The sequence below is a fragment of the Xiphophorus hellerii genome, chromosome 9, assembly GCF_003331165.1.
Source record: "Xiphophorus hellerii strain 12219 chromosome 9, Xiphophorus_hellerii-4.1, whole genome shotgun sequence".
Taxonomy (NCBI): domain Eukaryota; kingdom Metazoa; phylum Chordata; class Actinopteri; order Cyprinodontiformes; family Poeciliidae; genus Xiphophorus; species Xiphophorus hellerii.
In genome coordinates this window covers 30993957-31096939 of record NC_045680.1, presented here as the reverse complement: position 1 = coordinate 31096939, position 102983 = coordinate 30993957, and the positions used below count along the sequence as shown (strand labels likewise).

Here is a 102983-nt window from a genome sequence, read left to right as displayed (position 1 = left end):
ATCGTTGCAAAAAACTAAAATAATAATAATAAAAATCTGATTTTAGCAACAAAAAATAAAAAAATTGTGATTTGTCATCAATGGTTGCTATGTGAACGTAGCCTGGTAGAAACTGGTTGTTTTATTCAAGCTGGTTTTCTTTTAAAAGGTGGATCTTCAGATTTACAGAACCTGCTGCAGAAAAGAGAAAAACTCTCCAAACAGCATCAAACTGATGAAGATTTAAAGTTGCACCCAGGATCGAAACTCTGACATCCTGCCTGGTGAGTATCACAGATCTGATGTGAGGTCAGGCCTCAGACAGAAACAGGATTAAAACTGATAATCAGGATTAAACCTGTTTACTGTTTGGGTTTAGATCTGACCTCAGATCAGCTGCAGCAGAGATCAAATATTTGACGAACCTCAAGTTCAGCTTCTGTTGGTACAAACTGTCCTGAAGTTCAGTTTCATGGGTTTCTGTCTGCAACCTGCGGCTCCTGGGCCACAAGTGGATCGTTGGCGCTTCCACAACGGCCCAGCTAATACTCTGGAGTCTAAATGTTTCAAACTTACAGTTTAACTGTTAGTATGAAAACAAATGAAAGGAAAAAAATCTCATATTTATATCAGATTTTTATTCATTATCAGACACTCTGAGCCTTAAATGTGTCATTGTTTCTGTTTCCAGCGTAATTTCAGATGTTATAAACCATTTGTTTCTGAATTTCAGGCTTCAGCACTAAAAACAGATTGTTAAAGGGAAACATCCTGTGTCAAACAGATGATTGTTGCTGGTCCAGAGGATCCCCAGCTTGGCTGCGGATCTGTGAGAAAATCTTTAAAGTGATTAAAAACAAAAGTCCTCAAAGAAACGTTGGAAGGGATTTGCATATTTCCACTTTAGAGAGCAGAATAAACTGTAATCTCTGATTTCAGATTATCAACAGCTCATAGAAACACGACAACACGAGATAAAACTCAAACCGAACAACATTTGGTTACATTCTTCATGTTTTCTGGAGGTTTCATACAATTATCTCAGCTTGGAGGAATCAGGGATGAACCATCATTCATTCATTCATTCATTCATTCATTCATTCATTCATGGATGGATGGTATCTAAAGTAGCATAGTTATGGTAAATAGAGTAATTGTGACAAACGAATCCAGTTTAAATCAAACTGAAATCTGTCTAAACACATGAAGCCAATTGGACATAATAATTAGACTCTGAACTTCCCGGCTTCGTTTGGGTTTTTCGGCAGAAAGAAAATCCCTGTGATGCGTCTCTCTCTGAGGTCATTTTGGAGGTTGAGCTTTCTGCGACCCCCCGGGTTTAATGTGACAGGATGTGGACGCTTGTTTTATCTCCCAGGGCGTTCCTGCAGCTTTAATTACGACCCTGAGGCCGACGACTCGCTCCGCGACACGTTTGGGCTCGACGGCGTCTCTAACCGTCAGAGGGGATTTCACACAGAGGCTGTTCACGGATCAGCTGTTCCTACTGACAGAAATAGAAGCAGGGCTGCGTGGACAGAACCACGTCACAGGAACACAAAGCCACAGATGATGACAGAACTCTGCTTTTTTAGTGGAGGGCACTAAAAACGCAGAAACTTTCACAGGATAAAAAACAAAATTTATCTTTGAAATTATACTTAAGATTTAGTTTTGACTGAGGTAAAACTTTCTCTGAAGATTTTGGGAATGTTTTTATAATCAAAAGGTGTTTAACAGCAGGTTAGCAGATCTTTTACCAGGCTAAACTAAAACCTTACATTATCTATTTAACCGACTATAAACCAAAATCAAAAATGGAAATTCCTCAGTTTTTTTCTAAAAAATTTCGTAGTTAATCTCTAAGTTTTTTAGCAAATTTTTGAGATTGGTCTCAAAATTTCAGAATTTTTCTACAGAAATGTCCTCCTTTCCGTTTTTCTTCCTCCAATGGCCGTAATGCTCAGTCGCAGAGTTGGGACCTTAGCAGACCTGAAGCAAGAAAACTGACGTGGAAAAAAAATGCGCCATGATGCAGTAAAGTTGCTGCTACATGTGGCTCCAAAAGTTGGTTAGTTTAGTATTTCTGAAATGAACTTCATTTTACAACCTAATGAAGATTTGTTCACTTTGAAATGATTGAATTTTGTTTTAATCTTCCAGAAAAATGTGTTGTTTTTGCTTCCCTGTGATGATTTCATGTTGTTATATGGTAACAAGTGCTAAGCCACTCCAGGTAACTGGGTCAGGTCCTTCTTTTTAGCTTTGCTGTTTCTCAAGCTGGAAATTTTAACTGGATCACTTCCTGGAAGCTGAATCTTTATGCAACAAGTTACCAAACTGTGTGAGGAGGAAGGACGGGATGAATCAGAGAGGAGTGGAGAGGATGAGGAGGCCCGGCGCTCTTTGTAGCTCCCACAGAACCATCTCCAATTACAGGACAAAGGCAACTCTTTCAGCCCCGCAGCTCAAACCCTGCAGCTTTGCATGTCTAATGAGCGCTCGGCTGAATGCTAAAAGGACCCCGGGGTGCTGCAGAGGCCTCCCCCCCCCACAGCCTACACACCACCCGGTAACCCTCTGGACCGGGACAGCCAGATTGGGCCTCTTGTTTCAGAACGCAGCGGTCCTGATCTGTCCCACAGCCGTGTCGCAGCACAAATGAAACCAGGACAGGAACTAACAGTGCTGCTAATATAAAGCCTGAAAGTTAAAGAACAGATTTAACTCGGTGGAAAGAATCCCTGAGCTTTGGTACTTCTACTTTTTAAGTAGGGCTGCACTGATTGCAGTTTTCTGGCCGATCGCAGATTACTCTTTAAAAATCCTGACCGTCTGATTTTTCTTTGTCTGAAATATTGCTAAATATCGCAAAAAAGCTGCTGAGTTGGCAACAGTAAGACGTGCAGACATGACTAGGCCTGTCGCAATAAGCAATAAATCAATTAATGGCATGATAAATTCAAACGAGCTCAATCATTTCCATTTTCATAATTTAGCGGGATTTTTTTCTCTCTTTACCAAAAACTGGATGTCAAAAGTCTTCAGTCTGATGCTTCTGTCTCTTCAGTTGTTATAAAAAAGCTTTATAACAATTGTTGCTTTATAACAACTATATATATATATATATATATATATATATATATATTCATATCGAATATGAATTGAAATAAATGTAACTTCTTAATTTAAATCCTTAAAATTGGGTCTCTGTCTCTTTAAGAAGCTCCTGCTCCTTCTAAAACTCCTCCTCCAGGAAGTCATCCCAACATGGCTCCTCTATTAACCCTTTAACAATGTTTTTAATGAGCTCAACACATGCGCAGTTCCACCAGGCGTTTGCTAATTGCTGCTGGCTAGTCTGAAGGAGCTGAGGTTCGAAGGCAGGCTTAAGTCCATCCAGGTGTTTTGAACAGCTGAATTGTTGCCATGGAGATTAGAGGATTTCTTAAACATGCATGAAAGAATCAAACCAACACTCCAGGTTAGAACATGACATAAAGCTCAAAAAGTCGATTTTACATAATATTACCCCTTTAAATACAGAGTTAATGGTTTTTGTTGCTGCTTGAATCAAATTAAACTTCACTCAGCAGGACTAATTGGTTGGAGAAAGTGTTTTTGCAGCCTGTTTTGCTCCAGGTAAACCATATTAATATTTGGCTCCATATTTTATAGTCCATTGTGGTTCCAGTAGAGCTGAGGATCATCTTTAATGGCATGAGGCTAGAAAGCAGCTGCATTCTTATTATGGCACATTTTTAAATGCCTAGATTGTAAATGTGTCTCAAATACCATTAAATCTGTAAATCCAAGATAGATTGTAATTTATAATCCATTTCTACATCAGGCTATAATGCTTAATGTCTTTACCTGTGTAGAGCTGCTGAGATGGATGATCATTTAAAATTTATATTTGTATTGATCTCAGCCTTTTATTCCCACCCAACCTCCTGCTCTTAATGTTTAAAGTCAATCACTAGCAGGATGTGGCTCACAGTAACAGGCCAACTGTCAGTCAGGTAGGAGATCTACACACACTGACCGAGAGGAAGAGGAAACTAAAGTGAGCCAGTGAACATGAGTGAAGTGCTGGATTTTAAACTGTACACTAATAACCAAACTAAATCTTCAGATTACTACCACCAACTATACATGTTTGTATATTTAAATAAGAAATTGTATGAATTTATAGTATCTCTTCAACAATTGTTTAAAGATTTACAAAAATAGCAGCAGAACTCGGATGTTTGTGGACTGAAACAAAGATCAACATCTGAACATTTTGTCAGAGGATTTCAGATGCTTTGGATCGAAAACAAATAAAAAATACATTGAAGAATTAATTAAAATTCAAATGGGGTGCTGTGGTGGCGCAGAGGCAAAGCACAACCCACGTATGGAGACTTTAGTCCTCGTGATGGTGGTCACAGGTTCGATTCCTGGCCTGGCGACATTTGCAGCATGTCTTCCCCCTTTCTCATGACTGTTTCCTGTTGAACTGCTTTCAAATAAAAGCCACTAGAGCCAACAAAACCTTTAAAAGAAATTCAAAATCCTGCAGAGTTATATTGAGTTAAATCAAAACTGAGAGAAAAAAGTTGGAAATTGAAAAAAACAAAAAAAAAAACAAGGCAAAATCTTAATATTATCCAGCAATAATTACAACTGAGAATCTACTAAGGGGGACCTACTGTGCAAATTTCACTTTTTGAATGTTTTTATTCTTCCATTTGAGTTTCAACTGCTTCTAATAACAACCAAACGCTTGAAAAAAAAAACACCTCGTCGTTTTTTAAAATAAGTTTATGTCCTTTGGTGTCTGGAAAATGAGCCATTTCAAAAACCTCCTGATTGTTAAGTCACAATCGACAGATGCCACACTGTTACCTAGCAACCCCACTTGAGTTCAATCCCATTTCCTAGCAACCCAAGCTGAGCTCCAGAACGTTTGGTCAGCTGGTTTTACGTCTTCATGCCAGAACAATGACTGAAATGTGACAAAACTGTTTTACCACTTGGTGCATTTTTGTTGGTTGTTTAGGAGGTTCCACTTCTGCTTTTCAAAGATGTACGGTTGTATAATTGCACATCTGTTTGCCGCCATCTTTATGTGTGAGTGTAAAGGTTGAGTTGGGGGGGCATGGCCAGCAGCAGCTTATTTGGATTTAACGTGACAAGATGCCCTAAAATATCTCATTATGAAAGGAGAACTGACCAGTCCGAAATCTCACTATCAAAGAATGATTTTGTTCAAAAATGATGTAATGAACATGTTTTGTATAGATCTATCCTAATCTGTTCAAGGCAGCATAATAGGTCACCTTTAAAGAAAAACTAAAAAACAGGCAACTGGAAATCCAGAAGAGGTAAAGACAACAAAGGAAATCACTTTCAAGATAAGATGTCTTTTATTTTCTTCCAGTGTGAAGAAGCTCCTGTAGGTAGATATTATATTATTAGGACACTTCAGGTAATTGAAAAGGGTCTAAATGTGACATTTTCTACAAGTCAACTGACAAAACAGGGACAATAACCACAAAAATGAGAAAAGAGAAAAATGCAAAGGTTTTAGATGGTAATATACAATTTAATTGAATCACTTGAGAATTCAACCTTTGTAGTACAAATATTTAACATAATGAAACTCAGGACAGCAGTAGAAAGTCAGTTGGTGTCCCTTTGGTTGGAAAATGGTTCATGGGTTTTTGTGTTTTGGTCGTAACTCAGTTTATTTATTTTAGTTTTTTGACTCTTTCAGCCTTCCATACAGGGTTTAAACATTGTTTTTGTGAATCCTATTTTTCATTGCATTCTATTCTTTGAGTAGTTGTTTCTCCAGCGTTGACACTGATGCATTGATGGGTCCCTCCAGCTCCACTACACTCACTTTATATTTTAACTGGATCGACTCCCCCGCCAGGGCAGCATGAACAGCATGAAATATGTAAAGATCTTGGATCTTTAACTTTTGGTTTGGCAAAATCTCTTTTTTCCAGCACCCCTTTTTTGTTCCAGTCTGTAATTGTCCAAAACTCCAAAAATACTTGTAGTCCTCTGCTTCTGGCAGAAATTAACCTCTAATATGAAAGACAAAACCTGGAAAACAAAACCCACAAACAATAATCGCTATAAATCAGCAAAGCTAATGTAGGAGTACCTAAGTGATTGATAACAGATCTGCTGTTAATTGTCTTTGTTATGAACTTTTAAAATATGTTTTTGTTGAGTTTTTACATCTTGCAGCTTTTCAACTGCAAACAAAACAAAGTTTTCTTACAAAATAAAAAACTGATTACATTTACATTTTTTCCTTCTTATTCCTCCCTAACTTTCACTGTGGTACAAATCAACCATTTAACTTTAAAGAAATAAATCCGTTCCCAGATATTCTGCTGCGTGTAAACAATCCTTTTAGATTTCTGTTTTTCTGCCTAAAAACGTTAAATAAAGAAAAGGCATAATTTTATCCATGCAAATAATGGTTTGTTGCTTCAGTTTATCTGTTTCTACAGTAGGACAGATTCAGCAGCACAACACTAGTGTGCAGAAACTCGTCACGGTTATCTGTTGAGTTTGTAAACAGATCCAATCAGCTGGTCACATCTTTGCTCCTGTGTTTATTGTGACCACCAAAGACCTAGAGACACCACACAGACGCACAACAGACGCTAAACCGTTTTTAACGTCTCCAAAGACAAATTCATGATTCATAAAAAACCCAGCAAAGAGCCACTTTCTTTAACCAAAATGTACATATTCTTAGTGAATTTGCATGTTGCATGTTTTTTGAGATGTGTCCCTTTGGCATTGGAAGTGCTTCACCCTGGGAAATACAGAATATTAACAATACCTGCTGTAAGTATTAGTTTTATAGGATTTTTTTATGATTTGGAAAATGCCTCTTCTCCATGAATATGTTATATTTTAACTATGCTATTTATTTTTATTAATTTCTTCATCCGGGTCTTTAAAATATCAGAATTTTAAAGACCAGTAAAGTTTGTATAAAACTTAAAATTTTTGTCTGCCAAATATTATTCTTAAGTATTTAATCAGACATACTGATATGTTGCTCAGTAGCTGAGTAGCCATTTATTTTGTTATTATGTAATTTATTTGTATGATTTAAAATACCAGAGTCTGCACACAAAAGTATATTTTTCTCCATCTGATGACATCATAACTTACACTGTACATTAAGTACCCTTTGTATATAAAGTACTTTTAGATAGATCACATTTACTTGAGTAATTTATTGGATGGCTACTTTTTTTTTTTACCTTTATTTAAGTAAAATCATGTTGAAGAAGTGCTAGTCTTGCTTGAGTACATATTTTGGGTACTGTAACCACTTCTGTATGTAAATTAAATTTCAGGAAAAACTTTTGTTCCTTAGAGGAATTGGGTCCCCAAAGTGTTGGTCTTGTCTGGATTTATGGACCCCATGATTTAGGTTTACAGGAACACACACACACACACACCCACACACATACACACACACACACACACACAGGACGATTAACAATCCTGAATGTCAGAAACAAGATTCAGCTTTCCGAGTTTTTTTTTAAACAACAGAAACATCCATCTCCCCTCTCTGCCCTGCAACGAGGGCAGCCATGGCAAGCTGCCACATTCCTCACCGCCGGGAAAACAACGAATCACATCCCAGGAAGTCCGAGAGGAAGAAGCTGGCTAATGCTTTCCTGTTAAACACTAAAACACACACACACACACACCCACCCACCCACACACACACACACACACACACACATACAGAATCAGTCCAAACCATAATTACAGGCTGCAGATGTTTGGCAGTTAAAGTTTCACTGCACCAAAGAGTTACAGACCCATGAGGAACCGGGATATGGAGCAGAACCAGAACAGATATTTAAACAATAAGTGCAAATTGAAGTGAATTTGGACATTAAATCATGTTTTAACCCTTCAACCGGGACCAGAACCACAAGTACAGCCGGGCCTTTCTGTGTCAGTTCAGACTTTTTTGTGAGTTTGGAAGTGATTTCTGTTTTGTCCGTCTCTCTCAGGGCTTTTCTGCTGCTCGGTCCCGTTTCCCTCCTCCGGTCGCCATGGTGACGCTCAGCTATGCAGAGCCTGAATACAGTCAGCAGCTTCGCGGAAAGAGGCCTTTGTTACCCACAACCCCCCACTCCTCCCCTCATCGCTTTTCTGGTCGTTTTCAACCAAACTCTGGACTGGTCTCACATCTCACACCAGTATGATACCAGTATACACTACCAGTACAGGTCACTGCATAAAAAATATTCATGCATCTTGAACTTTTTTTTCACATTGAAACCCACATACTTCAGCACAGGTTATAGGGTTTTTATTATTAGTCGATTAAAATTGTAATTAATTAATCAATCACATTTTAATTGAAAACAAAGGGTGTTTTTTTTAAACCTGATAGTTTGGTAGATTTGAGTCAATTGGGACCAGAATTGCAACATTTGTCCCATTTTCAGCTGCTTTCACATTTCACTGTCTCAAACGAACTACACTTTTGAAAATCCTGTTCCCCTCCTCGCCTGTGGGGGCGCTGCTCCAGGAACTAATGAGGACACAACATGAAAACCTCTGAAGAAGACACTGAGCGCAACTTCCTTCTTAACGAAATGCAAACCAAAATGAACCGGCGTCAGATTTTAGCGGTTAGTTGTCTTTGTTAAAAGGCCAGGAGTCATTTCTCCCACAGCGCTAAGTTAGCATGTTGGTTTTCTTTGCATTTACCCAGAATGCCCTGCGCTGTAGTCCACATCCTACTTTTGAAATGGTTTCCAGTTCACTTGGCGTTCACATATGTATTCGAACTGCACCAGAGTTCATTTCACGCCTCCCCCCACGAACTGGACTTTCTACACAAACGGACTGGAGTTGGATTAAAGCAGATAAAACAGGACTGGAGTGAACACACCCTAAATATTGACAAAATAAGCAACAGATTCAATTAAAAAACATTTTTGTTGCTAAATTATTGAATAATCAGACACATGAGCTCAACAACAAAGATTATTGTTTTTAATCTGTTATCCAGGTTCTCCAACCATCAGATTGGTGTAAAGTTAATCTTTTCTGTGTTTCAGGAAAACTCCTTAAGCAGGAAGAGGATTACAGCGCAGGGCATTCTGGGTAAATACAACCAAAACAAACGTGCTAGCCTAGCGCGAGAAACGAGGGGAATATGTTAATGAAAGCTTTGGTTCCTTTAATTCAGAGTAGTGTGAAAGGGAACCGCAGCAGCTGAAAATGTAACAAATGGTGCAGTTTTGGTCCCCAATCAGATTATACCAGATTATCAGGTGTGAAAACTAAAACTCAAAAGATGTAGAAACCAAATACAGTGTGGCAATGATTGAAGAAAATAAATGGGAACATTCAAGAAACTGGATTGAACAATTTCTTTGTATCAATCATGGACAACGAAATGACCAGAATATGGCAACATAAATTCATCGCAGGCAAAAACACAATTATTGTGAGATTTTTCAGTCAATAATATCAAAGACTAGATAATATTGAGACTAAATCTGACTAAATAAGATTTTATTTCTATCATAATTTCTATGAAGCCAATGTAAGAAGTGTTCTGGTTGGAGCAACTATATGTTTCATTTTCTTTTCAACAGGAAGCATTTATTTTATTGAAGTTACATATTTATCATTACTTCTGCTTTTAATCTACTTCTTCTGGCCTTTTCCCCATTATTCTTCCTACTATTATCGTTTTTAATATGAGATCATTGATTTGAAGAGCAGCAGATCCGATGAGCATGAAGAGGGCGGCATCATCTTCCTCCCCCTCCTCCTCATGCTCAGTGTGTGTGCGTGTGTGTGTGTGTGTGGGTGGGTGTGTGTGTGTGCGTGTGTTGGTGTGTGTGTTGGTGTGTGTGTTGGTGTGTGTGTGTGTGGGTGTGTGTACTCTCCCTCACTCCGCTGTTGGACTCTTCTTGCTTCGGACTCTGACTGAAGGCAGAAAATATGAAATAAGATTTTACACAACAACAAAGTTTTCGGCGACCGGAGCGTCGATGCGAAGCTTCTGCAGAAACTCGCCGGTTTTGTTTCCTCTTTTCTTGGGGAAGAAAACGGAAATCTGGGAGTCGCGCCATGGTCTGTGTGGAGGATCTGCTCAGTCCAGGTCAGTTTTATTAAATAAATCTCATTATAATGGAGCATAAAAACTCTGGTAAATGTAAATGTGCGATGAAGTCGCATCGAGAGAGACGGAAAATATCTGGAAAATAAACTTTATATGATGATATAACGTCTGGATCAGAAACATTTACGGTGATGCTTTTATTTTTAGGTTTTACAAACTTGAATTTAAAATCTTGATGTGATTTAAATGCTTTATTTAATGCACAAAAAAGCCCGGATTAGACGTGAAGGCTGCAGATAATTATCAGAGTTCATGAAACTATTTTAGTGTTTTTGTCGCGTCAGTGAGTGAAATTTAAAAATTCAGATTAGGCTTTGAACGTTAAATCTCTTGTTTTAATCAATTTGATTATTTTTTTAATTGGAGGCTTTAAAATACCAAAAACAATAAACAGAAATGTGATAAAAACATGATCAACTTTCTCTTTCTTTAACTACTTATTTATTAAAAATGAGAATTAGTGATAAACTCATGGATTATGAATATTGTTTTGCGTTTTAAAATATTATTAAAACTGTTTATGTTGCTTTTCTTGTGATAATGAGAACTTTAAAGGAAATCTGATGAATTCCCTTTAAAGTTTGAACTTTGTTCAGTCTAAAATGTCAAACTGAACAATGAAGAAAATAAATGTAACTGTTGATGTTATGGATGTTTTGTCCGGTAACTGGACGGAGTGACCAGGTTTTTCTCCACGGCGCCGCAGCTGTTTTAGTGACAGATTTTTCTAACTTTTACATAAATTCACACAATTTTCCGGTTTTCACTCTTTTTCTTGAAATTATACTAACTGAATTGGAGCGCATATTAAAGTTTTATACACTGGAATATGTGTAGCTGAATTTGATGTTTTTGTAATGACCGGGTCAGATTTGATCGGTTTAGTTATATTTCCGTGTATGAGATGAATCTGTTCAATCTAAGATCGATTATTGAAGCGTTGATCGGCTCTCTGCAGGACCATGACCTCCTCCAGCAGCAGAACCCGCTCTGCTCCTTCTCAAGGCGACCAAATGACATGAAGGATTGAAGGTTTGAGGACACAGCACCCCCTGCTGGACTCCGGCTGCAGCTGCAGGCCATGGCCGAGCCCAGTTACTCCGACCTGATCGCCAAACATTACAACTACACCGGCAAGTTCCGCAAGTCGACCCAGCAGGACTCGGGTCTGAAGGCAGACTCGGTGATCTTCATCATCGTCTGCTGCTTCATCATCATGGAGAACATCCTGGTCCTGACCACCATCTGGAGGACCAAGAAGTTCCACAAACCAATGTACTACTTCATCGGGAACCTGGCGTTGTCCGACCTACTGGCCGGCGTCGTCTACACCGCCAACATCCTGCTGTCCGGCGCCAACACCTACAAGCTGACGCCGACGCAGTGGTTCTTCAGGGAGGGCAGCATGTTCGTGGCGCTGGCGGCCTCCGTCTTCAGCCTGTTGGCCATCGCCATCGAGCGCCACCTCACCATGCTGAAGATGAAGCTGCACAACAACGGGAACACGTTCCGGGTTTTCCTGTTGATCAGCACCGTGTGGATGATCGCGGCGGTGCTGGGCGGACTGCCCGTGATGGGCTGGAACTGCATCCGGAGCATGCCACAGTGCTCCACCGTGCTGCCATTGTACCATAAGACCTACATCCTGTTCTGCACCACCGTCTTCAGCATCATCCTCATGGCCATTGTGGTGCTCTACGCCCGGATCTACGCACTGGTGCGCACCCGCAGCCGCAAACTAGTCTTCCGCAAAGTCACCAACGGCCGAGGCAGCGCCAGCGCCAACAACAAGAGCTCGGAGAAGTCGATGGCGCTCCTGAAGACCGTCATCATCGTCCTGAGCTGCTTCATCGCCTGCTGGGCGCCGCTGTTCGTCCTGCTGCTGCTGGACGTGGCGTGTGAGACCCTGACCTGCCCCATCCTCTACAAGGCCGAGTGGTTCCTGGCGCTCGCCGTCCTGAACTCCGCCATGAACCCGCTCATCTACACGCTGACCAGCAACGAGATGCGCCGGGCCTTCCTCAAGACGCTGCTCTGCTGCACCGCCTGGATCCGGCCCAAACCCAAGTTCACGGGACCGATCATGGGCGCGGAGTTCAGCCGCAGCAAGTCCGATAACTCCTCACATCCCAACAAGGAGGAGGCGGAGTACTCACCCAAGGAGACGACTGTGGTGTCGTCCGGGAACCTCACCTCGTCGTCATAAACACAGAGACTGGACGGGTCAGACTCATTGGATCGGAACTCTTTGGACTAATGGAGACTCTCCAAACTGATGAAACCCGATTAGTGGAAATCCACTCTGCATGTAGCTCTTAATGTCCGTAACTTTGAACCCCAGTCCAATGTGAACTGGTGTTGTGGATGAAACAGAACATTTTCCTGAAGAGAAGGCGACGGGATACTGGAAGCACTGGGAAGGTTTAGACCAGCTCTAGAAGGGAAACGGGTTTTTTCTTTAACCAGACTTTATTCTCACCCTTCTAGACCAACTAGAACTTGTAGCACTTAAATACACTACTGCCAATTATTTAAGAGATTAGTTCCTATAAAATGTCTCTCCTCATCCACTGCACTTAAAGAAACACCATAATCTGGAGACCTGGGTGTGAAATCTCTGTATCAGGGCCAGGCTGAGGAAAAAAATCTAATTTCGAGAATAAAGTTGTACAACAGTAAGTAAAAAAACGAGAATAAATGAATATTACTGGAAAAAGTTATACAGCAAGTGAAAAATACTAAAATAAACTCATTTCAAGAAAAAAGTTTGTACAACATAAAGTCATATTATGAGAATACAGTCGTAACAAGCCAAGAAAAAAAGTCGCAATAATAAAGTCATAATAATACATAAAAAGTCATATTATTGCAAGAAAAAAATCTTACAAAAATAAAGCCACTATAATATGAAAATAAATTCATAATATTACAAGAAAAAGTCAATATTACCAGAATAAAGTTCGACAAAAAGTCATAGTATGACCGTAAGAATGAGAAAAAATCTGAATAAAACGAGAAGAAAATACAACAAAAAGTTTTAAGAAAAAAGTCACATTGCAAAAATCATGATATTATGAGAATAAAGTCGTAATAATATGAGAATGAACTCATATTACCAGAATTGTTATAATATTTGTAGACTGAAGTAATAATTTTATAACTCCTATGAAAAATAATAAAATATAATGAGGAATATTAGACATAGGAAACTTAATCTTTTAACACATCAGTATCAAAATGTGCCAGCAGCAGGACTTTGAAGAGATGAAATAATTAATTTGAAGAAACATTCACAGACCAGACGAGCTGGTTGAAGTTTTGCTCTCATTAAATAACTTTTTTTTAGTAATTTTATATGTTTTTCTGGTATTTTTGTGTCTTTATTCTGTTAATATTATGACTTTATTCTTGTAATAATAATGAAAATGATTTATTCTGGCGCCATTTCTCCTTCGTAGAAGGAGGCTGTTTCCTGTTTGCTTTTTAATCTCGTAAATAGAGGAAAAACATCCAAAATATCAACTTTTTAGCCATTTTACACCATTCAAGAACTAACGAGTTCAAATAAGAAAAAACGTTTTATTTGTAAAAAAAAATGTAAAAATTAAAATATAAATGAGAAAAAAACATTTGTTTTAAACTAAGCAATTACTAGAAAGTTTTAAAAAATAATAAAAATTGATGTTTGAATTGATAATTATTTCTTATTTGTCTGGGTACATTTTAATTTCACAATATTTTTATAAGTTATCACATTTTTTATCTATAAAATAAAAACACATAGGGTGGAAATTATTAATTGATGTATTTTCTTTTTTTAATGAAATTTATAAATTCAAGTTAATATATTAATTTAATTATGAAATTGCTCACATAATTGGACATTTTCACAGTTTTTTAGGTTATTATTTCACCCAGAAAGCAGTTCTGATCATTATGAAATTTAATTTAACATTTTTGGTGTTTAACATAAAGCTTTATTATTGTGTTATTTGGCCCAGTTATGTTTTCCATTGGTAATAAAAAAACCCAAACAATAACTAGTAATTATAATGTTTTATTCTAGTAAAATAAGCGGCTAAAGAAAAAAAAAAGCAGTTTGTTGTAGGTTTGAGTGGAAACCGTTTGCCTTAGAAGTGCTTGTGATTTCATGTAATTTAGGACATTTTAAGACTTTTTAAAATTGATTTTTAGCCTCTTTGGTTTGAAGATTCAGAAAATTACTTTTTCTTTGCCGTTTCCATTTATTTAAAGCAGAAATAAAGAATTTTACAGAATTACAGAATCAACATGTGAAACTGAAAAATGACGCAGATTAACTTGATTTTAAATCATTGGCACAAAGTACATGTAGCAGAATTTTATAAGTTGCATTTTTGTTTTCTGGATTCCCAGTTTATTTACAGCATGACGACCCAAATTCATGTTTTCACCTGTTACATTCATGTAAAAACTGTTTTGTTTTGTTTTTTGGTAAAAATTGTAGAATCTGTTTGACTGAATGTGTTTTCTACGTTTGGTGTGTTTGTTGTGTTGCTGGTGAACTTAGATTAGTTTTTATTAATTTATATGTGACACTAAAATTTAATCTAAAAATTTTTAGATCAATTTTAGAATTGATCTAAAAACTTAAATAAATTCTTAGCGTTCATGTCACGGATCCACGGATCCCGTTATGAGCACAGAGATCACCGAAACAAAGTGAGAACAAAAGGAGAAAATTAATCTTAGAACAGAAAAGTGCTGCTCAGGTTCTCAGGACCCTGAGCAGCTTTTTGGCACAAACAGGCTCCCGTAGGTTTTTCTGTCAGCAGTCCAGATGTTCCTGCTGTTTGACTCCAGATGTTTGATTGATCATTAAAATTTAATAAAAGAAGGAATAGAAATACAGATTTCATCTGAACCAATGAAAAAATAAAGGTTGTTCATCAGCTCATCCATCCATCCATCCATCCATCCATCCATCCATCCATCTATCCATCCATCCATCCATCCATTCATCCATCCATCCATCTATCCATCCATCCATCCATCCATCCATTCATCCATCCATCCATCCATCCATCCATCCATCCATTCATCCATTCATCCATCCATCCATCTATCCATCCATCCATCCATCCATCCATCCATCCATCCATCCATCCATCCATCCATCCAAAGCATGGTATTGGTGGCATTATGCTGTGGGACTATTTTGTCCCAAGTTTTTCAAATTCCTTTCTAATTTTCAGTCTAATCAGAATTCCTGACCAAATAGAGGATAATAATAAGTTATATGTAGATTTTTTTTGCTATTCTTCTGTTTCCTTTGTTTTAGTCTGTAATTTTCAGGGCTAATTGTTAAAACTAGAACCGGTTTCTCTCCGCATGGGGCTTTTTTCAGTCCAGGATCAGCTTGGAAACCAGAAATGTGCAGCCGAACTTTTTTTATGAGCCAAACAGGATCAAAAACAGCGAGAGAGTGAGCTGCTGCCCCCATGTGGTCACATGTGGAAACTACAGGAGAATATCTGTTTTCCTGCTGTGAAAATTTTAAATCAGGAGTAAACATTTGTGAAAAGTCTAAATAAAAACTGTTCATTAAAGATATTTCAGAGTCAAGCTGCTTGGGGACAACAAACAGTTGACAGAAGTGCAAAAAAAAAAAAATCACAGAGGGATCATGGACAACGATTCTGGACTGGACCCTTTGCTAATTAAAGGAGGAGTTAATGTGTAATCAGAACTGAACTCCAGCAGGATTTGGATTTGGAGGTTCGTCCCTCAGAAGTCCAAGGATGGATCTGGTTCTGTTCGTCACCTTGTCTCTGCTGTGAGTAAATATTTTCTTTCCATCAGCAACACATCAACTCATAATGAGGAACTTTCAGATCTAACAATGTTATTAATTTCACTAATAAGTAAACAAGCCATCTCAGTTTCTGATATAAAGTACATTAGAAAACTCAAATGAAGGATTTTTTTGTTTGAAATCAAAATGACCTTCCCTGATTTCCAGTTTGCCTCTGATTTGGTGACAGATTGGACAGCAGATGCCAGGTCTGATTTAGGAGCTAAAACTCTGGTGAAAAAGTCTAAAAGTTATTTCTTCACACCATTCCTCTTAATAACTTTGACCAAAAACGCAACTTGAGCTTTCTTGATGTAATTATCTATAAACATGGGAGCAGTCCATTGAAGTAAAAATATTCAGAAGGTTTTCTTTCATTAAAAAAACTAATCCAATTTCTTACATCAGGTATTGTGTAAACGAGGCATTTTATTTTGAAGGGTCAAGTAGCTTTGATGGTTGGACCAAAAGCAAAACCAAAAAAGAGAAGAAAAATATGGTAAGGTATGGTTAGCACAACTCAACTCACACAACATGGTCTATTGATTGGGGGAAAGAAAACGTCTCTGTTAGAGTCGAGCATGAAGATGTTTGTTGTTGCTCTAGCATCACACCAGGTTAGGCGTTTGGGTTTAACCCACCTGCCCAGTGAGACTCCAACTGGTGGTGGAAACGTCAGACCATAAAGTAACAATCCGATTCTCACCAGTAAAGCATTTGAAGCCCTTTAAGTAACCCTTCAGGTCCCAGTAAGTACCAGCAGGTACTATGTACCTACTAAGTTCCTTTTGAACATACTTTGTAGCTAATCTTGTCATGAAACTCCACTTTTAGTCTTTTGTTATGGAGTAGGCCAAAGGCTGTGGATTTTTGTTTCTTCAGTTTAATCATTATTAGGTAGACATGAGTTTGATTAATAATTTTAATCAAACTAAATCCTTTAAAGGGTTCAGAGTTGATTAAACAAATCTAAAGTCCTGAGAACTACACATTAAACTTCTGACTCAATAGAAAGTTCAAGAACGTATCCTTCATGTTAATCTTTGATGGATTATGATAGTAATTTCATGTAATTTAAAGTAGCTTATGCTGCTACTCTGCATCAAACCTAAGATCCTGCAGAGCAATGAAATCACCGATGGAGAAACGGTGGAAATCAGCTGCCTTGTTCCCAATGACTGCACAGGCGGGCTCTGCCGTCTCTTCAGAGAAGACTAAACGTCCCTTCCAGGTGATCAGAGCAACGAGTTGTGTGTGTTTTCAATCTGACGTCAAAGGAGCTGCTGGGAAACTACATGGTAGGCGGCACGCTCAGACTCAGGTGTGACTACAGGCTTCAGGAGTACGCCTCCATCTCCAGCGATGACATACCCGTGACTGTCTGGGTGAGAGTTAATCAGCCTGTAAAGGTTCTAGAAAGTACCTCTGTCTATGAAAGTACATAAAAACACTCTCTACAGTACAGGTACCAGTCCCAGTCTGTCCATCAGCGTCCCTTTGTGTCACCTGACGACATCATCGAGGCCACCTGTAAGCCTCTGGTGTCCCCTGTTTCTTCTACACAGAGGAGGAGTATGGGTTCAAGAAGGCATCCTGCAGCAGTAACATAACCTTCGGAGAGTTCACCAGGTTTCAGAAGCCCACGCTGCTGTTTCCTCTCAACCTCACCTGCACCCACCACCCCGACGAATTTCTCTCCATCCGCTCTGAGTACAGCAACCACCAGCTGGTGTTTGTAGTCGGTATGTCTACTGTTAGAGGAAGGAAATATGAGCAGCAAATCGTAAGGAACAGTTTGGGGCTCATAATTTCATAGACATATATGCTAATTCCTCTCAGTGGTACAGTTGGGAGCTATTTTTCTGTTTCCATTGTTAAACTGGCACAAACACCCGACCCATACGACACCATCCCTTCAGTTGTAGGTCCACAGGACAATGGTACGGTATGGTTAGCATGAAGCTACTGGTATTAGTCCATTGATCAGTGGACAGAAAGACGTCACTGAGACATACTAGTGTGTCACGTTTGTCATCGGACTAGTATGATGCCAAGTTAGGTGTTTGGTTTTAACTACTGAGTTCTGCTTGTCCTTTGCATTATAAGTACATGGAAAAAAATAACAACTTGGTCCCTGTAGATTATTGATTTTGTATGAATTTCCGCAATCACAAAAAACTGGAGGGACTGGTTTCCCTTATTTACTCTATCAGTATTCTGTTGACACCCTGAAAAGCGTAGTTGTCCTACAAGTAATCCTCATACCATCGGTAACCCGTATGCACCCTGTAAGTTCCCTTAGTGGAGCGCCAAAGCACTCCCTAAGTACCTGCAAGTTCCCAATAGATGCAGGTAATCACTTAACCCCCCAGTAAGAACCTCATAGGTACCAGGTAAGTACACTATAAATACCATGGGTGTAGTGGCGATTGTTTGTCAAACCAAACATCCAATAAAAAGTTCCAACTGCCACTATGAGGTACTGGGGTCCAGATTCTTCACGCAGGCACAAAAGTTTAATGTCCAAACTTGTTGATTATCTTGGTTGCTTTTATTTTTCTTTTCAGCAAAACACTTATAACTTTCAAACTTTCCTTTGTTACTCCTGTCTACTTCTGTCTCTGGTGCCCTGTTGCACTGGTGCTCTGGTAAAAACCATAGGCCCCAAACCCAAATGCCTGCTGGTCCTTTACCAGGCCCCTACACTTATAGAAAGTGGATTGATCCACCTCACTTCCTGTCTTTAGAAAAACAAATAAATAAGAACAAATAATAAAAACAAAAGATAAAAAATAGAATTGACAATTATTAACCTGCAAATAATACAAAAACTAGAAATGTAAAAATAAACTAACAAAATTCAAATGCATAAAGAAATAAAGAATAAATAGCTCCAACACTCCGGCCCCTAATTGTGAATACTGTCACAATTACTTAAAAAGAAAAAGGAGCTATTCCCTCAAACATCTCCTTAATTCCTCAGGGTGATGCTTCCAGCAGCAAAAGAAGTTTGGTCACAGGTCTTTCCAAAACACTGGTCTTGGTTTGTAATCGCACAGAACGCACCAAGCCCTTTGCGTCCTGGTTTACACTCAAGACTTTGGCCATCATCCATGATCCTCTTGGGGCTGTAGAGTCTGCAATTAAAACAACATCTCCAGGAGTGAGACATCTTTTAGTTCTTGTCCATTTTTGTCTTTCCTGCATCAGAGGTAAGTACTCAGAAAGCCATCTTTTCCAGAACAGCTCTGCCATGTATTGTACCTGTTTCCACCTTTTCCTGACATACAGATCCTTTTGGTTGAACAGTCCTGGTGACAAAACTGGTTTGTTTTTCAGCAACAACAAATGGTTGGGTGTGAGTGACTCAAGATCATTTGAGTCATCTGAAACTTTGGTAATAGGTCTGTCGTTTAATATGGCTTCAACTTCACAAAAGATTGTTTGAAGTCCTTCATCATCCAAAACTTGTTCTTTAAGAACTGAGACTAAAATGCTTCTTATGGAACGAATCAGACGCTCCCAAACTCCACCTTGGTGAGAGGCTGCTGGGATGTTAAAGTTCCATTTGATTCCATCCTGCACAAAAGCATTTTGAATTTTAGCATGGTTCAGTTCAGCCAAACTCTCTTTCAGCTCTCGATTTGCACCAACAAAATTTGTGGCATTATCAGATCTGATGGTGGAAGCTGGGCCTCTTCTACAGATGAACCTGCGAACTGCATTTATACAGGAATCTGTATCGAGGGTGTATGCAATTTCCAGATGTACTGCACGGCTGGTGAAACAAGTGAACAGAACTCCATACCTTTTCAGGAGACTTCGTCCTCTTTTAACACTTATAGGACCAAAATAATCCACTCCAACATTTGTGAAAGGAGCGGTGGCTGGCAGAACCCTTTCTTCTGGCAGATCTGCCATCTTTTGTTCAATAAACTTTCCTCTGTTACGTCTGCAAACAACACAATGAGAAATTATTTTTCTGGCAGCTGAATTAGCATTTATTATCCAATATTTTTGTCTTAACCTTGACAGCATATGAGCTCTTCCTGCATGTCCCAACTGTTGATGAATATGGTGTAAAATGAGGGTAGACATATACATATCCTTTGTCAAAATTACAGGATGCTTTGCTTCTACAGGCATGGCTGTTTTATTCAACCTGCCACCCACTCTGAGGACCCCAGCATCCAATACTGGGTCAAGTTTGTATAGAGAACTTCTCTTGGATACTGTTTTAAGGCCACTAGTGATTAAAGCTATTTCAGTTGTAAATTTCTGTTGTTGTGCAAACTGAATAATAGATAGTTCTGCCTTGGCCAAGTCTTCAGGAGTCAGATTTTCTTTCTTCAGCGTGGTCTTGAACCTTTCCATCTGCTTTTCCAGTTCTTTCTTTTGGTTTTCTGGATCATTTTTATTCAGGTTTGCAACAGCAAACTCTTTCCTTTTCTGTTGCAGCAACATCAGGATGTTTTTCAACTTTAAAAACCAGGCAACAGAGGTTTTAAGCTTTGTCCAAGTGTAGCGTAGCTGATTCTGCGTTGTGTCTTGTAGAAGAGTGACCACGGCCAGACCACAGCTGATTGGAAAGCACTTTTAATGATCCTGCATTCAAATGGCAGAAAATAGTAATCAAGAACAGGCTTTTCTTTTCACAGTGTTCCACAGCGCCTTCTCCCACGGAATCCGAACAGAAAGAGCGCGACGGAAAGCGTGGGAAAACCTTTCACAGATTATAATAGTATGACCCGATAACTTTTCTTTTTAAATTTCGAACTGATACTTTAAACAACAATCTATGAACTCAATATGTTAAACATTAAAGGTAATAATTCACAGTTTTGTTCACAACATATTAAATTTGAATGAAGATAATAATTTTGGGACAGGAAGTTACCCACTGTTTTGAAATGGATTGGTCGTCTTTTCAAAATAAAAGCTGTCGGTGCTCATATAATTTCCTACCGGAATAGCTTCTCACTTTACAATCTAGTGTAATAACATCACACTGCTACATTCACCCCCACTGTTTTACACTAGATTGCGGGCACGCTACCCAAATAAAAAAAAAAAAAAAAACACAAAAAAATAAACACACAAGGAGAGAAAAAAATAAAAAATAAATTTACAAACCTGATCACAATACATGTAACCCAAGTATACCCTCCATACAAGACCAAAATGGTCGACCAGCTAAGAGCTATTCAATGAAGAATTAGGGAAGATGAGGGGTAGCTAAGTCCCCACCTCACCATAGAAGACATGCCACTTACACATCTATCATAGAGTACACCCAAAATCACCCAAATGTGTCCAGTGCAATGGACAACCTAAATAAAATTATGACCAGACCCCTAGTGAAAGAAGTCCCAATAAAGAAGAAAAAGAGATAAATTACCCATATAACAAAATAAATGACCCCTAAAGGATCTATGACAAAATCTTAACTCTTTGTGTGGACATTGTCTGAATCAACCTGTTAACAGGTTTGATAAGTCTACCCAGTCTTGTCCGTATTCCTTCCCCTTGAACAACCGAAGGAATCCCTGAGGGTACGACCGAAACGACTGAGTCACATCCAGACACATGTGTACCACTACCGGCTTTGGTTGAACCTACAGTGTCACTTGGGCGTAAGCCTACGCTTACAGAGTTTGACAGCCGATCACTAATGTTATCCTCAGAGTGTGAGCTCTGCGACCCATGATCCACCTCATCCAAAACGCTCCTATGGTCCCCACAGACAGACACGATCCCTCCACCCTGAACACTATCATCATTCCCTTCAATCGCTTCAGATCCACTAGCTTTTGTCACTTCACCTGCGCTCATCACCACACTGGACTCGGGAAGGGAGGAAACCCAGTGAGCTGTTCGAGCGTCACTGTCCCGCTCACCTGGAACTACGTCATCTGACGACCCACCTTCCGAAACTGTGTTAGAAAAAGAAACCTGAGTCACAGAATCATCCCATGATGGCAAAGGTAAGAAGTTTACAGGCATGATCAGATTCCTATGAACTGTCCTAACTCGTCCCGTAACAGGGTGACGGATAACATAGGTGTTCAGTTCACTGTTCTTATGGACCACAATGTAAACCGTATCCTTCCAACGATCAGCCAGTTTTCTTTTTCCCCGTTCCCCTTTGTTAGCCATCAAAACTCTGTCTCCCTTCTCCAAAGAATGTCCCTTAATCTTTCGGTTATACACCTCGGCTTGTCTCAATTGCTGCTTCTCAGCATGCCGCTGAGCCAAAGTCATTGCTTCCCTGAGGTCCGTGCCCAATGACTGAACATATTTGTCCATGTCAGCAGTCTCTCCATCTAAGAGAACACTTCCAAACATCACATCAACAGGTAACCTAGGAGTTCGCCCGAACATTAAAAAGAAGGGTGGAAAGCCTGTTGTTTCATGTACAGTGCAATTATAGGCAAAAGTTAGTGTGTTTAGCATCTTAGGCCATTTTGCCTTCGCCCGAGGAGTCAAAGCACGGATCATGCTACCCAGAGTGCGGTTTAGACGTTCAGCCTGGCCATTTCCCGCAGGATGATAAGGGGTTGTATGGCTCTTACGAACGCCGGCCATCTGGAGTAGCTCGGCAATGAGGGAACTCTCGAAATTAGCCCCTCTGTCAGAATGAATACAAGCTGGAAACCCGTATATGGAAAAAAAATTATTCCATAACACATGGGCCACCGACTTGGCAGACTGATTTGGACATGGGTAAGCACATGCGAGCCTGGTAAAATGGTCTGTCACCACTAGAACGTCGATGGACTTGTTATTGACATCCTCCGCCGACCAGAAGTCAATACAAACCAATTCTAGTGGTGCTGATGTGACAACAGAAACAAGTGGAGCCCTGGCCTCAGGTTCGGGTGCTTTGCTCAGAACACATCTCTTGCAATGACTCACATATTCTTTGACATCGTGTTCCATTGAATCCCAGTAAAAGCGTTGTCTGGCCAGCCACAGTGTGCGCTGTTGACCTTGATGGCCTGCATCATCATGCACTCCTTTCAACACCTGACCTCTCAAAGCAACTGGGACCACATATTGAAACACTTTCTTCTTGCTCACCACCTGTTTAGAAACTCTGTACAATACACCCAGCCGTGTCGTGAGTTTACCCCACTGTCGCAATGTACGGTTTGTTTCCCGCGATTCATGAATGCGCTCACGTCGGGATGGTCGACTTCCCCTGTTCACATAGAAAGAAACCCGACTGACCACAGGATCCTGACACTGCTTATCAAACAACTCCTCATGGTTGAGGACAGGCAGTGGGCTCTGCCCCACTGGCAACAGTGTCTCCAGCTGTTGGGTGTAGCAGGTTGCCCTCATTTCCGCACCTTCACTCCAACATCGGTGAGACTCAAATAAGGCTGACACCTCATCCTGAGAAATTCTTCCACCATTGTCCTTAATGTTCAAACTGCCTGTGACAGAGCCCTGGTTGGAAGAAGTGAGCTTGCACTTCTCATCCATAGACTCTTCCCGAGAAAGGCGAAACGTGTTCTGAACATCTTCCACCAACAAACCTCTGGCCTCTTCCAACAGAGTGCCATAAGGAATCCTCGTCAAACGGTGCATCATCTTGTGCTGAACAAATGGTTCCCTGCTCAATGCATCTGCCACAACGTTTCGCGGCCCTGGAATATACTGAATGTCAAAATCAAAGGGGGCCAGTTTGGCCACCCACCTCTGTTCGCAAGCGTCCAACCGCGGCTTGGTAAGAATGTATTTCAGAGGGTTGTTGTCAGTCCAAACAGTAAATTTATGTCCACGCAGCCAATGACTAAACTTATCATGAATCGCCCATTTCATGGCGAGAAACTCAAGCCTATGAGCCGGGTATTTGGACTGAGCATGATTCAACGACTTACTAGCAAAGGCAATAGGCCTGGCAATGTTGTGGCCATCTTGCACCTGTGACAGCACAGCTCCTAATCCGGAAGATGACGCATCAACAGAGAGCAGAAAGGGCTTTGTAAAGTCGGGGTGGGCAAGAAGAACCTGCTCCGTCAATGCAGCTTTCAAAGTCCTAATTGCCTCACTACATTCCGGGGTCCAATCAGCCGCGACAAGCTTACGCGACAAAGCTTGTTTCTTTCTGCCCTTTCCCCTCCGTGGCTTGGCAGTCCCTGTAGTCAGTTGAAATAGTGGCTTGGCAATCACAGAACAGTTCTCAATGTAATGCTGATAATACACCACCATTCCAAGAAAAGAACGAATCTTCTTAGGAGATGGCGTGATGCCATCAGGTTCCATAAGATCCGCTTCTGACACGCCTACAATTGCCTGCACTTTATCAGGGTTTGTTGCAATACCTTCTCTTGTAACAATGTGACCCAAGAACTTGACTGACTTTCTCAAAAACTGACACTTGGATGGAGACAGCTTTAGGTTATGTTCCCTTAGCCGCTGGAACACCATCTCAAGTCTCTGCAGGCTTTCCCCCTCAGACTTGCCAAAAACCAGCAGATCATCCAAGTAACAAAGAAGGCTTAAAAAGTTCTGGTCACCAAAAATCGTGAGCATCATTCGCATAAAAGTAGCCGGGCTGTTACACAGACCCTGTGGCATGCGGTTATACTCATGTAGTCCGAGAGGAGAGGAGAAAGCAGTGTATTTCCTATCATCCTCATGAAAGGGGACATTGTAATATCCCGAAGTCAAGTCCATTGAGCTAAAGAATGCATTGCCTCCCAACGCTGCAAGGATGTCAGCTTGGTGCGGTAAAGGGTGCGCATCTTTGACTGTACGGGCGTTCAGCCATCTGAAGTCCGTACACAACCTCAAGTCACCATTTTTCTTCCAGCAAAGAACGAGTGGAGAAGCATACTCACTGCTCGACTTCCTGATGATCTCACGCTCTTCCATATCATCTAAAGTCTCTCTCAACTTTTGGTAGTGAGCCGGAGAAAGCCTACGATAAGGCAGACGAAAAGGGCGTTCATCGGTAAGTCTGATGCGATGGCAAAACTCAGCAGCCTTACCGCAGTCCAAGTGATGTCTCGAAAACACGTCTTCATACTGTACAACCAAGTCAGTCAGTTTTTCTCTCCAATGTTCAGAAACTTCACAGTCACCAACAGACAGATTCTGCAACCCCAAATCAGCCAATTTGTTAGGTCCACCTATTGTACTAACACTGCAACTTGACTCAGCTGTAAGGCTGCCATGAGAGCTTCCTGCCCTACCCACATTCTGATGTACTCTCACCTCCAAACCACCATCAAAATCCTCCAAGGCAATGCATGGATACACGTCAGCCACCTTAGCGTTCCTTCTCAACACGATTGGAGACATAGTAGGATTGATGACCTTCACGGGAAGCCACCCTCCTCCCCAAAGTGGAGTAACCACTCTGCCGACCATCACACTACGGTGCACGCAGCGTGAAGTGCTCGGTTCAACAACAACAGTACTCCCCACAGAGAGTTCAGTCTTAGGTGGCAGGCGGCCCCACACCACATGCTCACTCATCGGTTCAAGAGTCACAGCCTTCTTAAGTTTGACAGTCCCAACTTTTTCCGGGATTTCCTCCCCCCTCCACCGTTCGAGGTTGGCCAAAAATCTGACAAACTTGCTATTTTCATCCAAACAGGTGGAGTCAGGTCTACTCAGTATCCGCCAATAGGCCCCGTCAGACTTAAACTGTTTCATGAGCGGTTTCATCACATTCGTGCCAACAATGAGCTCATCAGCCTGACCATCAACCACCAAAACTGGAACAACATAGTCAAACCCAAACAGCTTAAGTTTCAGTTCACAGATGCCCACTGGAATAGTCTGTTTGCCACCACACCCAACCAAAACAATGTTAGTGGGAGGGATTACCTCTCCCATCACTACTCCTGCCTCACGTAGCTGAGGGATCATGTCTCCACGTACAGATGTAGCCATAGACCCGCTATCTAACATCCCCCGCAGCTCAATCTTGTTGCCAACTAACACTGTAGTGAAAAATAGGCTGTCACTGATAGGCAGTTTTGCCACATTTTGGAAAATGACAGTTTTATCATTAGATACTGTATCACAAGCCATCATGTACACAGTCTGGATGTCATCGTCGAAATTGGGGGAAACACTACAGAGGCCCACACCATCCCCCGCTAAATGAGGGCCATCTAGTTTTCCTGAGGCGAATCAGTTTGTCTCTGACCAATTGGGTGTGTTTGCGGTTTCTGAGTTTGAGTACAGTGAACACTGATGTGCTCTGGAGAGAAACATCGAAAGCATAATCTGTGCATCCTACAATGTGACCTAGTATCATGTTGCAGGTTGCCGCAAACCTGGCATTTCTGTGAGCGTCTAGAGATCTGCTTATTGGGCCTGTTGCTTATAGCCTGTGTGTTACTGATAAGAGCAGTCTCCAACAGACTCAGGACCCTGTCCATTGTGGTGTTTTCAATGTCTGTTTTGGAACACTCTGGCTCCGGGACACGTCTAGCAGTGGGCAACACAGTTTGTTCATTGACAGCCGCCCCCACATGTGAAAGGGCAGTAACTGCCACTTTCTGTTTCCCATGGCTCTGAACAACCATATGGTCTCTTAAATACTCATCCAAATGGTCTTGTATTTCGCTAGCTGTCCAGTCGCGAGAAGGCTTGGTTTTAAAAACCAGCGCCAGCTCTCTGTCAGGACAATGGCGAATAAACATGAGAACCAGGTGTGAACTCAAGTCAGTCATTAATTCCCCCTTACTAGTCAACCACCGTTCAGCCACCTCTGCAGCTTTGTTAAGCCTTATCCAGTAATCAAGAGGTCCCTCGTTTGTGTATGGCGTGCTAGCATAAAAGTCAGCTAGAGGCAGGTCTGAATGAACAGTGTCACCAAAATGTTGCCTGAGGTTGTTAAAGATAATAGAAACATCAGTAACATTTGCATTACTACGCATCCAAACTTTAATAACATCTCTTGCCCTCCCCATCAATCTGTTCATAACCACTTCAACCTGTTCAGCATCAGTGGAAGTTTTCTGTCGAAGATAGACTCGCATGAGGTCTTCCCACTCAAAAACAGAACATTTATCAGACTTGTCACCCCTGAAATAGGGTGGAACATCAACATCAGAGCGTAGTACAAGATTAAGTTTTGATGCATCAATAACAGTAGTGCAACCTTGAAATGATTGTGAAGTGTTCTTGTTGTGATCCGGGGTCGAGACAGGTGGAGGCTCCGAAGCGGCGTTCCGCATTAAGGACATTTTGATGGACTCTCCTATTTCTGACCCAATGGATCTGATTAGATCAGTTAGTCGGGCAGAGGCCGCTTCTCCATCAGAAGAAAACGCTTGAGAGGACGAAGGAGTCACTGGGCTCAAACCTGGAGTGAAACTTAAAGTTTGACTAGGCAGGTCATCAAACCTCTTTTGCCTCCTAGACCCAGAAAATTTTGAGCCCCAAGCCCCTGGATTTTCTGGAGTAGACTGCATAGCAGCTGCTAGCTGCAAGACCCCTCTCCCCCTACCCATGGAAAATTCTCTATGACTAGGAGTTGACATTTCATTCACATTCTGACCCTCCATGAGGAGTCCTCACTGTTGTCCTTTACGGGAATAAGACATGAACAAGTCCAGTGTAAAAAAAAACAAAAAAAAACGAAAAAGAATCCAACCAACAGTGTCCGAAGAACTCAGCACTGACGGTGTCTCCAAGGCGCAGATGGAACCAGAAGGCGTCGTCCAACAACACCAGCGGTCGGCTTCAGCTGACCAGACGACGGGTCACGGCACCAGTTTTGTAGCGTAGCTGATTCTGCGTTGTGTCTTGTAGAAGAGTGACCACGGCCAGACCACAGCTGATTGGAAAGCACTTTTAATGATCCTGCATTCAAATGGCAGAAAATAGTAATCAAGAACAGGCTTTTCTTTTCACAGTGTTCCACAGCGCCTTCTCCCACGGAATCCGAACAGAAAGAGCGCGACGGAAAGCGTGGGAAAACCTTTCACAGATTATAATAGTATGACCCGATAACTTTTCTTTTTAAATTTCGAACTGATACTTTAAACAACAATCTATGAACTCAATATGTTAAACATTAAAGGTAATAATTCACAGTTTTGTTCACAACATATTAAATTTGAATGAAGATAATAATTTTGGGACAGGAAGTTACCCACTGTTTTGAAATGGATTGGTCGTCTTTTCAAAATAAAAGCTGTCGGTGCTCATATAATTTCCTACCGGAATAGCTTCTCACTTTACAATCTAGTGTAATAACATCACACTGCTACACAAGCTGAAAAATAATGAATCAGATAGTTTGTAGCATTTTTTGATTCATTCACAATAACACTCACTGTTAGGTCCCTTTTGACCTCTGGGTCATCTGCAGGAATTACATGGTGATCCACCTCCAGTTTAGGCCATTCCTCTTCTGATCTGTGGAGAAATTCAGGCCCATTTATCCATCTCCTGCATTTGAGGAACTCCTCAGCTTTCATGCCTCTGGATGCATCATCTGCAGGATTCTCCTTGGAGGAAACATATCTCCACTGATTCACATCTGTTGCCTCTCGGATGACAGAGATCCTGTTTGCAACAAAGGTGTGAAATCTTCTGGTTTCACTGGAGATGTACTTTAGTACAGTTGTACTATCAGTCCAGAAAACAGGTTTTTCCAACTGTATTTGCAGCTCTTTTTGCAGCAATTTATTCACTCGGACAGCCAGAACAGCAGCTGCCAATTCCAACCTGGGGATTGTCGTTTGCTTCATAGGAGCAACTCTTGCTTTTCCTAAAATGAAAGTAACATGTGAGATGTTATTCTTTTCCAGTTTTAAATATGACACTGTTCCATAGCCATCTTGACTTGCATCAGAGAAATGATGAAGTTGTGCTTTATCTGGTTTTCTGATGCAGCTTGGTTTGATGCAACGGTCCACTTTAAAACTGGATATCAGCTGGAGATCCTTCAGCCAATCAAGCCACTTCCTAGAAATGGAGTGGGGAATAACTTCATCCCACTTCAAATTTTGTCGACAAAGTTCTTGTAGCAACAGTTTAGCTGGCATACTGAAGGGAGCCAGGATTCCCAAAGGATCATACAGTGAGCTGACCACAGACAAAATGCCCCTTCTGGTGTGTGGGCGGTCCTGTACAGACGTTCTGAACTTGAACTCATCTGTTTCAATGCTCCACTGTAAACCCAGTACTCTCTCAACTGGAAGTTGATCTTTGTCCAAATCCAGATTCTTAATTTCTTTTGCTCTCCTTTCCTCTGGGATTGACATGAGCACTGTGCGACTGTTGCTGACCCATTTTGAAAGCATGAATCCTCCTTTAGAGCAGAGCTCTGTCAGCCTCTTCACCATCTGCACTGCATCTTCTTCTGTGGGAACAGATTTTAAACAGTCATCCACATAAAAGTTATTTTTGATTGTATCAACCACTTCAGCTGGAAACTGTTGTGTGTTATCATCAGCAGTTCTTTGCAGAGCATAATTTGCACAGCTGGGTGAAGACACTGCTCCAAATAAATGAACCAACATCCTGAACTCCTGTGCAGGTTTTGAAGTGTCACCATGATGCCACCACAGGAAACGGAGAAAGTTGACATGTTTTTCAGAGACATAAACTTGGTGAAACATGGCATCAATGTCGGCCATTAGTGCAACGGGTTCTTTTCTAAATCTGATGAGAACTCCAACCAGAGAGTTTGTGAGGTCAGGTCCTTGTAGAAGCTGACAGTTCAGTGATGCTCCTTTATAAGTTGATCCACAATCAAATACAACTCTTAACTTGCCTTTTGTGGGATGATGCACTCCATGATGAGGAATGTACCACAGTTGTCCATCACCTTTCTGTAGCTCATCTGCTGGTACGGCTTCAGCATATCCTTGTTGCAGCATGTTGTTTACACAGGCAGTATATTCCTCCTTGTACTGAGCATCCTTTTCAAATCTCCTCCTGAGACTCTGGAGGCGCTGCTCTGCAACACAGATGTTATTTGGCAAGCTGGGACTTTCACTCCTGAAAGGTAAATCAATATGATAATGACTTTCAACAAGTTTTGTTGAGTTATTAACAATGTTCATGAAATGCAGATCCTCTCTGGACATTTCAGTTTTCTCCTCTGAGGATCTTTCGTTAAAATCATGATTGTACTGTTTAACCAGCATTTCTTTAAGATGCTCAACAGAGATCCTGTTGGCTGTTACAGCAGTGCAGACATTTTTATTTCTGCTGTTGCTTCTAGTGCGTAGAGGACCATTTATGACCCAGCCAACTTTAGTTTTTACAGCATAAGGCCCACCATCCACGCTGTTTATCACCTCCCAGGGCTCTAAAACATTTGAAGCATCAGTTCCTATCAGCAGTTCCACATCTGCATTGATGTTATGAAGCTTAACAGGTTTAAGATGAGGCCACTGATCAATGTCCTTTTGCTGGGGAATATTCAATGTAGAAACTGGCATGGTACTTTGAGTCAAAACATCTGGCAACACTATGAAGTCATTTGTTTTCAATTCAGAGACTTCCAAACCAGACAAAACTTGTACATTAACAATCTTATTTTGATTCATTGTTCTCAGCAGAATATTTGTCCTTTTGCCCTTTAAGTTCAGACTTTTTGCCAGAGTTTCTGTACAGAACGTACCTGAACTTCCTGGATCAAGAAATGCATATGTTTGTACAACTTTGTTGCTCTTTTGACTTTTAACTTTAACTGCAACAATAGAAAAAACAGCATCATCATTATGACTGGCCCCAATATGCCCACATGTTTGAGTGGTTGCAGTTGAAAAGTTGACATGAGACCTTGTTGTCTGTTGGGTTTGTTCTGAAGAGGCTCCTGGCTCCTTTTGCTCTATGTGAAGAACCTCTGGATGCTTTTGGTGACACACGTTGCAATCCAAACGACTCCTGCAGTCTTTGCTTGTGTGACCAACTTTCAGACAACCGAAACAAATCCCCTTTTGTTTAATGAAGGTCAACTTATCCCGATGCAGTTTAGCTTTAAACTGCATACAGTTTTCCAATAGATGATTTCTTTGTAAACAAAACAAACAGCTGTGAAGAACAGTAGACTTGATCTTGTTTTCAGTTGAGTGAGTTCTGGCTTCTGGAATTGTGCTGACATTAGTGGCAAAACTGCTTCCTTTTTTCCTTTGCTTGCTGGAACTTGAAACTTTAGAGTGGCTCCCAGTTTGTGGGTCTTGGATGTTGCCAAACACTGGGTCTGATGCTATTTTTACTTCTTTTATTATAAAAACAACCAGATCAGTAAACAATGCTCGGTGGCCATTTTGTTCCTGCAGCTCATAAGCAGTAACTCTCCATTTTTCCCTCAATTTGTATGGAAGTTTCAGGACGATCGTTCTCATATTTGAAGGTAAGTCCAATTCTTTCATATAAACAATTTGTTGTGTTAAATTTGAACATCCTTGAAGGAAAAGAGAGAATGATTGAAGACTTTTCACATCATCACCTTTTATTGGTGTCCAACTCATAATTTTCTCCATATATGCAGAAGCAATTTTATTTTCATTTCCAAAATGTTCTTCAAGAAGATATTTGGCTTTGGAATAACCTTGATCAGGAGGTAAGTGCTGACAACTATGCACCAGATCTTTAGGCTGCCCCCTAGTGAACTGCTCTAAGAAGTGCAAACAGTCGTTCCAGTTGTCAGTTTTAGCTTCCACTCCGTTTTCAAAGGCGTTCATAAATGATCTGTACTGCAGGGGGTCCCCATCAAACACAGGGATGTTTCTAGATGGGAGAACAGACGATAAGTTTTGTTTTACAAGTAAGGCAGTTATGTCATTTTGTCTCTGCATGATGTTCACAATATCATTCTGACAGTTCTCAGTCAAAGAGAGAGATTGCATTTTCTGTGTTGCTTGAGTTGAAGAATCAACTTTTACTCTCATCTGATCCATTTGAAGTTGTTTCTGCCTCTGTTTAGGTCTGACGACAGGAGAGTCAGATGAAAAATTTGCTCTTTCTTTCGGAACAAATTCATCAGCGCCAGGATTTAGCAGAGGTGTGTCCTTTACTTGGGCTCTTTCAAAATAAGAGTTCATTCCATCGGATCGTTGAGAACTAGCAACTGAGTTTATGTTCAAAACATTAAGTTTTGCATTAGTTGCTGCCAACTCTGTTTCCAAGTCTAATTTTTCCTTTTCTTTTCTCAGTTTTTCCTCTTGAGCTTCGATCAGATGTTTTTTGTCCAACGCGGCCAATCTCTCCATGAGCGCTGCCTTTTCAGCCGCAGCTTTAATGCGAGCAGAAGAGGTAGATGAAGTCCGAGACTGCTGTGAAGATGTTTTTGAACGTGGCTTTACACTTGAAATATTAGAGACACTGTCTTCAGGATTTATTTCATCCAGATCTGCAACCTGATCATCATCAACATCATTTTTCTGTTCAGTATATGAATCTCCTGCTTCATGCAACCAAACCTTTACATTGTCCATAAAATCAGAGAATGTCGTCACCTTGGACTGAAAATACACAGATTGCCTTTTCACTTCTTCTTCTGGTAATGGCAAGCTTAAAAAGGATTCATGTAAATCGGTTGCATCTTGATAGCATTTAATAAACTTGACAAAGTCAGAAGACACTTTCTTAACATTTTCTTGTGACGTCATTAATGCGGAAATTTTCTCCACTAATTTTGAAGCTTGTTTACACTTTAAACTTCGTTTTTCTTGACATGTTTTTATGTAAAACTCAAAACCCTTTTGTGTGAATTTGATGTTTCTTTTCTCTCGCGACATCTGAGTGTCATCCTCTTTGCTCTTTACATCAGACATTTTTAGCGATCCTTTGAATTATTTCAAACATTTAGAAGCAGCATAAACCACAAGGAATCCACAGGACAAAGCACAAACGTGTCTCTTTGTTTAAAGAGGTTGATTCGTGTGAACAAACATTTCCATGATGGGCGTCGGCACACGTCTTTATCCAATTAAGCGTCAACTTGTCACATCAAATCATCTCATCAGTCTTTGCAGTGAAATAATGTCTTTAAACTCCAGTAGTTTCACCGTTTTCCTGTACGGCTTGAACAATATTGCCACGTACCAGCTTGATGAATGAGTGACGTGTCGATCCAGGCCTGACGCTTGATTTCAACGACGATCCAAACCCTTTTGTTTGACGGTAATCCTTGAGATCCATACATCCAACATGTCCATTAATGCGGGATTATTCCTTTTAGTCCACGAGTTGGTTCCTTACTTGATCCATGGGGAGGTTTTTACTTGATCCATGGGGAGGTTTTTACTTGCTGTAGTGGCGATTGTTTGTCAAACCAAACATCCAATAAAAAGTTCCAACTGCCACTATGAGGTACTGGGGTCCAGATTCTTCACGCAGGCACAAAAGTTTAATGTCCAAACTTGTTGATTATCTTGGTTGCTTTTATTTTTCTTTTCAGCAAAACACTTATAACTTTCAAACTTTCCTTTGTTACTCCTGTCTACTTCTGTCTCTGGTGCCCTGTTGCACTGGTGCTCTGGTAAAAACCATAGGCCCCAAACCCAAATGCCTGCTGGTCCTTTACCAGGCCCCTACACTTATAGAAAGTGGATTGATCCACCTCACTTCCTGTCTTTAGAAAAACAAATAAATAAGAACAAATAATAAAAACAAAAGATAAAAAATAGAATTGACAATTATTAACCTGCAAATAATACAAAAACTAGAAATGTAAAAATAAACTAACAAAATTCAAATGCATAAAGAAATAAAGAATAAATAGCTCCAACAATGGGCATTCCCTGAAAATGACTTGCAGTTACCCAGGAACTACTACTTGAGTTTTGCAAATACTTTTTAGGCACCATGTAAGATCCTTGCAAGTAAACTGAAAATACTCTCTAAGTATCTGATAAGAAACCCAAAAATACCGTTTTGTACCTTATATAGAAGGTATACAGGTATACTGTACCAGACCCATTTCTTTCTATACTTAGTTTAGTTTTATACTCAAGCTGTTGTTTCCGCTCAAAGTTTAGTCATGTTATAACACCTGCAACTAGACTCCAAACTCAACAAGACCTGATCCACAGAGAACCGCTCAGATAAAGAAACAATTGTGAAGAAAAGTCAGAAGAATAAAATTTGAAGATTCAAATTTAAAATAATCATCCATCCATTTAACCACTTAACCTAACAGCTAAGGCACATTTCCACTAATTCACTAACAACGGAGCTCATTTTTAATTTAGCACTTTTGCTAAATTTGAAATCATTTAGCGCTCTTACGTTTTCCTAAATTAACTTTTCTACATAGAATCTAAACCGCTAATTTACTCAACTGTTTGTAAACTTTCAGTTGAATAAAGTTTGACTTCTGTGTTGAAGTTTTGCTCTTCAAGTAGTTAGACTTTATATTCATGCTCTTATTTTGAAGTGGGTGAAGACCATCCATGCTGGTCTGGTTGAAGTGAACTCTGTCGCGGTTTGATGTGTATGCGTCTCAGAACTGACCGGATACCGCTCCAAAAGCAGGAAATGGACTGCAGCGCAGGGCATTCTGGGTAAATACAACCAAAACAAACGCGCTAGAGGGAGAAATGACTGGATTTTAGCAAAGACAAAGGAGAAATTCTACAACCACTAAAATCTGATGCTACTCCATTTTTGTTTACATTTTTTGAAGCTGAAAATGTAAGAAATTTTTCAAACTGCGTCTACCGGACTATCAGGTGGGAAAACGTTGTAAAAATTGTTCACATTTTATTTGTAGATGTTGACTAATGTAAATCTGCTGCTGTGGGGTTTTTTTCCCAATCAGTGTTTCACTTGAATGACCCTGAAATTGCTCAGATTGAGCTCAGGGGAAAGAAATGTTCTGTTTATTGACCTTCTTCAGTGTTCCCTCTCAGTTGTACCCCAAGGCTCTGTATTTGGCCACATTCAGTTCCCACGGTTTTACTGATACTTTTCACATTTCGTCCCCTAAAGCAAAGCCTCTTTTTCAGGAATTTTTTTTTGTTCTCAAAACTGCACTTTTATCAAATTAAGTTGTTTTAAATGTACCATAAAGTTGGAGATGTGAGGATTCATCAAATGACTCAATTGCAAGAAGTCCTTGAAGCAAATCATTCATTTAATTCCCATCCACGCAGACTGCTTTGCTTCTGTTTACAGTGTGACAAAAGAAAAGTTCAGGAATTTTTACGTTTTATAGAAACTTTCTAAGATTCATGTCAAATTTGAGTTTTTTGTGTTGTTCATCGTTTGAAACTCAAAAATTCCGAGGTTTTTTTAATAGAAAATTTCCGAGATTAATCTAAAAATTTCTGAGATTTTGGCAGAATTGTAGCCAAGAACTCGACAGCCCAAATACTCCATAGAGATTAAAATCAGAATGTTTTTTTATCAGTGGACTTCATCCTCTTCCATATTCTCCTATCATATTTTATATATTACAAAATTTAAACCGGCGCTCATCCTCCTAATTCCGGCCCTGAATGCATCTGTAACAACAAAACACAAAAAACAAAATATTTAAAAGTACTTTTGCAGTTTTTACGTAATAAAATCAGAACTTGTACCTAAAAGTATTATTTCAACATTAGTACTTTCACTGAAGTACTCTGCCAAACTCTTAAAGTGCCACCATGACCTCTCCGCAGACAGAGGCACGCTGGGAAATGTAGTTTATTGAAACCGAACGAAGTCGGCGGAGATTAACCACATAACTACATTTCCCACAATTCCTAGCGCGTTTTCTTCCTCCTCTCCTTCCTTCCTGCAGCCTCGGCCCTTCTCAGCTGAAAAAGGAAGATGAGAAGCCGCTGCTGCAGCCCCGAACAGAACCGACCCTGAACCGAACCGGACCTCCAGAGGAATGTCGGCGGAGCGGCTGCTGTCGGAGCGCAGGCCGAGCCCAGCTGCCGAACCCCGGCCCTGAACGCGACGCGACCAGCCTGGAGCAGCGGGGCGGGTGGAGCTGCAGCCCCGCCGGGCCGGACCGAACCGAACCGAGCCGAGGAGAGTTCCTGCCACCCACCGTCCTGCCTGCCGGCGATGCAGAGAAACCTGCGGGACTAAAGAGTTCGACCGCATCCTGAAACCAGAACCGAACTGAAGCCCGCATTCAGGTGAGACCCCTCCCTGCACACCTGGGCTCAAGCTGGCACCTGGATTCAGCCGGGAAACCCACTGGTTCTGGTTCGGTGTCATGTTGGAGCGAATCAAAGCGGCGCCGTCTTAGTAACGCAGAAACAGTTCGGACCAGAAGTTCCCGTCCAGTCAAAATGAGGCTTTAATGATTTATTTAAACTTTTCTCCTCCTGAGTGAAAAAAAGCGCAACAACAAATTACAGGAATTACTAAAAACACGAAAATCGACATATTTTTAGGATTTAATGAAACTGCACACAAACATGAACATAAAAACGGATTAATATTTGGTTAAATGTCAGTTATGTTGATGATCTGAGGGGAAGTTGAAGAAATTAGAAGAAATTTCCTGATTGATCTGGAAATCAGATTGAATCAACCCCAGAGTATGATGCTGCCACTGGTGTTACGGTTTCCAGGTCTGAAAAGTTTATATCCGTCTTCATTAGGCCCTTAAGGATGTATTTACTGAATTAAAAATGAGTTTTTTCAGACATGTAGGAGTAAAATGAAACATTTATAAACCATTGTTTTTCTTGGTTAAAGTGTAATGCACCTGGACCTTAAAAACCAAAGTACCAAACCAGGATTTTTGTGTGTTGCCACTAAACCCCAAATTCACACTTCACTGTTAAAAGAACCAAATCCTTTGAGCGACCTGTTCCCCTCCTGGCCTGTGGGGGCGCTGCACCAAGAACCAGTGAAGGAAACATCAAAAAACCTCTGAAGACACTGAGAGCAACTTCTTTTGTGAAATGGAGTGGTGTCAGATTTTAGTGTTTGGAGAATTTCTCTTTAGTCTAAGGCTAAAGACCATGAGTGATTTATCCTGCTAGCACTAAGCTAGCATGTTTGTTCTGGTTGTATTTACCCAGAATGCCCCTGTTGTTGCTTAAAACCAGCTTTTTGATGATGTTTTCCTCTGTTCTCCACCAGGTGGCGGCATGGAGCGCTCCGGCAGCATCCAGCTGGACATCCCTGACTTCAGCAACTCCGTCCTGTCGCACCTGAACCAGCTGCGCGTCCAGGGCCGCCTCTGCGACATCGTGGTCAACGTCCAGGGCCAGAGCTTCCGCGCGCACAAGGTGGTCCTCGCCGCCAGCTCGCCGTACTTCCGCGACCACATGTCGCTGAGCCAGATGAGCACCGTGTCGTTGACGGTCATCCGCAACCCGTCCGTGTTCGAGCAACTGCTGACCTTCTGCTACACGGGCCGCCTCTGCCTGCAGCTGGCTGACATCATCAGCTACCTGACCGCCGCCAGCTTCCTGCAGATGCAGCACATCATCGACCGCTGCACCCAGATCCTGGAGGGCATCCACCTGAAGATCAGCCTGGCCGACGTGGACGAGGCGACACGCGACGACGACGATGTGCCGCCACGGGCGGCCCGGCCCGTCAGGACCATGGAGGCCATGGTGCGCGGCGGCGGCCATCACGGCGGGCTGAGGCTGCTGGGCGCCAGAGGTGGAGCGGAGGCGTGCGAGGTCATCAGCCCGGCGGAGGAGCCACTCAGCCCGCCGCCGACTGTGGAGCACAGCGGTCTGGCGGGACCTGGCGCCACCAGCAGCAGAGCCAGCAAGGAGCCGATTCTCCGCATCAACCGGGCCGGCCAGTGGTACATGGAGACGGGCAGCGAGCCGGAGAGGACCGACAGTGCCGAGGAGGGCGGCGGCGGCGGCGGCGGCGTGGACCGCATCAGGATCAAAACGGAGCGCATGGAGGACTGGATTGGAGCCGGAGGGAACCAGGAGGAGGCGGCGGTCGCAGAGGAGGGCGGAGCCACGGTGATGATCGACACGTCGGGCCGCAGCACGCTGATGACGGCGCCGCTGGGCGGGCTAGGAACCCGCAGTGGACAGGCGTCCTCCAGCTTCAGCGAAACGGACCGGTGAGTCGGAACCACATGATAATTTATCGCGATAACCGATAATGTTGTTGTTTTAAGATGGTTCTCGTGTTATATAATAAATAAATTACATACTAATGCAAGTACAGTTTCTCACAAACAAATGAACTTAAATTTTAAAGATTCAAGATAAAAACAAACAATAATCATTAATTTATCATTCATTTGTCAGGCAGCGCATGATTAAATATCCAACATAAAAAACAACTTACGATAACAAATTTGGCGATAAATTGTCCCACGAGTTATTGCGATAAACATTGATGTTGTTTTTGAGATAGTTTTCATGTCATATAAAAATGACACATTAATACAAGTTTGCCCTCTTGTTGAAAATTAAACTTTTAAATATAAAATATCCAAAATAAAACACTTGTCACAATAACAATGTTTGGCCATAAATTGTTCTTGAAGTTATTGCGATAAATGATAATATCGCTGTTTTTCTAGACTAACTTTAAGTAATATAACAGGATAATAATGCAAAAACTCTTTCTCATAGATTAATAAATTTTAACATTAGATATCAAAATAAAACTTAACTAGGACTGTCCTAATAACAAATATTGCTGGACGATAAATTGTCTCTGAAGTTATCACAATAAACCATAATATTGATGTTTCAATACCATAATAATGACAGTTCATCATCTCAAAGACCCACAAATAAATAAAATGGTATCTGTAAACAAAGTCGTCCTTCAGAAAATGTTAATCAGAATGAAAATTATTGAGGCAATTTTAATTTATCTTACAATTAATTAATTGCTTACTGTGACAGACGTGAGTGTTTTATTTTTTTGAATCTTTGCAAGGACTGCTCTTAAGTTGCTTTTTATATTTATAGCATTTTATATTTTATTTTATTTTTATTTTATCTACAACTACTACTCAGTGGTGGTTGTTATTGTGTCTTTATGCTGTAACTGCGAAGTAATTTCGCTGCTGGGATGAATAAAGTACTTCTATTCTATTCTATTCTATTCTATTCTATTCTACTCTATTCTATTCTATTCTAACAAAGTTTTTTCTCATTATTAATGAATTATTTACCTAAAACAAGCTCCCATGTCTCGTTCAAAAGTTACTTGTCAGTAAGTTTTGTCTTATTTTTAAGATATTTCCACTAGAAACTCGACGTAAAAACTTTTTGTGTATTTGTAGTGCAGGAATCGATTATTCTGGCGATTAATCTTCTAAAATAATTGCCACTCTGCAGATCTTTTATAGAATAACCTAGAAAATACAAATAAAGAAACAGTTCAATTCCTTTCTTAATAAGAAAATAAACATTTTAGATCTAATCCTACCAACTACAACTATCATATCAGTTTTCATTTATCGTGATAAATTACTCAAATAACAATCAATTACAAAATTAGTTGATTAATAGATTAATGGCGATTAATGGTGATTGTCCAGGCTCAGTCCCACCGGCAGCGTGGTCGTCCTCACCGAGCGCCAGAGAGCGAAGAGCGAGTCTCCGAGTCGAGCCGACGAACTGCGGCAGCCGAGCTCTCAGGTAAGAACCCGAACATCTGGAACATCAGGCGACATGAGGCGCTTTCCGACCAGAACCGACCCAGATCTACCGCAGTCTGAAAACCTGATTTATCAAAAATACTTTTTTTGTTGAAACTGTCATCTGTGAAAAAATCAATCTCCTCTGTCTTCTAGAAACAGCCAATCAGAGCCAGGAGGCGGGTCTTAGTGCTGTCAATCACTTCTTCTTACTCTCTGCTACACTGCAGCTAGCATAGCCAGTCATAGCTGCTACGGCTAGTTAGCATAGCCACTGTTGATAGTGGATAAACAGTTTTCTTGTAATGATTAGCACATTTAACATCAGGTAAACGCTGTTGATTGGCAGCGCTAAGCCCCGCCTTCTGGCTCTGATTTGTTGTTTTTGGTGCATTTCTTCAGACTGCAGCTCAGGGATTAGATCGATCTGTTCATAGATCATCTGTCTCATAACATAATGTCATGGCATGGTGATAGTTTTAAAAATAAAAAAATAGTTATTTTAAGTGTATTATTACTGTGTTTTTCTTTTTACTTTTACTTGAGTAAAATTTCTGGATTTTCTGCCCACTGAATGAAAAACAAACATGTTTTAACCTGAAATCAACCAGACTGACTCTCACCTGTTAAAGTTTCTTATTGATAGAATAAAAAATTTGGAAAAATTTATTTTGCCTGATTTTATTTTTTTACTTATATGAATTGTTGTGATTTTGATCCTTAAAATACCAAAAATTCCACTTAACTTTCTGTTTTGGTCCATCTGATGATGTAATTTTTAAATATTAAATGATTGATGATTTGATCAGTTACTCAGTACCTGAGTAAACTTTTAATTTTTTAGTCTTACTTAAGTATTTTCTTGTCCGGATACTTTTTACTTTTACATGTTGCAGTTTTGCTTCTCTTACTGTGATCAGTTTTTGGGTTTTCTGCTCTCCTCTGGTTAAACCTAAATGATCTCGTTTAGTTTATTTTAGCTCCTGATCCTGTTTTTGTCAGTCTGATTTGTCTGTGTGTCCGTCAGGGCGAGGAGCACGCGGCGTTCGACATGGGCGGCTACGAGGATTACCTGAGGGAGCAGGTGGGCGACCGCTGGTTCCGCTACAACCCGCGGCTCACCTGCATCTACTGCTGCAAGTCCTTCAACCAGAAGGGCAGCCTGGACCGCCACATGCGGCTGCACATGGGCATCACGCCGTTCGTCTGCCGCATCTGCGGGAAGAAGTACACCCGCAAGGACCAGCTGGAGTACCACATCCGCAAGCACACCGGCAACAAGCCCTTCCACTGCCACGTCTGCGGGAAGAGCTTCCCCTTCCAGGCCATCCTCAACCAACACTTCCGCAAGAACCACCCGGGCTGCGCGCCGCAGGAGGCCCACAGCGCCTCGCCCGAGACCACCACCGCCTCCGTCCCGTCCCGCGGCGGCGGCCCGAGCGACGAGGCCTCGCCCAGCCAGGAGGAACCCGAGGCCGGCGGCGGGAGCAACAGCGGCCATTACGCAGACGGCCCTCAGACCTCGGTTTCCACCACGGGGCCCGACTGACCCGGGCGGAAACGAGGCGAACGCCGCGCCGGTCCCGTCTGAAGTCAACGCACACCTCAGAGTCCGAAATGAGATTCTTACCGCTTTAAACCGCATCTACCTTCACTAACCAGACAGAACAGATTAAGCTAAAGATGAAGAATCGCCACACACTCCTACAACCTCACACACACACACACACAACGCTCAGCGAAGCGCCGCCGTCAACTTTATGTTGCAGGTTTCTACTTTTTGGATTTCCGGGTTCACAACGCAGCATCACAACTAGCGGTGCACCGATTACCGTTTACAGCCGGTTTTGATTTTTATCTGAATTTTGCTAAATATCGCCGAGTTAGCAACAGTGGGTCAAACCTCTCGCACATCGGAGCAGAAGAGGACAGGTTGATTTTTAGACCTTTTTTTGAGGAAATCGGCCCGATTTATCGGTGCACCTCTAATCCCGACCGTCCGGGGAATCTGGGAGAGAAGGAGGGCTTTGCCAAGATACTCAGTGCCAGTTTTACGGTTCAAATTCTTTTTATTTGCCTTGAGACAATCCGGAGCAGTCAGGTTAATAATAATAATAATAATCATTGCGCTCTAAGTGCCACAGCGATGACGGTTTCGTTGGGTGAGTTACGTCTCGGCGCCACTGGAGTTTCTGACTTTGTCACATTTCATTTTTTACACTACAAAGAAAAAACTGCAGCTCTAACTTCTCTGTCCTCAGTTTCAAAACATTTTTGCTCCGTTTGCAGTTTTATCCATTTATTTTTGTTGCTTACAGGAAGGTGGCTTCAAATATCTCAGTTTAAATTATTTTGACTTTCAGATTTACTGTTTAAATCTTCATCATCAATAATCAATATTTGTGATAAAAAGAAATCTTTCAGCTCTATTAATGCTGAATTTGTCGGTTTAAATGCTACATCAGTGACAAAGTAAGACAGAAAAACTAGAGATGCCCAATATTAGCATCAACATCGCTATCGGCCGATGTTAGCTATTTTATCCGATAAGTAAAACTGAGACGATATAAACAAACGATGTTTATTTTCATCTTGTTGCAGTTTGTTTCTGGAGGGAGTTAGCCATGCTAACAAAAAGCTAGTTACGCTAAACCTAATGCGCTATGATATCTTTAGAATATATATTATGTTTATATCTTTTCCTGCCCATCTTATTTTGTTTCTTCATGTATCTTGCTAAAACTTATTGAGGGAAAAAAGAGAGAACGCGAGGACAGGAAGTGAAACAGTTGCGTAAACTATCTTCATACACTTCAAAATAAAAGCATGAATCTAAACGTCGAACTATTCAATAATAAAAACTAAAAGTTAACAAAACAACTAATAAACTTGGTGCTTTAAAATGGATCCAGAAATATTTATTTATTCGAAGCTAAGTAGGCTAAACGACTAAAAGTTAGCTAAAAAGCTAAGCTAAAAATTAGCTCGGTTCTTGGCGAGTAAGCGGATGTTAGCATTTGAGAAAATATATAATACCGGTAAATATCAGTTATCGGCTATAGCAGCAATACTAATATCGGATATCAATATCAACCAGAATTTATAAACAAAAACATCAAAGTTTCTCTTCTGAAGGATATCTTATTTTAAAATTACAATAGCTATTGTTTAGAATTATGCTTAAAGAATAATTGTACTAAATAAATATTATATTAGTACCTATAATTCAAATCAAATGTGCAAAACATCTGGGAAATTGCCGTCTAACAGAAAGAAAACGCGGGAATAAAAGACACATCTATGGAAAACAGGCTAAACAATGTTATGTAGAGGATAATTTTTGGTTTTAGTTTTTTCCTTTTCTTTTAGGTATTTATTAATTAATATCTGGGCAGAAAGCAGAGCAGAGGGATCCGAACCCTGGACTGTCAGCTTCTGATCTACATGATCTTTACGATTTTGAGCCTTGACATTTGAAGCCATCGTCCGCAGAGAAACTCCAGTCGCTCTGGTTCATTAGTTCAATTGGCTGTGAAATATTTAACCGATCATGTTGATGTTTGCTAACTGTGGCGGTGAAACCTTCCAAGTTTCTCATAGATTCAGACAGAACCACCTAGCAGCGGGACAAACTACCGAACAAACTCCCAGTAGGACAGAAACAGTCTCAGATAAGCTACACAGCTCGATAATTACCTCTCATCACTACGCAATACAGCTGCTGCTCACTCAGCACCACCGGGGGGCGCTCTGGTCCGCTCAGATCCCCGTCAGTCTTCTCAGATCGTTTTTATAGACAGGTCTCTGTTTCTCTATCATTACTGTACACCTCTGTGCTTTTGACAATGAAGCTTATTATTTAAAGGAGGAAATGATCAGAAATCTGTCAGTTAATGACGCATTAAATCTTCTGCACTCCACCTAAAATATAACTTACTGTATAAGTTTAATTTTACCATAACAATTAATTAAAACACTTTATTTAATAATACAACATACTGTTATATTATGCTTAAGTTGGCCATATATTACATTTAAAATAGTTTTCTAAATCAATCAATTTTACAAAAATACAACTTATCTGGGCCTAGAAAAGAAAAAGAATTTAAAAATCCAGTTAGATTAAAAAAATCGAATTTTTGTCACAAGTTGTCTCAATAAATGTAATTAAATGCAAATAATGAGTATTAAACAGAGCTTAGTTTGATCAGTTAAACTGTAGAATGACTTCAATCCAACATTATTCTGTCTACTGGCTAACTTCTTTAGAATAAGCCAGTGGAAAAAAATATTTTAAAAAATAACTTAAAATCAGTTTTTGGTAATTATTTAAGATATTAATTAGAATGTTTAAAGTTTGTCACTCAAAAAAACACTTTGCATTTCATATTTTGCTGATTCAAAGAGCGTTTTTGTTTCTTTGAGCTTCTGTTGCTAATTTAGCTAACATAGTTAGCCAGTGCTAATATAATTAGCTGATGCTATTTCATATTTACTGTTTCTGGATATTTCACTTGTAACCTAGAAAAATAAAATGTATCAGAAACAAAACAAAATAAAAAGTTTAAAAGTAGAGCAAAGAAACTGAAAGTGTTGTTTAGCTAGCCGTTACCTCGCTACGTCAGCTAGCTAGTGCTTTGAAAAACAATGGAAAACGACGTCATTGTTAAACATTTATAAGCCTGATCTGAAATAGATTTCAGACATAATTTCAGTCGATGCTTGGAAGCAGGATTATTGTTTTCAGGTGAATCTCAGCTAACCTGAGTGATTTTTAAACAGATGCTAATTAAACGTGGTTTTATTCACAGTGCATTAGACGTACTGCGTCATTAACGGCTGAAGATCTGGGATTAAAACGAATAAACGGAGCTCTACCCTGTCAGACCAGATGGATGTAAAAACCGGCCGTTTTAAACCTCCAGATGTTGCATGTCAGAGCAACTGGCAACCAAAGGACAGCGGCCATTTTGGTCCTCCGAAACACCCAAACTTCCGCACTTAACGGCAACTAAGAGTCGTGGTAGAAAAAGTTTTTTAAAAACAGAACAATAACAAATCTACAGATATTATCAGACAGATGTATTTAAACTACTAAGATGTTGCTTTTTTTGCTTCTAAATGTAAATGAGTTTAATCGAGGCGTGTGGGAGGTAGCACATGGATCCGCTGTTACTGTTTTCTACAGGACTGTGAATCTGATTCTCAGTGGACAGTAAAAAACATTTTTTATGCAAGTGAAGCCAGCGGCTCCGTCCTCACACTGAGCGACTCGAGATTTTCCTCTCGGATCTCACAACCAGAGCCGCCGCCGCCACGCTCACATTCAGGCCTAACCAGGATCTATCAGGTATAAAGACTTCCTTCTTTAGTCACTCAAATGGATGTTTTCTGTTGGTGTTTTCCCTTTGTAGCAGAGCATTAACGGTTAAACCTCAGTGCAGTTTGCACACTGCAGAAATAAAATATTCATGTACACGCTAGCAGCAGGTAAAAATATATAAAATAGTAATTTTGTGAGGGACAACTGGATTACAGAAAATACAAAAACAGGGCTGGGCAATATGAGAAAATATAATAAAACCACAAGACCTCTGTAGGTGTACTGCAGCCACATTTAATACAGACTTTAGTGGAAATTTAGTGACTTTAATAGATTTCGACTTTGTGTTTGTTACAAATGAAGAAACTTTATTGTGTGATATTGATGACATTGCAATTTCATAATTTTCACCTTAAAGTGACCAGTTGGAGCTGGGTGTGTCATTTAAAAAGAGATTTCTAAATGAAACTGAACATTTTTATACATCAAATCCAACATTTCATTCATCTTTATGATGTGCATCAAAAAAAGTGCTTTTAATCTCTGTAAAAAGCACAATCTGGTTAACTGCTTCTCAGTTTTTACTTTCACTTTCCTCCAAGCGTCATAAAAAACAAACATGAATCTAATCTGGTCACATTTGGATGAGACTTCATATTCAGAAGCCACCAAAATGCTAACAACTAGCTAACATTATTGTCCAAAATTAGACTTAAGCAAAGTGAAATTGACCTAAATTTTATTTCAAAGGTGTTTTGTTCCTTTGTAAAATCTGAAAATATAGCAACAATTGGCATTACCTAACACTTTGAAACTGTAACTTCAAGCCAGTCAATGAACCCGTCTAGTTTGTAATTAGTGGTAAAACCTTCCTAGATATTTGTTCAAGACAAAGCAGATTAAAGTAATAAGAAATCTACAAAAAAAAATAATTTTATAGCATTAACTAAAAAAGTTATAGCTAATTTGGTCTTAGCCTAGGTAAGTTTTAGACTCTAATAGTTGTCTTTTTGTGTAAAATATAAATTTTAAATACACAATTACTTAGCTTCTAAAAAAGTAAATAAATGACAGAGTATCTGCAGATGCCATAAGACAAACCAGAACCATCTGAACCGGTCTGAACCGGTTCTGACTGGCTCCGTTTGTCAAAATGGCCTGGCTGCTGATTTTCATGTTGTATTCTTAGACTGATCTCATGATTTAAAACTTGAAATTGCAACACAAATGGATTATTAAATTATAGATACATATGTAAACACAATAAAAATGTACAAATATTTATGAATCATAACTTGAGAGTTATTAAAACTATGAAAAGAAAAAGGAATAAAATAACGCTACGGTAAGTTCAAGCCTTTCTTTGTAAGATTTTTGATTTATTTTTTAATCCTTCAATTAAAAACTTCCCATGTTATAAGTATTATTAATATAATATAATATCCCTGTAACCGAATACCTCACTTTCTTGTCGTCTAAATGGTTGTTTGAGATGCTAACCCATTGTTAGCTTGTTAGCTTCTAGCGAGCTAAAGCTAATAAATGTGAAGATTTTAAATTTAGAGACATGTGCTATGTTTATTTAAAGCTTTATTAGTTGTTGATTTCCTGTAAAATTAAGTTGTATTAATTGTGGCTCAGACATCTTGTGTTTTTAAAATATATTTTAAAAATACTATATATAAAAAGTAAATGTTGCCCAGCTAGCAACACAAAGACATTAACCCAGTTTGTCTTCCTGAAACTTCAGGAACAAACATTTAAGTTTAGGATGTGTTTTTGCATAAAGTCTTGATTTATTTAAAGGTGCAGTTTTAAAAAATGCCACGATAAGCCTTTTAATTTTTCCTTTTTAGCTGTTTTTGGTTTGGCTGAGGTCTCTTCATTTAGCAACAGGTTGTTTTAAGCCAGGTAGTCGGAAACGAACCAGATTGGTTCTGGTTCTGTTTAAGGAATCCAGAGGGAAAAGTCGGATCCACGTTTTTGTTTTTTGCTGTGAACTTTTTCCTTCTCTTCCATTTTTATTTTTATCATTTCCCAACAAAATAAATCCCAAACAAACGACTGCTAAATTGTAACGAGTCATTGCGAAGTGACGATCTTCCTGCCTCCGATCTTCGTAAAATCCGACGTTTCCCTCTGAGTTTTTCCGCCTTATTTTATTTTTTACTCTCTAAATATTTTCATGTTCAAACTGTGAAAAACAGCCAAACCTCATCACCTACATCATCATCTGGGCTCCATTTTGTTTGTTTTGGGTAACTCTGCTTTTCTACAACATGCCAAACTTTGTTTTCTTGTTTCTTTAGCTTAAGTTTGAAACTACTTGCTTTTTAATATTTTTTACTGTGTGAATTTAATGTTTAGTATAAATAATATACAGTAACTTTGACCACAATATGCCTAATTATAAATCAAATCATTTAAACATAATCACTTAATGAGATTACTCCTTACTGTTGATTCCTCAAAGTATATCATAATATATTGAAGCAGAAAATGAAATTTAGTGAATGAACTTTAATATTGTACTTTTTGTTTGTTTTTTAAGGAGGTACCTGACGAGCTCTTAATAGACGAACCTGAAAGGTTTTATGTGAAGCTCTTATGTTGCATGTGTCTGTTGCTAAAGCATATTGGAAACAGGGGTGGGAGGGGGTTGTGTGTGAAGGCCAAAGGTCGATTAGTTTAAGTAAAAAAAATAAAATGTGAAGAAGCTTCTTTCACGATGACCACTAGATCACTCACAGGTTGTTTCTCCTCCAGAGGAAATAAAGCACTTTAAGTGTAAAGCTGCAGTGACTCTGCTTTTCCTTTCTTCATATTGTAGCTCTTAGCATGTTAAACAGCTGCCTCAAGTCAGAGGCCTACTCAGAGTAGCTGGAAGACTGACTGCTACTGGAGATCCTTCCTGACCACAGAATCATTTCCATCGACTCGCTGAAGATTCTTGGATGAGACGAGTTACGGCGGGTCAAATAAAGCAAATAAATTACTAATTAAACCAGAATAAAAGTTGTAAAGAAGATTTGGGAATAAAGAAAGATTACGAGAAAAAGTTGTTAGAGAATGAAGTCAGAGTTAAGAGAGTGAAGTGGTAATATTAACAGAATAAAGTCATAAGAGAATAGTCGGACTAATATGAAAATAAAGTAATATTAAAATAGTAAAGTCACAGTAATGCTAAAGTAAAGAATATATTCAGAATATCAACAGAATAAAGCTGTAGTGTTAGGAGAATGAAGTATGAAATAAATATTTAATTTAAAACATTTAATTTCCTTTGGTTATAAAGTATTTCTGAATTTAATACCAGAAAATGTGGGTTTAAATCCATTCTGGAAATATTAAGTAAATGATAAACTAAACTATCCCAGATGTTGGGCCAGAAATTCAGCACCGTTTTTCTTTTATCAATTATTTTTTATTCTGTGCATTTTTTTATTAAACAGTCGGAAACTTCAGTGTATTTTATTGGGATTTTACTAAACAGACCCAAACAAAGAAGGATTTTACATTTACAGGGACAGAGGAGCTGAAATCAAACCATCAAAGTGGCCTAGTCCAAGTCTAGTTGAAAATCAACATTAAGTATTCAAAGTAAGTTTAATACATGAATGTTTTATTTGAGCTCTTCTGGAACTGCATTATGTTTGTTTCTGGTGCCATGGAAGCCTTAAACCCTCCTGACCTCTGGATGATTCGGGCCGTTTCATTGCTGGCAGGGTTCGGCCACGCGGCCGATGAACAGCAGCCGTTTCATTGCTGGCAGGGTTCGGCCACGCGGCCGATGAACAGCAGCCGTTTCATTGCTGGCAGGGTTCGGCCACGCGGCCGATGAACAGCAGCGTGTTGAGCTTCGACTCTCTGATGATCACCAGGAACGGATGATCGGCCAGGAAATACTCCCGGTCCAGGTTCAGGGAGCGTCCGACGGCGACCACGGCGGTGGAGGCGGCGGCTTCGCTTCCCTCCTCGTTCACCTGGAAACCAAAAAACAACAAGCCCACACAGATCAGATTAAACTTTAACTAGACCAATCAGCGGCAGTTTGAGTGAAAACAAACAGAAAACATGAACTTTGTGTTCCTGACCTCCAGGAAGGCTTTGTGGTAAGCATCAGAGATAAACAGGGAGTCGCTGCCGTCCTCCAGGATTCCTGAAAAAACAGACCCCATTATTAATCTCATAAATATAATCAATAATTAATGTTTTTTAATCTGTAAGACATTTGAATAAAAATCAGTGGAACTGAATTTCACAGTAATGAATATTTCAGTGTGGAGATTAAATCTGCTGATGTTGCTTAAAGTTGTAATAATACCAAATTAAAGTCATGAAGTTAGTAGAATAAAGTAATAATTCTATGAAAATTTCTACACAAATTGTCTTAAAAATAAAATGCTGAAACAATTTATCGGTTATAAATATGGAAATGTTTCATCTATTAACATCAATAAATTATTGCTTTTGTATTCTGATAATACAGAATTAGCAGCTAATGACTTTATTCTAGTAATTAAAAAGAGACTTTCTATGGGGATTGGTTCTGTTCCAGGTTCTGATTCTAGTTGTGTTTCTGGTTCTGTTCCAGGTTCTGATTCTAGTTGTGTTTCTGGTTCTGGCCCAGGTTCTGATTCTAGTTGTGTTTCTGGTTCTGGCCCAGGTTCAAGTTCAGGTTCTGGCCCAGGTTCTGGTTGTGTTTCTGGTTCTGGTTGTGGTTGTGTTTCTGGTTCTGGTTCTGAACCAGAACCTGCCTGGTACCGGGCAGGCTGGCCGTGCTGGCGCTGAACAGGTCGGTCAGGCCCATCTGCTGCAGCTTGTCCTTCAGGCTGAAGCTGTCCTCCACCCTGAAGCGCGGGACGGAGACGGACACGGTGGTTTCTCTCATCTGGTCCAGCCAGATCTTCAGCTTGTTCTGGTCCAGATTCTGCTCCACCTGAACGGAAAAACTCACTAAATAATCCGACATTCATCCAATTCCTTCAACAAGGACTGATTTTCACTCCAGCGTGTTCTGGTCGGAGGTTCAGCTTATGGCTGCAGTGTGTGACTTTTATAAAAAAAAAAAATGTTTACATGTTTGTTGTCGTGACAGTTTGTTATAACACAAATCATCTGTGAAAATTTTTTTTATCCTGCTAACTAAAAACACCCAATCAGAGGCAGGAGGCGGTTCTTAGCGCTGCCAATCACCCTCTGTATGTTATGAGTGCTAATGCCAGTTAGCATAGCCACCAATGATGGTTAAATGGTTTTCCTGTAATGGTGGGTTGTTTCTGTTAAATTAACACATTTAGCAGCATGTTCATGAGGTTGATTGACAGCGCTAAGCCCCTCCTGTTGGCTCTGATTGGTTGTTTTTGGTTAATTTCTTCAAACAGCAGCTCAGGCAGGAGGTGGAGGAGATCGATCTTTTCACAGATTATTTGTCTTATAACAAACTGTCACAGCATGACAGATTTAACACGTTTAAAAAATTATAAAAGTTAATTTAATGTCAAATTTCTCTGCTTTCCTGTTAAAAATATAATATTCACAAGCCTGATGAATGACTCGTTTGAATTTTTTTGTCCTAATATTGGCAGAAATGCCTCACCAAACGTCTCAGGTAATCTCTACCTTCACCTCATCACCCTGTTTCCTCGCTCTACACTTCAATTCCAGTAACTTCTGGCTAACAAATGTAACAGTTTTTTATGTTTTCACTTTTCTCTGCAATACTTCTGAATTTATTTACAACCTGGACATTTAACCAAAGCTACAGGATAATTTTCTCTTTGTAAAGGAGGAAATGAAGTCTACCTGACTGAGCGGATGGCCTCTGTTTGGCAGGATGATCACCATGGTGATGTCGTCTCCTCGGTACGGCATCTCCAGCAGCTGCACCTTCTCCTCACGCAGGTCCTTGTAGTTGAACTTGGTCTCCTGGTACATCATGTTGACCTCGCAGCTGCGACTGTCATCCACAAAGAAGTCTGACGCCATCACGTTGTCTTTGGGAAACTTGTTTTTCCACAAACCCTGAAAGGGAAACAAAAACTGTTGCTCGGTGTTCAGGAATATTAGATTATATTTGTATGCAGATGATATCCTGCTTTTTATCTCTGATGTCCTAAAACAGATTTCTATCCAGGTTGCCTTATCTTCAGGTCTTTACCAACCTTGAAGTAGATGGTGTTGACAAGAACCAGAACGGTGTTGGAGTCCAAGGCGCCGGACGGCAGCGTGTCCTGGATCCTGTTCTCCGTCTTGTTGGAGATCCAGTCGTTGATGGTGATCCGAGCCGCCTCCGGGTTTGTCTGCCAACAGAGGAGTTACTGGTACAGATCCAGTTTGACTTAAAAAAACAGCAGATTCCTTATCTGAACTCTATCAAGACTTTAGGAGCACAAAACAATATCATCTGCATAGAGGGTAATATTCTCAGCAAAATTACAATAGGGCAGCACAAACAAAGTTCAAAATATTAAAGAATTTTTTAAAAATAATTTAATTGCGATTATACATGAAATTATTTATTCCTAATTTTATTATAAATAAATTCTAATTTTAAGTATAATTTAACAATATCAATAATTACTTTAATATAATTATAATTCATTTATATAAATAAATATATTCTACTAGTCTAATTTTGCAGAAGATGCTGTTATTTTAGTTTTTAACAAGACGTGAGACTCAATTAACATTTTTAGTTAAGTTAATTACAGGGGCTTAATTAATGAATCAATTAATTGCATTTTATTTGAAAACCATTATAGAAATACAGGCAACTTTTTAAATTCAAAGTTAAGTTTTGAGATTAATATTTTTTTTATATTATTTTGAAAAGTCAAACAATTTTGATTTTTGAAACTCAGAAAATTTCCAAGTTTTTTCTAGAAAATGTCTGAGATTTTGGGGTTTTTTTCAGAAATCTACTCCTCCTTTTTTGTTGTCTTTATGTCCACATTGGCCTTAATACGGCATCATAGATATGTTTCATTTTTTCAATAATTTAGCAGCAAAAATGTTTTTTGAATTGAAAACGTTGCTTGTTTTGTCTAAAACGGTTTTAAATTAAAATGCAATTAATTAATTAATGAGACTCTGCAACCTGTGTTTAAAAAATGATTAATTGCGTTAAAATTTAGAACAGTATTAACATTTTAATCAAAGAACATTAGACATAAAGAAAAACATATTTAATATTCAAAGTATTAACTTTACTTCCTGTCCAAATCAAACGTTTAATTTCATCCTGTGAAGGTTTCCAGTAGTTATTAATCTGGAGCCATTTTGAAACGGTTTAATAATTTCTGACGTCACCTTGAAGTTGAGAGGCATCAGTTTGGCTCCATACACGGTCTCGCTGATGTTCTGGTACGTCTCGTTGAAGTGGAGCGACTTGTCCCCAAACAGGCGGTTGGCGGAGACCAGCAGCGTCGTTTTGTCTTTCTTCCTGTACAGTCGGCAGTTCAGTTTGGCGAAGAAGAAGTGGATCATATCTGACGTTTTCTCCTTGATGGTGTCAAACTGAAACACCTGCAGATGGAAACATCGGGTCGGGTCAGTGGTAACTACTGACTGGATGTGGAGCAGAAACAGATTTCACCTAAATTTTTATTCACTTTTCTTTAAATGTTACAGAGTTTTAAAATTTAGGCTTAAAATCACTGAAAATAGGATTTGTTGTATTAAAAACACTAAAATAATCTTAATGTGATTTTTGTCCAGTTCTTACCTGGTCAATAAAATAAACAATGTTTTAATTAAAGAAATTGATTTATTATTTCTTTTAGTTTAGCACTTTCTTAACTTTGAAAATGCTATTTTGTTAGTAATTTTTTCAAATTAAATTCTAAAGCGCTAATTTTCTTGACTGCTTTGAGAACTTTCAGTTGAGTAAAATTCAACATCCATGTTGAAGTTTTGGGTTTTAGCTGTTAAAATTATTCAAGTAGTCATGCTCTTATATACATGCTCTTATTTTGAAGTGTTTAAGCAGCAGTTCTGTTTCCTCTCCTCACGTTCTTCACCCGTGATGTTGATGGTTTATCGTTAGCAAAACCAGTGTTGTATAGTAACGAAGTAAAAATACTTCACTACTGTACTTAAGTATATTTTGGAGTACTTCATACTTTCCTCGAGTATGAAAATGTTTGATGACTTTCACTTTTACTTCACTATATTTCCGAACTTAATTGCGTACTTTTACTCCGATACATTTTCAATGTGTGGTTTAGTTACTCGTTACAAAAAAGCGAGAGAGAGAAACAAAGTGTTTTGACCCCACCTACTGATTAGCAAGTAGGCTACCGAACAAAGTCCGTAGCCTGCTTGCCTGGGCTTGTTCATCACCTCCAATAGGATACACCTGTTTCGCTTCTCCCATTGTTGGGGAAATCAGAAATCAGAACACCGTAGAGCGGATGGGTGGGAGGGACGAACACAGAACAGTGCTGCCCGCACTGACGCGGCTCAGGGATTACGTGACACGCAGCGCCGTGCCCTATCATGCACTGTAAGCTATGTAATGTGTTTGAGGCAGTTGACCAAAATCCCGGACAATTTTTAAATTCCCCCCGGACATCTTTTTAGGTCTGAAAAGTAGGACATGTCCGGGAAAAAGAGGACGTCTGGTCACCCTAGTTCAATGGGGGACAGAAGCCATAGCGATAGCAATTTAGACTAAATTTAACGAATATAGGAAAGGCATGCAAGTTCAAAACCACAAACCATTAACATGTGCTACTCTTTAAAACTGGAACAATTTATTAGCAGGTTTCATTTTGCCTGCACTTGGTTGGGTACAGTATTTTAAGTTTATTTGACAAGTTTACCAAAATATAAGAAATGTCATTCAAACTTGCCTTGTTTTACTTTTTACTTGTACTTTTCATTACATTACTTGAGTACATCCATTTTTACAGTAATTTCCATACTTAAGTACAAGAAGTTTCAGATACTTTAAGACTTTTACTCAAGTAACATTTCAGTCAGTGACTTCGACTTTTACCAAAGTCATATTTTGGAGAGCTACTTGTACTTTTACTTGACTCTGAGATTTCAGTACTTTATACAACACTGAGCAAAACTAATGTTTATGATTAGCTTTTTAGCATTAGCTCTTGCTAAATACCTTGTGGGTGTCACACTTTAGCATTAGCAGGACCAATGTTTATGGTTAGTGCTGTAGCATTAGCTTCTGATAAATACCATGTTGCCATAATGTTTTAGTGTTGGTGAAGCTAATGTTTACGACCAGTACTTTAGCATTAGTTTTACTAAATGTTATGTTGGTGCAGCACTTTAGGATTATCAGAACTGTTTATGATTAGCGTTTAGCATTAGCTTCAATTGATACCATGTTGGTGTAGTGCTTTAGAGTTCACTATTAGCTTCTGCTAAATATAGTGTTGGTGTAGCACTTCAGCGCTGTAGCGTTTATGAACTGTTTATGATTAGCTTTTTAGCACTAGCTTCTATAAATATCATGCTGGTGTAGCATTACTAGAGTTAATGCTCATGATTAGTGCTTTAGCATTAGCTTCTTCTAAATATCATGTGGGCTAAGTGCTTTAGCAGTTTAGCATTAGCAGAGCTAATGTTTATGAGTAGCTCTTCAGGGTTAGTGCAGCTAGCTGTCAAGTTAGCGGTAGCCACCTCTGTGCTAATGTTTGAGGGATTCCGACCTTCATGATCTGCTCCAGTGTCTGGTTGCAGGCTCCCAGTTTGGTCATGGCGAAGGCGGTGGAGATGCTGAGGGGCGACATGAAGATGTTGCTATCTGGCGTCCGGCTGAGGGCCATCTGCTTGTACAAGGCCAGGGCGAAGCGGCCGTTAGCCTTCGATAGCTCCCACACCCTGGGGTTGACGGGCCGCGGCTCCGGGGTCGGTTCGTCCGCCTCGTCCGGGTTGGGGCTGCGGTAGACGCAGCGCGGCTCCAGAGCAAGGTCTTTGGGTCGGGCGCTGCAGATGTCCAGAAGCTGCGCACTGGAAAGCAACGGCAACAATGCCAGAAGCAACCAGCAACTAGTAGTCCTCATCCTGGATGGAGGAGAGATTAGCAAACCAATTTAGGAAACCAGAAGATTTCAGAAACGCTGAAGGGTGCCAAAACTTTTTAGCAAAGTTAACAAGAATAAACGCAACCTGGAAATGTAATTAAATAATGAAAAAGAAAAAGTATAATTAACCAAATGTGGTTCAGTTCGACCTGATTACCGCACAACCTGCAAAAAAATCACCTAATTAGAACCTGACTGACAGCAGGAAGTAGGCAAAAAAGATCCTAGAAAAACAAGACGTCCGGCAAAACCTGTCTCTGGCAACCGTCCCTAAAACAGCAACCGTCCCTAAAACAGCAACTGTCCCTAAAACAGCAACTGCCCCTAAAACAGCAACTGCCCCTAAAACAGCAACTGCCCCTAACACAGCAACTGGCCCTAAAACAGCAACTGTCCCTAAAACAGCAACTGCCCCTAAAACAGCAACTGTCCCTAAAACAGCAACTGTCCCTAACACAGCAACTGTCCCTAACACAGCAACTGTCGCTAACACAGAAACTGCCCCTAACACAGCAACTGTCCCTAACACAGAAACTGCCCCTAACACAGCAACTGTCCCTAACACAGAAACTGCCCCTAACACAGCAACTGTCGCTAACACAGCAACTGCCCCTAACACAGCAACTGTCCCTAAAACAGCAACTGCCCCTAACACAGCAACTGTCCCTAAAACAGAAACTGTCCCTAACACAGCAACTGCCCCTAACACAGCAACTGTCCCTAAAACAGAAACTGTCCCTAACACAGCAACTGTCCCTAAAACAGCAACTGTCTCTAACACAGCAACTGTCCCTAAAACAGCAACTGTCCCTAAAACAGCAACTGTCTCTAACACAGCAACTGTCCCTAAAACAGCAACTGTCCCTAACACAGCAACTGTCTCTAACACAGCAACTGTCTCTAACATAACAACTTCCTTGAGCAAATGTCTTTAACAGTTGCAGAACCAACCTAAAGCCACGTTGTGACCTTGAACTCGTGACTTTCAGCATCGATACAAAACAAACAACAAAAACATGAATGTTTTGAAGTGGCCTAGTTAAAGCCTGGACTTGATTCCAGCCTTTAACTAGGCCACTCAGGCTGGGAAACCCTCCAATGCGGCTGAATTAAAGCAGAATGACGATAAAAACATTTGATATCAGCTGCTCCCTCTAACGTTTTATCACTTTTTCAGATGTTCAGGTTGCGGTGCTGTTTTAACAAACTGAGCAATAAAGTTTTTATTTTTTCAGTAAGCGATCAATAAGCGAAGGAAGATTTTCCTTCGCTTATTGATCAGAAACTTGAGGTAAACGACAACAGATTGCAGATATTGATCAAACATCAATGAGGCCAAATGGCTGAAGTTCAAGTAACTTTTACTTTCAGCAACATAAAAAACAAAAACACAAAAAAATCACAAATTCTCCAGAATTGGACCCAGAACCAGAATCATTCTGCTAAAAATGAAGAATTTACCTGAGCAGGTACGTCGCAGCGAGTCCAGGAGGAGAGAGCAGTCTGAGCTGTAAACAGGTCACTGTCCTGCAGAGCAACGACAAATCCACTTCAACCTTTGAAACATTGACCCGCCGCCATCACCGTGACGACGAACCCCTCCGGAACCGATCAATACCTGAACGGGTCAGGACTCAGACCCAGGAACAAAACTATATTAAACTGGACTGAAATTGTTTCCAGCTGCAAAAGCTTTAACATACATTTTAAATGTAGAAAATAAAATAAAAAATGTTGCTTTTAGGATTACATTAAATTGGAAGCCTGAATAAATAAAAATTTGCTGAAATTGAACTTCAAAAATATTTGTAATTTTGAGGTCAAATATTTGCTTTATGATATATTTATTCTTGGAAAAGGAAACTTTGGGCAGAAAATTTTAAATTTGGGTAAAAATTTAACTTTTTGCTAAATTTAGTTAATTGTTTTACTTTACGTTTAAACACAGAATGTGGCTGTTTACGTCTAGTTTCATGTGAAAATTTCTTAGTTCACTTTAAATAAAACAAAACTATCTTAGAATAAACTTGAGACCAAATAACTTCACAAGAATTTCTCCGACTTTATAATACCTTTTTAAAGAAATCATCAAAATTTATATTTCTGATGGCTGGTTCCAAATTTTTTTTATAATTTCTGTATTTTGAGACTAAAATATTGAGAATATTTTGTTAACTTTACAAATCTTATTTGGAAGGATTTAAAAACTGGATTTGATATTTAAGTTTATTTTCCTGTAAACATTTGATAAAAAGATGAAAGTTGCTGCTGTAACAAGGGAGGAAAAATAAACAGAAATAATTTAATTCAGGGTGAATAATATATTTAAAGCAGAGCTAAATATATAATATAGATATTGATCAGTTTATAAGAATGAAAAGTTATCTTGTGATAATTTATGCCATAGTTTGTATTGATAAATTGTTTTCTGTTAAATTGTATTTTTTGTTTTCTGTAATTAAACATCCAGAAACAATTTATTTAAAATCTGAAGCAAATTTTATTGTGAAATCATAAATATTAAAAAAGTGCAGAAGAAGTTTCACATAAAAACCAGAAAACAAAAAAAATAAGATCAGCTGATCTGACCGGGTTCTGGTCCAAGAGAACCAGAATCTGACTTCATCTAAAGTTCACATGTATTAAAGTTAGTCCAGGTTTGGTTCTGGTTCTGTTGGGTCAGAACAGCTTGGGCAGCTGCCTCAGGCGGCTCAGGTCCAGGATGTTCCCGACCGATCCCTCCGGCTGCGGCCCGTTTGGACCGGTCCGGCCCACCGGCACCGTTCGGTTTTCTTTCTCCTCGCCGGCGCCGGTTCTGGTTCCGGCCAGCAGCTGCATTTTGGGCCGCAGCTCCCGGATCAGCTGACTCTGTGGGAGGGACTTCAGGTTCAGAGCGTCACTCAGCGGCTGTCGGGCCTCCTGACCTCTGACCTCCTCCTCATCATCCTCCTCCTCCTCGATCAGGCCGTAGCGCCTCATGTACTTCCTGGTGGCCAGGGACATGTTGCTAGGAGACAGCAGGGAGTCGCCGCAGCCGGAGGGGGCGTGGCCTCCCAGGGACAGTCTGCTGAGCTGTGATTGGCTGAGGTAGCGCAGGGCGATGGCGTTGGCCTCCAGGCTCAGGTCCACGCTGCCGCCGGCGAACAGACCGCTGCCCGTCGCCTCGGAGACGGTCAGCCTGGAGACGACCGCCGCTGGGTTGATTGTCGCCAAGGTGCTGGCGGAGAGAAACAACGGGTCAAAGGTCAATTGTCACCTAAAAGTATCGATTGTTTGTAAATACAGCAACTTTAAACGGCCACTGGTTGCCATGGTTACTGATAGCATTTATCTTGTTGCTTTAACACAGGGTAGCGTGTTGTCACCGAACCACGACCGTTGATCACAGCGTGATCAAATAAGTTAAGGTGACATCATCAGCGACCCAAACGCGCTCCGGACCGATGGAGGAGGCCGGACGTTTTAAAGGGGCGGAGTCATGTGACCTCCAGGCACTGAGTGCCATTTTATAGCAAAGTGGTCAGAAACTACAGAACAATAAGATGATTAAATGGTGCTAAAGTTGTTCTCTACTCATGATCAATTGTTCTTCAATAATCCATTTGATATACAAAACTTTTTCAGTTTTCAACTGAAAGATTTTAAAATATATGATTACATTTTTCCTTTAATATGTTATACTTTATCTTTACTGCCTTATTGTAATAGCACAACCCAGTAACTATGTTACCTTCAGTTGTTATAAAAATGCTACATATATCCAATTTGACTTGAAATTGGGCTTCTGCCTCTTTAAGAAGCTACGCCTCCACAAAGTCGTCCCAACATGGCTCCTCTATTAACCTTTTAATGTTTTTACCAGTGTTGCTCTGAGCAGCAGCTCCTATTATGAGCTCAGCAGATGTTTGCTAATTGCTGCTGGCTAGTCTGCAGGGGCTGAGTGGGGGAGGAGCTACACCTGGAAGGCGGGACTAGGTTCACCAAGGCGTTTTGCAGAATGGTTGCCATGGAGATTGAAGGATTTCTCAAACATGAAAGGATCAAACTAACCCTCCAGGTTTGTTTTTGATGAGGGAAAAACATTAAAACATAATGGAGAGATAAAAAGTGGATTTTATGTGTCACTGCCCCTTTAAATAGTTAGAACAGTGTAGTTTTGCTGGCTTCCTGCAGTGACGTCGTATAAACCTCTATAAACCGGCAGCCATCCAGGTGAGATCGGTACCTGGCCGTCTCCACCGCTCTGATTCGGTTCTTGTCCGACTCTGTCAGATTTTCCGTATCCACGGCGACGCCGAGCTGCTGCAGCCGCCGCAGCGTCGCTCGGGTCACGGCGTCGCCGTCCGGACTCCTCTTCTTCTTTTTCTGGTCCCGCTCCCTGTCAGATGAGGAAGAGGACAGCTGGGAAGACTGGGAGTGGTGGGACGCAGACGGGCTCTTCCTGTTGGAGTCGTCCTCCGCTTCCTGTCTGCTGTCCGACTCCTGCAGGCGGCTGCTGAGCTGAGTCTGAGGAGGAAGAAGGTTGATCAGGACCGGTCCGCTGGAACCCATCAGAACCATCTGATCCAACAAAAACATCAACATGTTTCAACAGGACGGAGAAATACGGCCAGACTGCCATATTCATTTATTTATTGTGAAATTATGAGAATAAAAAAGTATAAATAGGAGGAAAAAGGTTTGATGGTTATGAGGTTCTGACGTGACCCGATTGTGGTCGGTTCTTCTAAACAGATTCAATCGTCTCAAAGTTCTGCTGATAATAATTTGATGTGTAAATTATTGTGTTAATAATCCTGATACAAAGCACAGCTTCACAAGATGCTCAACTTTCTCATCTTAATGTAAGTTTCTACTTTATACTGGAGTTATTGTGACTTTATTCTTGTATTATTGGGAATTTATACTAATATTGTTGCAACTGTTGTAATTTTAATCTGGTAATATTAAGATTTTATTCTCCAATTATAACTTTGGATAATCTTATGACCTTTCTATAACTTTCATGACTCTCATGTTATCCAGGTAATACAACTCCTCTCATATTACTACTTTATTCTCAACGTTATTGTTTTGTTTCTCTAACACTCCATCAGAGTTTTAGTAAACAAAACCATAAAAGTGAAATTTTTATTTTTTTACACAATCTCTTAAAATATTTAAAAATCTAATGAAAAATCCCAGAATAATCCTTCCTGTGTTTCGTATCGGCTGGTTAATCTAATCCCTAACAGATGAGGTAATCCCGGTGTGGCAAAGCTCAGATTTCTGTCTTTTTGGTTCTGATCCGATCAGAAAAGTGCGTTACCATCAGGTTCTGGTAGAAGCTCTGCTGCTCTGCTGGAGGTCCGTACATGCTGACGCTCTCTCCCAGAACCGGACTCTGCAGGCCGCTGGTGCTGGACAGAACCAACAGAACACGGTTTACAGATCAGCAGTATCGGCACCGGTCCGATCAGTAAAACCGGGCCGATATTTACGGCCATCTTGCCGCAGCGTGTGTTTCAGGAGGCGGCTGGTCATAGGGTGTTTGTTTGGTCCTGTGCATTGATGCAGTGAAGGATTGTGGGTAGTTTAACGGAGGCAGAGATGCAGCGTTGGCGGTGTGGTTGAGTTTTTATGATGTCAAAAAGTTTGGGAGAAATATCCGATATTGGTAAATATCAGTTATTGGCCATAACAGCATTATTAAACCCAGACACACTGATCCCAACCAAAACTTTACTGAAGAATCTTTTGATTCATTGTTCATACATATTGTAGAAATGTTTGTAGCCTTCTCCTGACTGATACCTTTGCTACCAGGCTTATCATAAACATCCGGTTTATGGTGATGAATCACCAAAACTGCAAATCAGAAATTATATTTAATGTTTTTTTTCCTTAAAGGCCATCCTATCCTTTGACTTTCATATCGTTTCCAATCGGAAACAAACTTCCTGAATGACTGAAAGCTTCACCTCTTAAAGCTGCAGTTTGTAACTTTATGCGTTTATTAAAACTGTCTCCATGTGGTGACAGTTTGTTATGAGATCTCCTCCTCCCTGAACTGTTGTTGCTGTCTGAAGAAATACACCAAAAACAACCAATCAACGCCGGGAGGAGGGTCTTAGTGCTGCCAATCAATCTCAGGCACACACTGCTAAATGGCGGAGAAACTACTCATCGTTTATCTGCCATTATTGGTGGCTATGCTACTTAGCCTGAGCATTCATGACAGGCTGTGCAGAGAGTGATTGACAGCACTAAGCCCCGCCTCCCGGCTCTGATTGGTTGTTTCTAGTTAGCACTGGGAGAAGACAGAGGAGCTAGATTTTTTTCACAGATTATCTCTATAAAAGTTACGTACTGCAGCTTTAAGAGCAGAGAGCTTAACTGGACTATTCTGGTCGTCTGCCCAGTATAAAGCCACCTGATCCCGGTTCATCCCAGTGGGATGAACCAGTGGGATCCTGCCGTCTACCTGTGGATGTCGGATGGGGAGCAGCTTGCTCCTTCCTCTGGCTTGTGCAGCGACAGGTCATGTGACGAGGCGGAGGCGCTGGAGGAGGATGAGGGCGGGGTTCTGGGGTCGGGTTTGGGTTCTGGTTCCTCCTGCAGGAGCAGCCGGTCGGGACTTTGACCCCAGAACAGACTGGCGCCTGCAAACAGCAGCGACTTTAGAGGAGGAAACACAAGGAGGTCAGAGCTGCTGGAGGAGGCAGGCTCACCCGTTCCCACGGCGACGCTGGCGGTGCTCCTTGGCGTCGCCGTTTGGACCTGCGGGTCGGAGGTCTGCAGCTTCCCCTGGGCCTCCAGCAGCATCTGGACCTGCAGGAGACAACCGGAACATCTGGGATCCGACACTGCATGTTCTGATCCGATTCTGCTGCATTACAACCCGTCGCCATGACAACAGAGCATTTCACCTCTACTAGCTTCAACCTGATCCGGAGAACAGAGCAAAGTTGTTTTTATACAATAAAGAAGAAAAAAGTAAAGACTCACAATAATATAGAGAGAATAAAGTGGTACAACAGTAAAATAAAGATTTAATCTTACTAGCAAAGTAAGATTACTTCTAGAAAAAGTTAAATACTGTGAGAATAAAGTCGTAATATCAAAATAACGTCATAATAACATCAGAATAAAGTTGTAATGACATGAGAAAGTCGTTGCATTAAAGTAGTAATTTTATAAGAACTCCTACACCAAAAAATCAAACTGGGAATATTCTGGATGTTTTGGATCTGTGTTCTGTTGGGAAACCCATCAAGCTGTTGAGTTTTTAAAGATGGCTTCCTCCTCTCCAGACCCTCAGCATGATGCTGCCGCGGCCAAGGAGATGAGAGCCCAGCTGCAGTTCTTACCTGAGCCTGCAGGAGGCGCAGCTGTTGGTCCTGATGCAGCAGCAGCTGGTAGGTGTCAGAGGTCAGGACTCCGCCCACTTTCTCACAGCAGGGATTCCCACAGGGGGGGCGAGCGAGGGAGTCTGCGTGCCACAGGGGGGCAGGAGGAGCGTGGGGGCAGGGAGGAAGAGGAGGAGGAGGAAGAGGAGGAGTGGACGGATGGCTGCAGGGAGGAAGAAGAGAAGGAGGAAGAGGAGGAGTGGACGGATGGCTGCATGGAGGAAGAAGAGGAGGAGGAGTCTGTTTATAGGAGCAGAAAGGAGGAAGAGGAGGAGTTTGCTGATGACAGGAGGAAGGAGGAAGAGGAGGAGTGGATGGATGTTTGGGGGTGTAGTGCTGAGAGGAGGCGAGGGGCGAAGATGCTTTCGGAAAGGAAGAGGGAGGAAGAGGAGCAGATTGCTGGATTTGAGGAGCAACGGCAGCAGGGAGGAGCGCTGGCGAGGGGAAGATGGAGGTGCAGTTGTGGGCGGAGCAGCAGGCGCAGGGCTGCTGCAGGTTGGAGTTCGGTGTGCTGTGGAGGTGAGGAAGAGGAGGAGGCTGTGCCGCTGATGAAGAGGCGGTGGGGGAAGCCGGCTTCCTGTTGGCTGGAGGCAGCCTGTGGGCGGGGCCAGAGTGCTGCCCCCCGCTGTGATTGGAGGAGAAGCTGCCGTCGATCAGCAGGGAGAGTTCAGGAACGGACGGCTGGACGCGGCGAGCCTGGAACCGAAACGGATGGCGGAGTTGTTACAGGAAGTGAGAGTGTTGCCTAGCAACACAAACAACCTTCCAGCTCAATTTCTTGACACCAAAAAACATCAAATTATGTGGTTTTGTTTTTAAGAAATGGTGCTTTTTTTAGAAGCACTAGAAACTCAAATAGAAAAACAAAGACAAACAAAACGTGAAATTTGCATATTGGCCCCTTTAAATGTTCTTCATTTATTCGTTATAAAATAAACCTGAGGAGCCTCTGCAGACTTTGATGCATCGTCTTGGTTATAATGGTCTGCAGCTCTAATGGCTGGGTTTATCCAGTTGGGTGAAGGGAGTTTTATTCAATCACAATAAAAATAATATTAAATTTTCTTTGTAATGAAATGCAGGGGACGGATATTTAGTGGCTTCAGGTCAGAGGGGTGAATCACCTGAGCTGCTGGAGGGTGGGGGCTCGGAGACGGTCGGGGAGAAAAGTCCTCATCCTCGACTCCAGAGTCCTGATCGCTGACGGACGGACCGGCAGCTGGAGGCGTCGCCCTGGCAACAGAACCGAACATCAGCGCCACACTCGTCTTCTTCCTGGTCCAATTAAAAGAACTGGGCGAGTTCTGACCTGCTGAAGGCGCCGTGAGCCGTTCTGAACGCTTCACCCTGCCTGCTGGGATCCTCTGGGCCCAACTCGCACCGCAGCGCTCCGCCGTCCACCGGCGCCACCTGGTGACCGGACACATTGTTACCCAGCACCTCGACCCGGCAGGCCCAGAAACCAGAGCCGGTGGTTACCTGGTAGAGCGTGGCGGCCTGGGAGGCCGTCAGCAGCTGGAAGTCCAGCTGGGCTCCCGGTCCCGGTCGGGAATCTCGGCACTGGAAGAACTGAGGGGTTCTGTGGGTGGAGCCAAACACGACCAGGAGGAAACAGCCGAGCTCAGACAGAACCCTGAAACGCAGCGGAGACGGGATCATCAGAACTACGGCCCGGAAACTTTTAACACATCAAATTGTCTTCAGGCACAAACAACAACTGTCCGTTCAGGAACAGCTGAAAATAGAGATGATTTTATTTTATTTTAGTTTCTGAGTTATGTAATATTATCGCATTTAAGTTTCAAATTGATTGCATGCAATATTAGGGCTGACCTGATTTTGTAATTATTAGGGCTGTCAACATGAGTTAATGGAAACTTTAAACTGTTGCTGGCCATGGACCTTATCAGAGGGGCCGCGTTTCATTGGCTGATGCCCATTCTACGTGGCCGTCTCACAAACACACTTAGCTTCCCGTTAGCTAAGTACAGCATAATGGCAGAACTGATATAACTTGTACACCTTGAAGCCTGTCTGCTACACAGTCTTACGTTAGCTAAACAGATCAATATGCAATGTGTCTGTATCTGACATACACTAAAGATTTTATTTTAGCAGAAAAGGCTTTGGACTAAACTGTTACTCTGTTAGCCACGTTAGCACCAAGTACAGCTAGTCAATCAACCATTGCTGTGTTCAGGGAAGTGCTAATTAATAATCGAGAAATAAATATCAAGCCTGGAAACTTGATATCGTAACGGACTGAATGTTATGTTTTTAACTAATCTTTGCTTGTTTTGCGGGGAGCAGGCGGTTGCCACGGTAACAGGTGTGCTTAAACTACAGAGAGAGAGAGTAAAAAGGTAGGAGTGGTGTTGAGTTGATCACCTGTTCAGGTTATTTTGCCTTTGTTTACCTTTGCTGTGGCTCATTACAGCCGCTGTAGTTTCTAAACGTTGGACTAATTACTTCGTTTGTTTGTGAGTTTACGTCATTCACAACAAACATCAAATAGAACAAATATATCTCATAAAATTTTAACAAACAAATGGCTTCTACCGTGGTAATTATCTGAAATTAAATTAATTATATCCCAACTTCAGAAGATTTGCCTTTACCTTTACAGAGCTCTTTGGTTCCTCCTATCAGTCTGTAGCTTCTCATATTGAGGTCAAAGTTCAGATCTACCATAACTGACTGACACCTGCTGGCCTCAGGTTTGCAACCAGCTTGTGACTGAGAAACCAGTAACCTCCTCCCAGATGATGACATGAACTTGTTAGTTCCTCTGTCCATGTAGCAGCTGATATATTGTGAAAATCCGGTAGAAATGACGCACTAATCAGTCATGTTTACATAGAAACAACGAGGCTTTGTTTGTGAGACTTGCGGTCACGTGGGTCGGTTGTGGGCGGAGCTTGGTAAGGTCCATTACTTAGCAGCCCGTTGCTAGGTAACCAAAGTTGGGGGGAGCTGCTTCTTACCCAGCAGGCTGTTGCTAGGCAACCAGAGAGCGAGTGAGTTGATTCCACCAACTTAGCTAAGCTAGCCTTGAGAGGTTTCCTCTGCCTACATCTCCCAGAATGCCACGGGGTTCTGGCTCAGAGTTCAGTGAATATTCCATCAACTCTATTATCTATTGATATTCAGTTATTGATTTATTGTCCTTCCGTTTGGCTCTGAATTGTAGTAAAAAAGAATCAGGATTCTTTTGTGGATTGATTTTTTTGTCTCACCTTCCACAACCAGAACCAGAACCAGAAGCCTCACCTGTCCTGCAGGGAGGAGCCGAACATGAACCTGAGGCTCCAGGCCCAAACCTGAGGGTTGTAGGCGTGTGTGACGCCGCTCAGCCAGCTGATGGAAGAAAGACGGAAACGTCAGTAAGTGGCTTTTCATCGTCCGTTTCTGTGGATTTGAAAACGTTTGTGAACCTACAGGCCGACTAGCGGCAGGCTGGAGGCTTTGGGGTCCGACTCCAGCAGCAGAACCAGCTTCCTGCTCTGATCCATGGTCAAAAACCTGCCAGCAACACAAACGCACCAGCAGGAAGTGACGCCATCAGAAGATGGCAATTTCAAAATACAAACAAGTTTACTGGGAACAATGGAAACCCAAAACGTTCACTGGTAAAAAAAAAATAAAAATAAATTGAATTTTCCAAAAGTTAAATGCTTCAAAACCCAAATTTTAGTGATTGATCAAACTGATTAATTTCCCAGCCGTAGGTCAGAGTAAAGCTGTCTCTCACCCTCTCTGCCGGCCAGCGGGGGGCGCTGGTCGGCCGACGCCCGTCAGCGCCCTCAGCAGGGCGGTGGGGATGATGGGGACGGCGCGGACCGGCTGGACGTCCAGCGGGACGGCAGGACAGACGGCCGACCAGCTGAGGCTGAACGTGGTGGCGTCGGCCTGCTGCCGGCAGACAACGTGAACTTTGACCTTCAGCAGCTGGGACAGATCCAGAGTCTGTCTGCTGCTCACCAACTGCTGCAGAGCCTGAAACAACAGAAACCATCGGCTCAACATCCAACATCTGGAGGATAAAGCTTCAAAAAAATAAATAGAATAAACAACGGTTTAAACACAGAAAAATTCAAGAACTTTCAAGGTAAGTGTTAAAACTTTCCAAACTTTAGAGATAAAAACAATACAAATTAACTAAAAATGACACGTTTTAATTCACTGTCATATGATGTCATTTATTACTGTTATTAATACTTTTTGATTCTACATTCTAAAACCTAGAATATGACAAAAATTTATGTTTTGAAATGTCCAACACTCACACAGCTCCACCACTACCAAAAACATTACAACAATAATAACCAATTTCAATAACTTCAACATATAAAGTAAACGACAATCAATAAGTCACTGAGCCATTAGGAATAATAAATATTCATTACATAAAAACAATCTCGTTAAGATTTGTAAACAACTTTTCAGCTCAAGTTAAATGCTTAAACACAAATATGCAAAGAAAATTACAAAAAAAAGTCTGAAATTATTTTTCACAAAGTTTTCTGCTGTTTAGCAAATATAAAAAACTAACTGACTAATTTTAATTGACCTAAAACAAGAGAAGTTTAGTCTGATTTACCTTCAGACAGTGATTAAAAAAATACATTTTTATCATCTTTAAAAACCTGGTTTGCCAAGGTTTCCAGATTTTGGCCTTTAATCCAACGTTAGATTGCACTTTATTATAAACTTTGCAGTTTGAATTCCAAGCACTTTTGGAGGACTTTATGCAGAATTCAAGAACTTTCCAAACCTTGAAAACACCAAAATGAAATTCCAGCACCTGTACAAACCCTGGAAATCAACCAATCACCTTGAAGCAGTGGTGAAGCTCAGCCTCTGATTGGACAACGGCATCATGAGGCGTCTCGGACTGGACGACCACGCAGGGGACCAGAACGTCTCCAGGAAGCAGAGCAGACGGCGCTGCGGTTCCGGCCTGGTCCCGACCCGGATCGAAGCGGTCCAAGGTCACGGTGACCCCATCCTCATCTGGGGGTCACAGCAGAGGTCATGACATGGAGCAGATCGTTAGCTAATCATTAGCGGGTTGATAATGGACAGTTAGAGGCTCGTTAGCCACCCAATAGCTATTTTTTTGTGGATCGCTAGCGGGTCATTAGCGCACCGATCGATCAATAGTGCACTGATCGATCAGTAGCACACCGATCGATCAGGATGGGAACTGACTCTCACCTTCGTTCACAGAGAGCGACCCCAGGAGGAAACAGTGGAGGCGGGGCTTGTTGCTATGGCGGGCGTGGCGCTGCGCCAGGCGTAGAGCTTTCTCCAGGAGGACAAGCCGAGGTTTCCTGCAAGGAGGCAAAGGTCAGAGGTCAGAGATCTCAATTTTGTTGAGAGGCAACAACCCGATTCAATCACTGCACCACTAACCAGAACCAAACCACCATTCTTATTATAAATAAGATTGGGTGAAATGTTTTAACCTGAAATAAACAGCTATAAGCAGATAATTGCAGTCAGATTGTTTATTTAGTTGATTTTAAAACGAGCCTCCATAATTAAACTCCAATCAAATCTGAGCAAGCGAAGACTTAGCAACAGGTTAACGTTTACCTGTGTGAGCAGAGCTGGAGGCGGAGCTTCTGTCCCGCGGCGCTGCCGTCCCACAGAGCCAAGCGGGATTTAGGGAACGCCAGCTGAGCGAGGGAACCAACGGAGCGCCTGCTGGTTGGAAACAGGAAAAAGTCAGACTTCTGGGAAAAAAAGTCATATTTCTGAGATTGTAGTTACAATCATAAGATTAAAAAGTTATATCTCTGACTCTTCTCAAAATTCTGAGAGATAAAGTCAGAATTACAATACTTTAAAAAGTATGAATTTTGAGTCATAATTCCGATTCTTCCCTCCGAGAAAATTAGAATCAGAATTTTTACTCTTTTTCTCAGAATTATGAGGGGGAAGAAAAATCTGAATTATTGAATTAAAGTCAGAATACCAAGAACTAAATTAGCTTAATCACAATTTTAAGTTTACATTTAATCTCATTGTGTACGGTGACAAACAATAATAAATTCAAAGATTTTAATTTTAAGTTCCTTGGAAAGAAAAGTCAGAATTATGTGAATTTAAAACGTCACAATTTCGAGATTAAAGTAAAAATTTAAGTATAACCAAAAACTTATGAGTTCATGTCTCATAATTAAGACAGTTTTATTTTAAAACTATTACTGTCCTCATATTTTTTACTCACGTCATTTAGCTTGTGTTCCTCAAATACAGCGCCTTTTAACGAGTTTAAATTTTAAATGCATCCAGCTCTTGGCAACAAATTAATGTTCATAAGGGCTAAAGCTTAAAAGTTTTCAGAACCTTTAATCTCCTGGATTTGGTTGCTAACTCTCATGCTAACACACTCGTATGCTAAATATTTTATATTAACCTGGTTGCAACAATAATGAACAGAACTGGCGGAAATGGTCCAAACGCTGACATCTTGTTTAGGATGAAGTATTTGTAAACATTGACGCCATTAAACCTCAGCGCTGCTCGGCTGTTTGTGGAAACCATAACAGTTAAATCACCTTAACAGTTAAACATCATCACAACAAACTCGCCTTCTTCTCATGTTTTCTGGAGTGAAAACCTGCTGAAGAACTTCCCCGGGCAGGGCCTGCAAGTTCACCGGGTAGCTCATACTTGCTGAGGCCGGTGAAGTGAAGCAGTGGGCGGTGGATGAAGGACGGTAACACCGGGGTCCCCGCAGCTAACGCCCGCTGCTAACCTCCCGCCCCGGCCGCATCGGCTCCGTCTTAGCTCCACGTACCGGGCAAAGCGCCACTCCTTTAGATGACTAATGGACGTAGGAGACGCTTTCCTCAAAAACTGTTTTCATCTTTGTCTGTTAGAACTTGTTTTAAAAAAAATAAAAACAAAAATCCACTAACATCTAAAGACAAACGCCGTTTAATTATGGCGCTGATTCTATGTCGTCCTGGCGGGGTGAAGGAATGGACCAATAAGAAATGTCCTCACATTCAGTCTGACCAATGATCTTCCGCTTTGTTTCGCGTCACTAGTTGTCGTCCTCGAATGGGGCAAACTGTTACTCGACACTGCCTTCTGCAGGCTGACGGAAAAATATGGTTTTTCAGACCCCTAACAGCATGTTGCCATGACAACATGATGGTCGTCAACGGCTTTATAGGCGGCAAGAACAGGGGCGCTGATGTCCTGCATCCTGCAGCTGTTAGGTGGATCCTTACTCCAACAGACCGGATCAGCTCCGAACAGGCCTGGTAACGAGCCATTCATTTGATCCAGGTGTGTTGAAGCAGGGAGGATGGGAACATAGAGGACTGGACTGAGCACCGCTGGGCAAGAAGGAGAAGCCCATCACCATAAATAAATAAATGTAAACAAAAATCATACTTATGATGTATAAAGTATTTCAAAGTGCAAATTCCAATCCAATAAGTAATACATTATCTGTTAAATAATATGTTTAATCACTTTACTTTTAGCTTTTTATAATTATGACTTGCAAACTAATATTGTGACTGTTTATATTCCATTTAGTTAGTTAGTTAGTCTCATAAATAGTATTTTTTTCGTAGTATTTCACAATTCAATTTTTTTCATAAAAATAAATTTTTAAAAATTTATAATTTTAAAAATAAAGGTTTTGAAATAATGAAATAATGCTGAGATTACTTTTTAAGATTGGTATCTAAAAATAAACATATAAATAAATAAATAAATCTACACATAATGTAATTTCACTTCACAATGACAATTTTATTTTATTTTCATAAAATGATTGCACTTTTAATTTGGCACTATGGATTTTTGTGTCATGATGATTTAGAGTTGTTTTATGTTTATGACTCATTAAAACCTAATAATTTACATTTTTCTGTTCTATAAACTTTTAGAAACGCCAAATATGGCTTAATCCAAATTGTACTACTTTTTGGCATTTCATAACAAGAACTTTGATTTCACAATTACCTCTTATTTTAAATTAGAATTATATTAGGATTTAGTTAATTGTTATTTTTGCATTTCATAGTTACATATTTGTTCACAATAGTGACTTCTAAACTCATTGTTGTTATCTTTCATGTCATCATCACTTTACATTTATGATGTCCAAACAAATGACTTTAAATCTTTTAGTTGTGACTTTGAATCTCCTCAATATAACTTTTGATTGTGACTTTTAATCTTGCAACAATGACATGTCATGTGACAGCTTTTATTTTTAATTGTGTTTCCATGGATACAGGTGTTAAAAAATGCATCTTGTGTATGCACCCTCTGAATTATTTGTGTACTGCTGGATCATTTACCATCACATAGACTCATTTCCTGAAAAGCGATGCAGAGAGGAATTATTTATTAGCGTGTTACATGACTCGGCTGCAGCACAGAGAAAGAACCAGCTACTGCTATGGTAATACCTTTGAATGGATCAGAACCTCTGTCCTTTTGTAGTTTTAGTTCTCTAACATCCTGCCTATTTAGGATCTTTGCTTCTCTTACATTATCAATGCACCAAGTTGAAAAATGTTTTTCAACACTTCAATAGTCAATAAGTGACTATACCTTTTTATCCAGATATTTTCTGCAGCACTTATAGATTGTTTGAGATGTTTATTATGCTAAAATTGTCAATATACATTGAAATGTCATTTTCTTTGTACTTAGTTCAGGCAGTATGGAATAGATTTGGTAAAAATGCTGATAGAAATTCTCACAAGAGCAACTTCTGTCCTTTCTTAGTCTCAGTTCCTTATATATGACTTTTTGATGACTGTCTGTACACAAACAGGAAGATCAAATGTTTCTGTAAAACAATACTTTTTTTCCTGTTGTTTGTCAGACCTCCCACTCTTACTTTTTTCCCTAGTACCTCCAGTTTCTGTTCATTTCTACTATTATGAGCTCGTTTTTCTTTGGAATCGTTCTAATAGTGCTGATTATTTTATACATTTAGAGAAATTTGAATAACTTCATTTACTTTCTGTCAGTAGCTAAAGAAACAATGCAAACAAGTTTCAATTTTCTTTTTCACCCAAATTTTTTGTGTGTAAACAAAAATGTCTAATTCAGTAATATTTCACTTAGAAGGAACAATTAGAAAACCTGTCTAATGCCTATGCCTAAATTTACAATTTAAAATTTCTAAATAATGAGTCTCAATCGAATGTTTTTTACTATATCTAAATACAGCTTTCAGTCTACTGAGTATAACTTTAAAACTTCAATTTACAACTTTATATCTTTTATTTTGGCATTAAAAAATTTTGGCACACTATTGCCCTTTATTAAGACAAGAAACAAGCAGAGTGAGAAAGGAGGGAAGAAATAACAGAACAGAACCCCCAACGGATGTCTCAGGACTCACATTTATTTATGATATTAGACTCAAATTACAACTTTCTTCTTTATTACAACTTGACTCTAATATTTATGACTGTGAAGCTCTTAATTTTGGTTTTTAAGTTTCATTAAGACTTTAAAGCTCATAATGTTGAACTTCTTATTTTATGATTAACCTCAAAACAATAAGCTTGTGACTATAAACCTCAGCACTAGGACCAAAATCTCATAATTACAAAACATATTTATTATTTTTCTTAAACTCATAATAACCAACACAAAGCTCTGGGTTTCAAATTCATAACCAAATAGTACTATCTTGTAATGTTACTGAAACTTTTGTTGATTTTTTAATCTAGCAGTTTTAATCTAATTTTTACAGTACTTACATTTATATTTGTGTGGTTTTTACAAAGTGGCATTAACGGGCTTCCATATATTTGGGGGTCGCAGGTTTGCATTTGGGTTTTTTTCGGGACAACGCCCACTAGCAAAGCAGGCCCTTCAGAGGATTACATCTTCTTAGACGATAGACGATCTCTGCTCTTTGGAACATATCCTCTTTGTTGTTGCGCGTTAGCCAATCCCCTCTCGAGTCTAAGAAGCAACGCCCACATATTTAGTAAATCTGTCCAATCACAGGCCCGCCTCCAGCCATTTTGTTGGTCGATACTAGTTTGTGGATGGGGGAATCCTGCTGGCCGCTGGCTGGAACCTGTTGCTCCGTAGTTCCGTGTTGTGCAATGGACGGGTGAGTTATCCCATCGACTTCACTGCTCCTCTTACATGTAGTTTCTGACTGTTTACTTCCATTTGAGACCAGACACACAAACGTGTTGAAAGGTGGTGTAGTTTTCTGCAGAGTATCGGGTTCTGTTGTTGTGAAAAGAACCTGTCGGAGAAGTTTGTGTTTGTCAAAAAAACAGGAAACGAAGCTACGTTAGCAGAGTTAGCCGCAGTGCTAGCCTCTCAACGGGCCATTATCTGCGGGAACAAGTCCCCTAACACTACCCGGCAGTACACTGTCACATATTTTACCCGGAGAAAGAAGCTTCATAGCCGCTTTTGTCTAGGTTATGTCTGGTTTATAAGTAATTTGCTGGAGGAGTCTCAAACTTCCAGCTCTCATCTCTACGGTAACGATGCGTCTCACGCCCACTGCTACTGTTTTATCACTTTGAGGAAGTGAAAAAACAAATAAAAAGTAACTTACGGGACATAATTCTGAGCCGAATTAGCGAATTATTGCTAAAATACATTTTTAGCTGCTAAACAGTTGTTTAAGTGTCTTTTGTGCTTTTAAAGATTGAGAAGAAATTTAAGTGATTGGAACTTTACATGGAGTTCTGTTTAGGAGCCAAAGTTGTAAACGGAAGTAACTTCTATTACTGAAACTACATTGATTGGTGGATTTTATTGATTGTTTCTTTACTTTTTTGTAGTTTTATTTTTTTTCTCCTTTTGTTAACGTGCTTAACTTGATAAATGTTTTGTTTAAGTGACAGAAACATGTGTAGAATAACTCAAAGAATGCCTTGATCCAAAATCAAAGCTACCTTATTAACCCAAAGGAAAATTTGTTTGACCTTTTTTCCTAATTTCTTTTTGTATTAAAAACTCAATTTTGAACAATATTTACACGTGAGGAAACATTTAGCAAATTGTGAGTTGAGATTTGAAGGAGTTTAATTTTAGTTCTAAAAACTTTTTAAAGTAGTTTGAGAAATATAATCAGATTTTAAATGAAATCATTACTAGAACAGAGCTGAACTTCCCCAGGGTGTTTTTGCACACCTTCACATGCGGTGCGTTGCATACTTTCGGGTCAAATCACAGGAGTTTTAAGGCATTAATGCCATTTCTTTTTAAGAACTTTTTATTCTCCTTAGTTTAAACCCTCTGAACATTTAGTTTTAGCTCCTCTTGATGTTTTGCCGTATCACCAGCATGTGAACGAACCCATAAACCCCCTACGGTCCCACCAGGCGACTCTTCTGTAGCTGGAGAATATTCTTCGTCAGGAGTCATCAGGCCCTGCGGGGTCTTCAGCCCGACCAGCCGGTTTCTGACTCATCCTACGAAGCTCTGAAAAGATCACACACCTCTGGTGAAGCGCCATGTGTTTGTGACGTTTAAAATCATTTTCCAAATTCTCCACATGTTATCTGTTTTGGAGAGTAAATGTTAAAAAAAAAAAAGATGTTATTGTAGCAACCTGGATGTTTTTACTTCCTAATATTGTCACCATATAAAAACAGCTGAGGTTACGTTCAAGATGGATGACGTTACGACCTAAACGTCAGTGACCTTTGACCTAAAACCTGGAGGTCGCTGTTCAGGAAGTGGAAGATTAAACCCAAAAACTTCATGTGTGGAAAATGTATCAATCAGTCAAGGTTATTTGTTCAGCACATTTCTGCAACAAGGCAGTTCAAAGTGCTTTACATCATAAAAACACAAAAACAAAATGTCATAAAAACTAAGTACAGTCAGTAATTTGAGAACAAACTTTACATTTTGTCAAAAATTATCAATACACATCAAATATGTTGGTCAATTAAAGCCACTGGTTTCCAGCGGGCGCCCCCTGGTGGAAAGCAGGATACTGCATGTAGATGTTTGTTTATTTTCCGTGACATCAGCTCAAAGTGTGACGCTACAGCTAGCTTACCATAGGATTGTATTTAAAAATAATAATTATGGAGTGAAAATGGTCTCAAAATATCTGTGGGTGTGTAATACTGGATTTGTAAACCTTAAAAATAAAATAAACCTTTTCCTACACCTACAAATGTTGAAAAAGTACGCACAAGTCACCTGGTACACATACACAAAACTGCATTTACGCACAGATCTGGTTACGAGTGCACGAGTATTTTTGAGACTCATTTCACGCTTCGGGAGCGTATACAATATTTATATGATCGGAGGAAACTAAGTCAAACCTGCTGAGATTATTTATGTCGTTCAAGAGCAAAACGATTCTTTTGAACGACTCTTAGCCAGTTTTAGTTAGTAAGAACTGTTCTTTGTTTTTTACAACTTTGCTTGCTTATGACGCTCTTCTTGATTGTCAACAGGTGTTTTTATTTGATTAAAAATGATTTAATCAGCAAATAAATCCAATTGATAGAAATGGGTGAATAATTTTTATATTTTATAATGCAGAAGAAGATTTTGTTTTTGCCAAGGCAACTCAAGTCTACTTTTCTTTTATTGTGCTTCCAAGTTACAAGTAACCCTAAAATGTTATTAATGCGCACACTTGGTAGTAAAGAACAACTTTTTTTCATATGTTTGACATCATTCAACCCAAATTCGGCTTTTTCACTCCAGCCTGAACTAGGACTGCATTGATTGCAGTTTCTGGGCGATTACCAATCCTTAAGGAGTCTGACCTGCCAGTTTTTATTCAATACCAATTTTTTTGACATAAAATCTCAACAAGGTGGAAATAAACATTGGTTGCTAATATCGGCCCAGTTTCACAGACTGGTTCAAAATGACTAAAATCAGCTGATACAATATTAATTCTGGTGCATCTTGCATATTTTTTATTGTATTTAACTTCAGTTGAACCAAGTGGATTTATTATAGTCTAATTCTTTTAGCATCTCAGAATTATGTCGATTTTTCAGACTTCTCAGAGCCACTGTGTCTTTTCTGTGTGAATCATTGTCTTCTTTCATTTCTTTTGCAAAGATTTACTTTATGAGAATTGCTGAAGCTTTTTCACACATCCTGAAACTCAAATGTTCGAACAATTTATTTTTAAAACTTTTTTATTTTCCTCTGTGTCCACAGAAAGCTTGTTTTGTATTTATTGTAGCATAGTGACACCTCTTTGTCTGCTGTCGGGTTACTTCAGGATTTTGGCGATAATTTTGTTTCATCTTTTCAGTTAAAAGTTTTGACACATTTTCCTGAACCAGTAGGAGTAAAACAAACAGAACCAGGCTCCTAAAAGCTGTTGAACTTGTTGCGGTTTGCTTCAGAAGTTCATTTAAAGCATTTTGATCGACATCAGGCTGTATTTGGTTGACTTTTGGAGAAAACGGTTTGTTAACCAAAGCAGATTTAACAGGAACAAAACATCTGCTGTGATCGAACTCATGTTCATTATTTGCATTGGATCATTTCCTGCTGCAAATATCGCCTGACGACACGCAGGAGTTTGTTTTTATGTTTCTGTAAGAATGAGGATCAACAAACTGTCCAGGCTCCATCATTCAAACTCTGTGCTTTAATTTCCAGACTTTTAAAACGCTGCTTTTAGTCAGCCTTGTGTTTTTATACAAAATCATGCTAATTTTTCACAAATGTAGTGTTTGATCAAAGTTTGGGAAATCCTTAATCTCCATGGCAACCACTCAAGTTTCTAAAACGCCTTGGTGGATGTAGCCCCGCCTTCAAGGCACAGCTCCTCCCACACTCAGCTCCTTCAGACTAGCCAACAGCAATTAGCAAACAGCTGGTGGAATTGCTGAGCTCATTGTAGGAGCTGCTGCCCAGAGCAACGCTGGTAAAAACATAAAAGGGTTAATAGAGGAGCCATGTTGGGATGACTTCCTGGAGGCGGCGCTTCAGAAAGAGCAGGAGATTTTAAAGAGACAGAGGCCTGATTTCAAGGCGTTAAATCTGGAAGTCAAATTTCTAAAGTCATATTTGATATATAAAACATTTTCATAACTGAAGTTAATATAGTTACTTGATTATGCTTTAAAATGGCACAATGTGCCTGGGAAACGCATAACTAAGTATTTTGGAACACAAAACAATATCATCAGCGTAGAGTGTGATTTTCTCAGTGAAATTACAATAGGGCAATAAAAGTGAATTAAAGAACACTTAATACCATTTTACCCACATCATCATGTTGTTTCTGAGTTTTAAAAAGAGAGGGCATTTTCCAGAGTGTTAACTTACAAAGTAAATTTCTTTTAAGTCATAATTGGCATTTTTATAACAACTGATGTTAACATAATTACTTGATTGTGCTATAAAGTGGAACAATGTGCCTGTAAAACACATAAAATTGCCCCTTTAAATATGATAGTTGTTTTAACTGCACTAGTCAGTGGCAAAGTTTGATCTAATGCAGCTTTAGTGGCTTCAGTTCTGACCCACATTGTTACACTTTGGCTGTTTAATTCCAGTCTAAAACATGATTATTTTATAATGAAATCACAGTTTTTTGTTTTGGATTTGGTTCCAACTGTAGAAACGGTTCTAATTTAGTATTTAGTGAGTCATGATAATAATAATAGTAATTGTTGGTGGTGGTGCAGCGGCTCTGCTTGGTCTCACCCTGCCGTCTCTGCTGGGCTCCTCTCCGTCTCCTGCCTCTCTGCTCGCGCCGTCTCTTTAACCTCGACCGTTTTCTGCCCTTTTATTTGTTTATTTTCTTTTTGCTGTTTTTGAGTTTTTCTCCCTGCTGCTTCTAACATGCTTTCTTCTCTTCACAGCAGTGTCCACCACGATATAACAGTTGGTACTAAGGTAGGCACCTCTGCTTGTTCTTCCTCCTGCTTTCTGTCCTCGCCGCTGGTTTGTTGTTCTGTTTGCTCACATTCCAGTTTGAGGATTCATCTTTAAGCTTTCTGTGGTTCTTATTGATTATTAACTGCAAACTAAATCTGGTAAATAACGGTTCTCGATGATGATGGATTAGAAATCACAGTTCAACACATTTGAGTTCCTAAAATTTACCCAGATTCCTTCTTGTTTCCTGATTTTTCTGGTTTGTAAATGGAGAAATCTGATCCTCATGATCTCTATAAATGATTACACTGCAAAAACTCAAAATCTTACCAAATATTTTGGTCTAGTTTCTAGTGCAAATGCCTTAGTAGACTTAGTATTTATATATTTTTTTTAATTAAGATGTAGTCCAAACTTTTTTCCTCTGAGGCCAAAACCGACAAATTTAAGGTACTCATTGGCCAAAAATATAATTTAAGCTCATTTTTGCATTTCAAAATTTTGTGGTTTTGTTTTACCTGTTAAATCTATAAATCCTTAGAGATCCAAGACAAAAGTAAAAGAAGAAAAACTGATCTTTTTTTTTTACCCCTCCAGGGGTCTTTTGTGGGCTCTAGTGTCCTTTATATGATAGTGGGCTGACAGGAAACGGGGAAGGAGAGGGGGGAAGACATGCGGCAAATATTGTCGGGTCCGGGAGTCGAACCCGCGACGGCCGCGTCGAGGCCTCCAAATATGGGTCGCGCTAACCGCTACGCCACCACGGCACGCCCGAAAAACTGATGATTTTAAAAAACATTTCAGGGTTGTTGGTAATTTTCTGTTTGGTTGGCCAAATTTTTACCTTGCTTTGCTTGTGCTTGAAATAATCAAAATTATTTCAGAGGCCACAAATGGCCCCCAGACCACAGTTTTAACACCCCTGATAGAGGTGCTTGATTTAAGTTAGTAATTCCTTTAATATTGATAATTAATCACGATTAATCGTTTAAGCCCCAAGTTAAAAAACTTGGTTTATATTCATTTTAGAAAGCTCTTCATCAGGTTCATATTTAACATCTTATCTGTTGCCACGGTAAGAAATGTTCAACAGTAGCAGTTATGGATTCCACAGATCTGTTGTGATAATTATCGTTTAATTTGCAGTTCGTCACGTTGAGCCGCCAGCAGCCATACTGGAGTTTGTTTCTCATCGTGTGAACAGCGTTAGGCCGATTTATCACATCTCTAAGGAATGCAGTAATTGGACAGTAAAACTGGAAGATACCAGAGCGTGTTGGAGCATTTACAGCCGACGATCTGCTCAGACAGACGAGTCTTCACGGCGGGACTTTTTTATTTTTTTCATTTTTTTCTCCGAAGAGTTTTTGCGGCGCTAGTGGCTCGACAGTAGGCAGACAGGGAGGAAGGTGCAGAGAGGGGGGAAGATATGCTGCAAAGGTCGTCGGGACCGAGAGTCGAACCCGCAACGTCCGCGTCGAGGACTAAGGCCTCCAAACGTTTGGCGTGCTAACCCCCTGCGCCACCACAGCACGCTCCAAGGGACTTTTTTATTTTTAACTGAGGAAATGTTTAGGTTTGTGATCGCTCCAGCGATATGTTTCTGCTGTATTTGGTGTGGCTGTTTAAATTTATTGCTCTGCAGCCTGTTGTACATCTCAGAAACTACATGAAAGTGTTTCTGTTCAAGGTGAGAGCAGGAAGTTGTGGATTTACTGTCAGGATTTCCGCAGGTCACCTCATACCTTCATACTGCTTAGCTGTCCCAAAAGCATAAAAACACCACAAGTCCAGCGCTGCAGTGGTTAAATGCAGCGATGCATTATTACCTGGACTGAATGATATGTTTTATGGCATCACATTCCTGCTAAAAACCCTGAGGAATCGCAACAACACATTTATTAAAGAGGCAGTATCATGTGAAATTTCCATCCTGTTATTATGTTATTTCCTTTGATTTTTTCATGTTTGAGAAATCCTTTAATATCCATGGCAACCATTCAGCTGTGCAAAACGCCTGGGTGGACCTAGCCCCGCCTTCGAGGCACAGCTCCTCCCTCACTCAGCTCCTTCGGACTAGCCGGCAGTAATTAGCAAACATCTGATGAGCTCATTATAGGAGCTGCTACTCAGAGCAACACTGGTAAAAACATTAAAGGGTTAATAGAGGAGCCATGTTGGGATGATTTTCTGGAGGCGGAGCTTCAGAAAGAGCAGGAGCTTCTTAAAGAGACAGAGGCCCAATTTCAAGGCGTTAAATCAAAAAGTCAAATTTATTATAAGTTATATTTGATGTGTTTACAGACTGAAAATGGTGGAAATTTGTAGTTTTTATGCTTAAATGGAGAGAATAAATAAAAGTTAATATATCTTAGGGCTGAACAATATGGCTGAAATATGTATCACGATATAAACATTTCATATCAGTCGATATTGATAAGTATAGATAATTAGTTTACCAAACCTTTCCTGTTTCATGTACAATTTATACTCCACTGTTTTTTATTTTTAAACAGTTATGAGGGACGGTGGAGAAACAAACCGCTGCTGCGTAAGTTACTCAGCAGGTTGTTGCTAGGCAACCAAAGAATGAGTGAGTGAGTTGAAGCCACCAACTTAGCTTAGTTAGCTTCTGCTCGGCTAAAATCCTTTCCTCTGTATACATCTCCCAGAATGCAGTGCGGTTCTGGATCAAACGCATTATCCTTTGATATGGACATATTGTCTCAATGTATTTTATTATTGATTTATTATCCAGCTGTAACAATTGTTTTTTCCAAACTATCCCAACTGAGTAAAAATGGAGCCATACTTTTTTTACTCTTTATGAGACGTTTAGTTTTTAAGCTGATTTTCTGTTTTCGTGTTGATTGCGGATCGCTAATTGTTTAGCAGTAAAGCTTTTTCATATTTAAAAAATGTTGTTGGCATGTGTTCAGTCCTGCCTCGTTTTCATTCCTGAACGGCGTTGATCAGGAGAAACGGTAATATCTGAGGGGATCAGAGAGCAGGAAGTGATGCGATGAGCGGAGGCGGCGTCCTCTCCGGTTTCCTCCTCTCACCTCGGGCGAGTAACTTGAAGCCAGACTGAGTGCTAACCCCCGGTTCTGTTAGCGAGACCAGAACCGCCCCAGATAATCCACAGTTAGGAAAGCTGCAGGTTTCAGGAATTCCCAGATTCCCAACAGTGAATGTGAATGTCGGGAATAATCCCAGATAAACTGATGTTAGGAAGAAAACTGGTAAAATGTTCCAATCGACATTTCTGTCCAGGTGATTAGTTTGATGAATGGTAAAGGGGCCAGCAGGTGAGCAGGGTGGAGTCGTGTTCAGACAGGCTTACATTTAGGATAAAAACATCTGAGAGTGTTTGGAAAGCATGCAGCAATTTCTCATCTGGTTCAATTAGTTTCTTTTTAGATGATTTCTGTGAATCTGGTGATTAACCTGATTCAAGATGCATCACCTTATATTTATAAGTTTATTTACAAGTTGGATGTCTTACTACACAAGGGTCTGTTTGCTATGAAATTAAAGTGAAATAAGAATGTTTATTAAAATACAGATACTCTGTGTTGCACCTAAAATGGTCCCTTGAAAGAAGACTTTAATTGGAGGGTAATATTTACCTGAAATAAAGATAAATGAGTCTGTCTGCATAAAGCACCTGGTCAGATTTGTATAATTTATTGGATTTGAGGGTCACAAAATAAATCAGTCCAGGGACCAGAAATGGCTTCCGGGCTGCACTTTGGACACTTATCATCTACTATGTAATTTACTGTGAAATGAAATTTGGGATTAACTCAAAGCAGCCCGGTTCAGTCCGCTTTAATCCGACTCCAGTCCACTTGTTTAGAAAGTCCAGTTCATTTGTGGAAGCGTGAACTCCGCTCCACCTCCAAACCTCAGTCTGGGTTCAGTTGAAGTGAACTCTGGTGCAGTTAGAATGCGTATGTGAACGCCAAGCGGACTGGAGACCACTACAAAATCAGGAAGTAGACTACAGCACAGGGCATTCTGGGTAAATACAACCAAAACAAATTCTAGGCTAGTGCTAGGAGGAGAAATGGCTCATTGTCTTTAACAAAAGACTAAAGAGAAATCCTTGACGCCACTCCATTTTTCTTTCCATTTGTTGAAGAAGGAAGTTGCATTTAGTGTCTTCTTCTATGTCATTTCCTTCAGTGGTTCTTGGTGCAGCGCCCCCACAGGCCAGTAGGGGAACAGGTTGCTCAAAGGGTTTGGTTGGTTTGACTCAGAGCAGAGAAACAACCACAGCAGCTGGAGATGGAACAAATGTTTCATCTTTGGTCACCAATCAAACCAAATCTACCGAACTATTACGAGGAAAAATGACCTTAAAGATTGACAGATTCTTAAATGCAGAAATTGTCATAAATCTGCACAGGAACCAGTTTAATTCAGAAACATGCAGCTTTATCTCGAAGCAGCAGAGGTGGGCAGAGTGGCCAAAAATTTTACTCAAGTAAGAGTAGCGATACTTCATAATAAAATTACTCAAGTAAAAATAAAAAGTACAGCATAGTAAGAACACTCCTAAAAGTAATTTTTTCAAAAAGATTACTCAGGTAAATCTGAGTAAATGTAACTAGTTACTACATAACTCTGGGAGACATCTTCAGATCAGCTCTGGTAGCTTTTCAGTTTCTTTAAACCATGGAAACAATTCCTGAGCTTCAGTTTTCTACTATGGTTTCCATCAACAATGAGTTATTTTCAATCCCTCAATGCGGAGCAACCAGCCACATCATCAGTGATGTCATCAGGAGGAGCAGCGCGGCGGTTCGGTTGCTTCATGGCGGTTAGCTGGCGGCCGCTGAGCGGAGCTCGGCTCCTTTGTCCGGCAGCTGTCGGCCGGAGATGGAGACGGAGATAGAGGGCTCAGCGGAGAGAAGCGCTCGGGTTTCTGCTGCTTTTATTATTCATGGGGGGATTGGTAAGCAGATCCCAGCAGCTTTATACAGGTAGAAAGAAAAAGCCAGAAACCTTTGACTTCCTGCAAAGATGAAATGATGAGGCAGAGAAATGTAGCGTAACGGTGAAAACCAACTTTCGTTTTGTTTTATCTCCTTCCAAACAGCCAACAGCCTCTAAAATTTAAAAAAGTCCTGATCAATAATAGTTCTTCAGACTTTTTGAGCGTTGATGTTTGTTCCGATCAACACGCCGGCTCTGTTTCCATTTCAAATATGTCAGTTTTCCACCAATGTCAAAAAAAACACAAGTCTGAACCGTAAGTGATCCACGCCGGCTTGGTAGGCGATTGCAGCGCAAAGCAATCCAAGCAATCAATCCATGGCTTCCAGACCAACAAACAATCTTGACCAATGTGAGAGAAAAGATACATGAACAAAATGGCGGCTGTCAGGATCGACTCGAATGACACGGAGAAGGAAAATATGTCAGACAATGTGGACAAGCTGCCTCTAATCTCATACTATGATACAACTACCTGGTGAACATGAAGCGTGCGTCCAACCTGGAGGAGCTTCACGGCCTGAAATCTATGAACACATACAGTAGAATCAATGTTTAAGCGGCTTTTTAAAGGACGTACAAACTCTTTGGGTGAATTAAAAGGTTTAGTGACTGGCAGAATAAGTACATGTAGAACCAAACACGCAGGCTACATTAGTTAAGCTAATTTTGCTAGTACTACAGTAAATATCAGGGATATTTATCTTAGTATTTCACAGTGGTGGGTAAAGTCCTCCTGCCTACCAAGATGGCGCGGATCACGCCCGGTTCAGACCTGTTGGGAGCTATGTATTAAAGTGCAAAAATTCCTTTTTATTTAAAAAAAGCCATTTTGTTTATAGTTGCCTTTTTATGTGTTAATAGTTGGTGTTTAGGCTTAGTTTAATGTCTTCCAATAACATAATTACCTCATCAGAGTTTCAAGTTTCTGGGCAACTTTAAACATTTTTTATACTTAAAAGTTTACCTGAGTTTTTGCTTTTTTTATTGGTGAATCTTAACTGAAACCTTCACTCTGGGTTTCTTGTGAAACATTCAGGTTGAACTCTGTAGTTTGAGTCCTTCAGCCGGAGATGAGGGCGGTTCAGTTTGCTGAATGAGACTCTGCCTGTTTGTCAGCATTTGTTTTTTATTGAACTGGTTCAGGAATTTACCCCCCGGCTCCCTCTGCTGGTGGGGCGGGAATCAGAGGCTGCAGGTGATGTTCGGGTGACATGATCGGTTTCTAGTGTTCCTGCCGTTTGATTCAAATTCAATCCACATATACATCTGTGGGACGCCATCTGCTGGTAGAAGTGTGCCACTGCTTCACTTTCCCTGAGAGCGACTCTAAAGGAGAAACTACATATGAATGTAATAATGGGTTTCTGCCTAACAGTCTCATGTACAGGAGGAAAACTCGTTAGCACACCTGTGATTTTCTACCTCTTTAATTCAGAAAGTTTTTTTTACTGTTTCCATTATTAAAACTTCAATGTTTTGTGGCCGATATTAAATGTGATCAATTTAATTTTTTTTTCCAGAGAGGATCTGACGAGCTTTTCTCCAGCGTCTCCAACGGCCCGTATATCATGAGCACCACAGGTCAGAAAGTCACCTAAAGTGAAAGTTTTCATTGTTTTTGTATCAAATTTTAAATTTTGGTTAAATATGATCATCTGTGATATTTTGTATCATGATTTCTTCCACACAAGAATGATTTCAAGTTTAAAATGTTTTGTTTAAGCTTGGTTTTAGCTGTCAAGTCTCTGACAGATTATCAGTAGAGCAGGTGATTAAATTAGCTAATCTACCACCGAGTGTTAGCGTAGCTAGTAGCAGCGGTAGCTAATCTTCCACAGCGATCACTTATTAATCATAAAACAAACATCAAACCTGAAAACATGAAACTGTACCCGACTGAATGTTTTGATCTTTGTGTGGGAAATATTTCAGTGTTTTTGGGTGTTGAAACTTGAAACATAAAGTGGCATTGTTGTCAGTTGCTATGGAAACAAGTTTGTGTGTAGCATAGCTGACAGAGAGCGAGAAAACAGAATGCAAGTGGTTTTGAGTTCTTCTTCAGTGGTTTTTCTGCGATATTTTCCCTTTGCTGTGGCGCACTGCACTGGATTAATAATACCTCCGTCTTATTGCCCTGCAGTGTTGTGCACATGTGTGAAATTTCTGAATATTAACAATAACATGCAGGGGGCAAAAAAGGACACTTCTCACCCCGGACATTCTCTGTTCACACTGCTGCCTTCAGGCAGAAGATACAGAGCAACCAGAACCAGAACCAACCGTCTCAGAGACAGTTTCTACCCGACAGCAATAACAGAACTAAATGCAATCAAAAACAACCATTAATCATCATGAATGATGTATGTGAGAATGTGGCTGTTCTTATTTATTAGTTGTTTTTTTTGTTGTTTTTTTTTACCAGTTATTTGTTAATTCTTACATTGTGTGTGAATTGTGAGACAGTTATTTTTTGTTTTTAAGCATATGCACTGACTGATGGCACCTTTTAAATTTCGTTGTCCTTGTGACAATGACAATAAAGATTTATCTTATCTTATCTTGGGGTAAAGAAAACGACCTCACCACTTAGTGGTTGAACGTTCTGACGTTTTGCTCCTGCAGCCAATGGCAACGACAGCAAGAAGTTCAAAGGTGACATAAGAGGCCCCAGCCTGCCGTCGCGGGTCATCCACATCCGCAAGCTTCCCAGCGACATCACAGAGGCCGAGGTCATCAGCCTGGGCCTGCCGTTTGGCGACGTCACCAACCTGCTGATGCTGAAAGCCAAGAACCAGGTACAGGCCGTCGCCATGACGCCCAGACCGACCCATCCTGAAAACTGAAGAATATATATCGTTTCTGTATCTCTATCTGTATGTTTCCAATCTGTTTGGTTTTGGTAAAAGTGGATACGAATCTGACTTATTTGTCCCAGTGGTTTGGTTTCTGCATAAGGGAAACAGAAGCAAGCTGGTTAAAATGGCTGTTTATATGGAACAACTGCCTTTTTAAAAAAATGTTTTTCACTGGTTTACTTAAAATTTATACAAAATTAAGGTTCACAACATTTTATTTTAAAGTTAGGAATTTGTGTGTTTTCCCAACATTTGATCCAAGCTAAAAAAAACAAAACAAAAAAACCCCAAATCTTTAGCTACGTGCTAACAGCAGGGCCTTAAAGCTGCAGGGTGTAGCTTTTATAAAAAATAGTTTCACATATTTGTTGTGACAGTTTGGTATGAGATATACAATCTGTGAAAAATTTGAGCTCTTCTGCCTTCAAGAAACAACCAGTCAGAGCTAGGAGGTGGTTCGTAGTGCCATCAATCATGCCCATGCACACGCTGCTCACCCCGATACATCTTTCTCTATCAGTAAACCCTAGCATGAATGCTAAAGCTAGTCAGCATAGCCTCTGATGACGGTGAATAAGCAGTTTTCCTATAACGGCCAGTGCATACACAGGGTTGATTGACAGCGCTAAGACCTGCCTCCTGGCTCTGATTGGTTGCTTTTGGTTAATTTCTTCAGAAGACAATAGCAGTTCTGGGAAAAGATTGATCTTTTTTTAGATTATCTATCTCATGACCAACATGGTGGCATTTTTAACATTTGAAAAAGTGACTCTGCAGCTTTAAGGTGTTGTTAAAACCTGCAGAAGCCCTGACTGTCTGTCTGCTTCGTGTCGCCTGTCAGGCCTTCTTGGAGATGAACTCGGAGGAAGCGGCTCAGAACATGGTGGGTTATTACTCCACTATGATGCCCGTCATCCGACACCAACCCGTCTACCTGCAGTTCTCCAACCACAAGGAGTTAAAAACGGACAACTCCCCCAACCAGGAGGTAACTCCTGCTCTGTCTCCAGTCTGCTGGCCCCCTGGTGGCCCCTGGTGACCTCCTGGTGGCCCCTGTTGGCCCCCTGGTGGCCTCCGTTAACCGCTCTCTTTCTACCAGAGGGCCCAGGCGGCTCTGAGGGCCCTCAGCTCCTCCCATGTGGACACGCTGATGGCAGCTCCCAGCACGGTGCTGAGGGTGGTGGTGGAGAACCTGCTCTACCCCGTCACCCTGGATGCCCTCTGCCAGGTGAGAACATTGCTTTCACCTAGACATTATTTTTACACCTGGAGAGGAACGATTAGCTTCAGGTATGGCAGGTAGAAACTAAAGATCAGGCTGAAATCTGGGTTTGAACCTTCAGAGCCACATAAACACAGTTACAAAGTCAGCCTTCTGGAACGTGTCAATTTTGATTAATTACATGTATTCATAACCTAGTATGAATAAACGTGACTGTTTTGATCAAGGTTAATTTCATGCATATATGTTTATATTGTGTTAATTTTGATTAAGTAGATTTTAATACGTTAGAATTTTTTACAGTTAGTTGGGTTTTTAATTATTGTTTTTTCCCTTTTTATTGTGTTTCTGGTACAACCATAAATCTGACGCACGAGCAACATCTGTAAACAACATTGATGGACGATGAGGTCGCTTTTCGCTCAGCGATCTCATTGAACACTGAAAATACTGTCGCTGTGTTCAAGTTCTGCTGAAAGGAGTTGGCTAAAATAGCATCTCAATGCTAACATGTAGCAGCTAATGCTATTGTCGGCAACCACAGTCCATTTTTCTAAAGAAGCTTCATGAATGATCAGGACTTCCTGAAACACTTTGATCCAATCTGATTGTTTAAGAACCCGAATAACAGATTAAAAACTGTAAATATCTTTGTTTTGGAGCCTGTATGTTTATTTATTTAATAATTTAGCAGCAAAAAAGTGATTTGAATTGAAAATGATGATAGTTTTTGATGGTATATCTATTGTCGCTGTGTTGAAATGATTCTAAGAATTAAAAGGGAACCTGTCTTTCAAAACTTGCTGGTTGAAGTTAAACCCTTTAAACTTTTATCTGAAATTGTGTCTCTGCTCCTGTTTGACCCTCAGATCTTCTCAAAGTTCGGCACCGTGCTGCGGATCATCATCTTCACCAAGAACAACCAGTTCCAGGCGCTGCTGCAGTTTTCAGACGGCTCATCTGCCCAGGCAGCCAAACTGGTAACCAGTGCTGCTCCCAGCTCCCAGTGCTGCGGCGGAGCGGCTCCCTGACGGTTCTGTTGTGTTCCAGACTCTGGATGGACAGAACATCTACAATGGCTGCTGCACCCTGAGGATCAGCTTCTCCAAACTCACCAGCCTCAATGTCAAATACAACAACGAGAAGAGCCGGGACTTCACCCGGCCGGACCTGCCGTCCGGAGACAGCCAGCCCGCCCTGGAGCACCCGGCCATGGCCGCCGCCTTCGGTAAGGACGGCCCAACACGCCGCCACGTAAAGTCTGCTGACGTCTGCTACAGCAGGGCTTTGCAAAGGGTGGCAAGTTCACAAAAATAAAGCAACTACAAAGATTTACCCAACCTGTTCCTTTTACATCCTAAAACTCAATATGGAGTTAAATAATTCAGAATCAGTCTATCGGCTGCAAAGCATTACTGTTTTTTGAACAAAATCATTCTTAGATATTCAGCTTTCAGGCGGCTCAGTTCTTTCAGAACGAGGCGTTTTTGGGCCTCCTGTCTCTTTAAATCCTAGTAAGCTGCTGCTGGCCACGCCCCCGACTCAGCGTTTACCCTCGCGTACCAAAATGATGCCCAATTATTACCTTATAAACCCTCTAAGGCATTATTACCTGGCTTTAGAGCAACAGAGACACAAACTGAAGTACAAAAATGTGAATTTTGAATAATAATTAATTTGGCTAAAATGTCATTGACTCATTCATTTATTTATTTTCTGGTGTTTCTGATGCATTTTGAAATGTTAATGTTTGGAGTATAATTAGTGAAATAAATGCCTGTTATGCCTGGGCTTATTATTGAATGTATTTGAATAAAGGACTTGATGTCTGCTACATATAATTAATGAATTATTGATCAAGCTAATTAGTAATTAATGCAAAACTTAATTATGAATTTAATCCTATGACGAAAGCTTTAAGCTTTTCTAGTAACTATATATCTGATTTAACTGTTGATTGTTAGGCGGTTGCTGATTTGCTCTCCCACACTTTGAAAGTCTCTGATCTACAGAAACAGAATTTTAAAAAAAGTTGCAGAGAAACCAGACAGGAAGTAGAATCAGCTTCAGATCCTCCTTTCCGATAACGCAGAACGTTTCTGTGTTGATTCCTCTCTGCAGCTCCAGGAATCATTTCTGCGGCGCCGTACGCCGGAGCGACGCACGGCTTCCCGCCGGCGTTTGCGATCCAGCCAGCAGGTGAGTTTCACCTGAAGAGCTGCGGCCAATCAGAGGCCAGCGTTACAGTAACGGGAATGTTTTATCAAATATTCAACGTAAAAAATGTTTGATGCTAAACTTCTGCTGATTGTCTTTGTTTATTTGATGAAGAAGTAAAAGTATTCATCCGGAAGTTTTTGAAGTGGCTCGTTTTCCTCTTCTAAACCGATTTCGCCACTGATGTCGATTTGTCCCAAAATGAAAATGATTTTTCCAACACCTGGTGTAATAGTCGTGGTTTTATTCAGGTGTGTTTTCCTCTCCCAGTGTCCTCCGCCTACCCGGGCCTGACGTTGCCGGCTCTCCCCGGAGCGCTGGCCTCCCTGGGCCTCCCCGCCACCGCCAGGCTGGGCTTCCCCTCCATCCCCGTCGGACACTCGGTTCTGCTGGTCAGCAACCTGAACCCTGAGGTGAGCGGTGCCGGCGCGGACGGGCAACACTCACCCGCTTTAACCCCAAACTGCTGAAAATATCTGATCAAAATGTCTAAAATCACAGAGCTGAGTGGGGAATCCTGAGCTCCTGCCTCTGAAACACAAACATTTCCTCTGAGGTTTTTAGCTCTGACTTCCTGTTATGACATCATCAGCCCCTCAACACCCCAACACCTGCATCCTTACACAGAACACACACCTGTTGAGTTATGTTTGAAATGATCTTATTTTACCTGAGTGAAGTCGGCCCCCACCTTCTTCAAGTCTAACAAAATGGTGTCAAAGGTTTGTGCAGCAAAAATTTTGTTTGTGCCGTTTAAAGATGTTAAGATATTAATAAGTTTCGAGAGGTCATCAGAGGTCAACCACAGAGGTCATTTACAAAATCAAACAAGTTTGATGTCAATCAACTGGATTACGTTTGTGCAGCAATAATTTTCTTGTGCTGCTTTTGCTTTGAAGATACTGTTGATGACCTCTGATGACCTCTGGAAACATTTTTTAATGTCAGAGGCACAAACTAAAATTTGACTCCGTTTTGTTAGATTTGAAGAAGTTTGGATGTTGAGCTTCACTCAGGTTTTTATTTTGACATCATCTAACCCCATCCTCTCCAAAGGTAATTTATCCTTCTGATTGACCCCTCACCTGTCTTTTTGTTTGTTTTTTTTTCTCTTCCCCTTTTAATTTGTTGCCATGGAAACGCCTCGGACCCTCCACCTGTCCTGCCCTCCCACCTTTACCTGTCCTGTCCCTCCGCTGCCTTCTCTGCTGTCTTTAAAGAGAGTTACGCCCCACTGCCTCTTTATTCTCTTCGGTATGTTGTCACTAGCTTCTTATTTTTGAATTATCAGTACCACCTGGATGTTCTGGTTTTTGTTTTGAATTTCTTTTTATTTTATTTTGATTTATGTTTCTTGATTCATGAGAAATGAGTGACTGCTTGTTTTGTTCGACCTTTTGAGTTGATTTGAGTTTATCTGCAATACGTGGAGCTTTTCCTCCGATGTTTGACGCTCCTTTCAAGTTTAAATATTTGGCCTCAGTAATTCAATTGGAAGTTGAAAGTTGGCAAAATCTCAGCAAAACCTTCCAATCAGCTCCTGTTAGCAATGGTTTTATATTTGTGTAATGTAAATAGGTTCAACTTAATTGGATTCGTTTTAATTAAGTGGTTGAAAAAAGGCAAAAAATAGTTTAAACTTCTTTCATCTGTTTTGAGTATTTTTGTCTTTTGATATATACAATTAACAGATGAACATATTTTATTAATAAAGCAGAAGAATACCTGAGGAAATGCCGTATTTGAAAATGTATACATTAGCTAACGTTAGTAAGACTGAGCTTTATTTTGAAAATACAGTGAAATCATTTTACATGGATAATTATTACTTTTAAGTAAATGCACTTGTCATCTTTAAAAATTGGGGCTTTTATATTGAAGATTAACTGTAAACTTTATTTTGAAAGTCCATCTTATCTCTTGTTCCTGTTTTACGCCCATTAGTTATTCAAAACCCAAACGTACAAAGACTGAGGCTTTTATTCTGAAGAAAACCTTTTTCTTTTTGGAAATTCTCAGTGTCCTCTCAGTAATAGTAACAATAATAAGAGTAAAAATAGTAATAATAAAAAAAAAGTTCTAAAATTAAAAATAATGTAGTAAAAATAGAAAAATTGTAATAATAAAAAATAGTAGTAATAATGGTAAACATAGTAAAAATACTAATAAAATTCTGAGAATAGTGAAAGAAATAGTAAAAGAAATAATAAATAGTAACAAAAATAGCTATAACATTAATAGCAGTAGTAAAAAATAAGAAATAAATGACAAAGATGGTTAAAATAAGGCAAACAGTAAAATAATAATGGTACTGATCGTAAGAATGAAAAAATTGTCAAAGATGATGATGATATTAATAAAAGTAAGGACTTCCTTCCAGTTGCTTGCTGATGGAAACCAAGTCGTCTTGGTTCCAAACGACCCGGAGCTTTTCAGTCTGGAGCTTCTGCAAACTCTGAGGAGCTGCATGTATTGTTGTTTCATTTCAGTTCACTGAGCCTCAGTTTAAGTTTGCATGCTGGGTTTCTTTCAGTTTGCATGTCCTCAGTGCTGAACCAGCTGTGCTTGGTTTTGTTTCATCAAACCCGTAATTCAGTGTCTACATGGTGTAATCTGCCATCGTTTTATTTAATTTTCTCCGACCCTTGTCCTTAATTTCTTCACTTGCATTTCCTGTGAATAATCATTCAGGAATCCCCGCCTTCAAAGTTATATTTACCAATTTGTTGTTGTTTTTTTTTTACTCCTAGCCTCCTTCATGTTAGTTTGATATTCCATCAAAGTTCAACATTTCCATAAATAGTGTTTACCAGTAAGACGAAGGGTCAGTGTTCTGCTTCATACACGACGTCTTGTAGGGTTTATGACTGCAAGTTATGACTCAAACTAAGATGAATATTTAAATGTTTTTTTCTAATTTCTGACTGTGTGTCAAGGTGTTTATGGAGACGTGATGAGAGTGAAGATCCTGTTCAACAAGAAGGAAAACGCTCTGGTCCAGATGTGTGACAGTACCCAGGCTCAGCTAGGTAACCGTCTGCACATGCTCAGTGTGACCCCATTTTTATTCTTAAATTTGGGTTTTTACTGCTTCTAAGAACAGAACAAGTGATTAAAAAATCTATAAGTTCTGCCCGTTACCTGGCAACCCCAGTAGAGTTCTGCCCGTTACCTGGCAACCCCAGCAGAGTTCCGCCCGTTACCTAGCAACCAGACTTAAATGTCATTATCTAAGAATGATTTTGTGGAAAAAATGTAATGAAGATGTTTTTAATGGACCAGAGAGCAGTGGCAAATTTAAACTACTGGTGGGCCACAAAATTCATTACATTGAAAATGTTTTTTTATGAACTCTGCATATCATTTATGATCCAAAACATAAAAAGGTTTCAGACTTATTTAGAAAAAAAAAAACAATTTACAATTTTTTGTGTCATCAACTTTGTGTTTGATGGTAAAAATTGACCACTCTTGGCTTCTATCACAAAATCCTATCACGGACCACAAATGGTCCCCGGGCCACACTTTGGACATCCCCATCACAGACCTATCCTATCCTGTTCCAGGAAACATAATGGGTCACTTTTAAAACAAACTTGTCAAACAAGATGGCCGCCATGTGCATCCCGACATCATTCAAGGAGTGCATTGATGAAACTAAAAATCCAGATTTTCCTAAATAATTTCTTCAAAACCAAAAATTTAATAAATCATTGTAGCCCTAGTAGACTTATTGAAACCATTTTGTATGGATTTTCTGTATATGAAGGTCTTTAGCATCTAGATGTTGCCATTAGCTATAAAGAAAGCTAATAACTAGGAGCAGAACGTGAACGTAGAGGTGTTGACCTTTAACCTGCTTTGCCTTGCAGCCATGAGCCACCTGAATGGCCAGCGGCTGCATGGGAAACCTCTCCGGATCACGCTGTCCAAACACACCAGCGTCCAGCTTCCCCGTGAAGGACACGAGGACCAGGGCCTGACCAAAGACTACAGCAACTCCCCGCTGCACCGCTTCAAGAAGCCCGGCTCCAAAAACTATTCCAACATCTTTCCTCCCTCCGCCACCTTGCACCTCTCCAACATCCCGTAAGTCTCCAGAACTCAGCCAGACTCAGCAAACCGGAGAAGGAAGGTAAGAAAACAATGCCAACGCTCTTATAAAACTGGTCTGCTTGCGTTTTTTAGCCCTTCTGTGGTTGAAGACGACCTGAAGATGCTGTTTTCCAGCTCTGGAGCCATCGTCAAGGCCTTCAAGTTCTTCCAGTAAGTCACTGATTTGCTCTTTCTAACATTGAAACCTATAAGATTACAACTTCTTGTTACTAAAACGTCAGCAACTGTGTGTGTGTGTAGTTTAAATCCCCAACCTTGATTACCACAGACTTGGCTCTGAAGAACCGTATCCTGTTGTTAAACCATTTCTACATTTAATTTATGAACTTTTAACAAGTCATATTGTTTGACTTTGGTTCTGTCTTTTCTTCAGTCCCTTACAGTTTTATGTTTTCAGGCTTGGTGTTTATTTTGTGATTATTAATAAGTCATTTTATGAGCACAGCAGTGGATGATTAGCTCATTTAAACACCTGCTCTACTGATGACCTGTCAGTCAGTTTTTTTAACTAAACAGAAACACACAGAATTCCACAACATATCTACACGTTAAGACTGTCAAAGTCAAGCTAGCATAGCTGACATACATCCCTCTGCTTCGCTGTTTTTTTTTAATAAAACTTTTCCCTGATCTTATCTAGTTGTCTGTTAGCAAAGCACAGCAACCCTTTTTCTTTTATATAACATGCTTACATTTACCATTTTGCATATTATGTTGACAACTTGATAGCTAAAACCAATGCTAGTCGTCATCAGCAAACAGGTTTTTCCTTCCAGCAGAAAGATTGAAGGCGAGATCTTGCGTGTGATGTATTAAAGGAAAAGGGGCGCGGTGTTTTGCTACTAATTATAAACACTACAACAACTAGATAACATAGTCAGGAGAAAGTTTCAGTTGAAAACAAATGGCAGGAGCGGGATGTAGATTAGTTATGCTAGCTTGACTTTGACAACCTTTGGCAGCCAACACACCAACTGTGACAGGTCATCAGTAGAACAGGTGCTTATATTAGCTAATCAACCACTGCTGTTAGATTAGCTAACAGCTAATTAGCTAACAGCTAATCTACCACAGGAATCACTTATTAATAATCGCAAAATAAGCCTGAAAATATAAAACTGTAATAGATGGAGTATTCTGTTCTTTGTGTGGGAAATATTTGAGTGTTTTTAGTGTTGGATCCTGATATGCTAGTAGAGCTGTTGTCAGTCAGTTGCTATGGCAGCTACTTTGTGTTTAGCGTATCCGACACAGAGTAGAAAAAAAGTAGGTTTTGAGTGAGTTGCTAGGTAACCAAAGAGGGCGTGAGCTAGATAACTCCACCAACCTAGCTTAGCTAGCTATGACAGGATGAACAGTAGGGAAATGGAGGTGTGATTGGTTTTAGAAGCCTTTAACAGCGTGTGATTCTGAATTTTAGTTTTCCTGAAGCGTACTGGGATGAAATGTCTGTTTTTTCTCATCCAGGAAGGACCATAAGATGGCTCTGATCCAGATGGGTTCGGTGGAGGAAGCCATCGACTGCCTCATCACGTTCCATAACCACGACCTGGGCGAGACACACCACCTGCGCGTCTCCTTCTCCAAGTCATCTATCTGAGCCGGACAGATATTATTTTTATACGGCGTCCACTACACTCCAATCATTCCGATGCAGAAACCACCACAAAGTCTGCTGTGATGTTAAATTATTGTGATTGTTTTATTTTTTAGACTCTTTACCTTCAGAGAAAGGTAGGATTATCCCATAAATACAACACTTTAGAGGTGGTTCTCTGAAGTCCTGTAATTATTCTCTAAAATCAGAGAAAAGTCAGTATTCTGAGTTTTAACTGTTTGATAAAAGGTCAGGTTGTCAGAATTTACTGTCCTCCTCGTTGGGAAGTTTTTAGCGTCTTCTGCCTTTTGACTTTTAATCACTGATTAAAGTCGGCCTTCACAAATCCTTCAGAACTGACTTTAACTCAGAATGATCACTTTAATCTCTGATTCTCGCCTGATTTAATAAAAAATTAAGATTGTTAAATGATGATCCCAGTTTGGGAAGTCGTAGCTTCTGACTGTCACGTTTCACCCAGGCGTTCCCTAGAGACGCCTCTTTGACCTTAAAATGACCCCTGTGCCTTATTCTGACTCAAACACAAAAACAAAGCCTCTGAATTGGCAAAAGCAGGTTTACAGTTGATAAAGGTTTACTGTAGAAATGTATTGCAGATATATTCCTATTTTTGTGTATTTTATTGGTGTTGTCAGTGCTTTTCTGTTCGTGTTTTGTAATGTTGGTTACTGTAGCATCAAACATGTGAACTGAGTGTTTTAGCAGCTTCGCTACGTCGTTTAGATTTAACTTTTCTTTCTCGTCACTTTCTGGCTCTTTTCTTTCCAAAATATGCAATCATTATGTAATCATATATTGTAGCAATATTTTAATCATTCCTGAGCTTTTGTTTTATTTTCCTCGCTGTCGGTGAGCTCGGCCGTTTCCGCTGCCTTCTTCGACCCGAAGATGAATGTTTTTTTTGTTTGTTTTGTTAGTTGCGTGTCTCTCGGAACGTTTTTAATTTATACGTTTGTGATCCACTACAGCTAAAACCAAAAACACCCTTTTTAGATGCAAACAATTCCACCTGCCTCAGGTTTCTGATTTTTAAGGACTAAAAAACAAAATAATAGTGGTTCAGGCTTTTATTGGTGGTGTTTTTCTTTTTTTCCTGTGAAAATGTAAATGACTTCAACCGATTTGCTCATGTTTGGTTACGCGGCGTGCCTTCAACCTGGCGCTGAAGTTGCAACATCACAAAGTGAAATCTTCTGATAGTTTAATCAAAGTTTGCTGGTTTGGTTCATTTATGTCTTAATTTTACAAACTGTCGACATTCCAGCCACTCGGAAGTCAACTCCATTTTCAGCGATATTTTGCTGTCTGAACGAAGTGCGTCGTAGAAATGAGCTGCTGAGGTTTATGGTGGCGATGCGTTCAGTGCACCTGGGAAAAGTTCGAGGAACTTCGATTAGAAAAGGAAAAGAGAGACAACGTCCCATTTCAGATGTTTAACGTGAAAATTTCACAATGCAGTGACTTTTAAAATCATGTTACAATGCGAAAATGTCACATTTTGACAAGTTTTATCACGTTATAACGTAAAACTTTTTCGTTTTAACGTGTTTTACATATTGTTACGACGGGAAAGTTGATATTAAACTTGTTTCATTAAAACAAACTTACTCATTATAGCGAGTTTTACATCATAAAAGTTTTTCATTTTTTTAATTATACTATGAAACCTTGACGAGTTTTATCATGTTGTAATGTGAAACCTTTTCCCTATACTGAGTTTCACATTGTTATAATGTGACAATTTCACATTTTGATGAGTTTTATATTCCGTTATAACAACAAAGTTTCTCGTTGGAACGAGTTTTACATTATTATCCAAAAGTTTCACGTTTTGACAAGTTCTATGTCTTATGTGAATTTCTCATTCTAATGAGTTTCATATCTCGCCATAGTGTGAAACTTTGGAGCTGAAAGAAAAAAGTTTTGCATTATAATGAGATGAAACTTGTCAAAACATTAAATTTTCACATTCTAACAATTTAAAACGAGACACGCAACACAATATGAAACTCGTTAAAGCAAGGAACTTGCGTTATACCAAGATGTAAAACTCTTTGTGACAAACTTTCACATTATAAGAATATGTAAAACTCGTAAGGAGAGTTTCTCATTTTAAGGAGATTTAAAACTTGTTAAAACGAGAAACTTGTTGAGTTTTATATGTGTTATAACAAGTTTCTCACATTATAAAAAGATATGAAACTTGTTAAAAAGAGGGACTTTCATAAGAGAGATAAAACTTGTTAAAATGAGAAACTCTAAGATGCAAAACTCTTAATAACAAACTTTAATGTTATAATCAGGTGTAAAACGTGTTATAACAACCTTTTCTTTTAAATGGGACATAAAACTTGTTAAAACATCAAACTTTCCTGTTATAGTGATTTTAAAAAAAAGTATATCTTGTTATAACTAGTTTCACGTTATAACAAGATATAAAACTTGTTAAACTTGAAACTCGTGTTACAATCGGATGTAAAAGTCATTACGATAAAATGTCTCATTTTGACAAGTTTTAAATCTCTAACATTTAAGTTTCTTGTTTGAATGAGTTTTATATCTCATTATAACAAAAATAATGCTCCTGAATTTATTTCCCACTTTTGGCAGTTGAATTCTTCCATAGGTGAGAAACGTTGATTTAGCTGAAGCTAAAGAAGTCTCCTCTGATTGGTCGATTCCAGTGGTCTGATTTGACTCCGCCTACTACATCTGAATTCATTTTATTGGCTGAAATGTTTTCTATAAAACTAAGAATACTACATTGTATTTCATAGATTTTTGTCTTTAAATGACATTTACTTTGCAACTATGTTAAAAGAAATAGTTTGGTTATATATTTAATGTGGTTTTTTGAGGGTTTCTGTTGGTGTCGAGAGTTACGAGGATTTCCTACCATGACGTAAAGTGGACCAATGAAAACACTCCAAATGCTGGACATAAAGTCCTTTTATTTACTGTGAAGAAGCTTTTCACTGCGAACACAGCGGTCCAGCTGCTTGTTCAGTTTCTCCCTGGGTGCACCTGAATGCATCGTGACCTTTGTCCGGTGGAGCGGGAGCCCGAACCGGGTCAAAGGTCACCTGACTGTACATACATGTTTTATACACGGCTATCTGAGAGGTGATTGTTGGTTTTATATCCAATGAAACGTGTATATTTTGATTTGAGTGTGCAACAAGTTCTGAGCCTTACATTGTCACAAAGAAAAAAAATAAATCAGTTTTTTTTTTTTTAAACATTTGGACTTTTGTCGTTTCTTATGTTTGTTTTTGTGGACATAAGCATAAAAAAGAAGTGCGTCCTCTTTTGATTTTTATGGGGTTTTTTGTCCAAAAGTGGATTTTAAAATCAGGTAAATGCTGAAAACTACGGTGGCCCAGAGGTGCAAATTCATAGTTAACACATGAATAACACAAAGCTGACAATTTGCAACAAAAAAATAAAATTTTGAGATTAGTCTAAAACATTTTCTAGAAAAAAACTTAACTTTCTGAGTTTGAAAAGTTTTTTCCTGCAAATTTCTTGGATTTTGGAATTTTATTCTAAAATTTCTGAGATTAATCTCATAATTTGAGTTTTCTTAGCAGAAATTTACACCACTTTTTCTTCTGTTTACGCCTAATAGGATGGCCCTAATACATTCGTCCTGACTCACAATACTCTAAATATCACCTCAGTGGTTCTCAGGAAACATAATTCTTCAAGCCTTACATTTTCTGAGGACTTTGAGTCTGGATGAGTCTTTATCCCTCTGCAGACTAAAGGCGCTGTGTATATTTTTAACCAGAATATATCCTTCAGTTTTCACATATAACAAATTTAATTCTTGTTGACATAACAGGGAACGACTTAACACAAAGTGAGAACAAAAATATTAATAAAAAAAGGTCAATTAACAGCAGAGGGCGCCAAACTCCAGAAGAAAACATGAAGTTTATACAGAAACTGAGGCAAAGAAATTAAGATGAACGTAAAAATTATAAACTTTTAAAACTGTACTTATGAGTAAGTTTATCCTGTCCTTAATTGTGTTTTAGAACATAAATTTGTTTTTATGCCTTAAATGTTTTTGTTTTTCCATCAAACTGAAATATTTGAATAAAAATAAAAAAGTTTCTCATGTCACACGTGGTTAAAATGACAAAATAATTAGAAAAACGTGAAACTTTGCAAATTAAAAACTGACTGAAGTCTGGTTTTATTGTGTTCATCATTGTTCTGGTTTCAGCTAAAAAAGAAAAACAATACTTGTAAAAAAGTTCAAAGGAGACAGAAGTGACCAAATGATCTGCAGGAAACAAAATGTTGAAATGTTTACACACATAAAACTCTTCGCACTAACCACAGTCAATTCAAATCCGTTTAGTTTTGTCACCAGTTAGTCTTTTTGAAAAACATAAAATCTACATACAATTTGTTCAATCCAATATAGACAGATTAGTGTTAGTTTCAAGTATTTGCAGACCATTAAATAAATTAGAATGTTATTTTAAAAAGTCCATCTACTTCAGGACGCGCTACAAAGATTAATTTACGTATATTTGGAAGTTTGAAAGCATTTATTTATAATAATTTTCCTAATTACAGTTAAAACATTTAAAATGAGAATATAACTGATCAATAAAAACATTTTAATGCAGAAATGTGATCTGAATGAAGGAATAAAGGTTTTCCATTTTCACAAGCTACTTTTATTCTGACAAACAATCTTTATTCCAATTGGACTTAGTTCCCAAACAAAACAATTTAGTTCATTAATTACATTAGTTTAAAAAGTTTCCAAAGATTGGATGGAGTTACTGACCTGCAGCATTCACTCCTCCAACTACTTCCCGTCGTCTTCTTCGTCGTTTCCGCCATGACACTTCCTGTTGATGTGAAAAAAGTATTTCTATTGCAGTTTTGCGAAATATGCTGATTTCAAAACGACCAACAAAACCCACCTCATGCTAGCACAAAAACTTTTTATCCAAAAACTGGAATTTTTTTTAATGAGTGTTTCCATTACTCAATTTTAAGACATAAGAAACATAATTTAAAAAAAAACGTGAATAAGTTTGTTTATGCAACAAGTCATCAAAAAAGATCCTATTACTACTTCCTGTCTTCTTCTTTGTCGTTTCCTACAGTAGTAACTTCCTGTTGTTGATCATGCAACTTGTGTGATTCAAAAAGAGCTTTTCCATCACAGTTTTGCCAAATACACTACCTACGATATAACCAAAAACCCACCTCATCCTGGCACACAAACTTTTTATCAAAAAACGTGAATTTTCGAAATTGGAGTGTTTCCATTACGCAAATTTATTTTCAGAATTACAAATGGTGAGATTTAAAGGTCAATGGAAACGCAGCTTGTAGCTACAGTATGTTTTCATTACAAATGTGAAATACATGAATTTATGCAGCCAAAAAAATCACCTCATCCTAGCACAAGAACTACGAGAATTTTTTTTTGTTCAAAATTGCCGCGTTTCCATTAAACAAACTTATTTGCGGAATTCCAATTTGTGCAATTTAAAGGTCAGTGGTAATGCGTCGAGTAACTGTTTCTATTACAAATGTGTGCAAAACTTAGTCAATATTCCGCTAACATCATCTTGTTGTCTTCTTTGTGGTTTCTGCCAGTAGAAACTTCCTGTTGTTGATCATGTGACTTGAGTGATGCAAAAAAGCTTTTCCATTGCAGTTTGGCGAAATACACAAATTTTGATGCAGCTAAAAAACCATCTTGTGTAAAAACATATTGAAAAACTTGTTTTTTCCTAAATTAGTGTTTCCATTAAGCAAATTTTAAAGTAAATGGAAATGCAGTGACTGATTTTAACGTGTTCTAATTGTCGTCTGACCTGATTTTCCATCTGTTTGGAAACTAAAACGGATTCTCCTTCAGCTTTTTTCCAACTGTTCTGTAATGTTCTTCATGCTAAAATTAAAAAGCGGAAATTTGTCCGTTTGCAAGCTGCTCTGATAGCGTCAAAGCAGCTATCTGCCCTCACTTTGTGACCTGAAGATGAGATTTATCCAAGAGAATGATCAAAGCTTCTTTTCTTTTCTAAGAAAGGAGTGAGCGGCAGAGATATTAAAACCAAAGAAGAAGAGAAGTGAAGCGTTCACTTTCACAGTCAGTGCTGTGGAAACAACCAGAGGAGATCTGAGGCTTTACAGACTGGAGGAAGTTCATATCCGTGTCTTCTTATTCTCACCAGCGACACGTCGGGCCGTTGACTCGCAGCCGAACAAAGAACGGTTTGAGAGGAGGAGGAGGGAAACCAAATGCCGGCACGCCAGCTTGCTCTCGCACGGCTGTCAAACAGGAATCCCTCCAGTCCGAGCTGAGTTAGCATAATCCCCCAAAACGCTCCCGGACCCCGAGGAAGAGGAGGAACCTGAGGAAGGCTCTGCTGAGGTCAAACCGGCTGGAAAGTAAAACCTGCAGCTCCTGCTTACTGGTCTGACTGGGACCATCATAAACAGAAACCCATCGCAGGAAATAAAACAAAATTCACATATTTTCCATAAAATACTAAAACAAAGTCATAAATTTCATATAAATTTGATGCTGACATGGTGAAAAATTAAATATTTGTAAAACTGTTATCAGAGTATAACTTCACAAAATGCTCAACAGTCCTAATTCAAATTTTTATCTTTTCATGACGGTGTTCTTTTGTAAAATTATTATTTTATTTTCCTAAAATTCCAACTTTATTCTCGTAATAATGGCTTTTTCATAATAGCATTATTACAATTCTCATAATAACATTACTCTGCTGTAATGTTTTTTTTTAATAAATATTCAGATTTTACTCTTGTATTATTACAATTTTATTGTGGTGCAACATTCTTGTATTAGTCAAACTATTTCTAGTATTATTATAATTACTATTTTATTTTAGTAATATCAAAAATGTATTATAGAAATATTCTGATTTTACTCTGGTATTACTACAGTTTTATTGTCGAATGACTTTATTCCCATGATATTACAACTTTTTTCTTGTATTATTACAGCTTGTTCCAGTAATATGACTATTCTAGTTATATTACATTATTATCATATTATTACAACTTTTTACTTCTAATATAACTTTATTTTAGACATCGTATGACTTTATTCTTGACTTTATTCCGATTTTATTGAACGACTTGTTTCTCGTATTATGACTTTTTCTAGAAATATTACAACTATATTATAGAAATAGTGTAACTTTATTCTAATACTATTACATTTTTAATCCATCCATCCATTTTTTTACGCCCTTGTCCCCAGTGGGTGTGGGAGGGGTGCTGGTGCCTCTGCAGCCAGACATTTCGGGCCAGAGGCGGGGTCACCCTGGACAGGTCGCCAGTCTGTCACAGGGCAACACAATTTTACTGTGCAACATTTTTCTCATATTATTGTGACTTTTCTACTATATTAGAACTTTATTCTAGAAATATTTTTGATTTTATTCTTGTATTATTACAACTTTATTGTCGTACAACCTTATTCTCATGTTATTATGGTTTTATTCTCATGTTATTACAACTTTTTCTAGTAATTAATGATTTTATGTCATGAACATGAAAAGCTGTGGAATCTTTCACTTGTGAACTATTTTGAATTAAATGGCTGTTGGGAGTCATAGCTTCTGCTGCTGCTCATTTATGCCCTAAATGTGACAAACTTGTTTTTACAGGGTATCTCATGTCAAAACAAAGACAGAAAACGGCCATAAAAATCAGTTTTAAATAGTTTTCGAGAAAGAAAAAGTGTCTTTTATCTGCAGCCTAATGAGGGACTTTGACATCTCTGTTGTGATGTTGCTGCTCTTCTCTCTGTGAGCCATTTACATTCCTCTCCTCTTCTGAAGTGAAATGATTTTTAGATATTTTTTCCCCTCCTTGTGGAGTTTTTCGGAGGACAGCGGGGAACATATTGGCTGAGCCCACCAAGGTGTGCTAATGCCTGGTGGGCAAGTACTTTAAATGCTAATTCTCCCCGCCTATCCGTCCTGCACTCTGAAAAATAAAACATAAAAAACACCCTCTGTCCCGCTAACTACCTCCGAGGCAATCTCTTCCTCCACATAACGTCCGGTCCGGCTGATTCCCGCCGAGTGACCGCAGCTAACTGGCGCGCGCCGGCTGTCAGGACGCTAATGCTAGCCTAGCTTCCCAGAAAGCGCCGTTTGTAGCGCCGTTTGCCTCATGATGAGCAGTCACGCGTGTTTTGACATGTTTGCGTGGGGGACAGAAGGAGAGGAAAACAGTATTTTGGCAAGAAAAAAAAAGACTTGAGGCTCAGCGTGCAGCTAATGGCCGGCCGGCTGACAGGTCCATCACGGTTTTAGGCGGCTACTTTGCATCCGTCAAAAAAGAGAAAAAAAAGGGCCGGCTATGCAAACGTCCGGTTCACTGGTCGCCATCACAAGCACCAGCGGCTCTATCAGGCGTCGCCATCCTGGTGTTTTGGTGATTGGAGCCGTCTAGCAGGGGGCCGGCAGGTAATTCTGTCCAGGTCTGATGAGACGTAAATAATCGTCCATTTTCAGTCCACATCGTCCTCTGGGTTATAATTAACCCCTTAATTCTGCGGGTTGCAGGAAACTCCTCCGCTCTGATGACTGGAACACATTCTGTCTCTAAAACTTGGTCAGAACCAGCAAAAAACTCTTTTTCTTTTTTCTTTTTCTCCAGCCAAGTCCTCATAATTCACATTTATGTCCCCACAACACCACAAGATGAGCTCCTACTCACACACCTACACACACACAGAGACACACACACCCTACACACACACCTACACACACACACCCTACACACACACAGACTGC

General features: G+C 39.9%; 6 protein-coding genes across 6 annotated transcripts; 3 read left to right on the top strand and 3 right to left on the bottom strand.

Annotated features, from left to right (window-relative positions):
• Positions 1-9892: 9892 nt before the first annotated feature.
• Positions 9893-13771, top strand: s1pr1 (sphingosine-1-phosphate receptor 1). Its single transcript, XM_032572299.1, has 2 exons — positions 9893-10147; positions 11127-13771. The coding sequence occupies exon 2, from the start codon at positions 11250-11252 to the stop codon at positions 12372-12374; it is 1125 nt and encodes a 374-aa protein (XP_032428190.1). The 5' UTR covers positions 9893-10147; positions 11127-11249; the 3' UTR covers positions 12375-13771.
• Positions 13772-19689: 5918 nt separating this feature from the next.
• Positions 19690-29620, bottom strand: LOC116725893 (uncharacterized). The gene is made up of 2 exons (XM_032572298.1): positions 28310-29620; positions 19690-19953 (listed from the first exon to the last, which is right to left on the bottom strand). The coding sequence occupies exons 1-2, from the start codon at positions 29615-29617 to the stop codon at positions 19948-19950; spliced, it is 1314 nt and encodes a 437-aa protein (XP_032428189.1). The 5' UTR covers positions 29618-29620; the 3' UTR covers positions 19690-19947.
• Positions 29621-35412: 5792 nt separating this feature from the next.
• zbtb37 (zinc finger and BTB domain containing 37) lies at positions 35413-47637 on the top strand. Its single transcript, XM_032572645.1, has 4 exons — positions 35413-36067; positions 37026-37980; positions 39421-39520; positions 40547-47637. The coding sequence occupies exons 2-4, from the start codon at positions 37034-37036 to the stop codon at positions 41066-41068; spliced, it is 1569 nt and encodes a 522-aa protein (XP_032428536.1). The 5' UTR covers positions 35413-36067; positions 37026-37033; the 3' UTR covers positions 41069-47637.
• Positions 47638-48297: 660 nt separating this feature from the next.
• serpinc1 (serpin peptidase inhibitor, clade C (antithrombin), member 1) lies at positions 48298-56462 on the bottom strand. Its single transcript, XM_032571172.1, has 9 exons — positions 56356-56462; positions 54520-54874; positions 52154-52369; positions 51007-51144; positions 50648-50866; positions 49607-49781; positions 48937-49001; positions 48643-48825; positions 48298-48548 (listed from the first exon to the last, which is right to left on the bottom strand). The coding sequence occupies exons 2-8, from the start codon at positions 54871-54873 to the stop codon at positions 48649-48651; spliced, it is 1344 nt and encodes a 447-aa protein (XP_032427063.1). The 5' UTR covers position 54874; positions 56356-56462; the 3' UTR covers positions 48298-48548; positions 48643-48648.
• Positions 56463-57388: 926 nt separating this feature from the next.
• stil (STIL centriolar assembly protein) lies at positions 57389-69253 on the bottom strand. The gene is made up of 16 exons (XM_032571064.1): positions 68882-69253; positions 67881-67988; positions 67500-67615; positions 67117-67295; positions 66034-66278; positions 65721-65804; positions 65553-65639; positions 63762-63915; positions 63592-63692; positions 63407-63515; positions 62244-62978; positions 61605-61704; positions 61358-61535; positions 60203-60293; positions 59120-59400; positions 57389-58111 (listed from the first exon to the last, which is right to left on the bottom strand). Exons 1-16 carry the CDS (start codon positions 68959-68961, stop codon positions 57574-57576), a joined length of 3186 nt encoding a protein of 1061 aa, XP_032426955.1. The 5' UTR covers positions 68962-69253; the 3' UTR covers positions 57389-57573.
• A 3066-nt stretch (positions 69254-72319) lies between these two features.
• Positions 72320-97402, top strand: LOC116725708 (polypyrimidine tract-binding protein 1-like). The gene is made up of 15 exons (XM_032571939.1): positions 72320-72399; positions 77114-77147; positions 83654-83714; positions 84756-84928; positions 85830-85976; positions 86088-86216; positions 87080-87190; positions 87261-87438; positions 88332-88409; positions 88698-88840; positions 89648-89681; positions 91364-91456; positions 92300-92516; positions 92616-92693; positions 94011-97402. Exons 1-15 carry the CDS (start codon positions 72332-72334, stop codon positions 94141-94143), a joined length of 1677 nt encoding a protein of 558 aa, XP_032427830.1. The 5' UTR covers positions 72320-72331; the 3' UTR covers positions 94144-97402.
• Positions 97403-102983: the final 5581 nt, after the last annotated feature.

Excerpts from the sequence above, each read along its gene's own strand:
- s1pr1 (XM_032572299.1), top strand. The coding sequence starts at position 11,250 with ATGGCCGAGCCCAGTTACTCCGACCTGATCGCCAAACATTACAACTAC.
- LOC116725708 (XM_032571939.1), top strand. The coding sequence starts at position 72,332 with ATGGGGGAATCCTGCTGGCCGCTGGCTGGAACCTGTTGCTCCGTAGTT. Across the intron at positions 86,217-87,079 it reads CCCTGGATGCCCTCTGCCAG|ATCTTCTCAAAGTTCGGCAC; the intron begins GTGAGAACATTG and ends TTTGACCCTCAG. Across the intron at positions 88,410-88,697 it reads GTTTGCGATCCAGCCAGCAG|TGTCCTCCGCCTACCCGGGC; the intron begins GTGAGTTTCACC and ends TTCCTCTCCCAG.
- zbtb37 (XM_032572645.1), top strand. The coding sequence starts at position 37,034 with ATGGAGCGCTCCGGCAGCATCCAGCTGGACATCCCTGACTTCAGCAAC. Across the intron at positions 37,981-39,420 it reads AGCTTCAGCGAAACGGACCG|GCTCAGTCCCACCGGCAGCG; the intron begins GTGAGTCGGAAC and ends GTGATTGTCCAG. Across the intron at positions 39,521-40,546 it reads TGCGGCAGCCGAGCTCTCAG|GGCGAGGAGCACGCGGCGTT; the intron begins GTAAGAACCCGA and ends TGTGTCCGTCAG.
- stil (XM_032571064.1), bottom strand. The coding sequence starts at position 68,961 with ATGAGCTACCCGGTGAACTTGCAGGCCCTGCCCGGGGAAGTTCTTCAG. Across the intron at positions 67,296-67,499 it reads GTCGCTCTCTGTGAACGAAG|ATGAGGATGGGGTCACCGTG; the intron begins GTGAGAGTCAGT and ends TGTGACCCCCAG. Across the intron at positions 65,640-65,720 it reads AGCCTGCCGCTAGTCGGCCT|CTGGCTGAGCGGCGTCACAC; the intron begins GTAGGTTCACAA and ends TTCTTCCATCAG.
- serpinc1 (XM_032571172.1), bottom strand. The coding sequence starts at position 54,873 with ATGAGGACTACTAGTTGCTGGTTGCTTCTGGCATTGTTGCCGTTGCTT. Across the intron at positions 49,782-50,647 it reads GAGGCCATCCGCTCAGTCAG|GTGGAGCAGAATCTGGACCA; the intron begins GTAGACTTCATT and ends TTTTCCGTTCAG. Across the intron at positions 48,826-48,936 it reads ACCACAAAGCCTTCCTGGAG|GTGAACGAGGAGGGAAGCGA; the intron begins GTCAGGAACACA and ends TTTGGTTTCCAG.
- LOC116725893 (XM_032572298.1), bottom strand. The coding sequence starts at position 29,617 with ATGGCCGACATTGATGCCATGTTTCACCAAGTTTATGTCTCTGAAAAA.